Source organism: Danaus plexippus, chromosome 11 (assembly GCF_018135715.1).
Source record: "Danaus plexippus chromosome 11, MEX_DaPlex, whole genome shotgun sequence".
Classification (NCBI taxonomy): domain Eukaryota; kingdom Metazoa; phylum Arthropoda; class Insecta; order Lepidoptera; family Nymphalidae; genus Danaus; species Danaus plexippus.
In genome coordinates, this window is record NC_083544.1 from 1887264 (window position 1) to 2031442 (window position 144179).

Consider the following 144179-nt stretch of genomic DNA (forward strand, 5'->3'; position numbering starts at 1 on the left):
AGACACATGAAAAGAATTGAAGGGAGTATGAAAAACAATTGCCAATGAATGAAGTCTAGGACTCACGAGAGGGGCTTGGTTTTTACAGTTATTTGTCCTTTTACTATATTAATAATGTTGTATTAATTGAGATTAGTTTTAATCAACAGTTAGATACTAGTATTCAAAAAGTCGTATCAGTGTGCCGCAAGGACCTCTCTCAGTACCCGTTACATTGCTCATTCGTATCATTGTTTTTTATTAACACAAGAAATAACTTGAAGAAATATTTCACTTGCATTCACAATGCTTTTGTGTTGTTATTTATCGCCGTGTTAGTTATATAGGACCTGCAGTACATTTTAAAATAGATTCTTTTACGTCGACTGTAGGTACAATTTAACTTTTTTGAATGTTTCGACTTCAGTCATTACAGTCGTGTCAGACTAAATAGCTTATCTGTTAATCGTATTCTATCTAATCTTTATTTTTCTATTATTTTAAAAGAAAACGCCGATGTTAGTGAGATGAGTAATAAATATACATAGTAATACATAGTACGTATCCACTATAAGTGCTTTGAGGAGCTTTTCTTACTATTTATAAAATATTTTTAAGTTCGTACACAGAAAATTGTTTTTATATAATACACGATCGATTTACATAGTACGAAATTCGATTTACGTATTTTAAAATATGGATACATTTGAAAAAAGGGACTGTCGTAATATTAGTATTAAAAATAAAAATTTAATTGCTGCATATATTAGATTGACTGGAATTACAATTTTTTTTTTAGGTTTAATTATATCCAGTTTTACAAGATTCTCCCAAAATGTTTTTTAGTTAAGATTACTTTAAAACTTGTAGATGTTAAGTATATAAGTGGTCGATTGTATTTATATATTATATAGTAAAATATAAGTCTAGTTTCAATGTCATGTTGTGATTCTGTGTGGAAAGTGTTGGTTACGTATTAAAACTGTAGGTAGGTATAATTGCTGTGGTTCTTTTCAAAATAATTGAATTAGTATTATCTTGTTTATTAGACCACGCTTATTTGACACCACATTTTGGTCTATGAAAACATTTGATTTTTAATAAAATCTATTCTGTTAATTATGGTCCATAAATGGTTACTGTAAAGTTTCTTTTCAGTATTATTTCTACAATGATATAATGTATGTACTAAATTCAATCTATTTTTCGAGATGTAGACATTTCTTTAAAACATTATAATAATAAAAGTCCTATTCTTAATTTATTATCTACAGCAAATTATATTCTTCGCAGCAAAGTCCCAAATGCAATCTTTTGCTTTTCTTAAAGACAAGGCGTTTATTTAAGAAAAAATAAAATATTATAATACTCATAATATTAATCAACTTGGACAAGAAGATTAAAGAAATATTTTACTCTAAAGTTCTATCAGTTTTTTGAAGATGACGTGTCATTTCTTTAAGGTACATAACAGTTAATTTCCAAGATGACTAAAATAACTTAGTTTTTTTGTAGATTAAAGAACAATATAAACATTTTTCTGTTTCTATGTACTGTTCAAATTAAGTTTTAAACTAGAAAGATTATTTTACAAGTTATTCAAATCTATATACTGATACTATGTGAATACTGATCTTTGTATTTAGGAGACCGTGTTATGAAGTTTGTAATAGTTCTAATCTTATTATAACCCTACCCGAAGGAAGTTTAGACAAAAAAAATTGCTACACTAATAATGTAGGTACTTGTATACAACCATTTGATGGAAATAAAGCAGTTGTTTAATATATTATATCCAAAAAGGTTAATGTGTTTCCGATCATATATTAATATTGCGGAAAATTTATATGATTAGATTTAACTTCCATTATATTTATAATGATCTATCGATTTGGTCTTTAAATGTGATGTTCATTATGCTACCGCTACTAATAAATGAAATGTTTTCACGTAAATCCCATATAATAGATATATAGAGTAAAAAAAATTGTTTAATCGGGAAATTATTGCGAATTAAGAAAATATATGTATTTATCCGACCGAGAAGAGGATAGAATAGTCTATTCTCCTTTAAAATTCGATGGTGCGATGAAATTAAAGTCGAAATCAGGAAGTAAATTCAAGGCAATTCTGAGAAGTATTTACAGATTTTATCTGACCAAAGACGGTTAATAGAACACATGAATATTTATATATTTGTATATACATATATTTAATAAAATACGGTATTTTTATGGAAAAAAAATAACAATGTTTTTGCTTTAAATATGTAATGGTAATAAAAAATAATGTTCAATGGTAAAAAAATAATTGGAAAATTGACAAATATTTAAAAAATAAATAAATCAAAAACTCATCGGAACTCATCGAAAGTTTTAATTTTAAAGAATTTATATAGCATTCACATATTATTCATACACCCCTTAAGGCTTCAATACAATTAATGCAAAAGAGACTTTAAAAAATATTTTAAGTAACTAAAAAAAACAGTTTGCCTAATTTTTAATAATGCCTTCAAGAAAGCGGTGGCCCTCGCTTTAATTACTTTCCCACTTTCAATAACATGAAGAATGAAACAATAAAGTTGGAAAAAAATAACATTAAATGTAAGTTTTTGTTTACTAGTCTACAATTAATTCTTACGAACATATTTAAGTGACAAGACAACATTTTATTGCTTAAAGAAATTTCAGACAAAAAAGCATTGGAAAACTTCCTTTAAATTAAAGTGAGTTGGGATATTTATATCAAATAAAAAAATGTATAAATATATTCTTAATGTTTAATGACAGATAGAGACGAACCTTCTCAGCATTCCATGGATTCATCCTGCAGGTGACTTATAAGGGGTTTAAGTATAAGGGGCCTCTATCATTCTCCTCTCTACCTAACTAAATTTGAAACGAACCTGCTAGGGCTGCCTTCGAAGTACATTCCAAGAATTAATTGATGTTAGTTCTGAACAGAGCCAAGTCTTTTAATGGTACCGCCTACAAATTTAAGACGATCCTATTCTTACGAGCTTGTAAGTTTATTGATTTTACTGGCTTGGTCTTTGGGGATGTTGGTTTCGCAAGAAACCGTAAGCGCTATTAAAATTCGCGAATACAGAAATATGTCTGCTCTTGACATCGACTCACAAATATCCTTTGGGATTTTATATTTTTTCTCATATGATTCTATCATTATAGTAGATTTCACACTGATCAGTAAATTATCCAGAACTGTTCAAATATATTTTTGAGGCAATAATTTAAAAAATGTAGACCATCTTTTCTTTTAATACAACTTAAGGAGAACCGTACTATCAGAAAATATATAAGTGTTTAACAATACACACACACACAACTATAACACACGCACACATTTCAACAACACGTAATAACAAGTCAGCAAACATATTATACCTCGTTCTACTGACATAGTTTTTTCTAAAGGTTCATAATGGGTTAACTATTCGAATTTTAAAATCTTCTTTATAATAATACGATTCCAATAATGAGTTTTAGGAATTAAAATTTAAGATTAATTGGAATGAGGAGAATTTAACGTGGAGACACTCTTACTGTGACCTCGCTTCTGTAAAGGTCAGAGAGTGGCCTTTGGTGGATACAAATTTATTCACGCCTTGTTCGAACGTCTGTGTGCTCTTAAATCCCAACGATGGCTCTTCAAAGTGGCTGCGTATTATTGAACTGTTCGATAAAAAAATATATATAAAAAAAAAACTTATTTACGCCTTCGTCGTAAATATTATAAAAGTTAGAATGATTTGTTTTCAGCAGGATATTGCATTATCATACGTTTGTGTAATGTGATAAGTAATTTTAAATAATTAAGAATGAATTTAAAGTCACATACAAACATAAAAACAATTGTTGAATGCTGGATGATGAGTTAAATAAATGGCATGCTTTCAGAATAACTCCCTCTCATCTACGTCTCAACTATTTCATAATTTATCCCGATAGCCTCAATTATTCAGAATTTTTTATAAAATATTCTTAATTTACCAAGGATTCATATATATTTTTTAATTAATAGTGATTTACATTTTATACTACGATTTAATTTGAAGGGTCTTTAAACATTAGTACATCTATATCGATAGAAACCGTAAAGAAGTAATCGTAATTCTTTTGAAACGATTTGTCATCAAAATAGGAACACATCATTAAAAAATTATCTGATTATTACGGAGTCAGTGGAAATAAAAAAACTTTTGAATGAGTTTTTTAAGATAAAACATATTCATATAACAGTACATTATATGCTCCTTAAAATTATTTTTCCAATAATATATTTTTATTATACATTAATATCTTGGAGGTGATATCAATTTATTTTTTTCGAAATAAAAATTTAACTTAATGCTTAATTTTTATTATTTTATCAATTACTTGCTTTCGTCAGTTCTGTTTACTCATTGTCTCCACATAAATATCGTTAGATTACAATTTGTCGTGTGATTTGGTCTCTACAGTAGAGTCTGTCGTACGGATTGACAGACAGTTGTTGCGGTGATTGCAATAGTATTGATTTCTAAGTTTATTTATTTATATTATTTGAGATGATCTTATGATGTCTACTGCTACTGAATTGATTACGATGAAATAATACACTAAAAACTGTCATGAGCAATGCTTAGATTACACTTACCTTTGGAAATGTTTTGTTTTTCTAAGTGATGTGTCAGAGACTTTGAGTTTTCATTTGTTTTTCGAATGAATGCTTCAATTTTGAATGTATAGGACCGTTTGTCTGTTGTTACGTTCCGTATTAACATGCTGACGGTCCAAGATACGCTTTTGACACCGATGATATTCCGTCGCGAACTCATTTTTAATTAAGTTTATGCTTATTGATCTACGATTTCCGATTGTGCAAAATTTAAATAAATCATAATTTTTTTTTGGTTCACTCTTTTTTGCGACTTATCTAATGATCTTAGTCCCATAACTTTGATAGTGTCGATGGCTTTTTTATATCTTAAAGTTAAACATATTGTAAATAAATTATAAAAATCTTTTCCGATGACTCTTTTAAGTCATTTGACGCACATAGAAATATTCATATGGGATAATAAAACATTATATGCGCGTCAGCGACTGTAATGATGGAGACTGCGGCTCATCAAAGACACGTCTTGATGAATAGATAAGATCGTTTCGGATTCGTCAGACCTCGGATGGTTACTCCAATTCGTTTCTGCATCTCTTAATATTTGTATAATTACTTAATTAAATAATTTTATTAATAATATTAACAAACTGCTGATGGTGACCATTTCAAATCAAAAGCCACAAAGGTCAAATATAATGTCTCGGGATAATTACATAAGAATCTATAAATGACTTCTTGTAGTGATTATTGAACTAGTTAAAGCATTTTTATCTGCATAATGACATTTCGTAATTCCCAACAGGATGGATACAAATTGTTCTCAGAATGTCAGATGTTCCGTTACGATAACTATATTTAATTAATCAATTAAGTAATTTTATAAATAAATAACATTATTTCAAAGTTGCACAGCTAAGTAATTAGTTTTAAGTGGAATAATATTTATATTTCAATATAATATTCGTAAAATTTTAATTATTGATTAACTAAGAATAAATCTTTTGTTATTTTATATAATGGATTAGTTCGAGAACAAATTACTTTTTCATTTGTCGTTAAACTTAACGATTAATTAAAGTTTTTATTACTTTTAAATCGTTTATTTTTTATTACAAATGCTTTGTTTACTTGTAATGTGTTGTAGTCAAGTATTGAAAGGTAGAATCTCGTCTTGATACGAAGGCGGTATCTCTTAGCGATGTCATTGTGTTAATTCTCGTCATTATTATGAAACAGAAGCTATAAATAAATAATATGAAATAGTTTTATTTGAATAGATCTAAGAATGCAATGTCATGAGCCAGGTCATAACCATTCGGGCCTTGAGGGGTTTGTTCGACAAACAACGTATCAGCAACCTTCACGTATAATATAACAACAATGAATATTAGCATAGGAACCTTAATTATATTAATTACATTTTCATATAAATAAATCATTAGGCATAGCTACCGTTCGATATGTTATGTATATTAATTTTCTGATTTGTTTCCGTTACAAAAATTTATTGTTTTGTTTAATATTGAAAACATTATTCATTCTATCAAATAAAGATTTTATGTTAAAGAAAATAATAGCAATTTTTTAAACGTGCTCGTTAGGGGAAATTTGAAAATGATGAGATCTAAGATTTTCGCGAGTATTCATTTAAATGAAACTAGTATTATTCGGATTTACTACGCGGATTTTATTATTTAAAAACTACATAATCCTGATGATGATCACGGGCAGACAAGGTGTGAATGTTCACACCTCGCGTAGTAAATCCGAATAATACTAGTTTCATTTAAATTTGAAAATGGTTTACTATATTTATGGCTGCCTATATTACTTAACACATGAATTAATTGTTCATCCCTGTTATTGATATAGAGATATATATATTATTATTGATAAACCAAACATTTTATTAGTGAAAATATTTTCAAAGCATGATGTTAATGAAAAAAAAATATACAGATTAATTTTCTATCATAACTTTAGACATGTTTTGAATGGTAAGTTTACCAATCAAAATAATGAAAATTAAATTATTAATGGCATCGGGTCTGATTTTGAGATTCGTCGGTTATTAGAAATCATTTTATCAGATTTTAGTGGCGCCATTAAGATTCTTGATTATTTTAGGTTTACTCTGTTAAATAAAAACTAATATTATCGGATTTACTATTCGTTCTTTGTTATTTTAACTACATAGTCTCAACGTTTTAATCTCGTTTGCCCGTGATGACGGTTGCTGCAAACTAACCCTCACACGTCACACGTCACACGTAACACGTAGGGAGTATTTAATTAAAATAATAAAAAAACGCGTAGTAAATGCTTAAACGTTATTTTATATGTCAATGAATACTCGCAAAAATATTGGATCTCATTAGGTTAGTCTTGTTACTTCAAATATATATTTCGAGTTGATTTATGTTTTTTAGTCTGTATATGTAGAGCGAAACGTAGAGTTATGTTATGCAATGATTAGTACGATAAGTGCTGCAGAGGCACCAGAGGAAACCCCGAAATTGTGAAAGCAAGTGTGATAAGAAGGTGTTTTGTTCAATAATTCCAACCAAAAACGAGAATAAAATCCACGTAAATAATTCGTAATCAATTATGTATTTCCGATCTCTTGACTTCCGGTGTTAATCATGTGGTCTTAGTTTTAATAAGGTCTTTGACTTCGTAACATAAATACTATATAAGGTGTGCTGGTGGGAGTTATACTTATTATAGATTGATAATTTAATAAGCATGTTTAGATGTGTGTATTTTATTTTGTGGATATCATAGAAACCTTCAAGCTACTTTCGATTTCAATATATCTAGGTTTCACAACACGTACTTTCGGAGTTAAAATATTTTACTTCCATTTTTTCCTAGATAGGATTAAAAATTTTCTTTACCATTGATATCGTTCTTTCAAAGGAGTTCCCTTTTTTTTTAAAAAAAATTGTAATAATTAAGGATTATGATAATAATTATGTTTATTAAATATTAATTATTCGTCGTATTTTCCTCGTAATATTTATTTTAAACAGCAATTAAGAATGTTTGCAAGAATCTGTTTTCAAAATCTGTTCATGTTTAAAAAAATGTTATCTTTACAATTCACGCGCAGAGATTATTACCTTATGAGTGTACCTCTCGGCTAGACATTTTCGTTTAAAAGGCTCGTATTCATGAGAATATTGAGGTATGAGAACATTGGATGTTGACTTTAGAAATAACATTCCTGCTTTGTTGAATTAATTTGGTAAGGAATCCTTGGTCTGAGTTTTAAAAACACAGTGTACACTGTTGCAACATTTATAAAATACATAAATGTTAAACTAATGTAGTATAGAATTCGCGAAATATAATATATATATATATATATATATAGCATTAGAATTTAAACCTGGGGCTTTAAAATTTTAACCTTAATGACTGGGGGTAGCAATTAAATTGAGACTTTGTCATAATAAAAAAAAAACTATAAAAATTCTACGAATGTGTTTCACGTACAAAAAACTAAACAACTTAAATGCATAGTCACACATTTTAAATTAATGCTCGTAAACGTCTGCGTTATTTTTTTTTGCATATCATACAATCACTGCATTCACCATGCTTATATTTATACGACATTTTAGGAATATGCACGTTAATAAAACACATTTCCTATAAAATTTATATCAAGAAGGAAGTGTTGGTTATAAAAATAAGATATAAAATCCTTAATAGATGTTAGTTTGAGGATAAAAAATATTACAGAGACGAATAACACAGCGCCGGTTATGGCGAAATCCAATTTGAATTAAATTTAGCTTCCAATTATAATTCGTTCTTAGAGTTGTCGGCCCTGAATTTAAACGATTTGTAAAACAGAACTAAAATATTATATAATGTTATTCGTTGTGACTTATTGTTATTAAGAAAGGACGGCTATTAATATAGAATTTTCTATTTAATAGCCGCGATTCATTTGTTTGGATCTGCTTAAATCCGATTTCTACCAATGTAGAAACGTTGGGCTTTGGTAAAGGAATTGGTTACTATCACAGCATTCTTATTACTGTGTTTATTTGTATTTAAAAAAAATACGAAATATAGAGTAGCATATCTAATAGCGGTTTCGTTTTCTCGATATTTTTTCAGACAGAGGTTGGAAATTTTATGTACCTATATTTTCCTCACTGGCAAGTGTATTCGCCAAGTGCTATAATCGTGTAGGCGCTATCATTAAAATTATTTGCTTTATTAAAATTAAACTTTTAATGAGTTCAGATGAAGAATATTGTTAAAAATCCGTGACATAAAATATTACAAATACGTATAATTAAATAATATGTTATTAATTAACTAAAGCTGGTTAAAAAAACTGCTCAGTAAACACTCTAGAATCTAGATTAATATTATTAGAAAAGTACTCTGTACTATATTTAAATGTACCATGATTATGCTTCAATTTTTTAAACAAAACTATAGGAGTTATTGAATTGAGACATAAGGTTTTAATGAGTAATAATTATATATGTAAGTCGAACGTACAGATCTATGTCTCTTTTGTTACTCATTTAGAAAGAACTGTACAGATCTTCTTCACGAAAACGAAACGACAACTTCACGAAAATATGGACACACTTAGGTTAAATGTGTGAATGCTTAAACTGTTGTTGTAATAGTTTTTTTTTCAAGATATCTGTATGGCATATTGGATTGATAAATTAGATTTTTTTATAGTAACTTACAGCAACTAAAATAAACAGCGTCTTGTACGACGTGGTATTTAAATAAAGTGCATTCTGGCTTACTATTTATTTATTGCGATAAAAATCTCATTTTATTGTTGATCTCCCATGAAATTCATTTTAATTTAACCTTTAAATCAATATCCTTTTGAAAAAATTACTGTTTTTAAGCAACAGTTTCAAAACTAACGATATTGAGTCTTATTTTCGTAGAAATAAAGTTGTAATAACAATACCCTTTCACGGGATAAGCACATAGATAATGACGGAGCTAGAGGAATGTCTATTGGAAGTAAAATAATATATATTGCATTGTTTAATGGTATAATGTGGTAGTGAAGCCCATTGTGTTTATATCCTTCGATGCGAAACCTGTCCACGAATAACATCATTTAAGGTTATGTGTATTGAAATTCAGTAACATTAATATTTGTCAATTATTATTGATTATAAAATCCGCCTGTCATTGTGAACTACGACTCTAATGATGTTTAATTCACTCGTGGAACTTATTATTATAAATGTCAGATAGTACGTGTGTTTACTTTTAAAAATGTTATTTATATTCACTTATATATGCTCAAATTCTGTTTGATACTTGACGTCTCTTAACTGGATTAACTCACGTCGTTAAAGATATTCTGTTAAATAGTATAATAAGTTAAATTTAAGAACTATTATTTATATGAATATTTTTTATCGACATTACAACAGAAGCGCCTTCAAGCAGCGCTAGATTACATATTTGTTTTGTACTAACTAAAAGAATCAATAATTCCAATGTGGCTGTCTCAATATTTTATTCGAATGCTTCTGGTGTTAATGAAGCGTCTTATATTAGTTGTAAAACGTAAAAATATAATTATTATTTTTAACCTTGAAAAACGACGTCAGTTAGTTTAGTAAATGGTAAGTTTAAATTGATACGAAATCCCCCAGGTTTGTAAAGTTTAATTCTAAATGCTAGCGTAAATAATATATGCTTTATATCCTCTCACATCCATGAAAGATTTGACGAGGATACTTAAGACACAATGTCTTAAGTTATAAACATTATCTGTGGTCATAAAAATATCGCAACAACAAAGCAAGCAATTCGGACGATTACAGCAAGAAAATTAATTTTTCCTTGTCAATATTACTCAAAGTTTAACGCGTATTGGTTTTTACGAACTACGAAATTTGTCAATCGACAAATTTTATTGCACAATTGAATACCAATTAGGCAAAATTGTATTCCGTAAATGTTGAATACTTATTATATATATATGTAAATGTAAGATCGTTTGCCGAATTTTTGGAAATTTCCAGAATTCATTGAATTATTTCATCATAATTCCATGAAAATAATGTTATGATTCAGCAAACTGCATCGATTAGTCCCGCTGCTTAACCCTCGGATGCGGATGTTAAGGCTGAATCAAAGCAATTTACATATTAATTGTCATATATATAAAGAGTGTATACAAATAAACAAAATTTGGGCTGTCTGATTGTTTAATTAAAATGAGAGTTTTTTATCAGACGTACATATAAGAATGTATATATGTATGTAATTATAATTTTATATAATTTCTGTCTGTCTGTCCGTTCAGGAGTAATTCAGGACACTTTTTTTGTGAAACATGAGAAATTTAAGCCACCATTATTTTGAAAAATATTATTAATATAAAAATATATTCCGAGCTTGCAAAGTCGATGGCGCAGCTGTTGTAATATAAAAGTGAGTAAAAACACTATAATAATTTAATGAAAATCACTTCAACAGGATCCTGTTTTTTTTTTTCAATTTTTCATACCATGTCTTTTTATAATTTAAATTTAATTGTTATCTCGACATTGATATTATATATCAATATAAAAAAAATATGTCAGTTGAAGTAGTGAAAGACTAATGATTTTTTATCAATAGAACACTTGAAATAAAGTTTCGGGAGATAGTAAAAGAGGAAGTCGTATAAGATTAAAACTGTCAGATAATATAGTCTAAGAGCCCGTGATCTATAGAGCTTCGTTATTTCATAAATGCTGAAAGTTTGATAAGAAGTTGAGAATTGTTGGTTTAGTAAAAGTTTTATAAACTACAAACTTAATAACTATTAATAATTTGTTTATGGTGCATTCGTTTGTAGTTAATTTATATAACTATGTTGAAGATTTTTTAGTTTCTGTGTGGTGATAATAAAAATAAATACCGGATTCACATATATAACTTAATTATATAAAAAATACACTCCGCAGAATTGTATTGTTTTATAATATATATTATTTGTTACTAACATTAGTCATTCTTAAATCCGATATGTCAAGAACACTTAAAATTACTCCGTATTTATAATCTTTTACGTACGCTTGTTGAATATTTAAGTTATTTCTTTTCAAGTAACAAAAATATATATCTAACAGTTATAAAATTGTGAAAGAGTATATATATATATAATGTGTGTGGTTACAAACCACCATAGATTCATTATCATCAGATATCTCCTGAAACATGCATGTTTTGCCAGGAACATTTTGAAGATTGGTAAAGCCCTTCAAAATGTACAGGACATTTTTAATAATATACTATTCCACTTTGTCAAATTACTTGTCTGTTAAGACTAACTTATAAAGTTAAAATCATGTTTTATATGTTATAAAAATTAAATAATCTCCGTAATTTTGTTGGCACGCTAATGTTTTGGGTCCTCTAACATCTTTACCTTCGTCCAAAGATGTTATTGATGACATACCAAAAAGTGAGAATCATAAATTCATATAATATATGAGAAATATATGCATATAATGAAAAATTTTGTGGAGCAAGGACAATATATAATATCTATGTAATGTGATCTATTCAAACGAAGTGACCAATTTGATTTAAATAAAATTTTGGTTGTAAGCTTATCAAATAAAACTAATATTCTCGGATTTACGACGCCTTTTTTTTATTATTTCAGCTTCATACTTCTTAAGTTTCAGTTAGTTTGCAGCAACTGAGAACGTCTCATAAGTTATTTGTTGCAAAATTATATATAGTTTGTATTATTAAGACTGCTGTTAAAATTTAATACCATTATTTATATTAACATGAAATATTTTATTACTTGTATCTGATTTTGAATTTTCATATATTTTATATTTTTTTTTGTATACAAAATTAAATGTTTATTTTTTTTCTTTGTCAATAAAACAGCACGTATTAATGATTATGTATTAAAATACAACTATTATTATAATTTAATATATACATACATATTTTAATAAATCGCTTGTCATGGACATTCTTTTCTTACTCATTTTAAACTTAGGATTCCTCCTTAAGACTGTTATTTTTATATTCTATTCATTTTAAAGGACCTTAATTCTAATAACTTATATATTAATATTTGAGAGTCCATAGAATGTTCCAAATTCTCTTAAATTTTAATTATTAAAATTAATTTCATATAAACATATTGATTAAATTCTTTGTTAATTTTTAACATTCATATTACCAGCTCAATTGTTTTAGGGGAAGTTATTGATATAGCTATTAAACAAAGTGAATGGTTCGTGAAAAATGTTACGGAACCCTCCGTCACAACCAATTAATTTACACCGTATCAATGTTAACAAGATGTTCAGTTATGTAACATTGGCACAAAACAATTCAAGACGATTTATATATAATATAAAGACGTCTCTATTATAATAACAAATATGTTCTCATAGTCTTCGTGTTTATGAGAAACCTCTTATTTTTTTAATGAAAAATTATTATATCCTTGTAATATAAGAATTAAAAATGAAGATTGTTTGATACGGTTTAACTGTTATTTATTTATTTTTTATTAACAAAATGTATATATATATATATATATATATATATATATATATATATATACATATATATACATATATGTATGTATATATATATATACTAATATATATATATATATATTAGTTTGATACGTGAATTGCAATCGTGTAAATAAATATAACGTTGCATGATTTTGAGAATATTTTCGTTAAAATGAAAAACTACTACATATATAGAGTATTTAAGAATAACCAAATGTACAAAGTTATATTCAACTTAAATATTTTTCTCATTCGTAACGAGGTCTCGTCAGTATGTAATTTGATAAATTGATTAAACTTGTCTTGAGTTCCTTCCTAAGCGTTCGTTCGTAATGCAGCCTCCACACGGTGCGCATATCAGGCCATATTAAGTTATAAATAATGACATAGATTGCTTGGATTTGAGTCGTAGCTTGTAAAAAAAAAAAAAAAATTAAAAATACATCTTTTATCCGACATGCCTCATGTAATTATCGATATGATGATTACGAAATATCACTTGGGATAAAGGTCATTGTCGTATAAAAAACAACGGTTGAACTGAATCGTTTTAATTTATATATTTGAATATAAAAAGTATCGGAGTTGGTGTGTGTTTTATAAAGGACTTTTGTTATAACAATCTCATAAACTTAATTTAATTAACATTTTCGTCTGCACATAACATTTATTAATCATAATGTTTTTAATAATTCGTCTGTTACGACTTTAATTAAGTTATAATTGGCGGACACAATTTATTTGCGAATTAATTCTGACATTTTCTTGATAATGAAAGCTGTGGTTGTTTTAGAATTATTATAGGAATAAAATTATAAAGTTCGATGTTTGTTACTTTTTGTTTGTTGTTTTGTTTTTATTATTTAATTTAAGTTTTTCTTTACGTAGGTAAAAGACGAGTTGATATTCAAATAGTGTTTCGATATGGGCTTGAGCAAAAACTTATAATAGTATGTAAAGATTAATTTATTTAAATCTGTAGTTTAGTTAAATTTTTTACACTTAATTTCAGTTTTGATATGAGATAAACGTTCTACATTTAACGCTTTACCTTATTTTATCAGTCGAGGTTTATGATGGTAGCACTAGTTCTCTATAAAATGGCTCAACCTGACCTGTCATTAATTAGATATCTATTACATAATATCTAATACATATAATAAAATCGATCACGGGGTCAATTCTGTACATTGAAAATAAATGTGAATAAATCTCTATAGGGGTATTCCTAGAAAACAGATGCCGAAAATATGATTTTTGAAATTTTTGTCTATTTGTCTGTCTGTCTATTGTACACTTATAACTGGAAGGATTTCAATAAATTTTTTATGGGTGTTGCTTGTCACCTGATGCAACATTTAGGGTACCTTTTACCGCGGGAAAATGTCTCATTCGCGTAGGAATATTTATGATTACTTTGAACCAATATTATTTAAAGTTACTTCCATTGAACACTTAATGGGTTTAATAATGGCATGTTGTATTTAATTAAAGTTCTACTTTCCGAGACAGACCATGAGTTGTGTCGCTGTAGATCTGCTTACGCCCTTACGCCCTGTTCTTCTCATGGACAGTCATATGCAGCTTTATGTCGAGTGAGCAATGCACGAAGCCTGTTTATATTCCCTGAAACTGCTAATACGATTTCTAACATTGTTTATGAGGAAATTTTGTAGTAAGGTACTTTTCTACGCGAACAAAGTCGCGGCCACAGCTAGTAAACAGTAAAAAGAGTTGTTAAAACCAAAATTACCAAAGCACTATTAAGATGGAAATGCAATGCTTATTTACGAATATTTCGAGAACAAAAAAAAAACTAGTATATTCAATGCTAATAACAAATATTATCTCAAGCGAATCTAAAATCTTATATGAGCAGGATTTAACTTGAATCCGCGAACAACAAAAACTACATCTGAGAAACAATATTCATTTTATCGTGACGACATCTCAAATTTCGTTGGATAAACCATCTCAGAGTCTCATCCATGAAACAGTTCAGTAAAGGTCGCACCCGTCACTCTTAATTGTAATAAAATTAAACACAACATTTACTAGAAAACCAAAAGGTTTGAAATTTTTAGCAGAAGGTAATATAAGTGTTGTTTCTTTGCTATATTCGGCACCGCTATATATGTTAGCGGTGATGAGCGAGCCAGTCATACGTGCCAGCGCTCGCGTGGCGTATAGTGAGTTAAGTTAGTGCGACACCTCGCGAAATGGTGAGCTTTTTTTGTGCTTTCTTAGTGCTTGGTGTATTACCGTGACGTGATTATATTGTAATCATTTTTAACGTGAATGGATTGATTTTTGATTTGATGGCTTCACCTTTTATTATATCGAAAAAATATCGATTATTAAAAGAGAAATAGAAAATGGAAAGCATCTTGAAAATGATGTTTAAAATCAAAAATTAAAAAAACTATTTTTTCTTATATAACTACATTTTTATATATATAACTACATTTTTATATACTGTGGTAAAAAAAAATGTGTCATTTAGCTGTTGTATTTGTATAACTCTATATTAATACTAAAATTAATATTTGCTATGCTTTTATTTAACTAAAGAATAGCATTTAATTCAAGCTAGTTAAGCTTCGTAAGGTAATTATTAAAATCCATGCACTTATCCGCACTCACGTCCCTAACCTGTGCCCTCTAGAGTCAACATCTGAGCTGGGGTCAACAAATTATCCCTCTCTCAGCAAATATTTCAATACAAATTCTATTAGATTGACATACAATACTACTCGAGTTTACGCCCACGTGTATCATTAAGATGTCTATGTCACAGCAATATATAATATCAATTTTGTCTTGCATATTAAAGCGTAGGATAGCTACAGTTTATTCAATAAAATTTGTCAGCATGATACTTAGCTTAGATTTGTTTGATTTGATAACACCGGGATACTAAACGTTTTAAAGCTAATTTCTTATGTAATGCCACGCAGAGCCCTTTCAACTAAGCCTTGGTAAACGACATTTATTTGCAAGCAGTGACGCGATTCAAATCGACTCACTCTAGCGGTCGTCTTGACGTAACCTAACGCAAAGAAATATTTGCTTTTGTCTATATTGAGAACTGTTTTGGGCTAGTTTAAAATATTTATGTTAGGAAATAAGTTATTTAGAAAATAAGTTTCACTTACAATTGTAACATCGCCGTATTGGTTTAAAAAAAAATACAAACGAATAATAATACTAATTAGTTATAGATAAAAAATATAGGGTTAATGCATATTATATGTGTATATACTTTTGTCGTATAAAATGTTACGTTTGAAAATATAAATTATTCGATTTCAAATCTTAACTTAATAAATCGTAAGTAGTTAAACTATTACGCGAGTCTTGTCCTTTGACATTAGCTTATTTAAATATAACGAATGGGAAAGTAGTTTCGGAGTTACGTCATTTGAAGGGACGAGATAAACAAACACCAGTCAAGCATGCATAAAATTTTCTTATCAATGATATGCATGACTTTGTCTAGTTTATCGATTACTTGATTACTCTGTTGCGTATTTGTTGAAACACAAACTATCGTACATCTGAGGGAGCCGGCTTGGCGCATTATTAATGTTTATTTGTATTTAAATTATTTATATTGATATAATTACTATCGGAGAATATGTTTAGTTAAATTATTACTAAGTAGCTTAATTTTATTGATTGTTTCATAAAAGATGGTAGTTTTATTGGGCATGTTTTCGTTATATTTGAATTATTTAGTGTTATATAAAACATACGATGAGTATTTTTTCATTATTTAATGGTTTTAAAAAATATATTAATTATTCTTCCTAAAAAAAAAAACGTGTATCAATCGATATCATTTACAATTCACGTCGAGCTTTTATTCCCAAAATGGCATAAGCCGTTACGTTACGCCAATTCAACTTCACTTCAATTTCAACTTCACTTTCTGTTACATAATAATTCCTTAATAATATATCCGAAGTTATTGTAATGCTTTTTAAAGGTACAACCGCTTGTAAAGTGTTAAATCGAATTATGAATTTGTTCAGATTTTCTCTCTTTTTTTTAAATAATATATAAACATGATGTTAAAGGTCATCACGATTGAGGTTGTCGTTCTTTTAAAAATTGGAAAATTATTCGTTATGTGTAATGAGGTTGTAAAGAAAGGGAGAAATTATTCCTTGTATAATCATTAATGTTCATTAATGTTTATATTTTAATACAGCTGTCTAAGTTATTAAAAATGTTTTTTTTTTTAAATTGTAACTACTTTATATATTTGCTATATTTAATAGCGAATAATTGTGTGAATAAAGGAACTTATATGTTGTGATGAATTGTCAAAAGTCATTTGTTTAATTTTTAATTGAATTATGGGATAAAATTTTACATCATTTAAAAACCGCTCCATTGAATTGTTACTCATTCTGAGCTCACTACCTTCAGGTACAAAAAATCACGTTGAAAAAAGTTTCTCTTTAAACAATTTGGTGAGAAATAAATTTTCAGGGTTTAATTTAGCACTTAATTAAAAGACAATTCTTTTTGACAAAAATAAAAATCAGGTTCTTTTGTTTGCAAACTTATCATACAACATTCAGAACGTGATCCTAAATTATAAAATAAGTAGTATTAAAAACAATATTATTAATTATTTCTTTTGGATTTTGTAAAATCGAAAATAGCATACGAATATAAATTATCGGTCATAAATAATGATCAACATAACGCAAGATCAATTTAATCAATTAAGTCACTGTAATTAGATATCTGTTGTTTTAAACAAAACTATTGTTGTCTAAGAAATTTATCGTAACGGTCAGTTTCGTATTCGCCGAGGTTTCTTGCTTCGAAATATTAATATAATTACGCATAAACAATGTTATCATCCTGAAATTTATTAAATATTATACTAATTTCTTTATTACATACATATTTAAAGTATAACAAACGTTCCTTGATAGTTCCGTATCAACAAATCAATATTAAAGGAGATAAAAATTACATCTATTCAAACTTTAAAACAAATTTCACTAAATAGCATGTAAAGTAGTATTATTTTTGAGTGACAGCGCATTGGTATAAAGTAAAAATACGTTGCACTAAGAGATTAAATAGAAAAATAATAAAAAAATCATCACGCATCGAGACCGAGCAATAAAAACAAACAAGTAATGAAATGTTTAACTTAAGACGTCTCAGTTATGAATCCCGGAGTTCAAGAATTTAAAATCTAAAGCCTCGCTATAACGAAATACTCTTATTTTACAATGACGCAATTCAAGGAAAGGTTAGGGATAATGATTCTGCCAATTATGTGTACACAATAAAGAATATCAAAATAAATTATTGGGGCAATTGTCAATTTATCGAGTACGGAATCGATTGATTGCGGCAATAAAACGTCGTTGTTTTTTCATCGAATAAAATTATTATGTTTTGAAATTTAAATAATATTTTGTTTATATAAATATTCAGGTCTTATAATAATGATTCATAATATTTATATTATATTTTAGTGAGAGAATGCGCTCGTAAATGTCAATCAAATGTACGAGTGACCTTTAGTGACCGTTGTTGGCAAATTTTATGTTGCATCTTCATTACATCGCATGTTTTGTGACGGACGGGTGATGGATCATTGGGAGGAGGCTAACTGTAGTGGATCGATTAGTAAGTCGGTCAACAGTCTACTTTTTAGGGTTCCGTACGCAAAGGTTAAATCGGCACCCTATATCTAACTGCACTGTCCGTCTGTTATTAGCCTGTATCTCATGAACCTTGATAGTAAGACCGTTGAAGCTTTACAGATGATGCATTTTTGTTATCGCTATAACAACCAACGTGATTTTCTCATTTTTATGATTATACGGAACTCTACGCCTTGCGATTTCATCTCGCGTGGCTGGGTTTTTAGACGATATGTAAATGATATTTATATAGTCTATGTATGAATTATCTTAAATTGTTTTATGACTAATCTCAATTAGCAATTTAAAATAAAAACATAAATAACTGAAATATTAACAGACGTTATAATAATTGTTATTGCAACCACTTCATTACGATTTTCCATTTGATTTATAACTAATACAGTTATAGACAAAGTCAGAACGTGAAAATATTACGCGGTTCCCAGTAAGATAAGTATTAGTATTTACTTTGAGAAAGTTGCCTTGAAGCAAGTTATGATGAAACACGTAAATGATTTACCGACAACCTTTCAATCCGAAAAATTCGTAACTCATATTACAGAATCTGATGGTCAATTTATTTGCTTATATATATATGTATATATATATATATATATATATATATATAGCACCATTTCGTTTCTGATTTGTAAAGAACAAACACATATATATATCAAATAAAATTCAGGAAATAAAACATTAGAAAAACGCGATATTTATAAAGGTATGTATTTTTTTTGTCAAATAATGATAGTAGTTGTAAAAATTAAAATAAAATGTTGCTACTTAATATGATTGGTTATCAAATGGTTTATAAAAATACGAAAAGTGTTGGGTAATATTGAGTTAATTACGTGTCACCAGCGGAGTCAATATAACTAAGCGATTGAGCCGTTATAATGGATAGAAATTTTTTATTTTTTCGAAAAAAAGACAAATACGATAATTTTTGTTAAAAATATACATTTCTTTCCTTTAAACTATTAGCATATATGTAGTTAAATGTTAACAAAATAACTATTTTTATGAAAATAGTTCGGTACAATGAAACACGCTAAACAACGCTATACAATATTTCAATAATTCTTGATTGGAATATTTTTCAACTGAATAGAGTTTTGTTTGTTTGCGAAACAATAACCAAGATTCAATTCATTCAGTATTATCTATGGATCGGACGATCAGGCATCAAAAAGCTCATTTATAATGGACAATATGTTGCAACATTAGCTGCTCTATTGTTTACTGTTATTAATAGACCCATTCAAAGTCACGACATCTATATCCACACTACATGTAAGCAATGTTAAAATTAGTACGGATAACTTAAAGTTTTCGCTTTAATTTTTTTGGACACTATAGTATCAACAGGTCTATGAATGAAAAACGACGAACTGTCAGTGTATAGTGTAGTTCAATCATAATTACTTCGTCTAAGGATACTGAAATTGTAATTACCTTCTATGCATTTTTTTCTTGAAATAAATGTCAAGTTTATTAGCGATATATTTTCATCAAATATACAACAAAGAAAAGTGTAATAAACGCTAAAATGCGTTAACATTTATTTTTTTCTCCATAAATGTTGACTTAACTTAGTGCCATAAGCTTGACGCTTCTTATGTGGATGTGTGTCTGTTTGTGGCATCGCATCTCGAAACAAGATCGACCGATTTCAATACAATTTTTTTTATTTGAAAGCTATTATTTTAACGCTGGTTCTCAGCTGTTCGGTCGATATCCATCCAGCAGTGTGAGAGTAACAGCTCCTTCTAAAATTTTGTGTGCATCTTTTGGCTATGATTACTCGATTAAGTGTTCCAGGCTTGCCAAAATGGTAGTTAAGGGAAGTTGTTTTTCAATTTAACAAGATTAAAAAATGTATTATTATTATAAACTAAAGATACCTAGCATTAATTTGTTTTTTTTTTACATCAACTCTACATTTTATTTGGATAAAAAGGTATGACGCCCGTTCTAAAGCAATATTATTAACCAATAAAAATCATGTAAACCAAATATTATATACAAAATTACACCTTGAATATACGAGATGTTTTATATAAACATAACTCTGTCTAACTTGCTGGCATCTATGAAGACATCGCTGAACAAAAATGATAATTATAAGTTGTCAGCCATCGACACACCGCTGATCGTTGGTGGCTTTGGAGCCAGAGATATGAGCGTAATATACTATGTTTATCACACGCCGCAAGTACAAAGGACTCATTAAGGAATCCCGCACAAATAATCATTTAATTTCAAATGAGTTTCATATCACATGGATTGCGAAGGCTGCAATTTATAGTGCATTTAAATCAAACAATTCAACAGGCATTAGACGAGGAGGTTGTATATGTAAATATAAATATTAATAATTATATACCTATGTAACCTCATTTTAATACAAAATATGTTTTATATAAACACTGTGGTTGATGATTGTGTGTTTATTTTAAAATTATATGTTAAAGGTGTTAATGATTCGAGGTAATGACTGTGAGTCAAACAAAATTGAGATCTATTGTTCAACAGAAGTAATTACATATAAGCTATCATCTACAGCTATAAAGGAGCATATTATTATACAAAAATGATCGAAATTATCATATTATTTCAACTTTATTTCTCCATACTATAAAGCCAATATAAAATTTCAAACTATGTGGGTACACACTTCTCGTTGATGTCTTTTATATGAAGTATATTGCTGTCGCTTTAGGGAATCTTAATATTTGTAAATTCATAATAAATACCGGACTCGTATTATATATGGTACTTTTTATTTTGCAACACAATCTCATTAACCAAAAATGTATGCATAAAGCTTTTTGCTTGTTACTTCTGTAAATTCCTTATATCAGTGACCAGTATAGATTGAGCCCTTCCATATATGACACGACATAATAATTAGAGGTCAAGCTTCCACGTTCACGCAAGGCCCTTACGATTAACATTGCGCCACTAACCACGTTAACCTTGACTCTTAGAGAGCAGAAAAGAGAAATGTCAACTAATCTTTAATATGAAAAAAAAAATACATTTGAACCATGGAATCGCATTGAAAATATTACAATATTTCTAAATTAACATCAGTAATAAAGAAAAATACTATTAAATTTTATATATTAAAAATATATATATAAAGCCTTGTGTGATCATAATTAGTTGATAAATGATCATCACAGAAATCAACTTCCTCTTAACGTAAGCCGTATAATTCAATTAATAAATTATTAAGGTACGGACAATCGCTCAATCATGATGTCGCATTAGTTGTATTCGGATTTAATGTTTATCTATTTCCCAATAAGGTGCGAATGAGCCTTGGACAGGGCGTCCCGCGGTTACGAAACATTAGTCAAAACATTTCTTTATAAACAAAATAAATACGCAAGGTACGTAATCTACATAAATAAATAAATTTGGAGCGCCGGTTTGTGATGAAATAGCTGTGTTGGTTTGTTCCCTCTAATCTCCGAAACAGCTGGACCGATTTTGACGTGACTTTCACTGGCACGTAGCTGTTATTATAGGAAGTGATTATGTGTACATCGAATTAACGAATTTTTTTTTTAATTTTTAACCCATATAAACAATTTAAAATAATAAATTTTCTCGTCTACGACGTCAGGAGAATATTCGTTTTGTTATTACTTAAACTAATGGAATCAAACAGTTAAATTTAAGACTGTTACATGACTCGGGACACGGGCTGTATTCAATAATAGACTATTCGTAGTATCTATAGTCCGTAAGATAAAATCATACATTATTTCGTAAATCAAAACCAGGATTTCCGTGCTTTTGAATCAAACACTATGCAATTAAACTTAACAGCTCTTAACACCAAACACAAAAATATCTTATTAAAATGCATAAATTCATAGATTTCAATGTCAACGCCCATTCAATGTCAGCAAAACACAAATACATACACGCGACTCTCGTCCTTAACAGTGGGCGATAATGTCGGGTTTCGTGTGAATCGATAAATGTTGACATAACATCGTCTCGAATTATGCCAAAGGTTAACATCTGTGAATCCTTGTGAAGCAAAAAATAGTTTCAAAATAATGAACTAACTAACTGATCAAATATTATTATAAAAATCGAATAATACTATGAGATACATGTGTATATATGTTGCAATAAAAATTCCTTTCTCGTGATGACTTCGACTATTGGAACAGGATTTTCCCTAAAATGGTAAATTCCGGTCCGTCGGCTATTCTTTTGGTTTTCTGTACAGATATTTCACAGCTGGTATTATTTTATTATTCTCAGCTGTGTATTCGTACAAACAAAATAATGTTTAACAAATTATGTTGTCAATGAGGAAGAAGTAAAATATATGGGAGTAGAATATAATATATTTTAGCTTATAAACGTTTTGATATAAGAAAAAAAAACTTATGTCTTATCGTACGTCGACCATCGTATATTTTGTACGTTTATAGAGATGAGATTCAATTAATTATGTAAACGCGAGCCGGACCTCTCGGGGCCTGTATTTTTAATGCCAACGAGTCCACTTGACCGTGCCGACATACAATTTTACCACACAATACACATACGCGTAAAGAACATATACAACTTTCTAGCTGTAAAATGTAAAAAATTCAAAGTTAATGTTTAATATGTATTTAAAAAAAAAAAGCTCTGCAAAACTGTCATGTTCATTATAATTACGATATACAATCAACATTATCTAGGACACGCTTAAATAAGCGATTTAGACGCTTTATAAAAACACGAAGTATGGAACTCAAGGACGGCCTATACCTATTATTAGTGTCAGATTAAGTAGGCATTATATTGTAATTCATGTGTCAGGATCATTAAGGAATTTGCGACCTCCCGTCTCAGTAACAACATAACTAACATCGCTGAACTGTAGACATAAACAATAAAATATATTTTTTATGTTTTAATTTTCCTAAATACAGACAGTTTAAAGGTTTTTTATTCGTAAATTATCGAATTAAAAGCATTGTTGAAAATTCAAATTCAGGATTGGAAAAACGTCAAGTGTTGGTGCATATATATATAATATAAAATCCGTTTGTTTTACAGAATGAATTCTTATTCAACGACCCACTGACACTATAGGTATAATATTCGTTAGCAATTGCTTGGACTTCATTGTGTCTTTAAATTATTGATGTACCGTTGTTTAACATATTTCTTTACGTAATATATATCTGAGATATAATGAAGAACATTAGGAGAGATCTCGAGATTGATTTAAAACTATTTAATAATCTCAATGAATGTTCGTCTTTTCAAATACAAGAGATGTATATTTTTATCACATAAACTCCTAAAACATCAACCGAGATTCAAACAAGATAAGTTCTTGTTGGACAGAGGTCGAGAGGTCAAGGCCAGATATTTTTTTTTAAACGACACCGTGGTTTTTAAAGAATTTAAATATTTATAGCATTCAAGGTAATTTAATTTAGTTATATTTAAAATTAACTATTTCCAACTGGCAAACAAACGATAGCTTCGGTTAACATGAGATGTGCTGATAAGGTATTATTTATTTCTTAAAAAAACACGTTTTCCGTGTGTATTATAGTTAGACGGAAGCTGTTATTTTCTCCTAATACGTATCTTGCAATGTAAATGACACTTGTCCTCAGCTTCAAGCATCCGTTCTTCGTTCTGAACACACACATTCAACTATTTTCATTACAAGATTACTGTACAATATAAATTGTAGATTAAAAATAAACTTTAATTATAAGTAAAAGTTGATGTTGCATAAAAATATCATGTTATTAGAATGACAATTAGTGTTAGGTCGATATATGTAACCAACAGAACTGTCGTCTTATGTCAATATGGTTTCATGAGACAACATTTGACGGTAAATTAATTGAATTTGTCAGTTCCTTTGTCATATAAAGCCGGATCTATTTTAACTTATGTTTATACTTGTTATAACAAAGAAAGTGAGAAATAGTACAATCTATCTTATATTCCGTCAGAAGGAACAAGTATTTATACCTAAGTTATTGCCAGCCTAAAGCATTCTCTATTCATACATGATGTATTGTTTTTCATACGTTTAATGAGAGCCTCTGTTTATGTGGCTAATTTAGGGATTTATTCTGATATTTGAAAACCCTTAAACTTTCGCAATAGGAACCAATACTATAACAAAGCCAGTCTGTTATCAGTTATAGCCAAAGTCTTCTTAAATATAAATTTTATAACTTCATGTTTATTTCTATTTAGTATTTACGTCCTAATGATGGTCAGTTACTGCTCAACTCAACAACTAGACATATATCCCATTGTTTAAATTTAACAGAGCTAAATTGACAGGCGTTTGTCTGAATTTAAAGGTTGCTTGGAGACGTACCATGATTGACTACAAGAGCCAAAAATGTTAAGGATATAATAATATCTTACTTCAATATATTGATACATTATAAAATAAGAGAAAATTGTCATCGCTGCGACCTCATTATGAGTTTAACTGATGACTGGACGCAGACACATATTTTAAAATCAAATTGAAAGGTATTAACGGCCTTTTTAATTTCCAATCAATCGTATGAAATCATCGCGACACTTGCAAGAACGTGTTGTAATCTTGGTGATACGACGCATTCCCAGATGTTAATGCAGCCATTATTCTGCCGCGTTGACGTGGCAGGAAAATATAGCTGTGTAATTAATTAAAAAACCCTTATCCACAGCATGTTAAGTTGACTATCAATCAAATCAGTAAAATTTTGGCCATGAAAATTACATGAAGTAGTCCGAAAGATCTTTGCATTTCTACTAAGAACATAAACGAAAGTTCAAAACAAAAAGTTTCGACAACCAACACATGTCAATTGATTTGTCTAAGGTATTATATAATGGCTGTCGTGTCGTAAGCAGGTCAGGTTCATTTGCAAAATTCAATACTTTGTGAAAACCGCCTCAGTTATTTGATGTTTAGACTTAACATTATGGTTTTAAAATAAAACAGCGGCCTTGGCTCATATCGCAATGTGGTTTAGTGTCTTTATTTGGTTTAACTAATGAGCTACTGTGCACTCAGTGAGATTTCAAATACATTGCAGTATTTTGCTAAATAAACATGTATTTATATATATACATATTTACATATATTATTTAGTTTTTGAGCGACTGGCTCAGCTCATGGCAGGGCTCGTATACGGATGGCGTGTGAGACTTGTCGGGGTTTGTCGGGGATTTGTCAGGGATTTGTCGGGAGATTTGTCAGGGTGATAGCTTTCTTTATATAGAGTTAAATAAGCGGAGACTGCGATATCAATATCTCCGACTCTTAAGCTAACATCCTGATCTACAATATACTACACTATCTACTATTTAATTGCTAGCTATTATTATTGTTTTAAGTTTATATAAGCCTGAATTAAATCCTAATTACAAGAAATATAGAATAAAAGTTACAAAAGAACATACATTTATATAATTATAATCAATTACATATAAAGACATTGCACCGGCTTATGTAAATTATAGTGTTTATATCCTGGTGTCGTTTGCATGATAGGATGCGAATACCTCATTGTCATTTGCATCTTAATTAGTGCATTTTATTTCCATCCTACGCTCACAACGCCTTGTAATGAACGAGATTTATTGCCTTGTTTGTTGTCCATTGTCTGCGTAATGCTGTCTTTTATCTTTACGCTTAATTTATATCAATCGAAGTTCTTTTTTTTCTTAGGTAACACTCTTCATTTACTATTGTCTATGGTATTAATTAAAAAGTCGTGGTGGCCTGGAGGTTAAAAGCCCGCCTCTCATACGTCAGGGCGCGGGTTTGAAACCTGGCAAGTACCAATGTGATCTTTTCCGAATCATACGTACTTTATAAGAGTATTTAGACACCACTGACGGACGGTGAAGGAAAACATATGAGGATACCTGGTCTTATAATTTCAAATTTTAAGATTGAAATCGCCACCGGTCTTGAGCAAGCGTGGTGATAAATGCTCTAACCTTCTCCATGTGAGAAGAGTCCTTCGCTCGGCAGTGGACTCCTATAGGCTGCTGATGATGATGATGATTATGATGATGATATTAATTTTCTATTGTTTATTACTTTTATGCTGTAACTCTTATTATAGCAAGAATATTATACACACCTATGTCTGTTTGGATAAATGAATATATTGATTTATTAGTTATCTATTACTACTTGAAAGTGGTAGATGGGTTATAACATATTTCGTGATTTCTTGTGGTTGCCACAAAAATATAACAGGCTTCATCTTGAAGCTAATGCCCAGTTCAGACGGACAAAAGCGCAAGCAAATGGCGGTTTAATAAGCTATGATAGAAATTTCATTATTAAATCTTATGACTCTTTAACATGTTATATGTCGAAAAATGCCAAGAGAGTGATGTAGTCATTGCGTGACTGGAATTAATTTCCAACGCTTGGTTTTTAATGTGACTTTTACATGAAAATGAAAGATACGTTCACATTGAATTATTACCGTCAATCAATTGTTTGTGAGAAAAAATATTATGAACATTACCTAACTAAAGAGCCTTATTAAACACTTTATTGCCCTCGGCTATATTGGTAAAGGTTTTTAAATAATTTTTAATGTTAAGTGCTAAGTGCCTGATAAATTTAATTAGCATTTTTACATATTTAAGGTTTTTATTTCGGTTAAATTTTACAAGCGTGACTTTTTTACTGAATTTTTTTTTATAACCTTTCGTTTTCTATTTTTTTGTATACGAAGTTAGAACATTTGATAACTCTTATGTGACTTTAAATTATACTTAAAACAAGCGATGTTAAAAAAAAGTTACACGATATTCCTGGGTGTGGAACTTTTATTGAAAGGCTCGTTCCTCATTTTATCACTTAAAGTAGTTTATGCTGACGATTTCGTTGGCATTTTGTTGATTCCGCATTGTGTTTTAAGAGAAATAATTAATGTATATACCTATAAGATTTTGTAACACAAACGTATATCTTATAAGTATGAATCGTAAGTGTGGTAACTATCTATAGCCCGTGAAGATACATTTGTCATGCTCTGTTGCTTAGAACACTGCACAGAATTTTTAATAATTAATATTTTAAATTTTACTCTCATGTCTGCGCGACATCTATGACAATCTTCATGACAATTCGTTTTATACATTTTTTATTCAATTGTTTCAATCTTTCTTATATATTATATTATCAAAAAAAAACATTTGACATAACAAATCTTATAAATATCCATTATACAAAATAGATGCCGTATTTTATTACCGTATCGTCTTAAAGACAAGTTTTCTGCTACCAGAAAATGGGCATACCAATTGTTTTTTTTTATTATTAATAAATATTTAATTTATTTGTTACAGAGGCTGTCACTGCACATTGCGGTGGTGCTATTGTCGGTTTACCAGACATGTAAGGCAGCAATTCCGAATCCTAGCCAGAGTTATGCGGTTTTTGGATCACCTATTAATGCTGACCTAAATGAAGATGGTTATTTCTACCCGAAACCAAAAATACCTTTTCCGCCACCACCTCCGCCACCGCCAGTAACTCGACCACCGCCACCGCCGGTAACTCGGCCTCCGCCACCGCCGGTAACTCGGCCTCCGCCACCGCCGGTAACTCGGCCACCGCCACCGCCGGTAACTCGGCCACCGCCACCGCCGGTAACTCGGCCTCCGCCACCGCCGGTAACACGGCCACCGCCACCGCCGGTAACTCGGCCACCGCCACCGCCAGTAACTCGGCCACCGCCACCTCCAGTAACTTCGGATGATGGTTATTTCTATGACAGACCTAAAATTCCATTCCCACCACCCCCACCCCCAACTCCTAAAAGGCCTCCTCCTCCTCCACGAACTCCACCACCACCTCCATCAACACTTCCACCACCTCCGAGAACACCGTCACCTCCCCCAAGGACACCACCACCAAGGACTCCACCACCAAGGACTAATCCTCCTCCAACGCTTAGTACAGGATATTACTATAGTACTCCTCGGATACCGTTTCCTCCACCAACACGACCTACCAGACCCCCGCCAACAAGGATTCCAACGACATCACCCCCACCTTCTACTTATTTACCTCCTTCAACCACAAGAAGACCGCCACCAAGCAGGCCCTCTACGTACTTACCTCCATCAACGAGGCCACAACCCTCAACAAGGCTTCCACCTCCTCCTTCTCCGACAACCAGGAGACCACCGCCACCACCACCACCAGCATCAACAACCAGAAGACCGCCCCCACCACCACCACCACCACCAACAACAAGGAGGCCTCCTCCACAACCAACGACCAGACAACCTACTTACTCTACGATATCAGATATTACTAGAACTACAGGCTATGATTATCCGAAACCAAATGTGACTTTCACATTCCCTACAAGATCACCAACGACATATTTGCCTCCAACCACAAGGCCTATAGTTACATATCTTCCTCCTTCAACAACGAGGAGACCGAGACCACCTACCAGTTCCTCACCGCCACCTACCAGACCTACTTTCTCAACATACCTACCACCTTCATCCACACAGAAACCATCCCCCCCACCCACTAGACCCACTTTCCCAACCTACTTACCACCTTCTACAACTCTAAGACCCTCACCACCACCAACAACAAGACCAACGCTGCCACCAACAACACGACCGACGCTGCCACCTACAACGAGGCCAAGTCCACCACCAACTCCAAGACCAACTCGACCACCAACCACAAGGCCAAGTCCACCACCGAGTTACTCAACATTGTTGCCGGAATTTAAAACCACGGGATATGATTACCCAAAACCAAGTGTAACGTTTACGATACCAACCTCAGCCAGGCCTACTCTTCCTCCACGACCATCAACTTATCTTCCACCAAGGCCAACACAGCCACCGACGACCCGGAGACCTACACGACCACCATTTGTACCTGACCAAGGATACTTCTACGATAAACCTTTAGTACCTTTTGTGTTCTAATCTAGTTTAAAAATTTTACTAAGATGCCATAATTACTTTAATTGTGATACCAAACTGAGAGTCTAGACAATTAGGATCTTTTTTTGTGAATTAAGTCGTGACTTTTTTTTTTGGATGAAGATAGATATTTATATGATATAAATGTAAAGTTATTTAAAATTTTTAAGACAGTTTGAATTTAAATAAATGAGGTTTTAAGCGATCATTATATAATATAACTTATATTTTATGTGATATTGCTAATGACTAAAACATAGATGTATCCTGCTTATATGTAATACATAATTGTGTCATATTTATACGAATTATATATATAAATGATTAATACTCAAAAATCTTGAATATGGAATCGACACTGCCTTAACTAATTCTATTTTAAGATTAAAAAGATATTTTTTTTAATAAAAAATTATAATATTTTTTTTTATTTTTTTAAATGCATTCTTTATCTGAATTACTAAGTTTATAAAGGAGAAAAAAAATTACCTTTAATAAATAATGAACTTAGGGGCAATCGACCCACAGAAGTTGCCAATGTTATCCTAAGACTTTGAATCTTTTAATTTATTTTCTTAGAACTGAACTGAACGATTTGTAACTAAAATGTTATACATATCCAGACGGGTTTTGTTTACCGGTGTGGAAAATATTTTCATGGCAATTATTTAAAATTCAAACCTGGAAGGTAAAGGAGAGTCTGATATAGAAATTTCTTTATATAATTTAGCATAATTTTAGGAATCCGTTTATAAGAAGAATAGCAGGTTAAGTTCTTGAATAATTCTAGATTTGAAATTTCTACTGAACAGGTTTCTGGTCGAAGCCAGTTGCCGAAGCAACTAGTAGTAAATTGTGCAGGCTTATTTTTACTTTATTAACTGATGATTTACATATGTAACTATTTTTCTTTAATTCATTTTGGAAAAAAATTCTTCCATATAATAATTCGGTGGATTTAAGGTTTTTCTAACCTTGAGGTAGTTTTTATCAACTAAATCACGAAAGTTATGAAAGTCGTATGTGTATGATAACGAAGTACTACTATTTATGGTACTCTTAGGTACGATATTTTTTCATTCTCGCTCAATAGTGGGTTATCAAATACATTGGAATGTATTTAGGATTTTTAAACATAGAAATTGTCTTAATTTATATTAGCAGATCAAATACCTCTAAGCGAAATCACGATATTTGTAAAAAATATTCAAATTTTCAGATAGCGTATATTTTAATTCACAAAAAAATGGGCGTACATTAAAAAAGGAGCCATTAATATTAATATTTAAAAGGATTTTTAAATATTATATTGCATTACACAATTCGACCTGGATTGTTATTCTTTTAAATATTCAAACCTACTCTCATATTGATGAGGGAAAGTTAATGACATAATTTTTGTGTTATTTTATAATATGTTAGTGTGGCTTGTTTATATATCATTCTGAGGTGTGATTTGTGAGGAACAAGCTGTGTGTATAGTAGTGCATATATTTAACAAACAATAGTTTGAAGCCCTTGTGATTAGATAATAGATATATTGTAGAATATTAAAGCACATAAAACGTTTTCACTTCACGTCTACTGGGATTAGCGACGTGCGCTGTCCGTGGCTGGCACGCTCCACTGCCGCTAGAGTGATGTCCATGTTTTAAAAAAGGTAAGATGAAATTTGATTTTGTATTAAATACAACACCATATCTATTAATATAAATAATAAATTTACTTTTCCATTTAACTATATCATTAATTCATATTTCATATATTAATAATAGTGAAAATTATTAAAGAAAACTATACTTACTAAGTATAATGTACCGTGTACATGTGATAAGATCTTTGCATTGGTAAGTATGCGGGTAAAGTGATTTAAATTAATAATATTAAGATATGGTAGTGGCACATCACTAGAAATTACTTACCAGTAATTTCAAAGAAAAACACATTGTGTATCGCCAGCGCTCACAAACAATCCGGTGCATTTTTCAGTGCGGACGCTAGTGACTTACTCGTTTAACAAAACAGATAAACAAGAGGAGAATTCTTTCATTGCTAGTGATGTGATTTCATGACAAGATGTCGGAGGGATCTGTGAGTACGACCAGTTCTCGGATAAAGCAGTTCGGTTTATACAGAACGATTGATGCGAGGACGGAGGAGTTCCTCAGGCTCTCGAGGAAGCGCCAGATCAAACAGGGGTGCGCATGCGCAGCCGTCTCCACGGCTATAACTGTTACCATAGTAGTTGTAAGTACAGATTTATAATTGCTGAAAGTGTAATTAACGTGTTATTGTAACATGATGTACTTGTTAACGATCTTATCTGTGATCTTAATTAATCCTTCACTTTTTTTTATTTCTAGTGATATTAGACCACTAAATCGGCTTATGTTTGTTCTCGACGCTAATTTCACTATTGAATATGAATTTTTAGATGTTTGTAAATGTTATACGCAAATTTAAAATTTTTGTTCTATCGTTTTAACTTTCTACCGTTTAAAATGATATGCAAGTTCGTTAAAGTTTGTACTAACATTATAGGCATTCTTATATAAAAAGTATATAGAAGATTCCTTACAGGTTGTCTGTATGTTGACATCCTTTCAGAGTTTCCATTGTCTATGGGACTAGTCACTTTCCTAGACTAGTCACTTTCCATGAAGTTACCTGTTTTTTTATTTGCCTCTATTTTTATATAAAATAGCATTTATTATTTCGTACTATTGTTGGAGAAATTGAGTTGCTTCATATTTCGGAAGGCACCAAGTATGAAAAAATTTTAATGAAATTTCGTAATATGAATATTTATTTATAGCATTACGTACAACAACGTTGGTTAGAAAACATTTGTAGCTCTCTAACAGACTACGTTCGCACAAATCGCGTTTCAGTATTATAATTTCAAATTTGTTTTCCTGTGATAAAATGAAACTCTTATACTTAAAAAGCGATTTCATAACACGGTGCGTTCCGTCAACTTCGCATGACATCTTTAATTATAATAATTGTTCTGAAAATGTTCCCCGTTTTTTAAGGCTGACAAAAACATAATATGCTCTTACGATGTAGTTACGTTGCTTAAATTTATAAAACCCACACGTTAACCGTTGACAACTGTGAATAATAAAAATTTCTTGCTCTCATATTATAATATAATATATTGTATATTACTTTTTATTTCATTATTATTCAGATACATTGAAATGTCGTGATATAATTGCTTATATTTTGAAGAACTAAATATTGTATGGAAAATAAACATCAGCAATTTATGGTATATTATAAAGGAAATCACATGACATCAAACCATGCGATAATGAAATGCGTCAATTTGAAAGTTAAGTTGACAACAGTTTTATTCGCTTCTGGATTTTCTTTGTTGAGAAAATTATTAGTTATTTTTTGTCCGTGGATAACGATTAATTAATTTGATATGTCTGCGATTCTAAAGAGAAGCTTGCGTGTTTCACACCTCATATATTCTTTATTACGAACAGTTGTTTTGATGTTTATTCAGAAACGTTTTGTCCGTTAACTTATTTTGTTTTCGCCTTTACGTTGGGTATATTCACATATACGAATTTTTTATTTGTTTTGTTTCAAACTAACTTATTTGTATGTTTTGTTTTTTGACTATTCCTTTTTTATGTGTTTTCATGTTTGTCGTGTGTTATGGTGAGTAAACAATTAAATAATATGTTTTTTTATGCTATCAATTAAACTGTAATGAAAACTGCTGGCTTAATATAGTTTAATATCTTTGAACCGTATGAACGAATAAATGGCACAACAATAAAATACATTTTCTGTTTACAGGGCGTCATACTGATTTACGAGTACGGTATAGTCTCGGAGTTTTCACCAAACTCGATCGTAAAACCAAACTGGCTGGGACTTATAAACACAAACGAAACTATACCATTTGAGACCAAGTTTAATAAGTCATCAATAAACCTCGATTCTTCTATGCGCATTTTACCTCTTATATTGAAAGCCCTAAATAAAAATATATATTACGATAAAATCATGGAAGATGATACTGATGATTTATACGATAAGAAAGAAGAAGCGCAAAATATATTTACTAATAATATTTTTTCTGACGACAGGATACAGATACCAGAATCAAGAATCTACACTATTGAATATAAAACATCGCCGATAGTATACTATAAAAATCCCACAAGAAATACCGATTATTTTACAAAGACAAGAAGAATAAAAGATTACCAAAGAATAATGAACTATGTGAATAAAATGATAAATGAAAGAATCACTGCAGCCTCAACTGTGGCAATGTTGAAACACAGTTATGCATTCGACAAGAACCTTCCCATCACGACCATGACTGGTATTAAAAGATCTGAAACAAAGCATTCGCTGAAAAAAGTAAAAAACATTAATACAAATAGCGACAAGAAACCAAAATGCACTTGCTCCCAAAAAATGAACCAACTACTGTCTAACATGATAACACTTTTGCAAAAACTTTTACCAAATTCTACTCATGACATATTGAGAAAATCAAAAATGTGTGATGAACGTAATAAATCATCAATAAAACCTGACACAAACCGAAATGAACATGACAGTGTTAATAAATACATCAAAGACGCTAGTAATACAAGGAATGTATTAAAGTCACAGCCTCATTTAAATAAAAAAAATCCAGTAATATCACAAACCTTACTAACAAAAGTTGAAGAACCTAACATTTTGATGCAATCTTTATTTCCTAAAGTTAATCACAGTTTAAAAAGTTTAATACAGTTGATGTTGTCTAATAATTTTCCTGACAAAAGCAAAATGGCCATAAATTTTAATAAACACAAATCGGCTATGAAGAAACCGTCAATGGCTGATACAGAAAATTATTATGTTTTGTCAGAAGAAGTATCTGACTCATTGCCCATAATTAAAAATCTTCCCAATATCACATCTAGTCCCATAAAAATAAACAATATTAATCAAAAACTTAGCGCAGATTTACTTATTGCTACAGATTTTGCAACACAAAAAAATGAAAAAAAATTCCCTGCATACATAAAAGTAGAAGACCACTCTTTAACTAGTCCTGCCGCCAATATGATAGAGAATTTTCCTGATCTAGATATTCACACTATGGAACTGGTTAAGAGTAAACTAATTCCTGGTAACAAAAACACTCACTACGCTTATGACAAGTCAGACAAAAAAAAGGAACTAAATAAAACATATGATAGTACTAAGGATGAAAATAATAATAGAACAAAGGCTTTATGGACTTTAAGTAAAATGGGTGAAATAAAAAATACTGATACGAATGTAGAACATTTTGATGAAAATAATTACGGCTGGATGAGAAAAATGGGAAACATCGTTAGGTTGGAACCAAACCTTCAAACAAAATCCGAAGACGATGCTCGAAATTATTACCGGTCCTTGCGAAAATTCGGGCAAATTATAATGCCTGAATACAGAAATGAAATTAAAACAAAAAATAATCACGACAAAAGAAGAGATACTTTATTTCAAAAAACAAAAAGCCCGCCATCTCCTGTTTCCACTTCGATTTATTCCTCGACAATCAAATTTTCTAACACAAGATTAAAACATTCGACGGGAAAACCAAATTTTTTAAAATTTAATCAAGGTTCATCAGATTATGAAACTTTAGAAGATGAAGACGACAAAAACTTCGATCAAGACGAACAGACATCGATTAATTTCAAAAAAATAGACAAAGACCTTAATCTTTTCAATGATTCTGTAGCCGAAAATGATTATTTAATTAATAACACACAGTCACTATACTTTGATATGAATAACGAGAATTTTAATTCAACCGAAGAGGAGAACCCAGAAATTAACTTTCCAAGAAGTAAAACAAGTTATTTGGAAATAAATCGCAATAACTGGAAACATACGGAAAACGAAGATTAGAATTATAATATGAATTGTTTTTTGTTTTTCAATAAATCTTAATCTTAAATTAAAAAGATACTATTGATATGAAGTATAATTTTTCTGACTCATTATTTTTGATTAGAATAATATTAAATATAACATTATAATAAAAAAAACATCCCTTAACCCTACATATACAAGCTATATAAAGATAGAAAATAATAAAAAATATTTTATTTTTCAGGTAGTTCTACTGATCTATGAATATATGATTGTTGTAGAAACCAATTTAGTACAAATTAAGAGACGAATCAATTTAAATCACAGTAATACTGACCATCCCGTAGCAGATAAGCTTGATAGAAGTAATTTTGGCTTCGATCAAGATTATTATGAAAAAATGCCTCTTCTTGTAAATGGTCTTCAAGAAAATAGCTATATCGAACCAACGGTAGAACTGCCCGTTGCTGTTTTAAAAAGTGATAGAAAAGCGAAAATTATTTACATAAGACCCACTGCAGCGAGAAAAGTAAATAAATTTAATGAAAATAAATTTATAAGAAGAACAAGTCCAAGACCATTTGACTTTGAATATAGGAGTCCCTATCCGCAGCCATTCGCTAAATCTAATGGACATCCTAAGAATTGGGTAGAAAGATATCGCAATGCGGAAAGACTAAGGAACCTCCATGATGTGATTAAATATCTTGAGAAAACCTTAAATGCTAAGTTCGGAGATATGTACTTACCAAGCAAAGCACAAGTTGCGTTTTCAGGAGTTTTTATGTCACCAACGAACAGTGAAGACGGGACAAATGCGCCAAGTGGCGATCTAAAACCTGCGAGCTCGATGGATGTTGAAGTGAGATCCAATCATAAATCGGACCCTCTTTATATGTTTAGACCAGATAATCCAGGAGATGTAAACTTACTTGCAGACGGCTTCAAATTTTCACCAACAATATTTTCAACACTAAATAGAAAAAATAGTTTAAATTTAGCATCTAAGTCTTTGTCAGCCCCACCCACGAAGTGTTTTGGCATTGAATGTAATAAAGGTTATAGAAACGTATATAAAAACGTATATTTGGAAAATGCTGATGAATCCAAAACTAATACTGAAAAATCTGGTAACGAGCCCAAATCATTTAGTGTAATGCTAAATTTAATGCCCCTTCCTACAATGGACTCTTCGTCTACAAAATTTAATAATGAAAAAGAGAAAATCTATTTGACGACCCCCAAACCTTGGTTTTATTTTAAAAGGAAAACTATATTCCCTGTAAGAAGAACTTTCTTGAGAGGTGAACGACCTAAATACATTACAGGAAAACAGGGAAACTATTATGAACCTCTTTCGAAAAGAAATGAAAATATTCCCGAAGTAAACGTTAAGTTCAATATATTTTCAACGACTACTGATAAAAAGACACGTAATGATCAAGGTGATGTAGATAAAGCTCCTCTAAGCACGATTACCTCAACGGAACCTTCAGTTACTGAATTTAAATACACTAATGATGGCGAAATGTTAAACTCTTCACACGTCGAGGATTACCATGTTGGTAGTTCTGGTATTATCCCTATAGAATTAAGACCAACGCTGATGACTTATCCAATCAACACGCCTATGACGCCCCTGACGTCATCCGTAGCTTCTACTGAAACAGTGTTTACTAATTCGCCCGAAATATTCAAGTTTAGTCCAGAGGACGCGCGAATACCCGATCACTATCAGAATAAACAGAACTCTGATGTGATTGAGTACGATGAACCAAGAGATGTACAGACGGAATCCAACAACGTAGGATTAACTGAAAGCGAAAACAAGGATATTGTTAGGCAAACACTCGCTATAAAGTTGAGGAATGTTGTTGAAACTACAACTGAAACACAAACGTCAGAGGATAACATTTATAATTATAATTCAGAAACTACAACTGGAAACGAAATAGAGACAACCACAGGTACCTACGTTCCCCAGATAAATGGTCATTACAGGGACATGAAACGTAAGATGTTGGCGACAATTTTGCAAGAAAATTCAGAGCGATACCGAAGGAAAAGACTCGAAAATCTACTTACAATACCCAAATCGACGTACGTACCGATGTACGATTTACGACGAATACAAGAAAATTCGAACAATGAATGAGTTAAATAGATAAATTAAGTTAATCGTTTTGTTAAACAACTTATTCATACAGTCTTTAATTAGCTTTCGTATCTTTGTATACCTTATTATAGTATCCCACCGAAAATATGGTTTCCATCGGTTGTCCAAAAGTTAAAAGCTTTCCTTTGATAAGTCCCGAAACTTTTTATAACTATGATTATTTCAATAAAATTAAAATAACGACAATTAATGTTGTCCTCATTTCTTTACGTAACTTCATAATGATTTCAAATTATGAGTGATTTTGTATTTGTTAAAAAAATATTAATACATACTTTGAATATATCATGAGTCCTTAAACCAAATTCCTTCATTCAGACTTTGTCTTATGTCAGTAGTTAACAAAACGACGCTCATTACAAAATGATTAGGCTAATTATACGGATTGCTCAACTTTCACATACATTTGAATTAATAATTAGTTTGGACTGACAATGGTTTGAGAAAACGACAGAACACAAAACTCTTCGTATCATGACCTTGAGGATTTTGTTACAATATACTCAATATAATGTGTTTTACGTTATTTAATATGTTTAATTTTAATAATAAAAAAAATCTATATGTGGCACATGTGTACCTTATTTCTATTTCTTTAGAAATATTTCTATAGTCGGTAAAAGAAAATGTCAAACAAATAATGGGTTACCCTTTATTACATGAAAAATCAGAATAATGAGATCTAAGATTTTCGCGAGTTTTATTCATTTAAATGAAACTAGTATAATTCGGATATACTACGCGGATTTTATTACGCGTAGTATGTCCGAATAATACTAGTTTCATTAAAAAAAAAATCAGAATAGACAATTTACTAATATTTTTTCTTGTTTACATATTTATATGTTCTTGACACATATTTATATGTTAAGGAGTTGCGTCACACATTATTGAAAATAAAATTGAAACTCACGTATCTGGAAAGTGGAATAATGTAATATTAAGTTTACCACTATATTTAACACTATATAAAAAAGGACTGAGGTTATATGATGGAATCATGATGATGATGATGATGAAAAAGGGACTGAGGTTATATGATGGAATCACTTTATAATAAACTCATTGTATTTGAAGATTAAACAGTTTGCAAGTGAAATTGTACACATTTATGGGAGAAAGTTATCATCCTTCAGATATATGTAAATTTTTAATTATCTTTTTAGTTATATGGCTAACATCACTGGTGATTGTTATCAATATGTCACAGTCTAATAAAAAGGAAAAAAGCTTTGTATGTTTAAGTAATTTACACATAACGCAAAATGTAACGACGTGTTTTTTTATATGCTACAGCTTTTTCAATTTACATGTTACAGACTCTAATGTTCAACAGTCACCAACTTGTCATAATGAAAAATCAAAGACGCGACGGGAAGGACGTATCATGTATAATTACCTAATTGTTCAAAATTAATAGATCTCTTATAATACATCCCAGAGTCATACCGTGTCGGTTAATGCGATGTTTAACCATTAAGTCAAGGTCAGTTTGTTAAAGAGAATTTATACATTTTACAAACAAAATCCAGTCATCTGAATATATTCAACGAAGGCATAGATTGCCCCTGTCGTGTGTGATAAGCAACGCCTGTTGTAAAAAAATAGCCGCAGAATAATCGTTTCTACCACACCACTATTCGAGAGTTAAAGGAGATTTTTAATTCTAATATTAACACTGCCACGAAGGACTGAGTAAATATTGCTAATCTCAATGTCTATTTATTTGTGGGTTATGTTTAGAAGGAATTTTGTTATAAATTAAGTAACGACCTACTAAAATTTATTAAAGGAATGTTTGTATTGTGAAAACGAAAAACAATAATTGATTCAGAAATACGAATAAACTAGTCTATTAATATTATAAACGCTTAAGTCTGTGTGTGTTTGTTATTTCGTCAGAAGAAGTAACTATATTCCTTAATAAACTTTAAGTATTCCAGAGAAACTGCGGGGTGACACTAGTGTTGAATTACACCGTTAGATAATAAAAACGGTCTGTTCAAAACCATCAACTGGAGATAAATCTAATATTATGCTGGAAGTGAAAAAAAAATTACCATATTTGTATTACTCGTTAATACAGTCCAATTATTTTTCTGATTGATGTTTTTGCTGTAATTTTATACTGTATACAATGTTTTTAGTTGAAAATAGTAATTAAACGTAAATAACTTTGGACACAAAAGGAAGAAATATAATCAATGATAAAAGTGGCCTTTTAAACTAAGATCAACAGATAAAATAAAGCTTACGTTAATCTTATAACTAACAACTTTCGACGTTATTTTTACAAAGTTACGTTCCCGTGACCTTATAATAATAATGCAACTATTTTATTCACCATAAACATAACACAATATCACCTGTCTCTCTCCATCATATCCGACTAAATAAACTCCATCTCAACTCACGCATCTTAAAATCCCCCGTTACTTTTCATGTGCAAAAAGGCTCTATCTGCAACGCTTTAACGATAGACATACAAATTATAAAGGTCTCTTTCTAACTTACATAATTTATAAACAAAGTGAGAGGGACGCTAAAAACGACTCTTGGACCGGTGGTGCAAGTTTTTGACAGTACAGTTGAACTTAGCGGAGTTGCCTTCGAAGTCCGTAAGAAAGATGACATATATAAGTAAATAATTCGGTTTTAATTGCAAATTTTGTGTGTAAAATGTGATATGTGCTAAGTATAGTTCATAATTTATAAGTGATTTTAAAAAGATATATTTAAGGTGAGTCATTAAAATTTGGGTTTAACTGTAAATGACAGGTTAAGGCATGTTTACATGCGGAACTTTCTTTACATATGGCATTTATTAGTCATCAAGGTCAATTGGCTAATATTAGTTTATTTTATAGGTTATTTTATATTTTTTTACGATTACTTCAAAAAAATTATATATATAAAATAATCTATCAACAGTGTTAAATAAATTCATTATACAGCATTGTTATTTAAAGAGTTGTGTTTCAAAAATGAACGTGTTATTTTTATGAGAGCGCAACAAATCTATTTAGTATAGAAATGATTGTCGATAACTCAAGAGATTTTAATTAGCACATTTCTAAGAACATAAAGGCTAGCCTTCAAGTACTTTTTACCGTTACTCCTAAAACATTATGTTTGTACTACAAGGAACATAATTATCACTTTTCCCACGGGTCCATTGTATTCTCGTATTCAGTTCACTGACTTGTATTGTATGATGTTATGATTAATGTTTTTTGTTCATAATTTTATAACAAACGATAGTGTTAATGGTTCTGTCTATAAATACGTTAGCGTTGAATTCATAACGACGGATGAGCAAATACTGAATACGCAAGACTGATATAGATTCCTATAACAAAATGGTTAAAAAATATTGTCTTCTTCTCAGTATAATCTATTCGAGTGAAATATCTATTTGAGATTTGTTGATAAGTGTTAAAGAGAATGAACTTATAATTAGTGAAGCGAAAGAATCAGGATTAAAGGCAACTATATATAATTCTGAATACTTTCAAAATCGAAGATCGAGTCATTATTTTTAAAGACAGGTAAGTCTGAGAATATATATATATATATATATTTATTATATTAAAACAATCTGACATTTAAATTAAATGAAGAAATAAAGCAAAGACGAATCGAGATAACGAAAGATTATTACTATATATAGTATAGCTGGCTTTTTAGGACATGTTTTCCTGGTTATTTTGTACCTTTTCTATTATTCTCGTTTTCAAGTCCTAAAATAAGTATGAGGTATCATAAGTTATATATATCCAAATTTATTAATACACTTGTTTTATGTGATCCTTGTTAATAGGATCAATTATCGTCAATCGTTACAAAAACCTTGCTCTATAATGCCAGAGTAAACTAAATGTCACACAAGAATGAACAGAGCGTTACGAATGCTTGAAAACATTATTGTGATATTATTAAACAAGCTATGTGTTATGTTTATATAAAATAGCACTGTCGTCGTGTAAAATGCAACGCTTTGGAATGCGCCGGAGCACGTCGTGTTTGTCCTAAATACGTTAACTCACTCCGCTAATCGTTATTACATAAAAGTTTTCATCGAACAAAATACTTTGTTATATATACGGAAAACTAGAGTATGAACCTGGTATAGAACCAGGTATTCGTCTCCAATGTACGTGTTACCAGATGTTTTAATGTTATGGATACGATTATAATTATAAAACTATTATTTAACGTGATTAATGATTATAATTACAGGTTTAATAGATGTCTAGAATACACCCATTAATTAAACGAACTCCATAGCTAATTATAGAAATAAATATATAAATTAGTTTTATTATAATATCGATACAAAATTTAATATAAGTTTTAATCGGTTGTCGATTTTATACAGAAAATGTCCGGTGATCGAGCTTTGCGAAGTATATTTTTTTGACAAATAATATAAAGAAATATTATTTGCTTAGTGTGTCTCAACAACTATATATTGTTAAGCAACATTAATGGTGATGTGTGAGTAGAGCAGTTTTAAACCATTACAATTTCATTTCCTTAAAAATCTAATTAAATGTTATCCTACATACCTATATAAGAATCGCCCCTTTAAAAGTGTTACATTACTTAAAAGGGGAGACATAATAACATGTTTTTGACCAGTTACCGCATGCAACCCGATAAGCAAATATCCGATTGCAAGTAGGGCATAACAAACAGGTAATTACAACTTAACAGATAAATAGATAAAATGAGGTTCTTACATATATAGAGCAAAATAAGATATTTTAAAAGCACGATAAATTTTTACTTTTTAGTGACAAATGAATTTTTTTTATTTACAACAACTAATAAATTGTCATTTAGTTAAGAAATAATGCAATATATGATTAAAATCTTTAAAGATTTATTAGAAATATGAAGTTCACTTTGAAATTTATAATGGAAATTCAAAAAATATGAGTAAAATCTTGCAAATTAAGAGTTCTCTCTATTGTTTAAAAGGTAAGGTATCGTAAAACGTAAAAGTAATTCAAGCTCTAACCAAAATATCCGCGGTAACGTAACAATAGTCTACCGCTAACTGGTTCCGCTCATATTGTGAAATACGCCCATTGACCAACTGATCCGCTTGAGAGAAATTCTGCGTTATTGGAAAAAAAATATTGTAGGTTTCATCGCCTTTCATTACGCAGTAATATTTAAATCATGCTATTAGTTTTGTTCAATTATTTTTATAGTTATAATAATTAATAAGACGCTAATCTAATGACGAGGGATAATCATGGTATTGTAATTAGAAAATTAGCCATCGTTGGTATTTACATGGAAACAAACCAACACTAAGCATTCCATAATATGTAACTAACTCACTGAAAATATTCTTATACTTATGAAGCGACTACAAAAAATATCATTACAGATGGCAGAGATAATTTTGGAACGGCGGAAGGCCGCCGCAGTAGTGAACACACAAAACCCGTTAATAATACTGTTGATAGTTAGTTTGATACAACAAATGACTGCCCAAGTCATCAACAGGGTGCCACATTTTATTCCCCAAACCGGGGACATGTCACAATTCAGTTTATCAGAAGACACGCCAGTTGGAACACCAGTGTATCATTTAAAAGGTAAAGTATCTTAAATGTTTGCAATAATTATAAGTGGCTCTTGAATCTTTATTGTTGTGGCGAGTAAACAGAATGCTTTACGGGTCAGTCTGTGAAGACGGTTGCAAATACTTTATACATTAAGAATAACCTACTATTAAGCTCTATAGAACACTAAGCTGGTTTTTGGTCCCAAGTGTTGCCATATTTGAGACAAATTACCTCACAGGTACGTTATATCGACTGCTGCATTATTTTATGTGTTCAAAAAAACTCAGGCGGTATTATACTTTTCCATTTAAATGAAACTAATATTTTTCGGCACGGCACGGGCAGACGAGATGTGATCACGGTTGCTGAAAAGTAACCGAAACGTCGAGAGTATGTAGTTTTAAACAAAAAATAATAATAAAGCACGTGTAGTATATCCGAAAAATATTAGTTTCATTTAAATGAATAAAACTTGCGACAGTCTTAGATCTCATTATATTACACTTTTGAATGTAAGAACATAAAAAGTATTAATAAACCAGACGTTTTTATCAATATTTGTGTTGTACTTTAAGGCATAGATCCAGAAAATGGAACTTTAAGATATTCTATATCTGGCCAATACTTCACCGTGGATTCCGTAACTGGCGTGGTCACGCTGGCAAGGTCATTGGACAGAGAAGAACAAGCGAAGTTAGAAGTCATCATAAGTATAACTGGTAGGGGTTCATTGAAATATTTTCAATTACTAAATATTAAGGGATATGATATTACATCTTAATAAATTTTATTTATACATAAAGAAAAAATCAAACAAAATTAATGTTATTATAATCAGACACGTTTTGTGTTTACATATTTCAGATGAGGGATTAGATGAGACGGAACCGAACACGGTGTCGCTTAGGAGGGTGATACCTGTGAGAGATGTAAATGATAACGCTCCCGTATTCCACAACCGACCATATATTGTAAATATAAGCGAAGCGACCTCTGTTGGCAGCGAAATCAAAGTAACATTCTTACTCTAAACTTTATATAAAAGTTTCAAATCTACCTTGCCCTGAATAATATTTAAACGGACAAAAAATATATTCTAGGTAACGCCAGACATAATAATAACCGACCGTGATGAGAACGACAACGCAAAGATACAAGTAAAATGTTCAGATAAAGAAAGAGGCAGCGATGTTGAAGCCTGTTCCACCTTCAAAGTTACAACGGAAGAAGTAAAATATTATTTAAATCATATAAAAACCCTTTAATTAATAAAACTTTTGCTATTGAAAATAAAAATGACCAACTTCCTTTCAGATTACCCCAAACAAATATCAAGTCCGTATATTCCTTTCTAAGCCTTTGGACTATGAAAGCCGTTCGGCGTATGTGCTTACTCTTGATGCATCAGATGTTTCTCAAAAACCTTTAAACGCCATAGGAAGTGTGTCCATTGCTATACAGGACGTTCAGGATCAACCTCCTGTATTTGTTAACGCCCCTTATTCAGCTACCGTCCAAGAAAACACTCCTCCCGTACGTATACAAAAAATGTAAATCTATTTTCATATAACCAGATCCATATTCATTTACATGAAGTTTAAATTCCACACAAAGAAAAATTTAAGGATGTTTTTAACTCATTGATTTACTTAACATTGCTCACTGTTTTAAGAATACAAAAATACTGGAGATAGTAGCCAAAGATGGTGACACAGCTAATCCCCGACCAGTGTTATTAACCCTCGAAGACGATACCCAGCAGTACTTTCGTCTACAGTCTGAAAAGTCTATAGGCCGTGCGACACTCATAACATCTAATATTTCTGTGGATAGAGAAAGTGATGTAGTAGTACAGAATGGAGGCGTTTATACGTTTTTTGTAAAGGTAATTTTTTTCCTTGACAACATAAATTCCCACATTTAGATTCAATCAATATAATTTTTTGTATTTTAGGCAACGGAATTAATAAACAACGAAGTGCCATCAGACTATACAGTAATTCCTATAACAATTATCGTAACTGACGCCGATGATCATAAGCCAATTTTTAATGGGGATGTTTTTGATATTTCCATACCAGAAAACATTGAAAATGGAAGTCCCATTCCAGAATTGTCAATATACGTGGAAGACTACGATCTCGGTCAGAACAGTAAATACGACTTGCATATCCGTAACGTTCGTAATTCTGAAAATGTTTTCTCAATAACGCCAGATCATGGTGAAGGTAGAACGCCAATAAGTATTAAGGTTAAAGACTCATCCAAACTTGACTATGACGTTGACGATGAGGACAAGAGACTATTTAGTTTTGATATTGTAGCTACGGTGAATGGTGTGGAATTGAGTCATGCTAAAGTGAATATAAAGTTACTAGATATGAATGATAATGCTCCAGTCTTTGACCAACCATTTTATAAATTTAATGTTCTGGAAAACGCATCTATAGGCTTTAAAATTGGTGAACTTCAAGCAAGCGATAAGGATTACGGGATTTTCGGGGAAATAGAATATTTTTTGTCCGGATTTGGATCAAACATATTTAAAACGGATAAAGTCCTGGGAGGAATATTTGTTGCAAATATGCTGGATTATGAAACCCAAAAAAGTTACAGTTTAACACTTCTCGCAAAAGATGGAGGCGGAAAATCAACGTCAGTTAGTATTTTCATCGACGTTTTGGATACTAACGATAATACACCGATATTTGAAGCTTCCGAGTACAGCCGTACTATACGAGATGGTGCGACAAGCTTTGAGCCTCAACTTGTAATACGGGTAAGGCAGACCAGTCATAATATTTAATTTAATTGTAATGAACACTAAAACTAACGAATTATACTAAGTAGGCTTATAATTTTCGTGTGTTAAGGCAACAGATGCTGACGGTCCTACGCAAGGAGGTGGTCGCATTAATTACTCCCTTGTATCAGACAACAGCATAGCCCATAAAGGTGAGGTTTTTGCTATAGATGAAGAAACCGGTGAGATCACTATTAATAATAAAGTTGAAACCATGGACACCCCTAGAGGTCAATATGAATTATTAGTACGAGCTACGGATTACGGTTTGTATTTTAAATATTTCTATCAACACCAACATCTTCTTCATTGTCTTTTATTAATAACATTACAATATATTTACAGGAAATCCACCACTTCATAATGAAACACGAGTACTCATACGTGTAGGTGTTCCTGGTAACCAAAGACCCACTTTCAAAGGCAATTACCATCACTACAAATATATTGTCAATCAAAAAGATCTCAATGATGATTATACATTCGATCTTAATCCTATGAATTATAAAGCTAGTATACGAGAAAATGCAAGTCCAGGACAAAACGTTACCAGAGTTGTAGCTCATGATCCAGATGGGATGGATGAATTACTGACTTACCATATTATCTCTGGATCAAAGGATAATTTCGCTATAAATGAAAAGTAAAATGCGTTACGTTCTCACTTAAGTCATACAACGATACATGATTTTTGAAAAAATAATTTATTTAATAGTTTACATTTTATTTTTTCAGGACTGGTTTAATTACTGTATCAAACGATGCAAATCTTGATCGTGATATAAATCCCGAACGCTATGAGATAATTGTTTCTGCAGTTGATAGCGGAACTCCTATACCAGAAACGGCTACCACCACTGTGTTTGTAACAATACAGGACGTGAATGACAAACCACCGATGTTCAATGTAACAGAATCTACAACCTACATTTCAGAAAGGGCTCATGTTAATGATCTAGTTACGAAATTAGTAGCCCACGACTCAGATCTAAATGCTAAACTTAAATATAGTATAATAGAACCGATCAAGGCATTTTCAAAAGCTGGTGTACAGATCAAATCTAACTCGGCTTACGATTACAAAAACTTGTTCAAAATAAATGAAGACACTGGAGAAATTTTTGTGAACGGAACGTTAGATTACAGTCAAACATCAATAGTCATACTTACTATAAAAGTCACTGACGTAAACGCTGAAATAAACGAAGATAAGCAATTCGCACTGTTAGAACACACTATTTATATTCAGCCATTTGCTGACAAAAATCCCCAATTTACTAACGCCGGTTGGACAAACTCCAATCCTACAATCCATCATAAAATAAAAGAAGAGCAACCGATCGGTAGTACTGTTCTCGTATTGATGGCCGAGGATCCGACGTCTGGCCACATCGTTTCTAATTTCAAGGTTATCAATTCACAAACAAGTCTCTTACAAGTTAACCCTTTAAGTGGACAGGTTGTGTTAACAAATCATTTGGATTACGAGAAGTTGAGCAACCCCAATTTGACACTAACAGTACAAGCTACCAGTACTGATGGCAGCAAACACAGCATTGCCAATGTTATTGTTGAAGTTGTAAATGTAAATGATAATGAACCCGTATTTGAAAAAGAGGTAATTTTATATCACTTTTACAAATGTAATACATATGATACATACATTTTAAATTGCTATATATATATATATTTAAAATACTTTCAGATTTATAAAGTGAGTATTTTAGAATCCATAAAGTATCCAGAGCAAATATTAACTGTTAATGCCAAGGACACTGATGCAGTTCTTACCGACGAAGATAAGAAGAATGGCTTCTCTGATGTGAGATATTCAATAAAGGGAGAAAATTCTGAACTCTTATCAATAGATAGTGTCACAGGAGTTATTCAGGTACTAAAAAATTTTCATCCGAGACAAAAAATCCTTAAACAGAAAAGCTAATTAGATTCAACAGATTATAATTATTCTAAACCCTGCAAAGGAGCAAATATAATATTAATTCTAAACAAAGGATCTGTAAATAAAAAAATATTTTTTCGGACCATTGAATATTATGTGACGCCCGTTAGTATAGCAATATAATACACAGGTGGGTGAAAACAAAACGTTGGACCGTGAACGTCAATCCGTTCTCAGGATTGAAGTTGAAGCTTACGATATGCCCGCTGGCGGAGCGGACAGGCTCAAATCAGTTGCGACTGTGCTGATTGACGTGCTTGACGTAGATGACAATACTCCTGTATTTGATAAGAGCGTTTACACTGGTGAGTTATTCAAAGACTTCTATCTGTTCTATTTATGAATCAAATCGACGTAACGATTTTATGAATTCTATATTCCAATAAATGACTTCGTTGTCAATGTATGTAGGAACAAAAATAAATTGAACACGCTCTTCGTCGCAACGTGGTCTTTTTAAACAGTCACAACAAAAAAAAAATATATTAAAAATAATTCCCATGTAATTATTTTTCACATATAAAATAATCTTAATCTTTTTATATTATTGCAGCTGTTGTGCCCGAAAATGTACCGATTGGAATAAACGTCGTAAAACTTACTGCGATTGATCCCGATGAAGGCCTCGGAGGAGAAATCAAATATGAATTTTTGGATGAAGGAGAAGCACACGGTAAGATTAATTAACAGAATTTTTTGTTTGTAACCGGGCTCAAAAGCTCTCATTTGAAAATATGTAAGCGTTATAGTGTATACCAATTCAGGTATTTTTTTAATAAAGGCGTATACTTTCTAAGGTCTATTTACAATTGATTCTACGACTGGAGAGGTCACAACCCGAAGCGCTCTCACTGGTCGGGGTCGCACGGATCCATACCGTCTGCTGGTAGGGGCAGTCGACGGAGGTGGGCATTCAGGAGATGCATCCCTTTCACTGTATATAGGTGACGTAAGCGCTAACGATGGCGTGCCTAGATTTATTAGACCAGCAGACGGCGAGGTCCTTAATGTTAGTGAGGTGAGTTAAAAAAAAGTGATTATTCTTTAGCTAACTGGCATATAATTTAGTCGTAATATACATACATATTTGCTTTAATGTTATTACTCAACATTTAAATTAACATCTTCAGAATGCCACGATCGGAACTTCGGTGTTCCAAGTGGTGGCCAGTGACCCCGACGACCCCACCCAGCCATCTGGACAATTGTCCTACTCAATACAACAAGACGATGCAGATTCTAAAATATTTAGTATAGGTAAGATCTGATATGTTCTAATCTTTTGTGTGGTACTTAGTAAAGGGTTTGATTTTTTAGAAAAATATGTTTATTACTTTACAAATAATATTTATTATTTTAAAAAACATTATTTTTTTTTAAATTTTCAATAGACGTTAATTTAAAATATAATTTTGTTTCCATCATCAAAATAAGATCCAGACAGTGGTCTACTTACAACAAGACAGATGCTTGATCGTGAGAGTAAAGCCACGTACACATTAGTGTTAGTCGTCTCTGACCATGGATCACCACCTCAGCAGAGCAGCCGTATTGTTACAGTGCATGTCGGTGACATAGATGATCATAAACCGCACTTCTCACGAGCACTGGTAGGTATTTACGACTCACGATTCGATAACGATACGATAAACGATGTCGGGTAGTAAAGTGTAAATTGTTGTGGATGTTTTATGTTAGCATATACTAGCACACTGGTTATGTGAATGCCAAATCCTTGTTTACATAGGTATAATAAATTATACCCTTAGGCTCTTTTTGCCCCTTCCTTCTATTCATTGTTATTTGAGAATAATTTATAACTGAATGATCTACGGATAATGTTTGTCTTTCAAAAGTCATTTCATAGAGCTTTCATATCAACTTTAAACTTATCTTGTTCCGAGCTTACAAAAAGTATGTAATTTTAAAGATATCCACATAGATAGCTTTTAATCTCTTTTTTATCTTAAGGATGAACCACCGTTGCTGCTCTCTACAAAGGAGGAAGTACCAGTAGGAACGGTCATAGGCACTCTAGAGGCTATTGACGAAGACATTGGTGACAATGCGGCCATAGATTATATTATAACGGGTAATCTATTGTATAAAACGCAGTATGTCGGATGTTAATATTTACAATAAGTCCAGGTCTATTTCAAAAAAATATATCATTCAGCATGGTTCTTATATAGTAAAAATTAAAACTTCTCTGGAAGTCTTAAATTAAAATTCTACTTTCTTTGAGGAAATTAATTTCTTATTATAATTATGCCTTAAATATTCATAACCTTATAATACGATATTTTAGTAATTTAAATATACCTACATTCTTAAAATTATTAGGTTTTTCTTTTTAAAAAGTATTTATGAGCTAAAGGGGAGTCACCAACAATGTGATGTTGGGTAACTAGAATACTATGGTTATCAGGATTGAAATTGATTGATTCCTGGTGACGGTTTTCATTTGATTGGATTAGTTACTACATAAATATATAGTAACCAATAATTAATTACAATAACATTATGTTTTCAATTTAAATCTGTACTTATCACAAAGAATCATATCGCAATGATATGAACGTTAATGATTATTACAAATAATAGTCTGGGTAATTATCTATACGAAATTTTTTTAGCGGGCAACGAGTTGGAAATAGTAAGTTTACAACGAACAAAGGACAACAAAGCTGACATTGTGGCAGCGGGAAGACTCGACCGTGAGACTGTGTCTAGACTACTTCTAACAGTCAAATGTTTTAAATACGATACGAAACCACGCATAAATAAGGACTACAACCGTTTGGTATATATTTCTTATATATCACATTAAATTTTCGCTGAACGTATAATGAAATTTATTTATATTTAAGGACGCGTCGGAAATACAAGTGGTGATAAAAATTCTGGATATAGACGATCATCTTCCCGAATTCGAGAGTTCAAACATGACAATCGGTGTTCGCCTAAACGTCGCCGTCGACACCGTTATAGCAACAGTGAAAGCGAAGGACAAAGATCCAGAAGCCTTACCAATCAATTACGCCATAGTTAATATGAATTTCGTTTCACCGATTAAATCCAAATCATCGAACAACACATCCGATGTCATAGTCATAAACAACGTGACAGGGGAATTAAAAATTATGAGAAACTTAATACATTTTGCTGATGGAATATTTAGGTAAGTATTTTTGTATTGAGATTTGAAGTATTCAAAACTTGTCCGAAAATAATACACGTGTTTATTACAGACTTGTCGTTCGAGCCAACAATTCCAACGAAACGGATCGTTTCAGTGATTTACAAGTAGAGGTAATGTTTTAATTACTAAATTTTACTTTGCATTCTACACTTTAACTAGATATTCTGAAGTATGAACTAGCATTTACCAGTTTATAAGTATAATGTAATTAATATTATAATGTTTTAAATAAAAAAAAGTAAAAAAATATATACAACTATCCTCATTATAAGTAATTATCGAGAGTCCATTAAAATTATCACGATACAATCTTTATCTATTATTTCCATATAAAAACTTGTCATCAACAGGTGGTAGTTGTACGGGAGCGTGATCTCCTTCGTCTGGTTCTGGGCGGAGACAGTCGGGGTGCGCGTGCGCAGGTCGCGGGACTAAAGGAACGAATGTCGGCTGCTATAGCACCACAGCGGCTAAAATTGCAGTTACATGAAGCACCCCGACATGACGTGTATGATAATCTTGGGTATGTGGCTTATAATCGATCTACCTCAAAAGTTTTTGGAGACAAGAAATAATACATGTTATTACAGTAAGTGAGGTCTGTATGGGAAAAGTTTAAATTCAGGCTTCCATAACTTGGTTGATTTTTAAAATATATATTATTTTTTATTTTTTTATACATATATTTTTTAATCATCTTATAGTTGAATTTTTCTATTTAAATTTTGTATTGTATTTAATATATAAATGAAACATTCTTAGCTTTTAAATTACTAACCTCTTAAACTGATTTTCAATGTGGTTGTGTTCCAACTGTTTTTCTATCTATTACAGACCATGTTTCCAATTCCGTAAAATGGAAACTGGAGAGGCGCTCACTCCTAACGCGATGAAAGCCACCATTCGTACCCTGGGTACAGAATTCCAGGATATTCTTCAAACTTACAAAGTGCACAACATCACCTGGTGTGGGGCCAAGCGCGCTGCTCCAGCACCCGCCCAAACTGCACTCCTCGCGGTCGCAGCGATGTTACCAATCGCTGCTTTCGTGGCCACACTTGTGTTGTGTTGTATGCATTCTCATGGTATGTATATAGTTAAAGTACATGAATATTATATATCATTATCATCATCAGCCTATAGGAGCCCACTGCTGAGCAAAGGCCTCTTCTCACATGGATTAGGTTAGAGCATTAATCACCAGGCTTGCTCAAGACGGGTTGGCGATTTTGATCTTATAATTTGTAATTATAAGATCAGGTTTCCTTACGATTGTTTCCCTCAACGTCCGTCAGTGGTATTTTAATACACTTAGAAAGTACATATGATGCGGAAAAGATCACATTGGTACTTGCCAGGTTTCGAACCCGCGCCCTCACGTATGAGATTCGGGCCTTTAACCTCCAGGCCACCACTACTTCGATATTATATATATCTTTTTTGTTCAATATAAAAAAGTCAATACCATTTTTATAACAATTTGAATCTTCAATAAAATTTTAATTATGTATTATTTGTAAAATAATAAAAAATATATCTTTTTTTCTTGAAGCCAAACGTCGAATGCGTGCAGCGCTGACCAGAGAAACACCGCCTCGTATGTATTCCGAGCCTCTCTACTCCACGTGACGGAAACAAGCGGATGACTATATAATAAAAAAATAGTCGTGCAATGCACACACTGCCATTACAAGTGATAAACATGTTTAGATACAAATTGTTAGACATTTATAGATCAAATTAAAAATGTTACCCTACAAAACAGAGAAGGTACGTCACATAGCAGCCTGATATTGTTCCTATTCAAAGATCTTAAAATCACATTAGTTTTTGTTACTTTATATCTTAGAATCTGTGTATCCGACAATGTTATTATGTGCCTCCTGTTGCCAATGAGCCGATCTAACCATATATAAAATAAACATTCTCAAAAAAGCCGTTCCTAAAATTTAATTTTGATAATTTGTTTTGTTTTATTATATGAGAAAATGGCCTTACATGGATTAAATTAAATGATAACTAAAAGGAATAGGAAAAGCCTTACCTTTTCCTAATACTTTTATTAGATCCGTAGATACTGATAATTTCTTTTATCATAAAGAGTAACTACACATATTTTTTAATACTCAATAGATTTCTAAATTGGTTTTATGTTAAACACTTGAATAATTTAATATTCTAAGCATTAATATTTATTTTTAAATCATTCTTGTCAAAGACTAATATAGCAAGAGTTCTGCAAAAAAAGTTTGTAGACTTATCAACAGAATTGACACATAATAGTCCTTAATATGTAAGGTAGATAGTAAACAAGATTATTATTTTAAGTCACATATTACTCTCTAAGTAATCGAGTTGTCTTTGGGTTAGGTATTCAGATATTTACCACAATTAATTTATTTAGAATGTAAATATATATAATATATATACGAGTTATTGGTACAAAACTACAAAATCATGAGCACTTAAATGTGATAACACAATCCCTTAAATCTAAGTCACATTCGTTATGTTCGTAATTTAGTAAAAATATTAGAATATATAAATTTTTGTATATAAAGAAATATAATTTTAATTACCATTAAGGCTTTTTTTAATCTCCATTAAAATATTTTTGTTTTTCTTCTGGGCGCTAATATTAGGGTAATGAACTTCAAGGTTACCAATGTAATTATTCATGACATTGTTACTTTAAATGTTAACGAAAAATATTGTGGAAGAATATTATAAAATATTATCAGTTTCGGGATATCCTTCGATGGACAATGATATTTCAAATCTATGAGCCTCTCAATCAAAACTAAACCCTCGATGTGGCACCTATGTGAACAACACATTTGTTTATATTAATAACATATGTACATATGTGCCATTAAACTGATCATTTTTAAAATTACGTACGCAAGATGGGTCTGTTCACTGTGTTCTACACAAGTGGTCTCCTGTTTATGACAATATAGTTCGAGAATAATTTTAAAATTTTTGTAAAAAAAATGGAGAGGACGGGTCATCCGACTGAAAGTAAAAATGTGGGGCCCATAAACTCTAAAAAATAGTCTGCACTTATCGACAGGTTCATAACCTTTATGATGAGCTATACGCGCTTTCCACGAAGATTGCCTAGTCTTATCGGTCCATCAAATAGGTTCGAGTAAATATCGGGCCTCAGAAATCCTAATTTCATTTTTTTGGCACGCCAAAATTCTTTGAGGCTACATTAACTTTAGTCTCAAGAAGGCTAAACAGGACTTTAATAGATATTTCATTGAAATTCAGAGGAAAAGACGTGAAATCAGTTGTGTTACACCTAGTAAACGATGAAATCTTAAGCAGATCTGTCCACATAGTGGAATTTTCACGAACACCTGAAGAGGTAATTTAATTTTATTGAACTGGATTTTGGGCATGAATTAGCAATGGTCCCCCGATACCCTCACAATGACGGCACAAAAACACATGGCAAGTGCGTTGTCTCAGGCCAATTTTTGTTTGACTACTGTTCTCCATATTGATATCAAAATATCACTTAATTATTAATTAAGTTTCATGAAAAATTAAACGATCAAATTTATAGATCTCTCACATCGCCGCAACCTACATTTTTAACGAGGTGTTGACCTCATACCCGACTAAGATCATCTGTAATGTTCATAAGCAGTTTTAATAAACTCATAACATTGGAGTTTAAGACAAAGTTAATAAGTAAAATTTCCATATATAATAATTTTATCGTCACCATAAATCTTGCAAATACTTCTTTGAGTTATAATAAATACGTTATAAAAAGGGTGAACATATCAGACGGCCCTCGGAATGGCAAACACCTAACAAATCAAGTTTGCCTTGTATTACAAACCAATAAGAGTGATTTCATCACAATAAGTAGAACGTAGGTCTCGAGTAAGGTTTAGTTTAAGTTATATAACAAAATTATTCTTTCGTTAGCCTCCTTAGGATAAACATGTCGCTATTTATTTTTATTTTAGTTTTAACAGTGCTTATTTTGGTTATTATAAATAGAGCAGTGACTAGGAAACACAATGCAATATGTACATCAAAACTAAAATTAAAGGAAAAAACAGCGGTCATAACAGGTGGCACCGCAGGGATCGGACAACAAATAGCATTGGACCTTGCTACAAGAGGTGCAAGAATTATAATTGCCAGTCCCTTTGAAGATGAAGGAATTAATGCACGCAATGAAATTATCAGAAAATCTGGAAATGAGGATGTTGTCTATAAGTTCCTAGATCTTGCTTCATTACAATCAATTCGTAAATTCGCAGCAGATATAAATGAATCGGAGCAACACCTACATATTTTGGTGAATAACGCTGGCGTCGGCATACCCGGAGATTTTAAGACTGACGACGGAATGAATTTTATTATGCAAGTTAATTATTATGGTCACTTCCTCCTAACACTCCTCCTTTTACCACTTTTGAAAAAATCTGGGACAAAATTAGAGGCGAGCAGAATAATAAATATGTCTTCAATTACGCGTTTCATTGCCAGTTTCGATATAGATAATTACAACAGAACTGGATATTGGAGTTTACTAAGAATTTACTCCAACAGTAAACTAAGTTTAGTGTTGTTCTCCCATGAACTAACAAAAAAACTTGTTGGCCAACATGTGATCGTAAATTGCGCTGATCCTGGCTTCGCATCCACAAAAATTTATGAGAGTTATATTAATTTTGTCGGTAAAATTGTTAGAGTTCTTATCAATGTAATATGCAAGAACACATGGGAAGGAGCTCAAACACCTATTCATATGGCAGTGGATCAAGAAGCTGGTAAAGTTAGTGGACAAATTTTTAGTAACTGTAAAATGAACTCGTCGTCTATGTGGAACGAGGTTGATAAACTGTCGGGAATGTTGTGGAAACAATCAGTGAAATTAGTGTCAATCGATGAAAAAGATATATCCAAAATTCTCTCGTAACATTTACATTTAAGTTTAAAGGGCAGTGGTTTTGATCTAAATAAATACGTGTGTTTTTACCCTTATATCATTTCAAATTCCTATTCGTTTAGGACATGTGACATCAACATCCGATTATGACGGCGTTTAATTAAGGATAATATTTTTCTTATTTGTAACAATGATAATTTTAGTGTGAACAAAGTATCAACATAGTAATTGATATAATTTTAGATATGTTTGAATATTTTTTTCACCTTCTCCTTCCTTTAATATGTCATATAATTTACAGAAGATCAAAAATTTTACTCTATAAAATAGATTATTCGATAAAATAGAAAGGAAACACTGAGACACGTTTTATTTAATTGATAGTTTCAGATTAAAAGATTGAAGTAACAAATTATAATACACATTAATATATTATTATTTTTTAATCTTCAATATTAAAACAAAACCGGCGCATAATAAATTACGAAAAAACTTGTTTTTATAACAACATTATTACATCATGACCTTAATATATAGTCAACGTATCAGCCCTTTGACACGACTTAATGAATGAATTGTTTACTCAGAGAAAGAACAATACGATTGGGATAAAAATTGCATACCAATTTACATAGGTACTTATGTGAGACGATACAAAGATATGTCACCTTAATTTCCATATAATTGAAGTGAAACTTCTTATGCGACTTCCAATAAGGTTACGTTAAACTTTAACGGTTAAAAAGGACAGAGCGAGCGGGAATACGTGGCGTTCGAACGCATACGGACAATCAATTGTGATTTGTAACTAACGTCAATGAAGTTTGTCTGATAGAAACAAAAAAATCCTTAAAAATCAATTTCTACCCCATCCTGTTGTCTTTCTAACATTATGAAGTTTCTCTTCTTGCGCGGAGGGACTCCATACACAATTAATTTTTATTTGTATTATCTTACTAATCCTAATAAAACTCCTTATGTTTTTTCTTTTCATTTATTTCTCACCAGTAGTTTAGATGGTGTATGCATCATATTGTCCATCGCATTTCGACACAATTTTTTGTAGCTGATTCTATTATTTTCCCAATATATTCGTGATTGATGTGTTGTTTTTGGCTCCAAAACCGTTGATGTTTTAAACTTGTATAAAGGTAAAGGCGCTTAACCATATGAAAAGATATTTTTTTGCAAGTAAGACTTTACGATATAAATACCATTTACTATTTCTATTGATCTGAAAATCTCCTTGGGAAGCATTTGTACATCGCAAGCATCGATGCAAGCACTACATACAAAATGTATATTTCAATCAAAATATTTCAAATAGTAGTACAAAGTACCCTAATAAAAATCTGTTTGCGTTTTTTTTTCTTGGAATGATAGTTTCAAATTTAAAAGAATTAAATTACATCAAACTTATTATTATGAACTGAATTTAAACCGGCATATGTATGATCAATGATGGGTTGTGTAAAAAGTGCAGGTTGAAAAAATGTCTTTTCGCTAGTATTAATGATAATCTTCTAACATTGTTTCTACATATATGTTACCGGAAATGTATAAAATATTGTTTGAAAAACTATTTAATGCATAGATATCCGTTAACTATTTAATGCATAGATAGACGTGACAGTTTACAAGACACTGCGCGATCTCCGAATCAGGCGAAGCAATACCGTCCCCTCGTCCCGCTGTCCCCGCGTACCCACCAATATCTTAAATGTTTTACAATATTTCACACATTTCCGTGCGATTTTAGGAATTTCATACATTTCCTAGGAATTGTATACAATGACGGATTACATACATTTCCGTTAACATTTATATAGATTGAAAAAGTTCTCTGACCATACTATTTCACACTTTAAATTTTTTTTTTTTCTACAATAGTTTCTTTTATTTTTTAATTATAAACAATATTAGTCCGTCAAAAGAGCAAAAAATACTTATATTTTGCGGAAGATAAAATAAAAATAAAAAATATTTTTTTTAATTTATTATTCTTTGTAGTTTTTTTTTTATCTTCCGAAAAAAATAATAATGATAGTCAAAAAATTTATAATATGTATCTTTTAAAAAAGTAGACTTAAAGAATGTCGTAGGCTGTTATAGCTTTGAAGCATGATTTTCTAAAACTCATGCCTAAAAGGAAATTAAGCATAATTTATGAAAGGGACAGGAATAATATGTATAGTAGATATCTTAGTTTTTGTCAGAGCGTTAGAATAAACAAAAATATAAACAAATGTTTTCCAAAGGGAAAATTTTACAAAAAGGAAAGTTGCAGAAAATTCAAAACTATTCAAAATACTCCTTTAGGAGTATTGCATAAGCATAAAAAATTTCTTGGGTTCAAAAGTAGTTTATGCCGATTTATGTGATTGTTTTCAAACGAGTGAACGTAATTTGTGGAATAAAATCGAGACTTATTACATCGACAGGTTTTTTGTGATCCTGTAACAATTTTTTTTTATTATTATTAATGTTTGGACCAATCTTCTGATACTAGAAAGAGTTGCAGTTCTGAAGACCCATGTATGCAAATTCCAAGTTTACATCGTCACACTAAATACGAAATTTTATTAAATTATCAACGCTCCGTATTTAACTTGACAAGCTAACTTGGACTAACCATACCTAACTGTAGCACTGTTATTCAAAAATAATGAACACTGATTTGGGATCTAGGTTAGTTGGAGGATAATTTTAGAAATTGACAATTGTTAATGATTAGTATCTAGTGATGAATATGATATGATAATATTAATAACTGTTCTCTAACAATAATGCAGTTATATTTTTAAGTTATTCAATCATTGTAACATTTTACATTAGAATTTAAAAATAGCAAAAACATATTTACAGTTAAAATATACAATAAAAAAAAAGTATGACAATTTTAAAATAAATAATGATGAAATAAAATGGATAGTGTTTTCTTATAATAACCGAACTAAATTTTTGTTTGGTAACAATTTGACAAGAAAAAACTTATTTTAATGTTACTGAACTGCAAATTATATACTATTAGTTACATATAGAAGACATGTTTAGTCTTTTGATGCTTAGTAAATTTGCGTCTTTAAAAATCTGAACACTGAATATTCATCGCTAGTTGTTCTATAAACAACTCGTATTTATTTAACAATTTTTGATATCGACAAGGATTACTTTTATTAACAGTGTAATTTATTGAAATATTAAAGCGTCTTAATTGTTTCACATAAAATATTTTATTTATAATGTTGGAACTATAAAGTGTTATATTTTAACGACTACTAAAGTTCATATCTGGTTTTATATAAAATTAATATTGTCATACAAAGCTACAATGTTATAAATTAAGTTTTCATCTATCTGAGGTTTATTTCCATTTATTATAAAATAAAGTTAATTTTATAGGCTCCTGGTGGTTTGTATGGTTTATTCCTGTTAAGACTGATACAATAGATAAATTGCATTTTTTATCGATATTTTTCCACTATTTTTCATGATTTCCTATGTCCTTGCACATTTTAATTATTTTTTTTTAAACAATATCTAAGGTCATTATTTCAAAGTTTTTAAAATGTACAGAGTTCTGATTGTGTAAAACTTATTTTATTGACAGAGAATATTTAAATGGAAGTTTTATCCTGTTTTGATAATGAAAACGTCAAACTATCAGTCAACAGTTTAGCGTTTTGTTTTTTGAGGAAGATTTTTTAAAAGTTGTACAAGTAATTCTATAGTCAAAACCATTGAACAGATTCAGTAGTCCAAATTAATAATATACTCTCATATTATAATACTTAAATATCCAATAAAAACGTTACTGACATTCACATGCAAAGAAAAATACTATTCAACCTCGAACAAAGTGTCCGGAATTATTTTTTTAGTAGAGAGCCTCTTGAAGACCACAAAAACAAAATTATTCTGACACATTCAGATCAACCTCTTTTTTTGAGGAAGAAAAGTTCTGGCCCAAAATAAATGTTCAAGGATACCGCAATACCTAATAACTGAAGACGGTCAGAGTATTTCAAGTTGGAGACAAGGTGAACGGACTCCATTTGGCGAAAAGCCACGCATGCGTTTTGGTTACGTAAAAAATCACAACATTTGCCCCATTCGGAGACTGTCTGAAGTATGAAATGAGTTGCTCTGCCATGGTCTCTCTATTTAGCTAGTACTGGATTCATAAGACTCCACAACTGTACTGTCATCTGCGTAACCAAACATACAAGGTACTAGCAGGTCTTTAATCAGAAAAAATAGAGTCGCCTGGACGACCGACCCTTGAAGAGCCCCAGTGTTGACCACCATTGGCTCAGGCGAGTAACCACTAATAACTACTCGTAGGTTACGGTCCCTAAAAAAGTTAGGAATCCAGGCAATCCGACCATCGAATATGCTATAGCTAAAAAGCTTACCGATAAGGCTGTCATACCAGACCCTGTTGAAAACTTTCAAGACGTCGAGTAAACCTGCGACAGCTCACCGTTGTTATGTAGAGCTCTCTCCCATAAATGTGTGGCATGTACCAGAAGATACCTAGTTTACCAATATCTCTGAAACCCATATAGACGGTCACTAATGAGATCGTATGCTTTGAGGTATGTCATGAGATGTAATAATAAAAGTAATCTGTAAGATTATGGAGGTTTTTTGAAATGGGATGATAAGTAGTAGGATCTGGCAACATGACAAGCTTCCAAGTTTTAGGTACTTTGCCAGTCACTAACGAATGGAGGTACAATGGTGTCAAAACAGGATCAACTCGGGTGCACACATTTTTAGCATTATGGCTGAAAAAGCATTGGGCCCACTAGCTTTGTTCACGTTAAGAGTATGCAAAGTATTCAGTACCTATTAATTAATAGTTCGGATCTCAGTCGTAACGGTACCGCAGTAAGGTAGGCAACCAGTGTTGCTTTCTCCTTTTCCGTATGAACTAATATACCATCAGGTTTGGTTTATGAGTTATAGAACGTTTAATGGTTGGCTACCTGGCGGAAATTCAAAATCTGGAAGTTTAATCGTTTATATGATAGAATTAATCAAAATAATCGAGATAAATTAAAAATATATTCATTGTTTATGTACTTAAAAAAATATAAAAACTTAAAACATTAGAAGAAATATATTTAAAAAAAAAATATAGAGAACCAAGTGGTCTTTTGAAAATGGATAGCTACATATAAAACATCGCATCCTTATTTTATTAATTAGTGAAATATCTTAATAGTTTTCGGCCGAAATAGAAAAACGTGTCCATTATACGGTTATTAAGTTGTAAAGGAATTTTTATTCTCTATAATTATTATGGTCGCAACAATATTTAGCTCTACAGTGACCTATTGGAGAAAACTTTTTTTCTCCATCTTGATCTCTCAGCATTTTATATTTTTATTGTCAGGTAGCGGCCCTTAATTTTAACCAAATTAATGGGAAATTTCATGTGACGTTGATCAGAAATTGTTATATAAATTAATTATTTATATAAATGTTTCTGTCAATATAAGAAGCATTCTAAGCGTTCAAGGTCTTATTAGAAAAGGCTGTGAAAATGTCTTTCGAAATTAAAATTATTGAAAATACTCTTTACTTATAAAGATTTATAGGCAAATTTTAAAAATTTACAAAAATTATCATTTAATTCAACAATTTTCCTTTTATTAGCTAAAAATTCTTAGCTAAAAAAAAAGGTAAATATAATATATACCTTATTATAATAAAAATCTTGAATATTTTAATTAAAACATTAACCACCTCTTTATTTTAACCCAAAAGTAGTTTGCCTTGGATCTCCAAGAAGTCAAATGTGCTTTAAAACTGTTTCAGTCAATGCAGTAAAATTATTATTTCGTTACTCGTCTCAGCGTTAACATGTTTCTACTTGTTTTATTTTTAATAATTGTCACAATAATTATTTTATACAGAGCGGTATGCAGGAAACACAACTCCATCTGTACATCCAGAAAAAAACTGAAGGAACAGACAGCTGTCATAACGGGCGGTACTGCTGGTATCGGACAACAAATAGCATTGGACTTTGCTGCGAGAGGTGCAAGAGTTATAATCGCCAGTCCCTTTGAAGATGAAGGAGTTAAAGCACGCAATGAAATTATCAGAAGATCTGGAAATGAGGATGTTATCTATAAATTCCTGGACCTTGCTTCATTGAAGTCCATCCGTAAATTCGCAGCAGATATAAATAAATCAGAGAAACGACTACATATTTTAGTGAATAATGCCGGCATCGGAATACCCGGAGAATTTAAGACTGACGACGGAATGAATTTAGTTATGCAAGTTAATTATTATGGTCACTTCCTCCTAACACTCCTCCTTTTACCACTTTTGAAAAAATCTGGGACAAAATTGGAACCGAGCAGAATAATAAACATGTCCTCGATTACACGCTTTATTGGAAGTTTTGATATACATAATTACAACAGAACTAAGTATTGGAATAGTTTTAAAACATATTGTAACAGTAAACTAAGTTTAGTGTTGTTCTCCCATGAATTGACAAAAAAAATTGCTGGTAAAAATGTTGTTATAAACTGTGCCGATCCTGGATGCGTATCCACAAAAATTTTTAAAAGTTATTTTCCTTACGCCGGTAAAATGTGTCAAGTTGTTATAAAAATATTCTTTAAAAATCCATGGGAAGGAGCTCAAACGGCGGTTTATATGGCAGTGGACCAAAAAGCTGGCGAAGTTAGTGGACAAGTATTCAATAATTGTAAATTAAACTCTCCTCATACGTGGAATGATATTGATAAATATTCGGAAATGTTGTGGAAACAATCATCGGAACTAGTGTTTAAAGACGAAAAAGAAATATCAAGCCTTCTCCCAAAGGATTGACATAAATTCGTTAAGCAATTTAGGCTCAGTATACACAGTTGAACATGTCTTGAATATATTCAATCATTATTATTCTTTAGTGTTATCTTATTATGTTATTACAATTAAAAATTTTGACTAAAATGACATATAGCTACTTACTCTTATTAAAGAGGTAACTAATTTATTATTTAGTAACGGTATTAACGGAGGAACAAAATATTTATTAAATGGAATAAAATTTTAAATGGCATGTTTTTAATCTCTTCCTCAATAAGCTATTCAAATTACACGCCCCAGTATTAAGAGAAGGTGCAGTTGAAGTTAAGTATACTCGTCATTCTATTTCATTCTGACAGACGTCTTGTCACTTACTGTTAATGTGAAAGCTATGAAAAATTTATTATCTGATCTGAAAGATTTTTCCAAATCATACATCAATTAATAGGATTTTTTTACTTTTAGTAGTAGTTAAATTTTTGCTTTAAAGTTACATAACTTGGAGCTCAATGGTTGGAAGTTGCAATTTCAGGAATATGTGTAAAAATAAGGAAGAAGAGAATGGTAGAGTGATGTTTGAAATATTTCTATAGAGTTAATATAAATAATTCTCTCAAAGAAACCATGAAAACGTTGCAAAATTTATAAAAATGTAAAAAAAAAAATTTGACTACAATTTTAAAAGGGTCATTAAAGAAACAGAAATATACGAGGTACATCAATAAAGATTTTGAAAAGTATCACTTTATTTGTAATCAATTGATTCATTGCGCGCAAGAATAAAATTCTTGGGGAGGCAGTGACACAAAATTTCATCTTAGGTCCCTTACAATTAGCCAAGTCGTTGTGTATACTAACAAACGAGGTCCAGTGACCGATTTCAGTCACCGATTCACGCAAAGGATAAAAACAACAAACATCCATATATGAGGAGGCAGAGCCTAGCTGTGGTCAAATTGCTGCAGCTTGAACATGGGCTGGCTCAACCGGGGAAGTACCACCCTCTCACAGGAGGTCGGCGTGAAGCAGTCTTTAATGGCTGCGTTTCGTCCGATGAGTAAGACAGCCGGTTGCCCTTTCCTTTTTCCCACCTTTCCCATTCCCCTTTTCCCGACTTTTCCTCTCACTCTTCCCCAAACAAGGGTGGCAAACCATCCGCAAAATTATTTTGCGGATGTCCATAGGCGACGATACTATGTTCATCAGGAAGGCCATCTACTCGTTTTCCCCCCTTCATCATAAAAAAAATCCTGAAGAGTTTTAGCAACTTCATTAGATGAATATTCCAGTAACTGCGGCTACTAACTATCCAGCCTAAAGTGGTCACTAAAGCAATATCCCCTTATGAAGGAAAACTTACAGCTCCGTTCCGTGGTTCCCTAAAATCACCTCATTCCTAGCAATGTTATCGGTCACAGTAACGGTGTGAAGAAGGGTGCCTGAGAATCCTTGGGCTATTGCCATTATAAAAAAAAAGTATACCTATATGTATAATGGACACCCTCTTCGTCTTAATAAACACTTTAAAGAATTGGAAATTAAGTAACAATAACAAGCCGTTTGTCGCAAATTCGAATAGGCCACTGATTCTATCCCCCGAGAAACACCTTACACCTACAATCCCAAGGTGTCACTGCATTTTTTATATATAATTTGCTCAAGGATAATGTCGTTATAATAAAAGGTAGGCAAAAGGTTTATTAAGTGTGACCTCCTAAAAACTCACGCCCCGAGGAAGACGAGAATAGAAATATGTTTGAACCGAAAGCCTTTCACATATATCTAATGAGTGATTTCAATGTCGCAGCGGGAGTACACGAAGATGGGTAATCGTCTGTGATTTTTCATCTTCGGGCGTAAAAATCATTGGGGACATATTTATATTCAGTCACAGCGGTACCTAAATAAACATCATCTGAACATAGAACGAGAGCGTCTCATGAAGTCAGTCCTTAATGATTAATGCTCAAACTCGAAGGCGAATACGAAAGTTCTAAGCGTGAACTATAGTAGTGATTGGCCATGTTGGAATCCACAGCGGACATACATGCAATTAATAAGAGATATGATTTGTTCGAATCCTACGCGATTTCTTAATTTGATAGTCATGAACACATAATCAATAATTAGGTACCATACAATCGGAAACTATTTAGTAATAGCTATATGCTAGATGTGGGAATAGCTCCTAGTATCTCTCTGTACGACTAATTCATTATCTAGTCGTTATCAAACACTTTAACAGTCGTCGCGGTATACGATACGGCTAGGAGCCAGAAAGGTTTTGTTCATGAGGTACAAACAATTATTTCGGCTGTATAGCCACGGTTAAGTGGTGTCAGTATTACCGCGTGCTGGTACGGCCTCTCTCATCTTAGCTTATATCGAACCAATAGCTGATGCTAACAGACATTACCGAAAACACGATAAAATAACCAGGCCATTGTAAAAATTTTCCAATCTTTCATAGTGTAACGATCCCTATCGAAATATGTTATATTTTTCTATTGCACACTAATCCTTTTTTAAATTCCTGTGCCAATATTAAAATGTTTTTTTTTTATGACATGTAAAGACTAATAAACAGAATTTTTAATTAGTCCAAAAACATATATCATTGCCTTAATAAAAAATAACGAATGATATTGAAGTGGTGATCCGTAATCAAAATGTCCCCAAAACCGTTAATTACCGATTTTTTACATTTTATTTTAAAAATGTTTATTATTGTACTTATAAATATTGTAACTCAAAACTACATGACGTCATCATTCTGAGTACCTGCTCTCATATATAAACACAAGAAATAAATAAATCGAATTATAATTTAACCTTATAATATATTAGGCCCATCTCTCGTGCATAAGGGTACGGGTTCAAGCCTGGCAAGTACAATGCAATATTTCCGGGTCATATGTACTTTCTAAGCGTATTTAGACACCACTGACAGCGGTGAAGGACAACATCGTGAGGAAACCTGCACTTGTAATTTCAAATTATAACTTCGAAATCGCCAAGCCGCCTTAGGCGAGGGTGGTGATTAATGCTCTAACCTTCGCCATGTGATGGAGGCCTTTGCTCAGAAGTGGGCTCCGATAGGCTGATGGTGATATTTCTTTTCTAAACCTAAAATATTAAATAAAAAGTCTGTATCGGTTTATAGTTTTATTGTTAAAGCTAGTGCGCGGCGACCTTCGCTGCGATGCGCTTGTCGCGCTCCTCGGCGATGGTGAGGCGGATACCTTTACCGCGTGGCAGAGAAATGTAAGCCTTCGTGCCTTTGCCGATGATGAACACGTTGTTCAATCTGTGGCGGAAGAAAAAATAGTACAATACACAACCACGAGCGTTTAAACTATGTGACATAAAATGATTGTACTCTGAACAATTCTATTACATGTAAAATGGAATTTTAAAAGGACCAAAAAATGTAAACTTAAACGTCATAGTACAAAAATTTCTATTCATTCGCAAGGATACTAATTTGTTCGTGACTCAATCAACCCACAAAAAAAATAAGGTAAACAAAGTTAATTATAATTAATTGATTCTTGAAATAAAACGAATGACTTCTACAATATTGAAACTGTTAACACAAGCAGGTTTACTATGTGCTATATTATATCATGAATTCCTTGAACAGTAATTACTCTGACCATTTTAACATTATATTTTACCTTACAATTAATGAGAAAAAAAATTATTGACTCAACATTTCACTTATAAAAACAATAGAATTTCAAACAAAACTGTACTAAAACAGTTGTATTTGGACATTTCTACCTACTGCTTGTACTTTATAAGCATACCTGGTAGCAAAAGTATGGCCCATAGAGTCCTTGATGTGTACAATGTCGAAGGAACCGGGGTGACGCTCACGGGACACGATGGTGCCCACACGACCCAAGTTACGACCTCCGGTGATCATGCACAGGTTACCTGAAAACATATAAATGTATTTATTTTTATAAAATACCAGCTTTTGCCCGCGACTTTGTGTTGACTTCGAAATTTGGATGAGAGAATTGTATGAATTGTGTTAAAATTAAAACCATAAATATGGCAACCAACCGGCTGCGACATCTATTGGCTGTGTCGTGTAACTCCATGCAAAATACAACATATGTGATCTAGGGGGACCAATGCGGAATTCTCGGATGAATTACAGCCTGTCTTCTTTGATGTCTAAGCTACATTATATAGTTCCATCAAAATCTGTTAAGTAGTTTTAGCGTTCCAGACCAACAGCCCTATGTGCATCAACACATTCAAATTATCGTACTCATATTATTAGTAGAAAGAATTTATACATATTTATAAAAAACAAAATTAACTTCACATAACTCATGTAATACAGTCAATATCGTAACATCAACACAAACAAGCGTCTTGCGTTTGGTCTTTTTAACACGCTTTTTATTCTTTGAGTTATTGCTGTTCCCTTATAAGTGAAGCCAATGTCAAATGTGAACATTAAAATGAGCTATACAAAGAGATTTACGAATTAACAATTTGTAGGAGATGTATATAAAAACACTTTATACTAAATGCCCATGTCATTCATCACTTTTTGTCCGTTTGTCAAGGCTAACCTATGAAATGACTGGCCAAATTTTGTCAGATTGCTCCAGTAATAAAGTGTAAAGTAGGCTATTTTAACTTGTTTTTCATTAATTATGCACCTAAGATGTACATTTTCAAATGCTATTACTCAATCAACAACAATTTAACAGTGTTGGTGAACAATAACAATATTTTCATTCTTAAAAGTGTATTAGATATATTGTCTATTACAAAGTCACACATTATGCAAAATTTTAGCTTAAATTTGAATAAGTAGAGATGAAATTAGGGAATCATTTTATGTAACAATGATAGAGTCAATTGAAAGCTTATATCATAATGACTTACCAGACTCAAACTTGATGAAGTCCATGATCTTGGACGAGGCAATGTCCAGTTGGATGGAGTCATTGACCTTAATGAGTGGATCCGGGTAACGGATGGTACGGCCATCGTGTGTCACAAGGTATGGTACGTTCTTGGGACCAGTACCGACATGGCGGACTTTGCACAGCTTGTACTGCAATTGTAATATTATAAATGAAAATAATTCATTCATAGTTATGATTTATTTAGCATTTCTAAGTAAAAATGAGGTAAAAACATTTACATATTACATGTAAGTATGATATCAATATAATAAAAATTATAACTGTGTATACATATACATTCATGATAGAAATGCACCTTAAAAGAAAATCACCAGGATATGTGGGAAAAGAATAGTGTATAGAAAATAACAGAGTGTAGATATTTAAAATTAGTTAATATGGGCGGAACGTTACTTACTTATAAAATTTAGCTCATATTAAAATAAATTATAAATTGACACTTAAGGAATATCTTATGGTTAAAATCAACATGGGGATTAAAGATACAATAGGTGTTATATATATGTAACATAAGATTATATATAAGAGTCTACCTTGGCCTCCTCGGGAGTTATCCTGTGAATGGTGAATCTACCCTTGACATCATAGATCAGACGGAACAGTTCGTTTGTCTTCTCAATTGATACAACATCTGTAATAATATAATAATGCTTATTATAGATAGAGTAACAACTTTACTTAAAGTAAAATAATATCTTTACTGGTACTTCTAGATTGATATTAAAGAGTTTGTATAAGTTATGTTCAATTTGGAACCTCGTTAAAAACATAACCTCTTTCGTGAAAGTAACACTGTTTATATCACCGTAACTAGTAACTCAACTTACCCATAAAGCCAGCGGGGTAGGTCGGATCAGTTCTGACTTTGCCATCGACCTTGATTAGACGCTGCTTTACGATTTTCAGTACCTCATTGCCGGTTAGGGCGTACTTCAGGCGGTTACGTAGAAAAATAACAAGTGGCAAACACTCTCGCAACTTGTGTGGACCGGTGGAGGGCCGTGGTGCGTACACACCACCCAGTTTGTCCAACATCCATGCCTTGGGCGCGTTTAAACGCTTCAAATGCTTTTTAGGTCCACGAGCCTACAAACACAACACAAACTTCACTTAGAGGTTCAACAATAACCAAATACTATTGACACTGAAGTCGACAATCAAAAATTAATAGAATAATATATAATAGCACAAAGATATCACATACTAATACATAGAAAATGTACGTTGTCGAATTCTATACACTAAAGATTATTTAAGAAAGCTTTCCAGATATTTCAAAAATTGAATATGAAAAAAGTAAAAACATATTATAGGCACTTTACAAAGTATATAATTTCAAGTTTAAAACTCAAATAAGATAGGATTTTTATGGATTATTTTTGATATTTCAAACATAAACTCACCATGTTGGACACAAAGTTTTACAAGAAAGAACGTAAACGTCAGTCAAGTGTCAAGAAGACCGAAGTTGTTTTTTTTATCATAAAACGTCAATGAACTACAACATACAGCCAACAGGAAAAATAAAGATAGAAATTATAAAATTATTTTATTCAATTTCGCAGTATACCCTATATTAAATGCATTAATTTTTTTATAAAAATAATGTTAAAACATACCTTAATACACATAACAAAATATATTTATATTGAAGAATATAATTTAAGGTATATTCTTTTATTTATTGTTTAAACAAATTATCAAATTTAAAGAACAAAATTTTATACATATTATTCATTGTTGTATACAAAAAATAAACTAAAACGTAATTTGGATACAAACATAATCTATAATATAATTTTATTTTATTTTTGTTAATATTTTATAATTTATGAGTAATGAAATTATATTTATTCTGCATTTTTACATTTAATAAGTATTTTAAACCTTTATGAAAATGATTTAGAATGATAGGTAGGTAGTTAATTTAGAAAATATAACAGATTTTAAATTGTAAGTTAGAGGTAATTTAAGAGCATTTAATTTCTTTTCATTGTGTGTTATGGTGTGTATACTATATGAAATGTGTTTTAAATAATAAGCATAAATTTTACTAACTTTACGAAAAAAAATAATATCTGGAATTCAATATTTTTCAAACGATTCCATTATTATGTTTATGATACTTATAACATATTTTGCTATAATTCTGTTCCCTCTCACATATATCGTGATTGTCATATAATATTTATAATAATTATATATATATATATATATAAACGATATGGAGTGCTACTGCTATTAAGGTTTATAGAAACATAAAACTATTTAATATAAACCGATGGTATGGTTTTATAATTTAATAAATTCGGTAAGCACTGTATAAACTGCATCACAAACCAGCTTCTTGTTTTCTTCACGATAAAAAACAAACAAAAATAAATATAACTGTTAAAAAAAAAGGGAATACGTTGTCGGACGTTCATGTGTTTATAATGATTGTGTAATTTATCTTAACCTTTTAATATAGCTCAATGGAACATTGAATAATTTATCACTTCTTTTCAAAAAAATATTTTTTATTTAAAAATTATTAACTCTACTTTACTTACTATTGACTAGCAACATGCAATTATATAATATTATCGCCTCTCAGTAAGAGAGAAAGCCCCGTTGTAGCTAAATAGTTTCATCTGGCAACTTTCATACAAAGGAATGAAATAGAGCTTATAAATCATCATCATCATCATCATCATCATCAGCCTATCGGAAGCCCACTGCTGAGCAAAAGCCTCTTCTCGCATGGAGAAGGTTTGAGCATTAATCGCCACGCTTGCTCAAGACGGGTTGGCGATTTCAAACTTATAATTTGATATTATAAGTCCAGGTTTCCTCACGATGTTTTCCTTCACCGTCCGTCAGTGGTGTCTAAATACTGTTAGAAAGTACATATGACTATGAAAAATCACATTGGTACTTGCCAGGTTTCGAACCCGCGCCCTCACGCATGAGAGGCGGTCCTTTAACCTTCAGGCCACCACGACAAGCTTATAAATTCCTATTAAGAAATTGAGAATAACTGTTAATTATTTTCAAATATTATATATGTAAAATAATAAAAAAACATTACACAATTTATTTATAAATGCGTTATTATGAATAAATCAATTCTAGATTTATATGGCAACTTCTATACAACACTGATACAAACGGCTGAAAAGAACTCGTATCCAGAGCCGTAAAAACATAAAAAAAAACTGACACAAATATTTTTAGGTTATAATATAACCTGTCAATGTGTAAACATTTGCATTTAAAGTTTATTTACGTTTTATGGAGTCTTCTGGCGAAAGTTTTACATGGACAGATGCTTCAAGTGATTCATGTGATATGTAAGTTCTAATAAAACTGAAGAACATTAAAAAAACATAAGTTACCTGCTATGCTTTACTTTTAATTTAAATAACTTTAATTCAAATTACCCAGATAAAGTTATTTTAAACTTTGGATACACGTTTAAATAGCATCAAACAGTGATAAATTACCACTGCGTTATATGACAGACTAGTAGTTCTAATAATAAATTTATTATAAATATAATACGTAAAACTCAATTTATTTTTTGAAACGCACTTCCCCTAATTTTTGATAATATTTTATGTATTTATTATTTCCTACAAGGTTTATAATTATTTCGTGATAAATATAAATTCTTACCATTTAATGTGGTCTTTTAACTACACGAAATTAAATGTTTTGTTTGTGATAAATATGGGTTGATAAAAATTATCAAAAATTTTTTGACTATGCTCAGAAAATACAAAACATTCAGGTGGATTTGCAGAAAAGATTCCATTTTAATGTCAATGTCATTATTTACAAAATGATTTTATTTTTAAAGCTTGATCGTTATAAATTAAGATGTCGCAGAGGTGTTTCCTCTGATTAGGTTACTTTTGACTAGAATAAGCTGTACCCTTTTCCCACGGCCTCAATAAGATAATGAATTTTTTTCACTAATTATCTTTTTTAAATTTTATTTCAGGATTCCTGGAGATAATAACACTGACCATGGTTCTGATAAGGGTTCCAAAAGGGATAAAGGCAGAGAGACATGTGAGATACAGCATAAAGAAAAAGAGACTAAGAAAAAGAAACGAAGAGCCTCACAAATGTTAGAAACCAGCCCTATTAATACAGATAAAAGTATAAAAGCTGAACTTGAAAGTGATTTAGAGGCACCCAAGAAGAAAAAGAAGCGGAAAAATACTGAAAGTCAAGATTGTTTGGAACCATCGCAGGATTCACTTCTGGCTGAGGATTATCTGAACTTAAGAGTTAAACAGGAGCAACTATCATTTGTTGAGCCGGAACCTGTCAAAAAGAAGAAAAAAAGCAAAAAAGAAAAACTAGCAAAGTCGGAGACACAGGATTCCGAATCCACCGATACATCTAGTATAAGATGTGAAGTTAATAATACATATGATGATAATTCACTAAATAATTTTGATGAAACCATTATAGAAATAGATAAATTCGAAGCTGAAGAAACCGTAGTGCAGAGCAAGAAAAAGAAAAGCGAAGATTTTACATCTAATACAAGTGAAAATGACAGGATGTCATTAGAAATATCAACAGAGAAACTGTTAAGCAATAATCAGAGCGGGAAAGAATCACATTCCGTTACAAACGGGTATCTTGAATGTGAGTCCGACTTTGAACCGAAAATAAAATTGAAGCCGGCACCGCAAATAAAATCAGCGAAAACTAAAAAGAAATCGCTCGAAAAGGAGTTGAGTGCTAAAACAACACGAATTTCAGATAAAATTACATATGACGATGAAGGGAGTGCTGATGCAGTAAATGCAGTGACGGGTCCCTCAAAACAACTCCAACAATTTTTAAACATGAATCCAAACCTCAAGCCTTACACCCCTGACATGCGAGAGGAAGATATAATAACAGGCGATGATGAAATTTGGGTACTCAGAGTACCGAAAGAAATTGATATCAAGGCGTTTAGGGATCTAAATATAACTTTAGCTGCGAAGTTGAAGGTCAAAATTAATGGACATTCATATGACGGTTCCATTGAAAACCATTTATCCCAAGTACCTTTGCTATGTCACGGCAGAAAAAACTCCTATATTAAGAATATGCCCTGTATGGGAGAAATAAGTTTACGTAAAAGGATACCTAAGGCCCATATACCTCAGGAATCCTGTATGGTGAATAATCAAACAAATTTCATACCCCTGCCGGAGACCAAGTGCCGACACCCATTGTTCGGCTTAAATTATAAAAAGGCTATCAAAATACCGAGCGCGATCGCTGAGCGATTGAATGGGAGCGTCGATAATCATGCATCAGAGTTGTTTAATGGTAAAAAAGAAAAGAAAAGAAAGCAAAAGAAGGAAAAGAGAAAGACCGAAAAGGAATCGGACACCGAGGTGAATACTACAGAGTACAATGCCAGTGAAGCACAGGAATTAAGTAGTAAAAATAAAAGGAAAAGGAAGAATAGTGAAGACGTGACCAAAACAAAGAAATCGAAACGTGCCAAACTAGATCTAGACTCGGCAGAAGCCTGGGAGTCGGAACGAGCCATTGAAGAAAATCTATTCAATTTTTAATATAAATATATACTATACATTTTTACGACTTTTATTATATACACTACCTCGTCATTGAGATGATGTATATGAAAGTGTTAATAGATCTCTGCACCTTTATATTTTTTCATAATAATGAAAGGGAAGTATATTTTTTTTATTATTTTTAGCGCCATCTGTTGCTAGGCAGCCGAAATAGGTTTGGGTTCGGGTTTAAGAGTCATTATCTCCCACTTCATTTTTATTAACTGAGTTATTAACAACAAATTGTACTGTGGTAAGTTCAGATAATTGTACCTTTTTTGTTTAAAACGAATTTGACTTTATGAGGAAAAAAAAAAGAAATATCAAAGTTTTTGCCAAAAACTCACTAGTGTTCTACCAATCCTGAATTAGCATTAAGTAGACGACTTTTTAAAATTATTTGCAAACTCGGTCTCATACAGCTTTCTTCACACCAGCTAGTCAAAGTTAGAGTTAGTCTTTTCACCAGGTCCCGAGTCACAGTAAAACAATTTATTTTTTTTGAAATTAAAGTATTTCTCGGTAAAATAATAATTATAATATTTGGATAAGCTATTCAAGATGTCAGAACAATCAAAAAAATTACAATCCGAAGCTATTCCAGGCAACAATAGCAGAAAATCCGATACAATGTATCGATTTTTAAAAAAATTAAAAAAGTGCTAATATCTCGAAAACCGTTATATTTTTACTGAGATCAAATTGTAATATTCTGATAGATCTCGAGCTCATCTAACTCCTGTGTCACTGGGACGTGATCATTCTGGGACACCCCGTATAATAAAGTGCTTTAGAATAATAACATGGGATTTCTTACAAATCCACTGTTTAGGGTTGTACTCGTACAGTTAGTAACTAGTAGGCAAAACAACGGCCGTTTTCTTTTTTTGTACCTTACTTTCAGAATTAGTATTATTTAATAAAAATTCCTTTTTACCCATATAATCTCATTAATAATATCTGTATAAAGGAAAGGAAAACTATATAATAAATAGTTTGCCGTTTGTTTAAAAAAGAGATTTCAATTCAATAAGTGGAAAATAAATTAATGATTTTAGATGCTGCATCTACTTAAAATAATAATAGGGTGTATTGGATTACGCTACAATAAAGAAATATGTTTCACTATCACAGGTACCTACCTCGCTTTTAGTCTATTGTAGAACGGACATTGTTTACAAATATGAGTTGGTGAGATTTCATAACATATTTATATGAAGAGTACCTGTAGTTTATTTTATACTTCTTCGTAAAGACATCTTATGTAACCAATGTGTATATATATATATATATATATATATATATATTAGAGATATACGTTATACATACGTATATATATATTAGAGATATACGTTTATCTTATGAATAATTGACTTCGTTTGAGGAAAAAAAACAAACAAATCATTACCATACTACACCTATTGCCTAATATTAGGATTACTGAATGTTTATCCACTATTTCATATGTAAAATTAGGTACAAATACCAAACAAATAATAATAATAATTTAATATACCTAATAGTTTCATTTATATGATTGTATAATTCAATGAGAAATGGAATTTTTTAAACGATAACACTCACTCACACTCACTGAACGCGAATGAGGAAAATATTCTTGAAGACAAAAATCCCAACGATTACAAGTCGTATGTTAAAACTTACAGTACAGGCTAAGGTCTTGTAAGATAAGGACGTTGTTCAATACTAAAATGATTCATAAATTTTGTTTATTTGCTGTTATTTTTATAATATTGAAAATAATATCTGCTGATAAAGTAAATGTGAGTATTTTCGGTTAAGTGTATATCGAAGTGTACTGTGTAAATTATATTCACGTTCCCAGGATGAACCCATCGTAACAGTTGGAGAAGGGAAATTGAAGGGGCAAGTTGGGAATTTAGTCGATGGAGCTAGATATTACAGTTTCAAAGGAATACCATACGCTGCGCCACCTATTGGCAATTTGCGATTCAAGGTAACGAAAGTGATGTAATTTTTTTTTTTATCATACTTAATAAATATTTTAATATGAGTGCATGTTAAAGTGAGCTGTGGATTTTGTATCGTCAAATTAAATTTCATGTGAAATGAAAATTCTCATTTATAATATAAATTTATCTTTTTTACAATTTATCGTCTTTGTCATCTTTGGTTTAATATTTAATTAAGCGTTAATAAAGAATTAACATAAAACATGGTTGTTAATTAATTTATTATTGCACTTCAATTACAGCAATTACAACTATAGCAACCAAACAATTTTTTTGCAATAATAGTATTTATATTTATTTCAGTGATTTGAGATATTGTGTTTTAATTTTTCTTAGTTATTAAATATATATAATAATTGAGATACTTACAATTCGTAGTATTAAAAGTTTTAATTCCTATTATAAATGTTCTAGGTTTTACAGTGGTCTCTTTAATTGGAACCTGATAGGCAGTTACCCCGTAACTTAACGCTTTATTTATTACAGGCTCCATTACCCCCAAAACCATGGACAGGTATTCGAGATGCAACAAAATTCGGTTCTATATGTACACAATTCAACACAACATATCAGGGAGATGAAGATTGTCTGTTTCTGAACGTCTACACGAAGGTTTTGGATAAAAATTCCAAAATTCCCGTCATGGTATACATTTATGGGGGCTCCTACTACGAGGGATCAGGAGATTTCTTTTTGGGAGATTTCCTTATGCAGCATGATGTTATATTAGTTACTTTCAATTATAGACTCGAATTACTCGGTTTTCTATCTTTAGGAATACCGGAGGCACCTGGAAATGCGGGCTTGAAAGACCAGGTCGCCGCGTTACGTTGGATACAGAAAAATATAGATCAGTTTGGAGGTGATCCGAGAAGTGTAACTATTTTCGGGGAAAGTTCTGGAGCGTCATCGGTTACATATCATATGTTTTCGCCGATGTCACGAGGGCTTTTCCATAAAGTCATAGCACAAAGTGGTACGTGTATTCACGACTGGGCTATCGCTAAAGGTGCCGAGGCGAGAGCTTTTAGAGCTGGAAAAATTCGTGGAAAAGAGACAGAAAATGTTCATGAGCTGTATAACTTTTTCATGGATTTAGATCAGTACCAACTTACTAACCTTACATTTTCTACTCTCACAGACGATGAGAGATATAGAGGTTTGCCTGAACAATTTATACCTGTTATTGAAAAGAAATTTCACAATGTAGAACCTTTTATTACGGAAAACCCAGTTAAAATGCTATCCGAAGGTAGGGTGCATAGGGTCCCTCTGATGTTGGGTTATAATTCCGCAGAAGGTCTTGTAATTGTAAGAGATCATATTACAAAACTCGATGTTTATAACACACAACCTTCATATTACGTTCAGAGAGAAGTAGCGGAGAAAGTGTCTAGTAAAAAGTTAAAAGAATTAGGTGACAGAATAAAAAGATTTTATGTGGGAAATAATAACATAACAGAGAATGATCAGAACACTATTGCGGATATGCAAACTGATATGCACTTTTCATACAACACTCACAGATTCGCAGATTTATACTCTTCACTTCATGAATCGACGTTTTTGTACAGATTTAACTTTGTCACGGATCTAAATATCATAAAGAATGCATTGGAACTGACAAATTTAAAAGGCGTTTCTCACGCCGATGAGCTTTGGTATTTGTTTTACAACTACTTAAATGCAGACTTTTATAAAAATCAACAAAGATTGAGGGAGATTGTATACAAAGTGACCAAACTTTGGGCTGATTTTGCAAAAACTGGGTAAGATAATACTTTCTTTACGTAATTTTTATAAAATCATTTTTATGACACTCCACAATAAAAAAGAATATTAAAGTGATGGAAAACCCAAACTGTGATATCTTTTACAAGGAAAAGGTTATTAAGAATAGTTTTCCTTAATCGCTCCCCTCTTTTGGGTTTTTTTGTATGAATCATTGTACTCGCTCTATTTAGCGTCGTAACTAAGGTAGGTCGGAAATCATTTGTTTATAATGCTAATAGATTCCGTTTTGCTTATGTTATTTCTATGCATTTTGCATTTATTTTAAACTGACCTTGTTTACATGATGTCGCGGTTATCTTGGAGGTCAATTTATATTTTAGGTACATATATGCTCAAGCTATAGGTATATTTTAAAAGCAAGTTTACGCTCTCTGTTTATTTTTAGACTGTGTTATCATAATGATAAATTAACTTAAGAATAGAGTTTAAAGATTAAGGGGAACTATGAATATTTCGTTCCAGCAATCCAACGCCAGATAACAGTGTCGGGGAAGTCTGGAGGCCTTATACTGTACACGAGAAAAAGTATTATAACATCGATGACTCATTCTCTGTTGGACGATACGCTGATAAAGACAGAATCGAATTTTGGGATAAGATGTACTCAGAAGCCGGTCTCCCTCATATCTCATCACGGAAATGTCATCACTGAAATGTGTATACACAGTTCCATGATAAATAATAAATATTGACCTAATTTTCGGCTCGCCTTTTTTTAAATTTACATTATAAATAAAAACTTCATTAAAAATTGTCCAGAAAAAATACTTTTCTTTGTCTTAAAAGAAAATTAAGACTATTGATATTCTAACAGGTGGTAATTTTACTTGAAAGTCGTTTAAATTTTTATTAAAAAAATAATAATAAAAAGGCATATTATAAATGTACTTTTTCTCATTTTTACTTTGTTTTAGGTGGTATATCAGGATATTATTGATAGTATACATAGCTGTAGTCAAGGTCATTTAACAATTACCTTTTGAAATACTGTATGATGTCTCCATAAACATTTACCTGTTAATGTTGCTTGTTATTTAAATTTATATCAGCAACGGAAACGTAAACCCTTTCAATTGGATGTCAGCATAATAATCAATATTATAAATACCTACTATAGTTTCAACTTTCTTGTGATGTACATTAATTGTTTCGTGATAAAAAATTCATCGCCGCTTTGGATTTCAACTAAAATTGGTAAGAAATTTAAAGAATGTTTTATGATATGTTATAGGATAATAAAAAGAAAAATCCAGTTGTCTCCGTCTTTTTTTAAAGTCCTTTTCGTATTTCTTCGTTTGTGTGAATTTTAACTTCACAGAATCAAATATAAATAACGTTACTTGTATGTATGTCGTTAAATTAAAATCAATAAAGCTGGATGTGAAAACTGAATGACGTAATATACTTATGCATTAGCTGTATACGAGAGTGCTATAAAATGAAACTAATATTTTTCGGATACACTACGCGTGATTTATTTTTGTAAAAAACTACATACTCCCGACGTTTCGGTCACTTTTCAGCAACCGTGATCACGGGCAGACGAGATGTGAGATCTGATCTAAATCACGCGTAGTTTATCCGATAAATATTAGTTTCATTTAAATGAATAAAACTTGCGAAAATCTTAGATCTCATAAGTGCTATTAAATATGAACAAACAGGAAAAAATATATTATAATTTTAGTTTCTCTTGGTTATAAGGGTTCAACGTATAATTAATCAACCAGTTTTCACGAAGTTTACTCTCCAAATATTGGACATACCTATCAATACATTTTTATTCGCAACCGTGACCTTAATTTAATTCTATATGATACATTTTTCTGTGGTTATACTCGTGCGCTTATTTAGTTTATATAAATATATGTGTACTAGGAAATTTAAATAAAAACTACAGTTTTTGGATACCTAGAATAAGATATTGCAAAATAATCGAAAAGTGAGATTAAAATAAAGAATATTATTATAATAAGCGAAATAAATACAAAACACGTATTATATATTATAATGTTTTGGATTTTTCTTATTTATAAAATTAATTTATAAATTAAGTATGTACCCGATAAAGCTTTAAATATCAGTACAAATATAATAATCACTTCGAAAAAAGTAATGATTACTTCCTCTCTTGTTCCAATGAATTTCCCTATTTAAATCTTATTATTAATTATATATGAGCAAAAACGCTTTTACTCTAGCAAATTATATGAACAAATACAAATGTCTTTAATAAATTAATTTCTATTTTGGTACGGAACCTTTAAATTATTCTCCTCACTTCGTTACTGCTTAAGGAAAATGATATCAGAAACAACTAAACAAAACAATCTCTTACAAGACAGCGCTCTGGCATTACACCCAGTTTATGCGTCAGCGACACTCACAAATAATATACAGAGACGAGACGATGTGTAAAAAGGAATTTAATTTATTTATTATACTACAACTGATTATCACTGTAGTGGTCGCAACTGATAAAAACGTAAGTAAAGCATTATATTAACTATTTTAATTTAAATAAAAAACAGTAATTTATAACACCAGTACCTACCGCAAAGAATGTTATCATAAACAGCTCAGAAGCTGTTGTAAGAATGACATTATTTGAATTTGTTTTAGTCGTGTACTTGTAATATTTTGCGGCGGCGAAATATTTTTTTGTGAAAGTGACTTCTGTTTTATCACAATTTCAGAACGATCCAATCGTGAGGATTCAAGAAGGTAAACTGAGAGGAGTAGGTGGGAAACTCGTTGATGGATCTCAGTATTATAGTTTTAAAGGAATACCGTACGCAACACCACCATTAGGAAATCTCCGTTTTAAAGTAAATACATTTTTATAATAACAAATACATGCATACGCATACAATGCATATATATGCATCGATGTTAATAATTTCAACTGTTGTTATTCAATCTTAGGCACCCCTACCGCCACGGCCTTGGGAAGGTGTACGCGATGCTTCAAAATTCGGTTCCATTTGTACCCAATATAATTCAACTATAAAAGCGGCTGTTGGTGAAGAGGATTGTTTATTTTTGAACGTCTATACAAAAACACTAAACGAAAATGATCAGATTCCTGTGATGGTGTATATTTTCGGTGGCGCGTTCTCAGAAGGATCTGGCGATTTCTTTTTAGGAGACTTCCTTTTACAGCATGAAGTTATTTTAGTGACATTCAATTATAGGTTGGAATTGCTTGGTTTTCTGTCATTGGAAAACGAGGAAGTACCAGGGAATGCAGCCATGAAAGATCAAGTTGCAGCACTGAAATGGGTTAAAAATAATATACAATTTTTTGGAGGAAATCCAAAGTCTGTTACACTTTTCGGCGAGAGTGCTGGTGCTTCAGCTGCTACTTATCATATGTTTTCCAGAATGTCAAGAGGCCTTTTTCATAGAGTAATAGCTCAAAGTGGTGTAGCCATTCATGATGTCGCCGTCGATGCGAGAGCAAGGGCTTTTAGGGCTGGAAAGATTCTAGGAATCGATACAACATCTGAAAAGGAGTTGCTAGATTATCTTAGAAAATTAGACGACAAACGTCTCGTAAACTTAACTGTTGCTACTCTAACACCTGACGAAATGTTGAGGGGACCGCCAGCTCAATTCGTTCCAGTTATTGAGAAAAGAATTCGCAATTTTGAAGCATTCATAAGTGAACATCCAGTAAAGATGTTAGTCGAAAATAAAATAAACAAAGTACCTTTAATGATCGGATATAATTCCGCAGAAGGTTTGATTGCTGTGAATTTTCAAGCGACTCTGTTAGATAATTACAATAAAGAACCGTCTTACTATATTCCCAAAGAGGTTGTAGACAGAGTCACTCCAAAACAGTTGCGTAACATAGGAGATAGGATAAAAAAGTTCTACGTTGGAAATGGGAATTTTACAACAGATGATTTAGATACAATCTCTGATTTGATTACAGATTTACATTTCTCGTATCCTGATCACAGATTCGTTAATTTATACGCATCCTTATACGAACCAATCTATATGTACAGATTTAATTTCGTAACGAAGTTAAACATAGTAAAAATTGCTCTCGGACATAGCAAATTAAAAGGTGTATGTCACGCTGATGATCTATTTTATTTGTTTTATAATTACTTAAACGAGGAACTGTATAAAACTGATGAGCAATTACGAGACATCGTGTTTAAAGTGACTAAATTGTGGACAGATTTCGCTAAAACAGGGTAAGTAGAATATTATAATTATAATTGATGTAATGGGTCTTATATTTGTTTTTCATCACGAACTATGTAGGTAACATTAAAGCAACTTACACTATGTAATCAATATTATTATAGCTTCTCGTTATAACTTACTTTTTTTATTTAATCACTATGTAGTTATCATTTTGTACCCTGAGTGTTCTTTGTATCCTCAAGACTATTTTAAATATGACATTGTTTTGCGTATTGTTTCAGACGTCCAACGCCATCTAACTACTTTGGAGTAATTTGGAAGCCATATACAAAGCAAGGGAAAGAGTATTTTAATATTGAGGAATCTTTTTCTATGGGAAACTATGCCGATGGAAGAAGAATGGAGTTGTGGAATAGTGTTTATGCTGAAGCTGGGTTGCCGAATATATCCAATTAAAAAAAAAACAAATCTCCAAATAAATAATGACCCCAAATTTTTTGTAATTATAATTTATATGCACATCTTTTTACATATTTACAATACAAACGTACCTACAATAGAGAATGTTTTATTTCTATCCAAAATTATTAGTATTTACAACAATCTTAATTGAGATTGTGATGTGTTAAAGGAATAATACTTACAATATCCATATTCACAATAGATGACACCGATAGGGTTTACATAGATTTTCAATATTTGAAACACTTGAGGGAGGCTGTATAAAAATAAAGTTTCACTTTTATGATAAAGCCTTATTCATTATGATATGTAAATCGGAGATTAATCGCATTGCTTGCTCTTTGGCCTTTTACCTAGTCTACATATTAAAAGCCTTTTCAGGTTCTTGAATTTGTTACAATACTTCGTCACCAATTAAGCTAAAGAACAGTTATTTTTCATAGATTGTGTCCTCTGATTTTAAAACCTTTGATTCATTGACAAAATGTACATCGTTTATCAAGTATCACTCTGAGCGGATAAGGCATGTGGATGGTGAGATCGCAAATGTCTTAAGAGATCTCGTTTCCGGGCTAAAGGCTTATGACATAAACTACACGCGTGTGCTTCACTCGATCCGGAACTGGACGCATGCAAGCGAACGTGCTTATTAAGATTGCTGGGATCACCAAAAGCTCGTAAACAGTGTCTACACCTAAGCGGCTTGTAGCCTGTGTGAGTTCTTATATGAATTTTTAAGCCATATTTCCTAGAGTATAACTTCCCGCAATACAAACAGATGTGTCCATCTCTGGAACGGCCCCAAGCTGCTGCTAACGCTTCCAACTGAGCTGGGTCTGCGGTAATCGGTAATGTCGGTAAGGGCGAAACTGGCGTGATTGATAGTGCTGTTTGGAGCTTTATAATGCACCTTCTCCAAAAGACATGAGGGTCGAAGGGATGGCAAGCCAGAAACAGGTGCACTTTCAAGAGATTTGGATGTTCAAACTCTGTTCGGCAGTCGTGGCATGTGTAAGTTTTCTTGCCTGTAATGAAATATATTTGGAATAAAAGGAAATGAATATTAGTGGTAATCTTATTATTAGAAAAAAAAATATCTTTGACACTATCAAATGTTCATTAATACAATGAAATGAAAAGTCAAAGAAATTATGACTTACTTCTCAAAAACAGTAAGCGTATGCATTTAATGATGTACCTGTGATATTTCTAAGTGTTAGAAATGGCATATCCAGATGCGCCAAGAGAACCTCATCGAACCACAGCATCATTTCGTGCATTGGTGGCGTGTCAGTCAATATTCTCACACGCAATCTGGCCCCGGATTCAAGACATAGAAGAGCACTGGCAAGAGGCAGAGTAGGAGCAAGTTGGGAGGTACACACCGCCAAGGCTATACCTCCTCGCGCTGTGAGCTGATTTCCTGAATCCAGTTCTAGGTATATCTGAGATTGGGAAGACAGTTTTAGTGGTCTTATAGAAATAAATTAAAAATTTCTAAATATATATATAATATTTTTATTTTGTTCTCACTCTTATGAGTCACTTTAAAAAAAATCTGCCTTATTGTCCCTAAAAAATTCTTGGACATAAATATATAATACATATTAGTATTAGGTACTTACATTTTCCTTCACTCCACTATGAACAGCCTCAGCGAGATCTCTAAGCGGGAAATCGTCGGAATGGCATCCCCGCCGGAGACCACGTCTCGACAGTACCCGGGTTTCCTCCATTATACACACAACCATACGGATGAAGTAACAACTGATTTTATTTATTAACCTTAACTAAAATGTCTGAAGCTTTCAATTCGACTATATTTTTTTATACTCCAGGAACGTATTGAGAGGATCGTTCGCAGGTACGAGAGCAAGTGGTGACAGGTTCAGTTTTCTATCCTATATATATGAAGGTCCAGAGGGCCGAGGGTGCTATACCCTCCGCAAATCTGTCAGTGATTAAACAATTGTTATTAAATCGCGGGGTGCATTACGCCCTCCCCACATACCGAGACTAAACGCATTGACCATTTTAATCTTACCCCCAAATTATTGGCAACACTTTTTGTACACAATAGGGGTACATTTTGGTTTAATTTGTTAATAAAACACAACATTTGATTGCAAAAATTTTATTTAAAAACTTTAACAAGATCACGTGACTTCACCAACTTTTAATTTATTCAGTTAATCTTCGAAATGTCCTAACATAGTACACTATGCTTTCAAAGTGTATAACTTACCTTTTAAAACGTAATCATAACACGATAATTTGGGATTATTAATATTCTTATACAATCAAACAAAAGTTTAAAAGAATTTTGTTGCTAAAATTTTTGATTTCACGTAACTTTAAGTTAACAAAACAGTAACAAATATTTTATAACCACACAACATTAATTACATAATAATTAGTGCAAATGAGTGTATGAGCATTTTTAACCCACAGTTGTATAAGTCATCTCAATGGATATGATTTTATAAATCATCGATGCAAAACTCTCATAAAATATAATGAAATAGTTAATCGAATAGAAATACGCAAATAATAAAGTTATTTTAATTTATGTACAACATTAATCAGCTTTTTGTCGACATTTCTTTATGGACTAACATTAAAATGTTGGTTAATTTATAAAACAATTTAAATAAATACGTCTAATGTACTACAACTAGTTCTCACGTTGACAATCTAACGTAACTCCTTACGAATGCCGTTTCCCTCGGCTATTCTTCATTCACTGAAATAATAAAAGATAATTAGGACGGCGCTAGCGCGTGAAAGGGTCCGTACCATAAAAAGGCTTTGAAATTGTCAAATACATCAACTCATCTCATTATTATCACATCGCACAGAGATTAAAAAAAAAAAGACAACATTTTTATAGTTTTAGTCGACCATAAATTTATCTTTTATAACTTTTCTAGATACTATTATTTTTAACAAAGTTTACATGAAACAGATTGACTTCAGAATACAAAAATTTCATAATTTTCCGCGTACAATGATATGAGAAGTTTTTATTTTGCATTTTTTTTTCTGTATATCTCGTCTCTTTTAACCAAAAATAATATATTAAATGTAAAAATAATAAAAAAAAATTACACGAAGGCTTGGATCATTATTGGTAGAATATTCATAATAACGTTCCTAATAAATTCATAAAGGTGGACATAAACAAAACTGTAAAAATAAATAAATAAAAAAATATCCAATACTTAAATAACATTTCATGAAGTTTAAATGTCATACAAAAGGAAATGTGAAGCACAAATGACACTTGACATAATCCGTGCTCATGGACTACGGAACAAATAATACGTAGTTTATATTGTAATAACTGCGCACGTGGGTATAGAAACTTCTTTATTGACGTTAAAAAAAATAAAAGATGTAGCATAAATAGTATTTATAATGTTCCTAATTTAAAATAATATTTTAAAAGGGTGTGTACGCTTTCGGAATTTAATTTAATTGATATTTTCATTAAATTAACATTTAATAACTAACCTATAAAATTTGTTTGTAAGACAGATTAAATATATTTTTTTTAATATATTCAACCAAATCATATTTTTAATCTGTCGGTAAAGCAAAAAACCAAAAGGGCAAGGGTTTAAACTAATCGTTCGGTGAATACCGCGTGTTTTTATGAAGTGCACCAAATTGAAACATTTAAGCTCTTTACATTATTATTGTATTGTTAGAGGCGACGAATTGCAGCTGCACAAATATGAACTATATAGTCGAAATACAGCTCTATCACACATTAATAAGATTGATTTCAGCTTGAACTAGTATTGGTCGTCAGTTTCAATTATTTTAACGATATTTTGTTTGGCGAGATGAGTACAGTAGATAGTGTTGCAGGAGGGACATGACTGTTGGTGTCTCCGCTAATGTCCGGAGAGTGCTGCAAAAATATTTACATTGCGAAATATTGGAAACTCGATATCAACTGTTAGTAGAGGTTTCCGAGTAATATCAATTAGAATATTAAAGATCGATGCTTTACTAAAACGTAACAAATTGCCTATTCACAAAGACAGACTAAATAGAATTAGGTGAAAGAAATAGTCAGCACGATAATATGAAAGTTTTAAATAGACTTTACTAAGGTTGTATGTCTAGTTACAAATACATTAAAACTTTATATGTAGTGAACTGACGTGACAAAAGTTATAGGTCGGTATAACCATAGTTTTCGTGTTTATTAATATAACAGAACCGAAACGAATCGCATAATATTTCTTATTAATTACAAAACATACAAGCGGTTATTTTTCATTCAACTTTCTCATATATCAGTTCGTCTATCAAAGACTGTAAGTAATAATTCATTGTTATAATATAAACAGTGAGGGAAATGTCAGGTGTACTTGAACATTTAGCACTCACAACGATGTGCTTAAAGTATTACAGAGTTTATCGCACTCGGATTGAATTAAGATAGGCATCTGTACGCGGTTGATGCTGGGCACGGTGTACTCTCAGTTCGGCATATTTGGACGTACTGTATTTATAAAATAATTAGATTGTTTTAATAAACACTATTATAATAAAAAAAAACTGAAGTTTTAAAGTTAGTCAAGTTACGGAACACTTATATTTCGTTAGTATTTAGTTTTACTTGAATGAAGTTGGGTGCATGTGAAAAGCTCACAAATTAATATATAGTATAAGTATCTTTAAGACGGAATTGAAAGGAACCTTATTAAAACTGTTCTCTTGCATTTGGCTTGAGTTCAAAAACAATGATACGTTTAGGTAGTAACTCTCAAAAATAAACCCTATTGACCTATGAATGTATAATGTAACGAACAATATCAAATAAATACACCTTTTATTTCTAATACTTCGATGTAAAACTTTAAGAAAAGATTAATTATAAATAAACCTAGATAATTCTTAGGTTTCGGTCACTTGTAGAGTAACTAACCGGGACACCCCCGGGTTGTGCACGTGCGACCAATTGACTAGCGCAGGCGCACGTTATCAGCCATTAACATTTATTATTTAAATCATATCTCACTTACAATCTTCACGGGGTTCTATATTTCGTTACTTATACGATTGGTTTGCGCTACTGACATATTAAGTAACATTTAAATGGTCTTTTTAAATTATTTTTCATAATAAAGTTAAATTTACACCGCCCATACCCATACAGATATTCGCAACAAAGTGACAAAGTGAAAATTCTGTACATATAAATGTTAAAAATTTCAAGTAGGAAGTAGGATGAAGTCTATAAAAAAATACGATTTTAATTTCTTAACTTTTTCGTATTATAATAGACTTACTTCTGCCTAAAGGAAAATATATGAAAAGGATTATTGTAATGATATCAACGATTTTCGTGTGTAAACAATTAAATGAGAATGAAGTTTTTCGGGTAAAAGTAGTAATAGTGATGAGGATATATGACAACTGTTGTATTTCGCTACTTGAACTACTCTCACAATCTATTTTATTATTCTCATATTTTTTTTTATTATTCCTTCTATCTTGGCATCACCTGTTATTTCACACGTTATCTTTCTTAATAATTATTTATATATATATACATATACAAGTTTTTACAGAATATAGTTGTATACTAAATCATTACTAACCTTCACATTTACTCTATGAAAAAAGTGTCTGAAATATTAAGTAATTCTCGTCGAATAAAAAAAAAAACCTCCAAAAAGCTATCCAAGCGACCAACAAATCTAATAGTCGTATTACCACTAATTACACAACAATGGCCTCCTTTATATACGTTCAAGTGAATTATTTTAAAATTGACAATAAACGCACGTGCACCGGCGAGGGCGAGTGTGACGTCAAAACGACATTATAATATCATCACACCGTAACACCCTCAATACTTCGTGACCGCAAACTAACCAACTGATAAATACAAACAAATATAACGTATATATCAAAAAGCATAAGAGCTGGAATCGCTTGTATGTTTTAACCGTGAAATATCTACCACCCTTCGTATACACTAGCGGTTGTACTACGCTTAATGATTCAATAATACGGAATAAATTCGCTTGACAATTCGGATGACAGCGCTTCACTCTAGGAGATTTTATCTTTTAGGTTTGAGCGAACTTATTACATATGTATATGAAAATATGAATCATATTCCTATAAAAGATAATTTTGACTAGTAATGATTGGCAACAGATTGCTGTAAGCTAATAGGGATGGCATATCGCTGTAATGATCGTATTCATAGCACGTGGCGCGCGTGACGGATGCGCGCGCGCCGCCTTGACAGGTTGCACTTGTTGCTATATTGATTTGGGTAGAACGCAATGATATATTGGATCCATAAGTATATAATATTGAATATGTATATTATTGCAACCTTAATGTGAATTCTTATTCATAAATGTTAATAATCCTAATATATGTATACAAGAGTACTTGATTTATTTTTTATAACCTCTATCATAAAATACAAGAATACTCGATGCTGTGAAAATGTAAAGTTTCACGAGTTTTCAAAACCTTAAAATATATTTTTGTATATGAAATATGTTTACATTGAATTGAATATGAAGAATGTGATTTATAGTGAACATGATGCATTGTTTTAGCCACGAGGTGGCGTACTCACTTTCGGCTTCGACTTCTCCCTCTAATTCTGACATTGGCGTGATCGACTCCGGTGGTGATACTCTTTGAGCCTCAGTTTCTCCGACAGCTCCGTATAGTTCAGCCCGAGCCTCGACTACGTCTCGTACAATTTCTGTATTAAACGGAATAGTTTAGTATGCATAGATAAAAAATCCAAAATCAACCAAACATAGCATTTTTACCGGTGATAACGTCCCTGCTTGTTATGATCGACTCCAACTCTTGAGAGACTTCTTGCACAAGCCAAGGCATAAATTCGTCTTCGACGCCTGTAATTGAAATATTTATCTATAAAGTAAAACTTTGGCTCTAATAAAATCATCTTCGTCGTGTGATCTAAGACTTTCGCGAGTATTCATTTAAATGAAATTAATATTTTCGGAATAAAACGCTTTTTTCTCATCTCAACTGCCCGTGATCACGGTTGGTGCAAAGTAACCGAAACGTCGGAGGTAGGTAGTTTTAGAAAATAATAAAATAACGCGTAGTAATCCGAAAATATAAGTGTCATGTTCAACGTATAAATAGAGTTAAGTGATTCTGTTTGTTAAAAGTTAAATTATTTTGTTGCACATAAATGAAACTAGTATTATTCGGATTTACAGGAGGTGTCACACCTCGAGACACCTCGTCTGCCCGTGATCACGGTTGCTGCAAAGTAACCGAAACGTCGGGATTATGTAGTTTTTAAATAATAAAATCCGCGTAGTAAATCCGAATAATACTAGTTTCATTTAAATGAATACTCGCGAAAATCTTAGATCTCATTTTGTTGCACATTTTTTTTTATTATGTTGCTACTATACATTTAACATTGTAATAGTTGCCATAGTAAAAATAATAAAATACTTAATGTAATTTTCTTCAGTTTTTGTATTGTAGATACTAATGATTGGATACATTATGACGCAACACGATGCTTCACGTGAAATATACCGTGATCGATTTTTTGGTAGACTGCCATAACTTTATTTTAGTGTAAAAAAATATATTTGATTGAAAAAATATTTTTAAATAATCATTGCTTTTTACATGCTTACTAATGTTTAGAAATCAATTTTATAGCTTATATTTTTTTTGCTAATAAAGCAGATAAATGCATAGTTTGATTTTATTTTAAAACATTTTTTATAATTTGTAAAATTTGTATACTCAACTAACCGTAAATCCGTCTTACAGATCACTAGAACTAAGAACCAAGTTTAGATTACATAATAGTTTGATAAAGTGACAGGTTAAGTGGTTATTTGAGCAAAAAATACTTATATAGCAAGAACTAACGCTGCTCTTGTACAATTTTAGAGTCACTAGTTATACTTCTGACAGCGATCGTAAGTTACGGTGACAGTTTAAAATCAGGAGTAAGTCATTACGTGGCCAAAAAAATTTTAAATTCTGAATCTAAAACATAAGTCACAACAACATTACTACGACATCTATGACCGCTTTGAAGAGTCGTCGTCGAGATGGAAAAAACCTTGATTGTGTAATATTCCGTACCTAAAATCAACACTAATGCACTATAATTTACTGCAAATAAAACATTAGAAATATTATTTGATTTCTTTTTATATATACTATATATAAGTAATATAAGTTTAAAATCGGCTTTGAGACAAGACCTTTATAAAGGATAAAGGGTACAAAAATTTGCATCTCACCTTGCTGCATTCTCCTCACAAGGTATCCTCCGTCCCTTAGACCAGCCAGTACAGCTGGGAGAAGATCAGCTACGTAGCCATGGACCAAGGCGGCAGCAGCCACGCGGGACCGAGCCTCCCGACCAGACACTGCAGCAGCTCTTGCTTCAGCAATACGACGCTCCTGCAACACATACCCTGACTAGTGCTGCCATGTTTTGATTTATGTAAATGCAATTTATTCCTTCACAAATGATCTGACACAGCAAATTTGAAGAAGATTCCATTGACAATATTACTTTATGAAAAATGGGACCAATTCTTGTTTTAAATATTAAATTGATACCATCGATTTTTCTATGACAATGTTCTTAAAACTATCCATGGAGAAGTATATTTTGATATTTTCATCTACTTCTTTCTTATTTTGAAATGTTATTTTGAATTTACTTGCAATTATACAAAAACATTATGCAATCCATAGAAATTGGTCATCTAATAAATTAGCTCACCTTCTCTTTCTGAAGTCGTTCATCTTGCGCCGCTAATCTCTGTCTCTCAGCAAGTTCTGCATCTCTCAGTTCACGGTATCGTCTCTGTTGTTCCCTGAGAGTGGCCAGTTCTTCTTCTTGAGCCACTTCTGCTAAAGCTTGTTCTGTCGTCTTTCCGACGAGGACTTCTAGTATTGGCTGTACTTCTAGGTCGAAATCGAACAGCTGGAACAATTTAATGGATTGGATTACGATAATAAAACAAAGGAGATAGTATAAATTGGGCTGTAGTACAAATGAAGAATGTGTGGAGCTACATACGTCTCCAGGGTATATTTGAGTAGAAGCATCTGCGCCAGTCTTAGCAGGTACATATATAGGAGTTGCCGGACGGTCTACGAATAGATCTGTCTGGACTCCCACTTCCATCTCCACACCCTTATCGAACAACTGCAAAATATAATTCATAATTATTTTTAAATCAATTGCTCCAATTAAATAGTTTTTTCCGCGGACTGTTAACTAAACTGATAAGATATATCACAATAATTAATGTTTAACTATTGGATGTAAAAAATAAAACCAAAAGCCGAGACATTTGAGGTCTTTCTTTTAATTTGTCTCAATGGCATTAATATTTAAAACGTATTTTTGTTGAATAATGTGGTCCATCAAGAACGGAATGCTAGAGCTACTATATCAACTTCATCACCTCCTCCAGGTAATATTCAGTTTGTATTGGATGGTGTCGTCTTCCCGGTGCCGGGGGTGGCGTCCCAGGGCGTAATCTCGCAAGTGCTGCTCTCCGGGCCAGAGTACGTCTGCGGGTACGCGCTGCCCGAGCAGCGTTACTCTCGATGCCATCGCCCTGTGTTTAGTTATATTGAAATGAACTAACTTACTTTGTAATATGTGCACTTTTTATGAGAATATCATACCCAGAAGCAACTTTACTATAAACTTTCATATGAATTAGGTAATTAATTACTAAATGACAGAATAAACGACACAAACTATCCCACATACAATATTGCAAATATAAAAAAAAAGAATATCGGTTTTTTTTAACAATGTATAAGAAGATGACTGAGTAAGTGCAACTTATATAACGCGACTCTGTATGAAGTTAATTTTAAAAACCCCAACATTGTAACAGACCGTAGTCATTATTGAGTGCATACTTAACTAAAGTATTAACCATCAACTAGTGTTCAAACAGCCATCTTATTAATACTGCACTTTTAAAAGCTATTTGTAGTTACAGCAGAGTTTGTTAAGAAGTGTTTGTATTATATATATATATATGTATATTATCTATACTGTGAATGAATTAAGGTTCTAAGTCAACACAATTTAAGAGGTTGTCTATTATTATTTATTTTATACATGTATTCTGAAGATCGTAAAGGAATCGAACTGAAAGTGGACTTCCCGTTAATATGGAATTATAAATTAGGTTAAGTGGCACTTTCAGTGGCACAAGTTGGCGCTATGTAAATGTTGACTTCTAACGTCATAGCCTCACAAAACAGCCCCCTTTGTCATTAACGTTTAGGTCTTAAGTGACTTCTGGGAACACTTTCAAGACATATTATATGTCTTATGGGCTTTAAACTGCCAGAGCTGATTATTTAACAACATGAAAAAGATTTATTATTTTTTTGTCTTTTTTTTTTGATTTTGCAAGTTTTTTTATCCCTTAAATCTGTTGTGAGTTATATATTTTTTTAATGAATTACACCTCAAATGTAAATGGTACATAGCAATAATAAAGTATATACTTGCAATTGAATCTAATTGAATACATAATATTTTTCATAAAAATACAAGAAAAGAAACAAAAGTGAAAATCGCTGAATATTTTCTTATTATGAAGTAGTTTTATTCGGTTGTTACATTATTTCAACGTTTCCATCTATAAGGTTTGGCCTTAATGAGGCCTTAGATTCTTTTGTGCCGTGTTAGGGTGAGGGAAAAAACTTTAACTAGTTTTTGGCTGCGACTTCGACGGGCGGAGTTCGGAGGCTTTGATAGAAATGTATAAACTATGTTGAAACAATAGATATTGCATTAGCCGACCACGGCGACATCTATGGTCTGTCACGTAACTTCATACTACAGATGACTGTTATGACGTGTTACCTTCGAACTAAAGGGGATGAAAGGATAAATTATATCCTATGTCTTATTCTGATGCCAATCATATACAAAGGACATTAAATTTTTAGAAAAAATAAGTTTTGAATTTTTCCGTGATAGAGCTACAAACATCTGTACTTAAATGCATCCTCATAAAACGTTGCATTTTTTATATTAGTAAAATATTTTGAACATGATAGATCGTTAAGATGTTCTTTAAAATTATTCTAAGTCCACAATAAAGAAGATAATATGTCCCACAATTTACAACATAATATTAAACGCCGTAGTTATATAAAAATTAACTAAAACGATCTAAAAATAATGTATCCTAGTACGCATTGTATCGATCGTCACCCGCATTGAACCCGCTACTGTTTCTAATTCCTCGCGCCCCGCATGTACTCGCATTTCAGATAGCCTGCATACATTTGCAAATATTTAAGGTATTTTAAATTCATATCACAACAAAAAATATATTTTTGACTGTAGAAATGTAGCAAGGGAATTTAGTATATACAATACGTAAGGTGTATGTGAGTATTTTTATTTAGTATAGTAAAGAATGTTTAATATTGTATATGTGAGATTAGGTACCACTAAACAGTTGTCAAAAAATAATGTGAACATTTATATATATAATATTATTAACTTTCCTATTTCTATTTTCATTAATCTCGTTCCGAGGAGTTAGTTATTACACCTAAATATGTATAAGGTCATTCACCTCAGCGACTTCACGTAAAATATAAAAACCGATACCAGCCAATGCTATTTGAACATTATTTTAATGATTATTATCAAACACAATTACAGTAGATTCAAAGTAACACAGCTCAAGTATTTAGTACAGACAATTTTCATTAAAATTCCGTTTTACTATATCAAATAATTACATTTCCTAACATAGAAACAGTCACATTATAAACTTATAGTTAAAGTGTTACTTATGAATAAGATTGTTATGTTAAATGCAGGTTTTAGACAGTTAAATCACCTTTTCAGTTGTTACGACATTTACAAAATACACAGCGAGCAATCACTGTAATACGCTAGTAACGACCGGTCTTAAATAAAATGAAGTTAAAATTTTTTGTAACTGGAATAGAAAAATTAAACGGGATATTAATTTGTTGGCTTTACTTATTTTAAGTTTTTAAACATGTGAATTCTAATTTCGTTAGCAATCGATGTGTAAAGATATCAAAGGAGACCATTACAGCGCTCCTTTGGCTGTATGATAAATAGCAAAACTGCTTTTTTTTTCATATTAATATTAAATTTTTGCTTGTGTCGATGTACGTCATGATTATATGTTCCAACCGTTCTAGTAGACTCGTAGTATTGAATGTAAGCAAAAAGCATGTATACATTTCAAATGTTCATTATTTTATTAACCGCAAATTAATTTTTATAATTGACAAATAAGACTAAATTGCTATATAAAGCTATATTTGAAAAATCTTTTTTTAGATATCATTGAAGTACGGAACAAAATGAGAGAGAGATAGGACTGTTTTATACCTTTTAGTGTTGTACTGAAATTTTGAAGGAAAAAAAATTAGCAAAACAAAAATTAAGTACTATAGGCGTACTTGACCAATCATTTATATGTTTATAGGAATTTTATAATCTCAGGTTACTTCATAAAATGTTATAAATCTTGACTTACTTGAATGTTTGTTAATGTTGAATAAATGCTTGCATATAAATACATACTTATTGGCTAAATATTTACTGACAGAGTTCTTTTAGCTGGGAGTTTAGATAAGAGATATTGTAGACAATATAGTTATTCATTATACTTCCGTCATTTATTACAAGATATAACTTGTGTAATAGTATTATTGTTGACAAAAACATAAATTAACTTACAGCGGCATGAGGGTGCGAGGAAAAGGTGCTTCCTCGGACAACTCTTTTATCATGCATCAGGTTAGTATAACCCTGGCTACCAGCCACTCCCGTTGCCATGCTACCACTGAAAATAATAAAAAAATATTAAAACAACGAACATTTTAATAAATAGATATATATATTAAAAGTGTCTTAATTTAATTTTAATTTTATTTTTCATAAAATTAATTTATTTTTATTGTTATTGTAAAGTTTTTAAGATAAAGAAAGAAAAATAATTTGCGAATTTCAGAATTTGCTCTGAATATATGTGTATTATAATTCGCGTAAAGGATTTCAGAGCGTTAAATAAATTTGAAAAACGTTGGCATTATGTGACGTTAAAACTAGCTAGTTCATAACAACTTTAGACAGACATTGGAAAATCACTAGTATCAGTTTTGCAATTTCATGTATTTATAAGTAAAGGGAAATATTTTCCTCATACTAAGAAATTACTAATAAAATAATTCACATTATATTTTTCTATCAAATGAGTTAATAGTGATTTATTTCTTATAAACTATTCACCCGTAAAGCTATTTCGATATAACCGGTTCGTAATCAAAATAAATAATCTTGTTTTATGTTTTGTAACAACGATTTGAAACCTATAATATAAGCAATTTGTTTTTATAATCGTTGGTTGGACTTGATTTAAAATATTATATTTATTATCATTTACAAAACACGTATATCGTGTAATGATGTACAAAAAAACATGTTCCTACGCCTTGCACTTTTATTGAAAGTAAAAAAAGAGCCACAAATTGATAATGGACAATGCCTGAAAGTTATCTTAGTGATCAATTTATATTTCTACATTATTTAATCAAGCACATATTAAATATTTCGTAGAGGATTTTAAATTATTTAGTATAATGCTAATTAATTGCTTTTGGGTCAGATAAGATATGGGCGATTACGGGTGGCTGACCTCGCTCTGGAAGTAGGCCGTCATGCTACCCTTAGCTTGACCTGTCTATTAATAATTACACCATCGGACTTATTCTATTAAATAATTTTATTCTAATGAAAATTAATCAATTCCGAACATTATATTTAAAGTATGTATGAAATTGTAAAATATATTTTGTAATAAGTAATTTTTTTACGTAAAATCTTAAGGGTTTTTTGCTTAACGTCCAGTCTTTTGTTGTAGTCAATTGAACAGCATGCACTAGTTTCTATTGACAGTGATTTGTGTACACTCGTAATCGATACTACAGATAGTGGAGTTTTGTAGCCGGCAAATGTTGAAAGCTATAGGAATTTAAATGATAAACATACTAACACGTTGTCTGATTGTTCAAGAAGATGTTTTACCCAAGCCACTCCTGCAATGAGAGCACGGACACCTTTGAATGCTTCACTGGCATTTTTGGGTCTAGTGTTATTAATATTTGTAGGTAGACCGTTAGGTACTTTCTCAGTCTTCGTTTCTGATGCCCGCTTTGTCCTTGTAGCAACTGCTTTCGGTTTGCTTGCATATGAATAAACTATTTTCTCCCTTTCTTGAGGAGGATACAGTGTCTGCAGACCGAGCAGACAAGCCACGTCAGGCGGAGGTAGCAAAAACTGACCAGTTTTCACAGTCGTCACAAATCTTGGCTTCTCTCCTTCGCTAATACCAGACACCCTACTGCGGCTTTTACACACCGGCGATTTATCATTTCTTGAAAATTTGGATGATTCTCCATTACAAGAAATAATGTCAATACGCGGCTGGGACTGACTCAACATCTTCTTGGGAGGCGTGGAATCCTTCCAGTTAATACTGGGATTGGACGCAGCTAAAGCCCCGGCGCGGCGTCGTTGGCGTGTTGGTCGTCTGAGATTGGCTTCCAAAATTTCCTTTTCCTTTAAACGGCGAAGCTTAAAGTCAAGTGCCCGCGAGAACTTCGGATCAAGTATCGTCTGGGGGGTGACGGCCACCATCCTGTCGGTCACCTGCTCCTTACCCGTTTTCGTTACGTCTGAATCGTCATCGCGTTGAAGCGGCTTCACAATATTCACGTTCCGTTGCCCCCGGGCGTGCTTATCCTCATTATTAATAACGGTAAACGCGTTTGCTTCGCGAATATCTAGCGTTGGCATTGTCGTTACATGGTTTTTGTAATCGTCCGAGTTATGGTATATTATGGAACGAGTGGGACGTGGTGGCGGTTAGCGAGTGGCGAGTGGTGTGCGGTGGTAGCGGGCGGGTGGTCGCACTGCCGGACGACGGTCACCATGACTTACAAAAAGACGTATGAACCGCTACACACAACTCACATACAACCTTTACTAATAAGTGATTTTTAAATGCGGTACTCATAGCGCAAGCGCCCACGTGGACTTAAAACAGTAAACACAAGGGTTGCTTAAACATTTTTCCTTGATTTTGTTTGTTATATTTGGGAATCCGACGATGTTTTTCAGTTTGACGCTAGTCCTGATTATTGAACACTGTTTTCAAAATTTAATACTTTGAAGATTTTTTATTTTAAATAAACGATTTCAAATGAGGAGTAATAAACGGTCATTTCACTGTGGTCTTATTATTATAAATATAATTGGTGTATACGGATATGTCTAAGTAAACACTCCACTTACAAATTTTTTATTTTTAAAAACAAAACACTTTTATCACTACTTGTATGACGTACGTGATGTTGCCTTCAAAAGTAAGTTCTGAATGAGTAAGCCCTGATAAAGATACTCGTAGAATCTATTCACTGATAATATTCACTATGATAACAGTCAGATATTTTTCACCTTTTAGTATTTCAGTATAAACAAAAGCCATGTATGTGCCACATATTCAATTGGTTAGGTAATAAATATTAATATTTTATGTAAGTGTTTTTCAATTCATACACATGTGCATAAAGATTTGTGGGTATAGAAAGGATTTATAAAGATAAAAAGTTATAGCAACCTATGGTTTCTGTTTTGTATCCCAAATAATTAAACAAAAATTTAAACAAAGAAATGTCTTTATATAATTGAATTATTTTAACTTTATAATGAAAAAATACACTGTATATTTTAAAAACTAACAGCTAATTAAAATATATTTCAAGGTTTTCGAGGCACAAATAAATGGTTTTCAAGCAAGCCACCGGATGTGCGTTAATTTTTTATGCGTAGAAGGTAGCACGTAAACGTAGGTACAGTTCTACGAATTAGATTCAGTAGATAAAAATGTTATGGACTCTAATAATATAGAGTGATTTGTGCTATATTAACTCCGTATTTCAATTTATTTGATACGCGACTTCTCTAGAAACTTTGAAGCTCTGTTGACGTTTCTATGAATTATATAAAATTATCAGTTTCAATCGCATAGTGAACTTTGAAGTCAAATGTTACTTTGTCAATAAACTTTTCAGTTGAAATTGATATCATGACTGTTTAACATCGTCGACAGACAAATTATACATCATTGTATATCATTCTTTGGATTTTTTTTGGATATTAGATGTATTACAGAAGTCAGAATTTAAATCAATGTTTAAATAGCTCTATCAATAAGTTTTTCTTACACTAACTAGTGTAAGAAAAAGTTTTCAGAATGTTTGAAACAATACAACCCTATAAATGAACTGTAATTTTCTGTTTAGGATTAAGGTTGTAAGTAAAACGGAAACGGGTGGCGGTTGCCGGGGTTACAGTGACCACGCCGTCCCCTGGGCCCCTGATGATGGGGGACTTCTGACCCCTCCTTCTTCAAGGTTAAGGGCGTTGATCCTCTCGATTAACAGCGATATGCTAATGATTAACATCTCATACACGCCATGCTAATGTAAAGAAAGCTGCTGTTAATAGTATGTAATTTATTTTCCAACGAAAGCACCTTTAATTTTCTTATGACAAAGCAATTTGCATTCTCATTTCTTTCCATGCCAAAAATAGACTTATGGCAAGGAAGTATTAAATAAATAATCACGCAATATCCTTGGTCATCAGTGAAAATTTGCGAGGTATGCTAAGAAGTTTCTGATAGCGGAGAGCTATGTAAACGAAATGTGTAACATATTTTGACGTTGACTTAAAGAAAATATTTATAATGTTGACCTTTGGATTTACGTTTCGACTGACTGACTAAGAGTTGGGTTATTATACGTTAGACAGATACAGAAAAAGATTCCTGACATTTCTTTCGAGATCACTAGCAATTCCAAGAAGGTGTACAATTGTATAAATTACGTTTGAAATAAAGTTATAGTATAAAAGGTGTGGCTAACATTTTTACTACCAAAGACACTTAAGTTCCCGTGTCTGAAATGAAATTAGAATTACATAAGGTGTAACCTAAAAGTGTAACCAGTGTGTTTTATGTTTCTTGAAGATACAAATTCAAACTGGATATAATATATATATATATATATATTAACTTACCATTTTAACCCATAACTGCAATTCTAAGAATGATGAACAGTTAGTTGAACTATTCTGTTTAGAGCAATCAAATAACTGAAAATACAACACAAATGCATGTGATTTTATGAACTTAAATCGAAGACAGATCGTAGGTAATTGAAATATTAATTGTTAGTGAATAAAACAAATTTATTGAAGACTTTATAGTATTCAATTTCTCACCTTCTTATATTTTTTATATTAGTTACTTACGATGATGATTCTTTATATAAAAAAAGTAAAAGAATAAGTTTTTTTTAAATAAAGCCACAGGTGTATGCTAATCTTAATAATATGTACACGTTGGTTGAAAGTTATTCTTGTTTGCATTTTACTTTAATAAGTATATTGTTGATTGATCACAGCCTTTATAATTTTAAAGTATTATCCAAACATTAAAGTTAACCTTGTGATAGCATCGTCTGCTAAAAGCGAGTGTGTTTGTTTGCGTTGTGCACGCAAGCAGTCGTGCTTCGAACGACTTTTGTCAGCACAAATCATTTTATTGTTATATATATATAATAGTTAAAGAAAATCAACAAAATTTAAGATCAGCATTAAAATTTAAATAAAATTCTAAATTTAATTCACTTCACGTAAACACAAAGTAAACAGTAAACAACAAAGTTTTGTAAAGTAAGATGAATCCTATCTCTTCCTGTACCACATAGATTGCTACAAACAAATCCCTGCTAATCTATAATATAAAAATAAGTCGAGTTTTCCTTCCTGACGCTATAACTCCAGAACGCACAAACAGATTTCCACAGTTTTGCATTTGTTGAAAAGGTCTCGGGCTCCGTGAGGTTTATAGCAAAGAAAATTCAGGAAAATTTCAATAGAAAAGCGAGAAAATAGGGATATCATTTTTTTTAATACAGCGCCATCTCTGATACATAGCATGTACTACAAACCAATATTTTAAGAAGATGGCGACGGTGCGTGACACATTGTTTGACAGCTACTTATTGTTTTCTTCTCAGTTAATTTCATGTGACAAACCGGTGTGAAATTGTGAAAAAAAAGTAAAAAAAATAAGTTATTCGTTTCTTAACATTTTAATTGGAAACCATCAAAACAATCACGTGTATTGTGTACATTTTTATTCAATTTCAACAGCAGGTATTTGTCTTTAAGGTGGTAAGTTGAACTGTGTAAATTACGTGGATCGTGCATTTGAGGTTAAATTCACCACTCTGCCCATAGTTAAAAATGCCTAGAGGACGACGTGCGAACATCGGTCGCCGCACAAGACATGCAAGTCAGCAACAAGTGTATTCACAGAACTTAAGCGAAGAAAGACAAAATATAATAAGAGAAAATGCCCGATTGAGACAACGCGTGAGCACACGAAGATCATTGGCATCATACAATCGCTTGGCATTCCAATATGATCCCACTGCGAACTACAGTGATGATGAAAATTTAAATATTGGACCAATGACGACTGTATGCCGATATTGCAATGCGTTAAAGTTCAAAAGAGAAACGGCTGGATTGTGCTGCGCAAGTGGAAAAGTCAAACTGGATCCATTACTTACACCACCACAGCCACTGAAACCATTGTTCGATGGAAGTGATCCCGATTCCAGCCATTTTCTTCAACACATCCTTGAATACAATAACTGCTTTCGCATGACTTCCTTTGGAGCTAATATCATTCGAGAAGGCGGCTTCATGCCGACTTGCAAGGTAAAAGATACAACACACACGATCAAAAGTTACACCATATTCTTTAACAAATTCTTTAACAAATGATTGTTTGCAATTACAGATACAAGGACAAATATATCATTTGCATGGTTCAATGGTGCTAACACCAGATGAACCGCATCAATTTCTGCAAATATATTTCATTTCGTCGATGGTGGATCAGCTGAATGTGCGGTGTAATATTCAGGGAACACAACAGTTAAAGAGACGGATTATTGAACAGTTGCAAGCATTTTTTCACGCTAATAACGCTGTGGTTAATATGTTCAAAACAGCATTGGAACGAATGCCATCGGATACGCACAAATTTGTCATAAGAGCGGATTGTACCCCAACAGGTGAACATGTGCGAAGATTCAATGCACCCACCGTTAATGATGTTGCTGCAATTATTGTTGGCGATCCAACTAAATCGCGAGACATTGTCGTTCAGCGAAGAAGCAATATCATGCATCGTGTAAACGAGACACATCGTTTGTACGATGCGTTACAATATCCAATCATTTATTGGCAAGGGCAAGACGGATACGACATCACGTTGAAGATGGTCGATCCAATTACAAGTAAAATATTCACACACTAATTATTGCTATTATTGGTTTCCATTAACAATTCATTTAATTTTGCATTTTCAGGCGTATCAACGAATAAAAATCTAAGCGCAATGAATTACTATGCGTATCGTATGATGATTCGTACACATGAGGAGAATGTCATTCTGAAGTGCCGTCGGCTATTCCAGCAATTCGCTGTCGACATGTATGTCAAAGTCGAGACAGAACGTTTAGCGTTCATCCGATTCAATCAGGCAAAGCTACGATCTGAGGACTATATACACTTGCGTGATGCTATTCATTCAGATGGTGATGTTCAGAGTATTGGACGTCTGACGATTCTCCCATCATCTTATATCGGAAGCCCACGCCACATGCACGAATACGCTCAAGACGCTATGACGTACGTGCGAAATTATGGAACTCCCGATTTATTTATTACGTTCACTTGCAATCCGAAGTGGACGGAAATTGAACGTGAGTTGGAACCGGGCCAAAAACCGCAAGATCGCCATGACATAATCGCCAGAGTATTTCAGCAAAAACTCAAGGTCATGATGGATGTGCTTACTAAGTATCGAGTTTTTGGTGACACACGTTGTTATATGTACTCGGTGGAATGGCAGAAGCGTGGACTACCGCATGCTCATATCCTAACTTGGTTGCTGAACAAATTACATTCAAATGAAGTGGATGACATCATATCAGCTGAAATTCCTGATCCAGTCACTGATCCCCATCTACACGACATTGTGACGACACAGATGGTGCATGGACCGTGCGGTGCATTAAATCCATTATCGCCTTGCATGACTGATGGAAAGTGCACAAAACGATATCCGCGACCGTTAGTTGCTGAAACAGTTACAGGGAACGACGGATATCCAGTATATCGTCGGCGTTCAAAAGAAGATAATGGTCGAACTATCAAAGTTAAAGTTCAAAATCAAGAGATTGAGATCGGAAATGAATTCATTGTACCATATTGCCCGCTACTATCACGAATTTTTGAAACACATGTAAACGTTGAGAGTTGTCATTCGGCCAAATCAATCAAATATTTGTGCAAGTACGTCACAAAAGGCAGCGACATGGCTGTGTTTGGTATTGCGTCGGAAAATGCGAATGACGAAATCAGCAACTTCCAAATGGGCAGATACGTCAGTACTAATGAAGCACTGTGGCGATTATTTTCATTTCTAATTCATGAAAGATATCCCACAGTTGTACATTTAGCAGTGCATTTGGAAAATGGCCAAAGAGTTTACTTCACTGAAGCTAATGCAGCACAACGAGCTGAGAGACCACCATCGACAACATTGACTAGCTTCTTTGCAATGTGTGAAGCAGATCCATTCGCAGCGACGCTGATGTACGTTGAAATGCCTAAGTATTACACTTGGAATCAATCAACAAAGAAATTCCAACGTCGCAAACAAGGAACCCCAGTTCCAGATTGGCCACAGGTGTTTTCCACTGATGCACTAGGTCGCATGTATACTGTTCATCCTAGAAATGATGAATGTTTTTATTTGCGACTGCTGTTGGTAAATGTACGTGGACCAAAATCATTTGCGCATTTGAAAACTGTGAATGGCCACCAATGCCAAACATATCGAGAAGCATGTCAACTATTGGGTTTGCTAGAGAACGATTCTCATTGGGATTTAACACTTGCGGATTCAGTTGTTTCATCAAATGCGTACCAAATACGAACGCTGTTCGCAATTATCATCACCACATGTTCTCCTTCACAACCAATTCAGTTATGGAACAAATACAAAGACGACATATGTGAAGATATCTTGCATCGCTTGCGCATTCAAACGAATAATCCTGACATGCAAATAACCGATGAAATCTACAATGAAGGATTGATTCTGATTGAGGATCAATGCTTGACTATTGCAAACAAGCTACTGATTGAAGTAGGAATGATTGCACCAAATCGATCAATACACGATGCATTCAACCAAGAATTAAATCGAGAGCTGCAATACAATGTTGATACATTGCAGGAATTCGTTCAAAATAATGTGCCGTTGCTGAATGAACAGCAAAAACCAGTATACGAAACATTAATGCAAGCGGTGGACAATAATACTGGTGGTCTATTCTTCCTGGACGCATCTGGAGGAACAGGGAAAACATTTGTCATTTCATTGATTTTGGCCACTATTCGATCAACAGGTGACATAGCTTTGGCGTTAGCATCATCTGGAATTGCGGCGACTCTTCTAGATGGCGGTCGTACTGCACATTCTGCGCTTAAGTTGCCACTCAATTTAAACACAATTGAGACTCCAACATGCAATATTTCCCGATCCAGTGCAATGGGAAAATTGTTGACGCAATGCAAGCTCATTGTTTGGGATGAGTGCACAATGGCACATAAGAAATCACTTGAAGCACTCAACTTCACACTGAAGGATCTTCGGCGAAATAACAACATTTTTGGCGGCTTGATGATATTGTTGGCAGGCGATTTCAGGCAGACGTTGCCAGTAATTCCCCGTGGAACGCCTGCAGATGAATTGAATGCTTGCCTGAAGGCATCACCTTTATGGAATAACGTAAAAACATTATCGCTAACCACTAATATGAGAGTTCAACTTCAAAATGATCAAAGTGCTGCACAATTTTCAAAACAATTGTTAGCTGTTGGAAATGGAAAAGTCCCAGTTGATGCGACATCTGGATTAATTACTCTTACCAACGACTTTTGCCGATTTGTAGACTCTCAACTAGCTCTTATTGAAAATGTTTTTCCAAACATTAGTGAGAATTATCAGAATTATGCTTGGTTAAGTCAACGAGCAATTCTTGCCGCAAAGAATAATGATGTACACGCACTGAATTTCACCATTCAATCAAAAATCGATGGCGATTTGGTGACATACAAATCCGTTGATTCCATAACAAATCCCGATGATGTAGTACATTATCCAACGGAGTTTTTGAACTCTCTGGAGTTACCAGGATTTCCACCCCATAACTTGCAACTCAAAGTTGGTACAGTTATTATGATATTGCGTAATTTGAATCCACCGCGACTTTGCAACGGTACTCGACTTGCGGTAAAAAGACTTATGCCGAATTTGATTGAGGCAACCATTATTAACGGAAAGTACGCAGGTGAAAATGTATGTATTCCTCGAATACCAATGATTCCGACTGATCTTCCGTTTGACTTCAAACGATTGCAATTTCCAGTTCGCCTTGCGTTCGCAATGACAATTAACAAGTCGCAAGGCCAATCGCTTAGTGTTTGCGGGATAAATTTAGAAAATCATTGTTTTTCACATGGGCAGTTATACGTTGCGTGTTCACGAGTTGGGAAACCATCCGCTTTGTTTGTATTAACGTCAGACCAAAAAACAAAAAATGTGGTTTACCAAAGAGCACTTCAATGAAACGGTTAATTTGCGGACACGTATAACGCTTCGATTCAGTATTTACTTTGGATTCACTTTCATTTACTTAGAGAAGTTCAACTAAATAACACTTAATTTTTTTAATCGAAATGAATTCATTACTGTTGTGAAATGAAATAAAATTTTTCATTTCAAATATAAAACAAAAAAAAAATTTTTTTCTTCATCTTTTAATCACCAAACGAAACGTTACATAAAACGAAGCCATCTGGTGGCGAAACGGAGTTCGCCGGGTTTGCTAGTACATATATATATATTACAAATGCGGAAGTAACTTTGTCCGTCTGTTAAATTTCCACGACTAAACCGCTAAACCGATAACCGATTGATGAATTTTAGTATAGAGACAGATGGAACTCTGGAAAAGGACATAGGCTACCTTTTATCCCGATTCCGATCCCAATCCTATCCCAAAAGCACGCGGGTGGAATCATGAAATGCAGTTCGGATTTAGTCGCCGTAGTGGCAGAGAATAACTCTGATGTTCACGCGGATAGAGTGAGCAGAGTTAGAGAAAGAGCAGGCAAAAGCTAGTGACATATAATACATTATTTAGCCTTAATCCAGTCCTAAAAACTAAAACTACATACATACAATACATCAATCAGATAAGTATAAAAATCTATGCCACTACATAAGGAACACAGAAATCTGACAGGTTACTTTGTTTGTTAATTAAAATATTTAATGAAGACTAACAAACGCAACTATTTACTATTAATTGAAAAAAAAATAATATACATATCAATGTAGCCAATAAGAGCATCGATTTTTATAGAAGTCTGATTCTAATGACTCATAAAAATTCTACATAATAGCTAATACCATATTCTACGAAGCGAGTCTGCTACATGTTCGTAACGTCACACTACCTACGAAACCTTTTAAGCTTCATATACAATAACTTACGTGAACACGTGATTTGCTAAGATTCGAATGTTAAACTTTAAAAGTTTCTAGTAAGCACGCTGTAAGTGTCAGTTATAACTTTTTTAAAATTGTAATTCGTCTGTCACTTACACCTCAGATTACTCTACGAGTATGAAATACATATCAAAGTTATGTCATTGAAATATATTATTTTACAGAAACCTTAAATAGCCGTAAAATAAATTTTGACTCAATTTCAGTTGCGATTAATAATAAAGAAACGCTTTGATTTTAAATAGAAAACAGCGTGTTTGACCTTAAGTAGAAGCGATTGTTTTATGTACAGTGACTTTTATTACTAACTATAATAAAACTAACTAATGATATATTAATGATAGTCACGTATCATTTTATTCTAATAAATCAATTAAAAGTCATGAAAAACTGCTCAATGCGTTTGATTTGTAAAAATAAATACAAATCAGACAAGGGAACATTTTATAAAATTTTCAATAATTATTGCCCTGTTTGGAATAGTATCTTATCTGATATTGAATTACAATACAGAAAACATATTTTAATTTATATAAGCCTCTTGTACAGATAAGCCTTTTATATTCAATGTTGTCAAAAGATTTTTATTAAAATATCAAAACTTATAAATTAGTATTAAATTCTTGGTAGTTTTTCTGTACTCTTCTTAATAGATACAAATCATTAAATTTTGTTGGCTTCCTCTCAGACCAGACATAAAATAATAGTATTGATTCTAACGTTATTTGATATCTTGGTTTTGTCGGCTTTGAAGACGGTGTCATAGGTGGAACAGCATTGTCATTACTTTCTTTTAAGTGTCTTATATTAAAGTAAGGTATAATAAAAATTCACCCTTCTTAAAATTGTTTAAACCTTGACACGTGGAGCGAAATAATATTTTATACGAAACTAAATTAAATCTCGGCTATTAAAATGTTTTTTTTATAATTGCTTCTTATAAATTATACTGTAAATAAGCTACCTTATTTAGGCTTTGTAATTATTCGTTGTTTTTTATATATTACAAGGTTCTTATAGAGTGATCAAAACAAACACGAAATTTTCTAGCATTCCATGGATTCACCGTGCAGTTGCCGGGAGTTACAGTCGCGTTACAGGGAGAGGAGCTTTAATAATGCCTGGGACTGGCGACCCAGATGTAGGTTAAAGGGCCCTATCTAAAGCACTTTAAACGCCCACCTCCACCGTCCAAGCTCCTCTCTCTACCTAACCAAATTTGAAACGAACCTACTAGGGCTGCTTTCGAAGTACGTTCCCAGAATGAGTTGATGTTACCTAGTTACGAGTATGTTATGAAATAACGGTAAAATTTTGTGAGAAGACTTGTTGTTAACTACGTTGTCCAAATATTAATGTTTTTGACCTTTTTTATCAATCTACCTTGTTATGTTCGTTCTTTGAAGTATCCAAGTGATGTAGTTTGTTACTGATATTAATGACAAAGTGAATGTATGTTATGGGATTAATTCATTACTAAATTCCTATTAATTATTATCGTCGTTTGGTGCGTTGGTTTCACAGCAAGTATTTTCTGTAGACGGTATTGAGATATAATATATATATATATATATATTTACAAATACTTTCTCTTTTCTAACATCAATAATGAAGAAATTTTTTTGAAAACTTCAGTGAATTTATCCTTTAGAATGAATGTACTAAAGATTCAGTTATTAAGATAATGTTTGTTCGTGTATTGTAAATATATATTTTTACTACAGTAATTAATTCAATGTCATAAATTCACTTTTTTAATTAATGTTTTCAATTCAATGAAAAAGTCTTTCCGTAGCTAGTGTGATCAAATATTTAATATAAGTAAAATGTTAGTTATTTTTAAGCGAACAGATTGTTTCTCTGTTAAAATAAAAATTTATTTCACATATAACAATTCTTTAATATCGTCATAGATAATAGGTCTTTAATAAGTAATGGGTTTAAAATAAATTGTTTCTGTTCATTGCCACAAGGAATTATGTATTTTTTTTATCTATTTACTGGTATCAAAATAATAATTACAATAATTTTTTTAATACGTTAGTGCCTATGACCAAATAACCATAAATTTTGCAAATTAAAGAATGTAGGTCTTAAAGGTTAAAATTTTTATTAACAATGCCATCTCTGGGCTTGAACAAAAATCAAGTCTGTGATAATTCTGTAAGTACACCTTATAAAACCTCAAAGCTTTATTTAGCCTCAATTAAATCGTGTCTATCCAGAGGTTTTTGCAATTTTAAATAATAGTACCTGTAAAATATTAAATGGCGAGCTATGTGACTTGTGTAATAATAAATAAGTAATATTTTTCTACCAGATGTTAAGTGTAAAATAATGCAAAGAATAATAAAGCCAACAAGACCTCTCTTCGCATCTTATTTTATTGAATTATTCTTTTACAGAAACTCAACAACAATAATTTTTTGAAAATTAAATTTTTCGTGAGCATTCAAATAAATATGCTGGGTTTATGTCAGAGTATAAATGTCGTATATTTGAGTCATTACCTACAATCCCTGTATTGCTATTTAATGATTGGCTCCTGTCTACGGGTCTGCGTGTCCATTTATTGCGATACAATATGTAGGGATTTTGATTACGAATTGCAACATGCAAGCATTGCGTTGACACAGAATAGTTTTTATATCACACTAGCAAAAGCCCGCGGTTTTCGCTCATCGAAAGTTATTTTGCCCATCGATCAGGAATCATCCGTATTTGTTTTGTTGGTTGTTATAATGTTGCTCTAAATGGTATGTAAGCAAGTTTCAACAAATCGATTAGTGGATACGAGCTGTCAGAGAAAGGCAGTGAACAGAACTATATAATCTGATCTCCTAAAAGACATTTTTCCAAATAGATAAAGCTCAATAGATAAAATAAATCTTAGGTCTGAAAGGACAACCAGAATTGATGGGTGTAAAAAGAGTAATGGTAGTTGTATGATGCACACGGGTTCGTAAAAGCTTTTAATTGATTGCAAAACAAGGAAACCCAGGGATTACTTTATTTACTATCCTATAATATTATTTATCTTTAGCTTTAGATACGAAACAGAAGCCAGATTGGAAAAAAATTAATAGCACAACGTTTGTTTCTCATTTTTATTGCCATTATCTTATACTTTATACTAATTAAACATACTATAGTTTATGGACGAAAACTTATCCGAGCAATCAACAGGTATGGACTAAGAAACTCACCATGACGGATTGCGTTTGAGCTTGCTGTTGTTGTACAAGGCGCGAGGGGTGCTAGCATATGTGAATGGGCCCTTGGCTTTTTGCGCCTGAGGGCCCTCCACTAAAACCGATCGAACTGATACGCTCATCAGCGCGAAGAGTTCGAATCACCCCCACAACCAACAAGTAGCACTCTTCACAAGCAGCTAATAAAAAACAACACATATATCCACAAAAACTGTCATGAATTCTTATTGTCACAAACGACACGAGTCACGTTTGAAAATAGAATGTATTTTTTTGTATCAGACATTATTATTAAAATTAATGGATTCGGTCATCGTTATAACGTAAAATTTAAGTGTAATAAGACGATTATATTTATTTTGTACGGAAGGTAAATCAAATTCGGTTGTCATGACTACAGATAAACAAGCTTTTCCGGTCATCCACTCTGATAATGAAGTAATTTTGTATAGAAGGACGATTGCCTATCTATTTGGGCGATGTAAAACAAAAACTTTCGCTGTTTCATTTTGATGTTTTTCTAAATAAAATATAAAAATAATTCAACTGTATCTTCTGTTTATGACAGGATCAAAGTCATTCGTTTCTTAAAAAATCTATTTATTTTATTAAATTTCAATAAAATTACAAGATATGGATACATTGAAAGCTTTAAAGCGACGTCTCTACCATTACTTCAAAACTATTTTGCACATGCCATGCCATTTAAATTTCATTATTTTCCACTAGATGACGCTTTTACATTTTACATAAGTATGTTCATTGGTTAATACAATGTTTATTTCCTTAAAATGTTCATAACTACATTTAAATTTAAATTAAATATATATTTTTAACTATCATATCGTTTATATGTAATGTGACATCTGTTGAGATATTTATGAAACTGGTTCATAAGTCGCTAACTTATGAACTTGCTTAGTTTGTACGAGTGATGCTAGATGGCAGGTTGAAAAAAGTATTTTGCCCTAATATAAACAAATTATTTAAATACCGCAGTATATTCAGTAATTTCAAAATGATCTAGTTAAGCTACGAAATCCTATGAATGTTTTTAATTCAAAATAGTTAACTAACGAATAAAAACATCTTCTTTCTTTATTAGTCTTGCCTCCCAAATACCAATAACAGTAATTTATTTAAATAAGCTAAGTCCCTACATGTCTTAAATATGTAATTTTGGATATTTAATATTCCTTTTTTATTTATTTATTCAATACTAATATCACAATAAGGTGGGTTTATTCCCTCTGTTGATATTAAATAATATATTTTTATCAGTGCTGACATTCCGAGATACATCTTAAACTTTGCAACATAATAAATTTACAATTTGAACAAAACAAAAATAAAGACAAAAAAATATATTTTTTTTATAAATAGGTACAATGAAATAATTATGCCATATTAATCTTTACATGGCCAAGATTTTTTTTAAATTATTTACTTGCTATAACTGGCTATTCGTTCAAAATACAAGTAATATATGGAGTAGGTATACTTATTTCTGTAATTATTTTATTTGAGAGTTAACATAAAAACTATAACATTCTCGTTGAAAGTATACCACATATAAAATATTCTACGGTTTAATATTAAAACAAATGAGTTGCTTCTAAATTAACTAATATTTCTATGAGTTATAGATTCAAATACATCCTATCATAACTGTAAAATTAACTTGTTTAAATATGTAATGAATACTGAAGCTTAAACGTGAGTAATTTTTTTTTTACTTAATAAAAATCAAATACAACTGTTACAATAAAAACAAATCTCAGTAAATAAATAACAAGTAATAACGTTCTGCCCTCTTCAAAACTGATGTACTATGAATTTACACATTTCCCGACCGTTGCTTCCCGCGCCGTGACCAATGCTTCGATAGAGACATCATAAAATAATGACAGTATAACTTTCCAAAAGATAATTCTCTTGTGACAGCCCTCGGCGAATACTTAGTTACTGTATGAATACGACGTTAAATAATACGCTTTATCATAACGTGATAAGGATCAAATCCCTGTGCGTGATAATTTCGCGAGGGCGTTTCATATCGCGTCCCCCACCGGACAGGGTTGTCAAAGCGTACAGTAATAAATATAGTTGTGCTCTCATTTAAGAGCATGGTTTAATGATCTGTGCGTAATGTCCTTGAAAAATAACTTCCGTAATATTTTGTCGTAAAAAACTCGTCTCTATCCCGGACGGTCGCGTGCCCAAACATTGCATTTCCGCTCAAATTCGGATGACTTTTTTAGGGTATCATTAGTGTACACTAAAACGGGCAAATACAGATGACATGCGACTAGTTCGTGATTTATTTGGTGCTTCGTTCATGAATTGGAAGTTACTTTAATGGACCGTAATAAATCATTTATTATTTCTCTTTAATGAGTTATCAGAACAATGCTTACATATATTGTGATGCTTAAAGTTCTCGAAAAGATTGCTTTATCACCAAAAAAATAAGCAGAATCAGAATAATTTTGAGCATTGATATTTGCTTTAAATAATCTTCCAAAAAAAAGTACTTTTTACAGAAAGTTTCTGTGCTAAGTCACAGTGAAATATCAGTAAATACGATTTTAAGAACTCACCAAAGAAAATGGTTTTTTGTATATATTTGTAATGTACTTTATATAACATTAATCAATTGCTTAACGTCAGTAACTGTTTTATAATAAAACTTTGGGTTAATGTACTTATTTATTTACTTATAATTTTATGTAGAAATATTATATCCCTATACAGATATTGAATTCCGTTAAAAGCATACAATGTTTTTTTTTCTCGTTCTCAAAGTTCCGATCACAATTTCAGTAGGTTTAGAACGAGGTGGTACTATTAACTGATAGTGTAACGTTTTCATTTATAAATACTGTAGTCATCTTACGTCGGTGTTTGGATAGAACAAGAAACCTCATACTAAAGCTACATAAAATAAATCACGGCAACGTAAACTGTATTAATAATAGTCTATAAAAAAGAAAGCTATCGATTTAATCGATAAAGTTAAGAAAATTATTTTTCGTCAGTGATATCATAATTTTTAGATTGACTAAACTATATCTAATTTTAATGTTTTAAAACAAATATATATATATATATACATATTTGTATTAAAATATTTAATATATATATATATTATATAAATTTGACAACACTGTGAGATGTGAGTGGTAATATCAAGAGCTATATCTAATAATGATTCCTAGAAGTGATATAACTATGCCATTGTTTATAGGTAGTGTGTACAAAGACGGTAATGAATTTAGGTACGTGTGATAATTTATGTCACAGTTGTTCATAAATAATCATTAATTACTATAAAACTCATACAAATTCCATAATTACTGTATTTATAAGCAAGTAGATACACACGTTGTATTAAAACATAATTCAAAATAAATATACCTTTTGTTGCTTTTTCATTTATACATTTTTAATAACATAATTAATTGTCTTATGTTTATTTACGAGGTGTTAATATCCCACGTCAGACGTGCTTCTTCGTGGGTCATATACGAGAATTTATTTCATCTTAACATACATAAAATATTGTTTTTAACATCTATATGTATAAAAAAAAAATGTTTTAGTTACACTATTTATAACTCATGAACGGCTGTTGAATATGGTTGAAAATTGGTGGGGAGGTAGCTTAGAACCAGGAGACGGACATGGGATATTTAATTCTGTTCGATCGAAGAAAAAAAATTAAACTTAATAAATTCCAATATCTGCTTAGTTACCGCCTCTAGGGCGGAATAGAGTTCGCCCGGTCAGCTATTCATATGTAACTAATGACGTAATTAACGCGGACAAAGTCGCGGGCAAAAACTAGTTTATTTATAAGAAAATATTATGAAGATTATTTTTTTTAATAAACGCATAATAATTTCATGTTTTTTTTATTACATTTAGTTCTAATTGTGTAAAGATGTAATATTTATTAATACGAATTAAGCTTCCATGAATGTGACGCCAAATAGGGTGTTAAGACGCCATCATTAATTGGTTTGAGCAAGACGTAGTAGACGCAAAAATGTGGCTCAAGTGTTAAGCATATGGCTGACGAGTAAGAAACAGGCTCCCTATAAAACGATATCATATGTATTGGCGTACCTATAAATGAATTTTCATATATACATATTGAAAGCCAATAAAAAAACATTTTGTCCGCCTGGAAGGGCTAGACATTCCGGCTCGAGTTTAAGTGGGTAATTAGAAGATGTATGAATGAGTTTTGTTTTTCTCGTTTAACATATATGAATATGGATGATATGTATATATGTTTATGCGCGTGTATGCATGAAATATATGCTTCGCATGACTCAGACTTTACGGTTTGAGTGATGATATGAAAATATCACTGTACGTTTACTGAAACCTTCTTTAAAGTGATGAAAACTCAGAATCATGTTTTATGATATCAGAGACTTTAAATTGTTCGCGGGAGATTGAAAATGAATATTTTCTTTCATTTATTGATTATATATTTTTTTATTTTATTTAATGAACGTTTCCACCCGTCGGCAAAATTACGTACAAATAATTTGTTAGACCTAATTTTACCACAGCAGAATCGCCTTGTGGGCCCTGTGGCTTAGCAGAAGAGCGGCGCGTGGGACAACCCGTGGGGTTTTAGTCGGTACTACGTCCTTATCAGGACGAGAGTCCGTTATAACTCCTCTTTCTTCCTCCCCAAGCAAGAGAGTATGCATTAAGCATTTCCCCACGAGAAAAAAAAAGACCTAATTTTGGTCCAAATATAGTAAATAATGTTATAGGAATCAGAAAAAATATTTGGGACAGGAAATATTAATAAGAATGTAATGATAAAATTGTAATGATACCGTACGGTACTGAGACATAGTTTGTTTTAATTTTTTTTCTCATCGAAAGATATACGGAGAAGCGAGATTCCGTTACGTCCAAAAACACGGCTCCAACCAATTTATTAGAGGATCATACATATGTATTTTGGACCGGCCGACGTTGAAAAACTATTTGCTAATGAAATGAATTGAATTATACATTAGAACTGGCCATTTTAGGATTTGGGTTGGACGGGGACAAAAAGGAACGTATTAACTTGAATATAATTTTGTGATTTGATCCTAACACTCGATAAGTCTGTGGGATACAAAAACAAACTTAAATCAACACAAATTTTTAAATGGCTCAAATATCCTATGTTATTTCTTGTCCCATTGTCGCTTAACAATCGAGAATTACAATTTACTTCACATAAGTCTCCAGTGGTTCAGATTGTATCGACGTTCTAATAAAAACACCTATTCGATCGATTATAACTAATAACTCTAATAAAATCTCATTTAATGGTTAATATCTTCTTTAGAATGTATGTATATTTTCGAAGAAAATATTCTTATAGATAATAAATAAGGAGTCCTTTCAGACAATGGATCATCAAGGTTTTTAAGTGTACGGCGATGACATACATTTGGGACTGAACCCTGCCTTTTTTAGACAGCATTAAATATTTTTTGGACGACAAACAAAATGATACATTTATAGCGAATGGATTTTTTTGTACAAATGTTTCGTTTCTTGTTTTCTTAATTTATGAAGATTACCTAATTTAGAACAAATTGAGAGAAAGATCAATAAAAAAAATATATAAAATAAAAGTATTGCAACATCGAAATAATGTTTGGATGCAATCAACGTAGCAAGTTATAGACAATTTAATAATTTGGAAGAGAATTTTCTCAATACATAAGGCAACTTACTGTTATTAATAAACCTTTGTGTCTATGTATTTTACGAAGCACGAAGAGTTTAGATGTGAGACTTGTTTTTTTATTAAACCTTTTTTTTAAATAGTGTAAATTTGTTCCGGCGTTAAAGAAAAGTTTTTTTCTTTTATAATATCTCAATATTGATAATGCATTCATTTTTTAAACTAGAGCTAAGGGAAATTTATTAAATTATTGACAATTGCTTATCTAAATAAGGCAATATGGATATTTAAAAAATCCATATATATTGTTTCCTACGAAAGCGTTATCATTTCTTTATTCATTTATCTCCATATCAATACCAACGTTGCATTTTATATAAAACTTTTCATTAACTAGCACATAATGAGTTTGCAATTAACACATAAGTGATTATATTGTTTGTGGGGTACGAAAAAAATATGTCACAGAACAGAATATAATGGCCGACACATGTTCAGTTCCGATAATAGCAAGTTAATATGAAACATGTAAGTAATATACTATATATTGATTGGTGACGATCTGTCATGTGGCAGGTGACGCAGAAAAATATCCTAATGTAATTTAGTTTTTATATCGCTTACCTTAACATTTCTATTTGTAAAAGAATTTTACAAGGAATAATTACTCGCAAAGAGTATGGAGGCTGAAATGTTATTCCGTTTTTGTGACGACAAAAAAAATGATTATTCATTACTGGCATAGATATAAATAAAGTTTGTATTGAAATGTATATTTAAAAAATATTGATATTAAAGACGAATTAACCGTTAATTAATAATATGCAACTCAGTTTTTAACAGAACTTGAGATATGTTATAAGGAATGTTAAACTTTACTCGAGTTAAAACTGTATGTAAAATTGTTATAATGATCTTCAGATACTTAAAATACATTCATTGTATGAAGGCATATGTTGTTTGTTTTTGAGACTGATGCACGGACTATATAAAAATTTTAAACGACATAAAAGTAGACCTTGGATAGATAATTTATACTTTAATTAAAGTATTACAAATTCCGGAACAGGTTTCATTTATAAAAATCAAAAAGTAATTGACATTGCTGAACATGCAATCGGGTGTTTGAAAGAAATTTGGCATCTGAAATATGTGAGTAAGATATTTGCGACTCAACTCAGCTGCATTTAAAATCTTTTGTGTTAGTTTGGTTCTGAAATTACGTTGGGTCTGGTCTGGTCTGGTCTGGTCTTAACAGCAGTAATTTAATTGGGAAACCGTTTTAATTTAGCATTTAATATTTTTGTTAAGTGTTTATGTTGCTGCGGTTTTTGTTGTTGCTTACGATTTGCGATTTATTTCGAGTGGCAATATATTGATTGTAGCTTTGAAGAAACAGTGATTTTTGATGAAAGATGAGTGAGTTAACAAAATTTTCTATGCAATGTATGCAAGTGCATTGCATATGAACGTAATTGTTTATTTACTTTTTTATTACGATGTGTTTAGTATGAGGATGTCAGTCTATTGTTTTGACAGTATTGAGTTTTGATTGGGTGAAATGGATTTTAATTAGGCTTAATTATTTAATAGAGTAAGTACTTTTGCTTATACGTCAAACATACGGCTCTCGAGGTTCGCTAAAATATACAAAACATAGACAAAACTGCATGGATGGCATATATGTAAAATAGGAAGTATTAAAAATTAAATTAAATTAAATTAAAAAAAATTTAAATCGCCAGTAAGAATTTTTCCAATAATTTTTTAGGGAGAATATTAATAGATAGAAATAGGCCGATTTCGAAGGACTGTGTGATGTATGGATTATTCTGGAAAATTCCCTGTTTCAGTTGCAGCGTCCGAGCAACTGTCACTCAATTCAAATGCATGATAATAGCTCACGTGGCCACACGTGACCATTGTTTATTTTTTACCTATTACGTCTATTCTGTATAAGCATATTAATACATAATTCTATCAATCTTTGGCAATCGTTCGAAATGTCAATACATTATTCATGTATGATTTAAAAATTATATAAAACAGTCCTATAAGAGCTTACCATAAGAAACAATGTGAATAAATATGAATAGTATGGTTCGGTACAATATAATCGATATATCGAAGATTAGCGCTTGCTCGACACAGGCAAATCTCGCCGCAAATTTCTTTTAAAGGACAATACTTACAATATCTACCCCGTAGTCCTTTCCCAGCTTACGAAACAGCGAAATGTGTGCAGGGAATTTTCACCTTTATGTCAAAAAAGTTAAAGATTACAACAGACCCTGCTAATATTAGCTTGTGATAAGTTTAAAGGGTGTTTTGCGATGCGCGATATGCAAATATAAGCTACCGTATTGACCAGGCTATTGTTTCAGTGGCGTCTTTTTGTTCTTTGGGGTGCGCACGCGCAACTAACTTATGGTCAGATCCTTGCACAATGAAAGCCGCCGCATTTTGTTCGTATTCGCTATTGTTGACTGGTCACTTCGCTTTAATTTAATATTTGATATCAGTTAGTTATTATTATTAATATTTTAATATAAAAAACAATAAATTTATAAAGCGTTGTTTTAAATAATTACTGAATAACATTGAATGTTTTCGTGTTTTTGAATGTGTCTGAATTAAATAAAAATGTGGTCTTGAAGACTGAATGAAGAATGAATGAAATATTTTTTTTGTTAGTTTATACTTAATACTTTTGGGAATTTTTTGCTACAATGTATTAAATGATCAAAATCATTAGTTAATATTCCCATACGTAATAAAGGATTATTTGGCTGATATTATTATCTGTGTTCAATATATATCAGGTATGCAAGTGGTCGAACAGTTCGTGTTATCTTAATTGTGACCTTGTAATTTATAGTTAGTTAGTCACTGGCTGCGACAGATGTATGCCTTGGTTGTATTTGCATGGTGCAGACATTACAAATGCACTTTTTACATTTAAAACGGTATAAAGGATAGAATTATTATAAAAATATGTGTAAATAATTGTCTAAAATTAATGATATTTTAGATGATTTCATTTTTTTGTATTTGGTACACGGAAATTTGAGTTGATCTAAAGAAATAATTCAGTTTAGGGCCGCAAAATTAAATAAGGCTCTCAGATTTTATTTTTCCTTTATACACAGATGAAATAATGTTTTAGTGACTTGAACCTGAAATTTTTGTAATTATTTTATATTAATTAAAAATTTTATTTATTTATAAAAATATAGCTGTGTGCTATAATTAGATCTTAAAATCTTATAACTTAAAGCGAACGCTATGCGGGTAGTTTTTAATGATTTTTTCTTATTAATTGTAAAAAAGTCTTCGAGCAAATTGTTATAAAAAGTATATTTTACAGCTCCTTTGTTTTATACAGATGTCACAATCGCATAATAGAGGTAGATGCAACATTGATTTACTGATACCGCCCTTAATCATAAACTATACATCGCTTAGTATTCTGGAATAAAGTATCCAGAGACTGCCGAGATATGAGAATATTAGTCTTAACAATAATAAAAATCATTAAAAATAATATCTCACATATAATAAACGATAAAACTATTCCTAATGGAATTACAAATCCTGGCTCGTGAAGATTTATATAAACTAGATTAATTCATAAGGTTATTGACATAAAAACATCCTAATTGCAACCAAAGGGATGCCTGTCAAGAAAAATAATGTCATGTTTGTGAAAATACGTAACGAATTCAAGACACAGCTGGCTGTCGGAACATCCGAAGTGTACTTTATAAAATTAATAAATCGCTGAGGTTAAATCACAAATAACAAAACTAACTAATGGAAACTTGCATCTCGGCTTCCTGTCATAACGTGTACTGTGAAGTCGCAGAAATATCGGGTGGATGATAAGAACAGTATGTAAATATATATGCGCGTAAAATACCAGAGAGAACCTCAGAGACTAATATACAACAATGTATTTTCAGTGTATAAAACGTATTATATATAATTTTATTACTCAAGAAATTGCCTGTTATTGCTAGGGTATAAACATATATAATCATACATGTAAAGTCTAAACCACAGTTCGGAAACCATGCAGTACATAACCAAATACACTTCAAACTATGAAGTCAATAAGAACAGTATGTTAGTATGAATGCTGAACACTCCACTTGAAATTAATAAAAAAAAGGGAGAGCTATTGTATAAATCAGGTCGGGTCATATATCACTAGGCATAAAGGACTTCTAAAATTGCTGCTGTCAAGGTAGCTTTTTTGTTGAATTGTTTAGAGCCTCCATAGTTGTCTATTGTTGTTCGTTGAATTGATTCAAAGCGACATATGGGTTATGATTTAAATCTTAGTAAAGCGTTAAGATTTTAACATAACCAAAACTTCTAATAAATATAATGGTACATACCACATGTAATGTTATGTGAGTGGAAGTTGCGAAAAAATTAACCTGTATTTTTATATATTTGGATAAACAGTTTAGTATCGAATTTAATTACCAATCTTACTACTATATCGGTGAACGTTTATGAATAAAAAACTTTTCATACTCCTTTGTAATGTGACGATGCAAACTTAAATAACCTGAAAAAGATTGTTGACTGCTTGTTGTTTCAAATAGTGACAATTGTTTTGGACGTATATATATATATATATATATATATATATATATATATATATAGCTCCATTAAAAAACTAGATCAAAATCATAGGACATATCTATAAAATACATGCAGTCATAAAGTTTTGTTCAATAGCGCTTGAAATAATGAAGTACTTTCGATTCATGTTCATGTTATTGTAATCATCGGAATACTCATGTTGATATTGTAATACCAATTACCAATTAAATGGTTACCTACTTATATATATATATATATATATATATATCCGTAGTAATCATATAACATTTGTTTTTGTGTTCAACGTAACGTGAATAATTATTTTTTTTGATATTGAGGATAAAGAACAAGATATATCATTTTGTTGAAGTAGGTATTTAAACCGGACACTATACCTATTGATGATTTAACATAGCTACGTCTCCCAAAACCGCTTTAGAAATGTCATATCAGATCAACCATGTACCTACCCCCGATTAATCTATCAGGTAACGGAACCTAAATTTTTTATCGTCCCAAAGGTCAATTTTTCTCCGAAATTTTGGCAGACTTGCGCACACGCATTAGTTTTAACAACATTCATTTCTCATTTCGTTCCTATGTGACATTTTTGTTGAGACGTGACAATGAAGATTTTGTCTTTAATCGAGATTAATTCCTTTTCTCATACCTTTAAATTAGTTTCCTTTATTAATACGCAACCTGATATTTTTTTGTACAATACTATATCTCATGATTTTTTGTTTCTAGACCGGCAATAGATGTAGATAAATTGATAGACAGATTTTTAAACTTAATATAAAGTTAAATATTCCACCGTCACCTCGCAACTAGGAACAGTTTTTAGCAAATGATAGGTACATCTGCAGAAAAATGAACCGATCAAATAAATTATTATAAAAAATATCAGTACATATAATACTAAGAAAATTTTATTATTTCAAATCTAATATCCATGACATTTTTCCAACGAGACCAATAACCAATACCATAAACAGTTTGAAGGCACGTAATATATTTGATATACGACGAAGAGAGAGAGATGAGTTCGCTCAACCAGAGAACTAATGCAAAAAAAAAAAAACAGAAAATGTAACTTACGTAACAGCATTATACTAAATTCAAAACCGCTATCAACTTTGTTAGTGTAATTTGAAAACATGAAATAAACAGTATTATGTAAGGCCGTATCATTTTAATATGTCAATGTCGTCGAAATTCGCGAAATGAGAAAGCAGATGTTCTATATATCTTTATTTATTGAATATAAAGTAAACTTTCACACATTACCCTTGGGTTCCTTTTAAGGAGGACAATTTGAATTGTTTCTAGAACATGCGATGATAGCTTATAGTTTTTTCGCTTTTAGTATGCAAATTCCTAATAATACACATACATATAATTATTACAATCTACTTAGTGGACTATAACTTTTATAAGGGGGATAGAGCTGAGGTAAGATAATTTATATAATTTTTTTTAACCTCTCTATATTACTTAAAAATTTAAATCCTTGTATCCTTTACATATAAAAAGCACTTAAATGCAAGTAATATATATATATATATTTAAAATAAGAATCATACTTATTCTTATTACCTGAATAATGTGAAATAAATTTTAATATTCTTAAATAAATTTAAAATAATTTTATATGGTAATATATTTTTTTTATCAGTCATTTCAGTTCAAAGCATCAATACAGAGGATAAATGGATGTGTCGAAACGGAATAAGAATATCGCGTCGCGTAGTGTCGCATCTACAACTCAAATTGTATCAAATATTGATGAGTTCTCGAAAACTCGGCAACCGTTACTGTATCCTCTGCATATATTTTAGGGACTGCTCTTTTTGAAATTCACATATTTCGATTTGACCGAAAGCGCACGACGTAATTTTATATACAAACTCGTACGTAGATTACAGATATAACTGTATTTATTGGTCTGTAAAATCGATTTGTAAGCGAATTAACTTACGGATTGCAATCATTCTTATTTTAAATTAAAATTTAATACATCTGTGTATCGTATATGTTTAAGAATAGATATCGATATTGTATGTAGGAGCTAAAATTGTTTATAGATTTGAATAAATGACTTCCCTCTCACATAAATCTGTGGATGATATCATAAAGGAAAATGTGTGAATACTCGACCAAAGGGTTCCATAATAGAAATATGATTTAGGATACAATGGTTGATACACCGCACTCCGGACTGGTACAGGTGCGCAGCTTCTAAAGAATAGATAAAATCTTTGCTATTCGCTGTCTATTAACACGTACGTCTTGATACGGTCGGGCCGCTACTAAATTAAAGATTTATATTGTCGCCTAAAGAAATCTACCTGTTTGCTAGTTTTTATGTCAACGAAAACGTTGATTAATGTGTGGATATGTTTTTTTATTCAATTCTACGTTCATGTAGTCCAAACATATGTTTATAGCGGTATTGCCACTTAATTAATAACTCAAAAAATTTCACTCCCCCGTCGTCTACTTATCAAAAACATCGTCGCGAAAGAAACTGGGACATGTTAATGCAGAGTAAATTGCATAATGGAGGCGGCGGCGCGTATCTGGAGTAGGCTTAAGAGACGCCGCGTGTGTTTGTCCGTGTAGGGCTCTCGTTGCCGCCTCGCCGCGTTTTAATTACACACGTAACGAACATGACATCCGAGGGTTAACTCATTATAGCTTTGTCTTGTAAGCGAATGTTTTTGATGGGTGTAATGTAGATTCCATTTTCGTTTTTTTTTTCTTTTAATTAAATATTTTATTTGATTTATGACTTAAGTCGTTCTTCCAGACGTTGCAAAGAGATTCATATGAATAAAAAATATCACGTATCTTAACGGATAAACTGTGATCTAGATGTTATATATATATATATATATATATATATATATATATATTTTAAATATGTCGTTTTCATAATGAGATGTAAGACTTTCGCGAGTTTAATTCATTTATATGTCGTTTCCATATTAATATTTTATAAATAATGTTTCATAATAACGTTTGGTTTAAATTTGATGGTTCAGTGTGGGCGTGCAATGTTTTATCAATAGTTTAATTTAACTGACATAGCGGACAGCTTCCAGTGGGGTGTTAACGGCCTACCGCTGGTAAAATTAAAACTGTCACCAGTTTATTGACATTACGCTAGATATTTGACGTTTATTTTGTTTATTTTTTTATATTCATCTCAAATACTTTATTATTTTTTATATACATTGCCTTGTGTATCAACATCAAGGTAAAGTAATTAGTGCAAAATTTTCGTATATAACTATATCTATTTATTATATTTACTTATTCTGCCGAATCTTAATATTATAAAGCCGAAATAAATTTTTACTTTTGACATTCTTAAAACGATATAAAACTAACGTCGGATATAGTTATTAATTAGTTAAGAATACTGTCTGTTAATATCATGGAAGTGTTCATTATAATTGCTGCCCTGCGTCAATACCTTTCATAGCTGTTAAATCATTTAATAAGAACAAAGTATGCGTTACACAATCAAACAATGATATCGATGGTTTGACTCGTCGATACCGCCCGCGGTGCTTTTAATTATCCCACGGCTGTGTGTTTGTTTATTTATCCTCATTATAGCCACGCGACTATTGCGTTATGAGCTATTGATTGACATTAGGGAGCCGGGGATTTTCTCTGTCGTTAACTTTATTGGAATTCACAAATGATTTTGTAAAGGGTTTGTTCTGGATGTTTATATTTTTTTTGAGTTAGGGAACGGTTTTTATTGCTTTTGTATGTCCTCCTTTTTCTAGCCGTTTACTTTTTTTTGTTTGCGGACACGTTTCCAGTGTAAGTTTTTTTTTGTTCTGCGTAATTTATATATATATATATATCTAAATACACGTTATGAAGAAATTTTTTGATCAATGGTCTAACTTGGTTGGAAAACTTTGTAAAACTGGTTTATATAGATATATGTTCAGGCTGTTTTATTCGAAAATATATAATACAAAATAAGGCGCCTCCAATTACGTTATTTTTAGTGATGAAATCTATTACTTATTTATAGTGATAAATGCTTATAAAAGGGCAGAACCAAAAGGTTTGAAATAAAATAACAATTACTTTATGATTAAAATTCGATAGGAATATTAGAATTTAAAAAATCTTCTAAGTATTTGATTGCTTTGTTTGTTATTACTCATTGAAGAATAAATAGAGGAATGCAAGCAATTAAATGTTATGGTATATAATAAAGTGTCCTTATTGTTGTGTGTAAAGTATAAGAGGCGTGTGGTTTTTGCATCACAAACGAGTTTCCTGTAACCACTTAGTCACGTAGCGTTTGGTGAGTTAGTTTTAACAAGCCCTTTTTTAATACCATTATTTATTTATTATATAATTTGTTTAATTGTATTTTGTTTTGATATCAATTTATCAATTGACTGCCAATGCCAGTAGTGCAATTAATATTATTATTATTCGAATATATATATATCATCATCATCGTCGCAAGCGTCTTTGCAGACTTGTCGTGGTCATCACGTATCATCAGTGATCCGTATACCTGATGACTTTCTTCTGAAGATAGTTGCAGTGGTTTTCCCTAGCCTTCTGTACCAGCACTTTTTTTTGGGGCTATTTAGACCCCTTGGCTTGCTGTAGACTGTTCCAGCCAGTGGTGTCTAAATACTCTTAGAAAGTACATATGACTCGGAAAAGATCACATTGGTACTTGCCAGGTTTCGAACCCGCGCCCTCACGTATGAGAGGCGGCACTTTTAACCTCCAAGCCACCACGACTTATATATATATATATATATATATATAACTCACGTTCAATATAATCAAATTTATATTAAACCTCTTTTCATATTTTTAGAGTGATGAAGAGTATAAATGTATTACAATCCTATTAATCGTTGAATTCGAGGATATTTAAAGTACAAACTAGTTTTATTAGGACATCGGCTTACGAGGAATTTCAGTGATAATTACATAGTTTATGACATACAAAGATGTGTTGGTATCAGAGATAACCAAACAAAGTTGTCATAGGAAAAACTGTTTCACATAAAAGAACTAGGTATATTTATTTGTGATTATTAGCTTGTGTTAATTCAGAATATAAAAACGTCATTCGTTTAAATTTTTTAGAATAATTAAATTTTATTCTATTACACTCTTAATACGACATTTCAAACATCAAAAACAAACTTCCATTAATGTAAAGAGATTTCTCGAGCAAGTTTCCAGTACGAGTATATCTCAATCCGGGAACGGGGCCGGGGGTAGTTGGGGCGATGGCTTTCATTATATTAAGTTTGTTTTGTCTCGCGAAGGACTCATTTAAATGCGAAAGAACGTGTAACTTGCACTCAAGCTGTCGGCTGAGGGTTCCGCAGCGAGGAAAGCTTTTATTTTTATTGACACAACTCCAATTGACAGTACTCAGGATCTGCATGTATTTGGTGGAAATGAAAGCCCAGATTTAGGCTTTATAAGCACTCTTTTAAGCTCTCGAAGTAAGCAGCTTGTGTTGTTAAGAGTTACCAAATTTCCTTTGAGTTTATTTTTAATTTGTTACTTTTTTTTATTTTATTCATAAAACACATATTTTAAAATAGTGTGGTTTGTGCTGTTACGAAAGGATATTTCTGAATGAAATAAACATTTATATAAATAACATTACTCATATGTTTTTACTATCTTCATAGACAACATTAACTGTGTTATATAACAATTCAAGTAACAAAATGAGCAGCAAATATCTAAAGAGAATAATAAATCGAGATTATAATATGAAATCTATTTTAATACTTTACATGTTCTTAAATAAAGATATATATGAAGCGTATTATATTTTTCATAAAATAAATAATTGATTTTACTTATTAATAAATAACTTTCATAACAAAGTCTATATAAAGTATTTAGAACAAAATGAAAGATACCAAGCGGTATGTGGAGCAAGTGTTTTTATCTCACAATTCCTTTGATGCGGATTGCAAAAGATTTATTAAAGAATTCTTATTATCACAAGAAAAACATGAATCGCTCGCTATCCTGTTAAACGTATTCCTATTTTGTTATCGATAACATCTTAGATCGGAATATAAATTTATTAAGATTAAGAAATTAGTAGTATACATTGTTTTTTTTATTTGTAATTCATTAGGGTTAAAGAGAATGTAATAGGCAGTAAGGTACTGCAGATTTGAAATGATTTATCTTATTTTTTTTCTGTGTTACATCAGTGGCTTTGAGCAATGGAACGTTACTCTATATTAATTTCTTTCTTAATAATATATGGTAAATCATATGAGAACAGATATATTGTATTCTATATATATTATATGTAAGCCTTTTATGTCACTTAAGATGTCAGGAACACCCAAGATGTTGCGTGAGAGCCGTGTCCATCACGATTTTCAGATGACACTCGCTATCACGCTAATGTCATAATGCTGTGACTTTAGAAAAGAGGTTCCCACACTAAGGAGTCTTTATGTTTATTTATTTTTTATTAACATATGAATATTCCAAATTTGATTTTTTATAATTAAATCACGCAAGCGACAGTTTGTTCTATAAAAGCACAGAATTGTCAATAGATTTGATTGAAAATACTATGGAATATAAGTATTAGTCGAATGTAAATATATCAGTAATTATAATTGTCCTGAAAGAAAGTGCGTATTTTATGTATGTTATAATTTTTTTATTACAATCTAGATAATTTAAATTATATAATACGGATAAAAAAGTAAAGAAAAAACAAGAATTACTCCTATATAAGTCTTAATAAGCATTCAAATAAATATAAAGATATCAATGTAACTACTGTTTATATTAAAAGTAATTACTAACTTAAGCAACATATTAAATATATTAAGGGATCTTAAAAAGCCTAATTATATTATATGTTTTATAAAATATTCCAATTAACAAAGGTATATTTTGTTCCTTACTATGCATTATTCATTACCTGATGGATCCAAGAATTACTAAAAAAAATTTGCAAAAAACAATGTATTTTTTTCCTCCATTTCTTTAATATTTATTTGTTAATTAATATTTTTTTTGTTAATTATGCCAGAATAGCTACGATGTTGCTTTACTAGTTCCCGAGTCATGTTTTACTTAAGAATGCAAAGAAGTCTTTATGTTTATTCGTAATAGCATTTTTTATAAAATATTTCTTTAAGCGTACGCTGTCACATCTACAGTTGTGAAAAAAACATTGTTCACATATCTTTGTCTTGTTGCTGTGGCTTGTTTCACGCTGGATTTGTGGAATACTTTGCATATGCCAAAATTTAATTGGATGAATTAATTTCGTATGTCGTGTGTAAAAATGAAAAGGTGTTATCTAAAGGAATAATAGTGATTTTTTTTTCAATTCAATCTTTCTAATTTATATGTCATTTAACAATGACAGCTAGAGATATTGGGGTTGCCGATTTTACTATCGGCTAATGTTTTAAAATTCTTATGTTGCTCAATATTTTTTGTAATAGCATAAAACTTAATGAATCTGTAAACAATATTAATAGTAATTTCACATATGAAACATGAGATATAAATTATTTTTTATAATATCACATTGTATGTATTTATAAGATATCATATTTATAAAAAATTATGAACTGACAGGCACTTAGTTCATTACCTAATGGGCATTGACAGCTCCATATGTAAATGTAATTAGTAAATAATAACAGCTGTCTTTAGTACAGCAAATAAGGTTGAATTAATTATATAATCATTATTAATATAACTCACAGGCATCTGCAGTTATAGGATATATTTTTAATTATCCACCACTCGTCCTTAGAGGACAATTAAGCCAAAAATGTCATCGCGTAAAATGGAACGGTTCTTAAATTGCAATTTGAAATAGAGTGGAATAGACTGTGAAAAGGAACGAAGATTTCGCGTTCCCGCCCACGCAGATACAGCCAATGGCGGCGGCGGAATCTCGCTATTGGACATCCGTTGCCGCCAAAACGACACGAAAAAACGAGCCTTATGAAAAACAATGGCACTTGCACCGCCAGCACTTGAATCTGCTCATTGTACTTGCTCCAGTTTATGTTGAACCGTGGAGGTTCTCTCGTCATAGCCTATTCGGTTCTAAACGGGCACGCTGTGGGAGGTGAGACGGGTCAAGGTAGACTGGTAGCTGTTGAACGCTATATCACCTTTATTTATACGGTGCAAGTGATGTCACAATGTTTGTGTGAGTGTTGGTCTTTCGTTTGTACGGTAGGTGGCGACTGGAGCTGTTTTAATTGTTAGACTCACCACCAGAGTGGTTGGGTGAAGTAATAAATCTAATGCAATTAAAAGTGATGGAAAAATTTACGGTCGCTTGAGAATTTTAATTGAAGTGGAAATAAATATTATCTGCGTGTGTATTAGACTTATTGCGTACCGTTTCTAGATTCTGTAACCATTAAGGATTTCGTTAATAGGGAATTCGCTTCAAATTAATGGAATTTTTTACGTGTCTTTCTATTTTCTTGGTAATTTTTTTTTTGTTTAGCTGTAGGTAATGGCTGCTTGTGCTGTAGCGTATATGTAAGAACAGTTATAACACACTACTTGAATAGTGCTAAGAATTCTACACCTGATATTTCGAGAACTATTAAAACGAGGGAATTTTTTTTTATTTATATACCGAATACATTATAATGCTACAGAAAAACATGTCCTTCAGCTTGACACTTATGTATTTTATAGTCAGCAGTAACGAATGAAAGGAATATGCTTCAAAGGTGATACTTTAATACATTAATGTGAAAGTGTTTTAAATTGATTACATATATTCAAATATTACATATTTTATGGGAAACTAACAAGTAGTTTCTTTTTACTCCTTCTTGAGTCCCATCTTTCATTGATAGAAATAAGGAGACTAAGTATTGTTAAAATCTGAGTTTTGTGGTGTCATTCGCCAAACCTTTTCTTTACATCTATAGATAATTAAATATTTGCTTTACTTTCTAATAACACATCGTCACGAGCAGAAAGATAATAAAATAGTACTTGTAATAAGATTGAAATAAAATTTATACGTATGAGATGTTTTTGTGAAATCAAAGAGCTACAAAAGTTATTTTTAATGTCCGTGAACGCGAAATTCATGGAACATACGGAACCAACAGCAGCAAAAGCCATCGTTTCTACCGTGTACTGGACATTGTTACATCAAATAGTACCAAAATCAGTAAGTAGCGTCACGTACCAGCAACGTATGATAGCATTAGGTATGTTTTAACAGATCTTAATGTCTTCGCTGTAGAGTCGATTATCAAACACATGTGTAATAGTAGTACGTCTAAAAAACTCCGAGTGACATAAATATTGTATAGACGAGCGCGGAATCTGTAATGAGAACGTGCATTTCTTGTAGCCGAAACAGTGTTGCCCAAAGTTATATTAAGTTATTTAAATTATGTTTTGATCAGAAACCCTGCCCGCTGATCAGCAGGTACAAAATTATTGTTCCTATAAAATAGAACATTATTCTAAAATAAATTCTGGTTGAAGTTTATTGAAGCGCACCAAATGGAAACACTTTCATGCTTGAAATCAAGTCAAATTAAGTGATACGCGTCCTTTATTCATGGTTCAAAATTTGCATGATGATTAAATATATCAATAAGTTAAGTTTGCAAGCCTCTGTCCGTGAAGTAGAGTCACGCGCATCAAGACGTGTCTACTAACCGGCCGTCGCCCGTCGCTTATATGAACTCCCTTACATTATTATTCTCCTTTTAAATTTACTCTTCATGGCTATTATTGCCAATGAAAGAGAACTCTTCGATTTTTCACGTTGGCAACAGAATAGGAACCTTAACGTTTCAAGTTGGTAAACTTAACCCTACCAACTGAAGGATAAGAAGTTTGTAATCCATTAGTTACTAATTATACTTCTTGATTACACCGACATCAGAGTAGATTTTCATTTGTAAATACTTAAAATACTAACTTATTAATGAACTCCTTTACCTATTAATATATATATATATATATAAACCTGTTTGTTGCAAAAGGAAAAATATCTACTATTCAGCACAAAAAAGTAAAATTTTTAAATTATTTTGTATGACGAAACTGATAGAAATAAAAAAAAAATTCCATAACCTATTATGTAAAAGTCACGTCAGTATTACTTAGAATAAGTCCTACAATTCATTTACACACAACAAAACATGATAATTCACGGAATAAGTTAACAGCAAAAAAAAAAAAAAACAACAACGAGGTCTAACTTTACCGAGGAATATAAGATGTTGAATTTATTTATATATTAAAGAAATATATACTACTTTTATATAATTTAAGTACCAATTATATTTTGTTCTGTTAATTAAAGTGATGTTTTCTTTTCAAATAACTATTATATATAGTTAAATAAAAATAAAAAACAAGAAATAATTAAAAGATTATGTGAAATAAAATTACGAATAGAGATTGCTTATATTGACTTGCGATTTTAATGTTTTGTACAGATAATAGGTATAAGTTATATTTGCAATAGAAATTAAGTTATTAGAAATCAAAATTAAATTGTTAATACACGAGGTTTGGATATTATTTTTGTAAATAAAACTGTTTTTTTTCCAGTATTAAATGACGATTTTTTTTAATGGCATTTGAAGTCCGTTCACTTTGACAGCAACTTTATAGAGTATGTATTTTTGGAATACATAAACCGCCTTCGGTTATTAGGAATTTCTTGAATCTTTTTTGGGCGGTTCATTGAGTCCAAGACAGATATAAGAGAAGAAAGAAAGAGACAAAAGTATGGCATCAGGTTAAGCTAGGAATGCTTCTCTGCCTTTACGAAGCACGGGTCTTATCTAGTGTCGATTACAAATGTTGCAATTAGGCTGATGCTGCAAAATTTCACCTCATAGCTTTGGACTCCATTGAGAGACGAAGAAAAGGCCTTATTGTTGACCATAATTCGGTTAAAATCAAGGTAGTTAGATCTGACCATGGAAATAAAGTAGCCAGCCTCTCAATATTTTATAGAATATACGATAAAGAGTTTTCCAGGAATTGCAAGATTTGATCCCCCCATCCTAGTTTTAGCATCACCAAACTATCTTAATGCTCAGGCAATACATTTAATATATACTATTAAAATTTTAAACTAAGTAATTAAATTTTGTGAAAATAAACATTCAAAACCAATTTTTATATATGGCTTTGAAAGTCATAAACAAAACTCGCATAAAATTCTATTCCTGACAACAATTCACTGGCCTTGTAATTGACCTGTAAAATGATTTGTTTCAAAAAATTTATGCTTTTTAGTTGGACCTCACTTACTTGTTTACAATTTATATTATAAATATATATTGCACTTTTAATCATATATGAATAATTTACAAAAATTATAAAAATATTTTGAAAGCATCATAAAATGTTTCTGTATATCACTAAGCCTTTCAATTTTAACTTCGGCTGTGATCGGTTGCACTTACAATTTAGAGGTAAGGGTGAGCAGGCTTTTATGAAAATGTGACCTTTACCATCCATCCATGTTCACTTACCATCAAGTGGGATAATAGCCAAACATTATTCATTTCTACTAAGAAAAGTTAATTTCTCATCAAACTCATAGCCAATTGTCTTCCAAATCAAGAAGGCTAACATTACTTTTAGAAAAAGAGTAGTTTTTTCTCATATGGATTGGAAACCGATTGTATTCGGATGCCTAAAAAAGGACGGATTTATTGAACTTTAAATTAAAAGTTTCCATGATGGTATTATTGCCATTTCGTGATATATAAAAGTCTTACACTTAACTAAAATTACAGATGGTTTCAGATTTATTTAAGGCATTGGTACCATACTGGGACAAAGGGTTTTTGTACAAAACGAAAAGTTTTATTTCAGAGGTTGGCCTAAAACCAAGAGCATCTGAAATTAAAAACCTTTGGAATAAATATTGACATTTTATATATTATTATTGAATGAAACATTTTAACTTATATTTTTTTCTCTTTTTATAAAATTATTTCAATATATTATAAATGCATCAATCGTTTCTATGAATAAAGACCTTAGTATCTATAGTTATTTAACTTTACTATGATTGACAATATTTTGCCATTAGTCATTATTTTTGGGGTCCTTTACAAAAATCTAATATAGAAAATAAATAAAACAAATAAAATAAATATAATGGGGACTCTTGTATTCCAGGCAATGTTTTGGTCTTAAATGGTAAATTGTTTTCGAACTTAAAAAAAATAGTTGGTCTAGGAAACCCTAAAAATACATTTTGTTATGTTGAAAAAACAAAAGCAATACACAATCTTAAGAAACGTCATGCCAACAGTAATGCATTTTTATAGAACAAAAAAAATTACCTAGTCTAAACACGGTAAAAGTAAATTTAAAATTTTGTGTTGATTTTTTATAAAGCTCTCTAGAACGATCCTTATAAAAATTTATACACAAGTACTATTGTTATATCATCACAATTTTTATATATGAAAGTTGGAAGAAAAAATTTGCTATAGAGCTTGACAACTGCCCTCTCTTGCCACCAAGACTATTATAATCAAATTTTAATACACTCTTATTCCAATACGTTCAAATGTCCGTTCGAAGGTTCTGCGAAATACGTAGTATGTTTTTATAGTCAAATTGGTGCCGAGAGGGTAGCCACTGACGGTCATGGTGCGTCAACGATGTATGTGCGCCTCGACGACGCATTCCGCTGCTTAAGTTCTTGTTATTCCACTCTCGCAACGCGCTCAAAACCAAACGCGCAAAAAAGACAATGACTTTGTATTTTATACGTCCAAAACGTTCCATCAATGTATTGATGCTATTCGTCTGACGTATCCTTAAATGACGGCCCGTTTCTGTTTTTGAGGGATTTGGTAACGTCTGATCTTTTTTACTTATTCGTGCCTTCCACTGTATCACAATTTAAATAAGACGCGATCAGGAATTTTATATGGGTATTGTTTGCATTTCGTAAACAATGTTACAGTAGCAAAAAATTGAATAGCTGTCCCTCAAGTTGAATAAAGTGAGTCTAAACGACTTCTGTTTATTAATTTTAAAAGTAATGAACAGCAATTGCTTTAATATTTGTTCCTTTTTGTTACACGTCAACACATACATATATGTTGTTAAACTGAGCTCATAACTAAAACTCTAAACCTCGTCTGTAATTTCTACTCAAAGGCATTTACAAGACACGTTTAAAATATACCGTTATTTTTTATTACGTTCTTAAGGAATTTTTGAAATTTTGGCAATGGATGAACATTTATTTAAACTTAACTATTTTCATAGTAACTATTATTGATTTACTAGTATTATTTATATATATTTTTTGTAGGGTAAGTAAGTAATTTTTCTGAAAATTTATTTCTTAAAAAATGTGATCACTGATAACATTTTTAAGAGCGAAATTTTTATAAAAAAATACAAACATATTTTTAAGTCTTTAGGAACTTATAATTTAAAAAAAAAAATTAAAAAAAAATAGATTTCCTTAATAAGTTCGTAGGCGATTCTTTTTTTTCAACGGCCTTATTTGTGTGAAGTAAAATAATATTATTAAACTATTTACGCTCTGATGCACAAAAAAATGTGAAGACAGTAACATTGCAAGTTGTATGTAACGAAATTTTATGTGTCATTGAATTCCGTTCAGGAATCAAAAATGTTCGCAGTGTTCCTGCTATGTTAACCACGTGCTGAGATAAAAGTCCGGCCGCAAACATAGGGATGTATGGCATGACGGCATGTTTAAAAATACGCTAAGGAACTTTGCTTTTCGTGCAACATATTACCAATATTGACGGATATAATATTAGAAAGGAATATGATCTTTATAGCATTGACTACTATTTATAAAAGGGCTTAAAATATTTTCACACCCTCGCATAAGCAAGTTCCTTTCTTTAGAGAATAATGAGAGATGTATCTAACGCCATTTTAATAACATATTTAGAAAGATATATAGAATCTGTTAGTCTCTTATTTGATTAGCGTTCACTGGTCTTACCCACGTACGTGCGCAGGCGCAAATTATTCATAACGTCATATTCAAGATCCCTCTTCAGATAGCCGTCTTTCTGATCGAGCCACCAGTATACAATGAATCCTATCGCTATACAAATGTTTAGCTTTCACAGTTCCTTACTTTGGACGTTAGAGACGCAGGCCGAGTGTTAAGTTAATAAGATTAGAATAGAATAATGGATCTCGTAGAATGATTGTAATTGAAGCTGTTGATACGTTAGCTGAATGAAAAATTTATATCTCCTAATTAAATAGTCGAATACATTATACTCATTAAGAAGCAGCCTACATACAAGGTAATAAAATTTACTACAAGGGCAATTAATTTTTTTATATGCAACAAAATCAGTTTAAAGACATTTTCATTGATTAGAGATCTAGTTATTCTTATCTTATAAAAAATTATTTGCATGTTTATGAAATGTATCTGAATGTATTGATACTGTAGTAAATAAAATGGTTATTATTATTTTGAAAATGCGCGTGTCTATAAATATATAGAAATATTACAAAGGATAAATAAAGCCGCCAGAAGATTTCCTGAGACTGTTCCCAGGCGAGTGCTATCGCGGCATCGCACGCGCATCCCGACGTACTCACTTCGTTAAACCAAGCTTATGTATATATAAAAACCGTTTGCTGGATTTTAAAACAATGTTCGGTTAAAATGAAATATTCGGTTGTCTTTACACAGAAATGACCAAGTCAGAAATGATATTCTAGACATTTATAGTTTTTCTATATAGTATAAGTGTCGACATATTTGAGGGCGCCACATTATTCGCACGGGATGGTTGCAATTTTGTCACGCAGGGGCGACATGGCCCGAATGTCAGCGCACGCGCATATTAGCTCGTAGGACATTCTCACGTCGAGTTAGCGCGAACCGCACCGTTAATCAATCCCGGGCCGTGGGACAGGCAGCGACCACGCGACACCTCCCCGCCTTCGACGCACGCTCGCGCATCAATCCACCTCATTAAGATTCTAACTCTAATCGAGGACTTCCCAAACTTTATACTGACAGACACGAAAATATTATCTCAGGAGTCGAGAGCGCATTCTGCGAGGCGCGAAATACGAAACAATGGCGGTTTAAAATACAATGAGTGCGACCTGAAATACATAACATCAGCGACATTCCCGTCACGACCGCTTACCTTTTTCGACTATTTTGTTCGTGGCGCGGCGTAGGAGAGGAAGCCGATCACGAGGTGACCTCGCCTTATTAATAACGTGGCTTGAATATTCCGTTCTGAAATAACTTAATCTTCGGCTATTTCTTTACACCCACATACAAGACCTTAACTGAAGCATTTTTTTGTCTTAATATTCAAAGAGGCTTCTAATCGCATCTGCGACATAATACATGTGGTCGTGATCGTATAAGCAAACGCGCTAGGGATTAATTCTGGGATTAATGCTGATGGCAATTCTGCGTGACAGTGTTGTACACGACCGCGACCGTGGCCCGCACATCACAGCCTAATTGTCTCGGTCACTACCGTTTAGCATACATTACAATGGAAATCAGCTACACCACCGACGTCTTACTTAACTTAGTTTCAACTGTAAACACTGCAATCTAGAATGAACCTTCCCGTTTCCATTCATGGTTCATTTCATTTTGATGCACGAGTTCAGCACATACATCTTTACATATATTTGCCGACGGATTAAGCATTTGCAAGATATAGGCAAATTGTCTAATTAGTGATGGTCAACAGAAGCTAGGTGTTGTTTTAATAAGAACTATGCAAATAGATGTACCAATCAAGTGTCAGTTGTGTTTGTATAGTAGGCAATTTATATGGGAATCTTGTAGCCAAATCAATACTGCCCGTATTGTTGTGAATTGTACACATTATTAAGGTACTTTGCGGGTCTAAGGACTAATGTGGTCATTAAAATACAAAGGCTTAGTTCGGATTTTATTGCTTCTTCGTATCGTTTTTTTTTTTTTGTTTTTTTTTTTATAACGCAAACTTTTGTATATTATGTTTAGCGTTGAAACGTTACTAAAACCATACATTTTTTTTTTATTAAACTAAGATATTTATAGTGATATATATGGATAACATCAGCCAATATAATGATCATGAGCAATTTCATATATTGTCAAACATATAATGGAGTGGATGACGAGTTTAGCAAAAAAAAAAATTTTTTTTAATGTAGAATATCATTTATAAATTATGAAAACAAAAATTGAACAATTCAATTAAATTTAATCCAATTATCAATGAAGTGAAGAAAAAATCATAACTAAATTGTTTTATTACCAAAAAACCCCCAAAAGTTATTAATTATAATGTTGATGAATATTGTATACGATTTATATAAATTATGAGAATTTACTGATTTTCTTACCTTTCTTAATTCAACTTTGTTAGTCATTTATCTTTTACTTATTTTACAAGATTTTGGTAAAGTTTGTTTACGGGATTCAAAACTTGAGCATACTAATTCAAGTTATATAAATAGTTCAGGCAATCTGAGAAACTTTATCATTTATATTTTTATATTGTTATAGTTATGTACTTAATTTGTCAGTTTCTTGTACATGATCTGTTTGAAAGACCTCTTAATTTCGGGTAGTATTGTGGGAACGGTGGTAGTAGAGGCGTCACGCAGTCGTAGTCGTATTCGACTACCCTTATCACCGGAAATGTAGTCTACCTTCACCGGGACATGTCCGCCAGACGTGCGCGGACTGCGGACATGTTCGTGACTATTTGTTTTTTCTTGCTTCCTCCCAATAAACTGTCTAATACGTGTTTTAATAGCACTTAATGTTTGTAAAATCTGTAGTACTAAGATAAAGAAACAGATGTGGAAGGAAATTTTGTATTAGTTTACAAGTTATTTGGGAAATATTGAAGTAAAATAGCTAAAGCTCTACATCGTATGGATTGGATATGTCGTCCATATTTTCTATTTACTGCATAGTCAAGTATAGTCGACATTTTCGGGATGAAATAGTGTTCCTGATTTCTCGTTTCTGGTTGATATATTTTGAATAGACTTTCCTGTTTTATGAAATATATTTTTTAATATAATGAAGTATAAAACTATACTGTGTTAATTTTTATCGAGTAAGTTTTATTATAGCGTATGTAAACCTAATTATCCTAAGATATTAAGGTCAATAAGTATTATATACACATGTGTATATAATTTTTACCAATATACCTAAAGGGGTTATTCTGTACTATATGAAATTTATTTAAATAATCAAGATGTGTTTTGTGTAGAGCAGAAATCACGTCGCCATGACGATTTCCTGCGACGTGTTCTACCAGGTACAGAGGCACTGTGAGATTGTATACATATAATGACTAATAATATTATAGCATATTCAGTATGTGGAATATAATTTTGATAATTCACATGTTAGACGAATGTATAAATTTCAATTGCAATAATAAAAGTAACAATCATACCTTAACATATTAATCTTATTATAGCTAGATACTTTCTTACTGCAGACAGTTTACAAAAAAAAAAAAAAATACGAAGGCAACTCCATGTATTTAATGAAAAATATTTTGCTAGATGTATGTTTAAATATAATATAATAACAAAAGCTTGAAATCACAAAATAAATACAGCTTTTTGTAAGTTCCGAAATGAAATAATCTATGTCAACGACAATTTTATCGCTTCTAAAGGATATTTCTTTCATATAAAACAGAAATACTTTAATATCGATGCTCGAGTGATTTAAAATAATGTTTTATATTTTTTTCTTTACAACATTGTTAACAAATAACGGGATATTTTTCTCTGTTTTCGTGTTAAAAATATTTGTAAATTTGTTCCGTTTATTTTTCTCGCCACCTGGTCGATTAGCATTGTATTATAATGTGGTGCGTAATCACGCGGGCTACCAGACATCAGCATAGGAGATACGATTGTTGCAGGTAAATTAATGAATTATTTAGCTCATAAAAATATTACGATTTTTATATATTTTTTTATATAATTTAATATAAATATATGTAGGTCTTTATGCAAATTTTTCAAGGTAATTCCGAAATTTTATACCCTGATTTAATAGAATACTTAATAACCACTAAATTTTTCATTTAAGTAAACAATATAATAGCTTTATTCCTACTTATAGACTTGTATGCGTATGTGGATGCTGCCATCTCTAAAGATAGCGCCAGGATTAAGGAGATTTATATAAAATTATTCTTATTTATTATCATTTATAACGTGGACATTATGAGGTGTGAACAGTAGCTTATCTGTTAGCAATTGTAATAAATTTAAATAAATACATCATGATGTCTCCTTCGGCAGTCGCCCTCATTATTATGGATCTATACACGCCGAAAACTTTGAGATAATTTAAACTGTTGTGAACTTTATTCTTTATAATGTAGAGTTTATTTTTATATTAATAACTACTGTTATAGGTAATACATCTCAGGCTGAGGTGAGCATTGATTGACGCGTCGATCGCATCTGAATAATACGGCTCGGACTGAGTGTTTTCATGAATACCATTAATATTTTTACCTCATTTCTATACTTAATATCCTCAAGTAGAAATTAAGTATAAATATATATTTATTATAGGAAAATAATTTTGAAATTAGAATTAAAATTATATCACATGTAGCTTAATAAAAAAGGCGACGTTATCTTATATAAGATTTTTAGAATTATGGTTTACCAGAAATAGTTACATACAGCCTTGGCAGCCAAGGATTTCTCCGACAAAGAATGGCCAGGTCCTAGCTACTTGGTGATTCCAAACCGTGGGCATTCCACGAGTTATTACCGAGAGTGTCAATTGTGATTCCACGGGCGCGCCCGGCCGCTGCGCATACGCAAGCAGGACGCAGTGTTAGAAAACGCTACGTGCTACGTTTTACTTGGCAACAAAACTGACCGATCGCTTGTGTAGATACAATCAAAACCCAAATGAGGTCTTAACTGTTCATACAGCCCTAACTCGTGTACCAGATAGATAAAGTTCACTTCAATTTATAGTGTTAATAAATTATATAGGTTAAAATGCAACAGCAGATACTTTTCTATCAAGAAGAATACCAAATAAACTTCTTAATTATATACATGGTTATATTAATTTGAGAACTATATTAAGAATATTTCTTACATGATACCAGTCGATGCATCTGTATCAATGGCATTTCAGGACCATAGTTAAATACAAGTTTTTATATAATAAACTATGGAAGTACGTTGCATTGTTTTAAGAGCTGTTACGTGTAATAAAAAACATTATTTATACCCACTGTGACAAAACACCAAGTACGTATAGCAGCTTCAATCGGTATGCGGCGTTCCGCTGTCATTGCTATGACCATCACGTTAAAAACATCTCAACTATTATTTCCTTTTGTACTAAGAGGAATACGTTGCTAGATGGATAAGTGTTCACATAGACACGTATTTAAGCAGACCACTGCTTAAATTATCCTTTCTATAAAGCCTTCTTCGAACTTAATAATAATAAAATAAAAGTTGAAAATTTATTAAGTGTACTATATTTCAGGAATTAATATTATTATACATATTACATATATATATTCTTTGATAAAGTAGTTTTATAAAATACTTTTATAATCAGATCATACAATTTCCATAAAGACGCGACGGATTTAATTTGCTTGGATAGACGTAGAACAAATTTCGGACCATAGAGGTTTTAAACAAGGAGTTCTTAATGTACCGTTTGTGATGTCTAATACGATGTTTAAATTTGAGACATATGATGCGGCGTCGTCAAGAACGCGGGGTCACGTCGCTATCTAGCATCGTCGCTGGCGCCGTTTCGTACGTACATGCAAATCGTCTAAACCACGTGCAGCCTTTCTGTTTGGATATTACTGTAATGTTATATTAAGGGTTATTAACTTGTATATCTGGTTCAGGTTATCCTCGGCTTTTATAATGGTCCCAGTTGTTCCGCCGTTTCCCATGATTAGTATTCTCATGTCTAAATTGTATGTTCCAAGCAAGTATTTCTGATCTCAGTAAATAAATGTATTAGTATTTTATTCAGTACGAGGTTATATATGTTCTAAATATCTCTCTGGAATCGAACTTTTTCAATATTGATGTCAAGTTATAGCCGTCGGTAACTTAAAAAGTAACGGGAAATAAATATTTATGCATTATTATAAATCTGAATATATCAAAACTATTTATTGTTGGTTTAAATATAATTATAAAAGATATAATTTAATTCCAAGCCCTTAATGCTATACTTTTATTAATAACAACAGCTTTAATAGCTCGTAATATTCAGTGCTATTGATTCGAGCTGTAAAAGGCGATGTGGGTTGGTCAGCGCTACCGGCGGCCATCATCTGTCGATGTTTTGTAAAACAAGACTACATTCTACGTAATTATTTTAATACAATCATTATGTCTATATATAAATAATAAGCATAACGTATGTTTTTTTTTTATATTGCAACCCTGTTCATGATCTACTGACATATATTTATAAATCATCATTTGTAATTGCTTAAATGAAACGAATGAAGATGTTTTGTTTTTATAATTAAAAAATATCTAGTTTTGTTGTATTTAATAATAATTGCTTTGTAGAAAAATAAATATTAATGTGGTGATCAATTCAGCGCGAATGAAGATAAAATTGTTATGTTTTAAATGTTTTATATGTCTGAAAGCCTGCAATACTTTAATATAAAGAGTTGAATCTTACTGGATCGTTATAATAGCTTAAAATAAAATTGTCGGAAACGAACGAGTGTTACATTATATTCCTTCCTTAGAACTGATGATAAAGCTGTGGTGTGAGATTTGCCTGTTTTTGAATGGTTAACAATAAAAATTAAACCTCGATTTCTATATTGGTAAAAGGTGTGACATTTGGTCATAAAATTTTGCTGTAAAATGTTCTTAGCTTATGTGTTTCGAATATAAGTCATATAAAAACATATACCTAACCATATTTGGAAATAACTATTGGTTAAATAATATAATCCCAGTGTCATTAATTATGGAAAGCTAGGTACTTATACATCGCCGTGTAGAATATATTATTTTTTATATCCATTATCATAAATCACTTGTATATTTTTAATTTGTGTTATTTTTTTTTAATTAATAAATATAAAACAGTATCAATATAAATTTTATTTTATATTCATTAAAACACACACTTTATTGAGTTATGATTGTGTTATTAGTCGAATATGCCCAAAAATTTTCTTCTCTTTGTGTTTTCACTACTGAGACGCTATTTGATATGCACTTGAAATTTGGATCAAGGGTTAAATGGATGTTGGACGGAACCTTTAAAATTGTGATCTCGTCTTCGCCGAAGAATTTTAAGTGAAGATTAAGTTTTGTCTCCTTTAAAGTACATCGTATTTGCCATTGCTGAGTCTGAAATAACTAAGGTTGAGAATGAATGATCATGAGGAGAACTTTAGGCCTTTTTGAAGATTTATTGCCATACTTCGTTATGATTGCCTTTTTCAAAGCTCATAAGTCGCGTTAACTAGTATAAACATGACTAAACGTAGCCATAATTAATCGCATCTTATTTTATCAATTTTGAAATAAAAAAATATATATCGATAGAAATATATATATATGTGTGTAGATATATTTATATGGCAGCCTTTTATGAAATTTATGATTCCTTAGGATCCGTAAAAGTATAATAATACATTGTTTGTTTATAGTTATATACATTTTATAGAAATATTTAAAAAAAAAATCTTGTCTTATTCTCACAGGACAATTAGCGACAAATGTCGTAACGTGGCGCCAACAGTTCACATCTTATGTACTTCTGATATTTCAAGAATGTTATGTTTTGTTCCCTGTTCGCAAACGATTTATTCAATATAAAATAATATACAACGAAAGAGTAAAATATCTGTTGATAAATGATTACTAATAAAGAGATACAAAACAAAAGAGTTATAATTTTATTACTGAGACACCAATAGGATTTAATACTAAAACATAATTAAAATATGTTATTATTTCAAAGTAATGTGCCTTAAAACCGCCATAAGGTAGTAAGTGTTCAAGCTTACGATATGATTTAAAAGATAACAGTATAACAATTTCATAGCAAGCGCTATCTTGTATTAAGATGATGAGAATTTTAGATTTATTTATATAGAAGTTACCCGCGACTACAAGACGAGGCAGTGCGAACATATCTCGAAGTCGATTAAATTATTATATATTATTTAAAAATCATCTCAGCAGACTCTTAGGTATTTTTGAGATTCAAATTGAATTATCTCAGTTTGTGTAAATATTCTTAATAGAGAATTAAATAAAATTTTACGTTCCAGGCTCTTTGATGTCAGTACAAAACATTTTATTATATTTACATCGAGTGTCCGGGCGTCTCAATTTTAACACATAGCATAAAATTTAAATCTCTATTAAAGTAATTAAGGGCTTAGTAAATCTGAGCTGTTCCGCTGCCAATCAAACATCAGAGATACAATTAGCAGCGATTTACTACCAGATAATGACTTTGATAAGGTTAATCTGTTCAATTATCTTCCTTAAAAACTTCAATTATATAAAACCTGCCTTAATAGCTTGTTACAAGATATAAAATTGCTGTTCCAGGCCTCTTTTCCTGCAAAAGTATGCAAAAATAGTCTTTATCATAATGGCCTGTGGTTCAAATTGAGTATAATAATTGTGTATGTATGTATGAGACAATTATTATAGTTCTAATATCAGTAAATCATATCGTGGGTAAGACGGGAGCATAATCTCGCTTGACATGTTCGCAATCAAGCGACAATTTTCCCCCCTAATCCCCTCTCATATCCACTTCACCTCGGCCAGTTGACCATGGAGTATTTACATTTATATCGCGGTAGGCAAAACTTATTGAGACTAAATGGTGAACCGAAAAGTCTTCAGTTATATATGAATTCTATTACTTTGCAGATCCAAAGCCTATTGAAAAAATATCCTACGTATAAATTGATGTGTTGGCGGAGTAATCTTCAAGATTTAAATCAAAGTATAGAGTGTTATAGGTCCATATCAACACGATCAAACGTGAATATGGAGGCATTGATGGAGTTAATCCTGAAAGTTCAGTAACTCGCCTTTTATTAAATTCACTATCTGATACGTAATATTATTAATCATACCGAGCACAAATAATTACGAGAACACAATCTTAATTTGGGTTCCGAAGCGAGATTAAAAGTGGCCGAGAGCCGGGAGCTGTTCACCGACTACTATACTCATACAACTCCACCCACTAATTATATTCTTATGATATAAACTCTTATAACATTCCAATACTATAATAAAATGACGTAAGCAAACACACACGTAAAGGAATTGCAATCTTATCTTATGCTATCAAAGTACAATATTCAATGAAAATGATTAAAATACATTTGACATCGCACAAAGTTCACAAACAGAAGCCTCGGGGTAACGATTTCTTAAAATAATCCAATCAAACATGTCTGTGTACTTATTGATGGATTTCTTTGAATTGTTAGAAAAATTATTACATTCTATAAATTTCGTTCTATTGTTATGAAAAGATTTTCTTTATATTTGGACAAATCTAAAAAAAATTATAATTAAATTATATCTAATATCAATAAACTAAAGCAGGTAAACTACATCCGGTTGTGACGCCGTAAAAAGATTGTATCAAAATTGATGCTGCAAGGTTTAAGTCGTTTCCTGCGGGACTCTGAAACTTAATGTTTTCTCATTTAGTGTAGTGCATCAATATTATCCCTGACTCAATATTAATGTTCCAATTACTTAAAATATTTATATCTGTTTCGGACATGAATTTCGTTTTCGGACAAACTTTTACTTTTGATGAAAAATTTAAATCGTTTCAACTTATAAAACAAAATTCAATTTGAACTATTTGTCGATCTTAATTAATTAAACTATTAACAATATATTTGTACTACTATTTATCATAAGTATTCCTTTCTTTAATTGATTTGTATATAATAAATTAATAATATGCTTGTCTGCTTTCATGCTGAGATTTCTGTCACCGCTGAACCGTAACAGTAAACGATTTTGCAGTTATTTTATATATTTTTTTAAATTATATACTATGATTGCTACTAAAATTTATAACTATGAATTTAATATAAAATATCTGAACTTTAATACACGAATTACATGTAAAAATGTGAAGCACGTACTCATTATGTAATTGCGGATTATCATACATAAAGATGTGACGTTACTGGACGGTGTCGCAGAAATACTGAACGATAGAAATATTGCTATTCGCATCAAATCAATATAAGGGGCGGAATATTTTATGCGAATGATAATTCGATTATATTATGCCGTTCGATTTTAAATTTGTTTTGATATAAATTAAAGTTTATCTAAATTAATTCGTAATCTGAATATTTGGAAAAAAAAATTCATATATTTTTAAATACATATGTATTTATATAGCATATAAAAAAAGTATTTATTTTAATTTTTTCTATTCAATGCAAATTATTTCAACAAACAATTAGGTTGTTATGTCGAATATCTATGCACATAGTGAAATTTTTTCATCACGTACATTTAAAAAATTTTAATGTTAAGAAGCCTAGTTATATTTTTCAATCTAATGCTTTATTAC

The 144179-nt window shown here is 31.6% G+C and overlaps 11 protein-coding genes across 13 annotated transcripts; 8 read left to right on the forward strand and 3 right to left on the reverse strand.

Annotated features, from left to right (window-relative positions):
- Positions 1-15273: 15273 nt before the first annotated feature.
- On the forward strand, positions 15274-30239 carry LOC116765993 (uncharacterized). The gene is made up of 2 exons (XM_032655647.2): positions 15274-15376; positions 28205-30239. The coding sequence occupies exons 1-2, from the start codon at positions 15374-15376 to the stop codon at positions 29816-29818; spliced, it is 1617 nt and encodes a 538-aa protein (XP_032511538.2). The 5' UTR covers positions 15274-15373; the 3' UTR covers positions 29819-30239.
- Positions 30240-31149: 910 nt separating this feature from the next.
- LOC116765992 (uncharacterized) lies at positions 31150-38063 on the forward strand. Its single transcript, XM_032655646.2, has 3 exons — positions 31150-31475; positions 31805-32062; positions 35946-38063. Exons 2-3 carry the CDS (start codon positions 31892-31894, stop codon positions 37854-37856), a joined length of 2082 nt encoding a protein of 693 aa, XP_032511537.2. The 5' UTR covers positions 31150-31475; positions 31805-31891; the 3' UTR covers positions 37857-38063.
- Positions 38064-40466: 2403 nt separating this feature from the next.
- On the forward strand, positions 40467-54005 carry LOC116765664 (cadherin-23). Its single transcript, XM_032655231.2, has 24 exons — positions 40467-40617; positions 43279-43489; positions 44035-44178; positions 44324-44472; positions 44560-44688; positions 44774-44992; positions 45132-45344; positions 45414-46238; positions 46333-46528; positions 46608-46905; positions 46998-47880; positions 47968-48153; positions 48353-48527; positions 48776-48895; positions 49020-49240; positions 49353-49479; positions 49657-49832; positions 50194-50314; positions 50859-51025; positions 51093-51403; positions 51474-51534; positions 51775-51947; positions 52259-52509; positions 52977-54005. The coding sequence occupies exons 2-24, from the start codon at positions 43279-43281 to the stop codon at positions 53051-53053; spliced, it is 5433 nt and encodes a 1810-aa protein (XP_032511122.2). The 5' UTR covers positions 40467-40617; the 3' UTR covers positions 53054-54005.
- Positions 54006-55248: 1243 nt separating this feature from the next.
- On the forward strand, positions 55249-56429 carry LOC116765906 (retinol dehydrogenase 11-like). Its single transcript, XM_032655543.2, has one exon. The coding sequence runs from the start codon at positions 55386-55388 to the stop codon at positions 56370-56372; it is 987 nt and encodes a 328-aa protein (XP_032511434.2). The 5' UTR covers positions 55249-55385; the 3' UTR covers positions 56373-56429.
- Positions 56430-66331: 9902 nt separating this feature from the next.
- Positions 66332-69632, reverse strand: LOC116765879 (small ribosomal subunit protein eS4). The gene is made up of 6 exons (XM_032655511.2): positions 69538-69632; positions 68962-69220; positions 68668-68765; positions 68091-68262; positions 66989-67118; positions 66332-66486 (listed from the first exon to the last, which is right to left on the reverse strand). Exons 1-6 carry the CDS (start codon positions 69538-69540, stop codon positions 66357-66359), a joined length of 792 nt encoding a protein of 263 aa, XP_032511402.1. The 5' UTR covers positions 69541-69632; the 3' UTR covers positions 66332-66356.
- A 1673-nt stretch (positions 69633-71305) lies between these two features.
- On the forward strand, positions 71306-73728 carry LOC116765917 (uncharacterized). Its single transcript, XM_032655558.2, has 2 exons — positions 71306-71466; positions 72120-73728. Exons 1-2 carry the CDS (start codon positions 71408-71410, stop codon positions 73705-73707), a joined length of 1647 nt encoding a protein of 548 aa, XP_032511449.2. The 5' UTR covers positions 71306-71407; the 3' UTR covers positions 73708-73728.
- A 1610-nt stretch (positions 73729-75338) lies between these two features.
- LOC116765928 (carboxylic ester hydrolase-like) lies at positions 75339-78549 on the forward strand. 2 transcript variants are annotated; one of them, XM_032655578.2, is made up of 5 exons: positions 75339-75494; positions 75557-75688; positions 76191-77473; positions 77961-78153; positions 78413-78549. In XM_032655578.2, the coding sequence occupies exons 1-4, from the start codon at positions 75423-75425 to the stop codon at positions 78148-78150; spliced, it is 1677 nt and encodes a 558-aa protein (XP_032511469.2). In that variant the 5' UTR covers positions 75339-75422; the 3' UTR covers positions 78151-78153; positions 78413-78549. The 2 variants fall into 2 exon arrangements, with proteins under 2 accessions (XP_032511469.2, XP_032511468.2); XM_032655577.2 differs by lacking the exon at positions 78413-78549 and having other exon boundaries at positions 77961-78200.
- A 9-nt stretch (positions 78550-78558) lies between these two features.
- Positions 78559-82226, forward strand: LOC116765959 (carboxylic ester hydrolase-like). Its single transcript, XM_061521820.1, has 5 exons — positions 78559-78692; positions 79844-79983; positions 80195-80326; positions 80424-81709; positions 81944-82226. Exons 1-5 carry the CDS (start codon positions 78632-78634, stop codon positions 82116-82118), a joined length of 1794 nt encoding a protein of 597 aa, XP_061377804.1. The 5' UTR covers positions 78559-78631; the 3' UTR covers positions 82119-82226.
- A 396-nt stretch (positions 82227-82622) lies between these two features.
- On the reverse strand, positions 82623-83860 carry LOC116765728 (transcriptional repressor RHIT). Its single transcript, XM_032655308.2, has 3 exons — positions 83750-83860; positions 83323-83569; positions 82623-83149 (listed from the first exon to the last, which is right to left on the reverse strand). Exons 1-3 carry the CDS (start codon positions 83858-83860, stop codon positions 82623-82625), a joined length of 885 nt encoding a protein of 294 aa, XP_032511199.2.
- A 382-nt stretch (positions 83861-84242) lies between these two features.
- LOC116766002 (radial spoke head protein 3 homolog) lies at positions 84243-97583 on the reverse strand. Its single transcript, XM_032655654.2, has 9 exons — positions 96224-97583; positions 94909-95014; positions 91607-91762; positions 91216-91344; positions 90916-91119; positions 90425-90587; positions 88946-89032; positions 88744-88875; positions 84243-84867 (listed from the first exon to the last, which is right to left on the reverse strand). Exons 1-9 carry the CDS (start codon positions 97024-97026, stop codon positions 84854-84856), a joined length of 1794 nt encoding a protein of 597 aa, XP_032511545.2. The 5' UTR covers positions 97027-97583; the 3' UTR covers positions 84243-84853.
- A 2675-nt stretch (positions 97584-100258) lies between these two features.
- LOC133319044 (uncharacterized) lies at positions 100259-105285 on the forward strand. 2 transcript variants are annotated; one of them, XM_061521995.1, is made up of 4 exons: positions 100259-100473; positions 100540-101025; positions 101108-101609; positions 101682-105285. In XM_061521995.1, the coding sequence occupies exons 2-4, from the start codon at positions 100546-100548 to the stop codon at positions 105011-105013; spliced, it is 4314 nt and encodes a 1437-aa protein (XP_061377979.1). In that variant the 5' UTR covers positions 100259-100473; positions 100540-100545; the 3' UTR covers positions 105014-105285. The 2 variants fall into 2 exon arrangements, with proteins under 2 accessions (XP_061377979.1, XP_061377978.1); XM_061521994.1 differs by having other exon boundaries at positions 100259-100455.
- Positions 105286-144179: the final 38894 nt, after the last annotated feature.

Bases quoted from the DNA above. Each gene is read 5' to 3' on its own strand.
- LOC133319044 (XM_061521995.1), top strand. From the start codon at position 100,546: ATGCCTAGAGGACGACGTGCGAACATCGGTCGCCGCACAAGACATGCA. The intron at 101,026-101,107 runs GTAAAAGATACA...TTGCAATTACAG, and splicing joins GCTTCATGCCGACTTGCAAG to ATACAAGGACAAATATATCA. The intron at 101,610-101,681 runs GTAAAATATTCA...TTGCATTTTCAG, and splicing joins GATGGTCGATCCAATTACAA to GCGTATCAACGAATAAAAAT.
- LOC116765928 (XM_032655578.2), top strand. From the start codon at position 75,423: ATGATTCATAAATTTTGTTTATTTGCTGTTATTTTTATAATATTGAAA. The intron at 75,689-76,190 runs GTAACGAAAGTG...TATTTATTACAG, and splicing joins TTGGCAATTTGCGATTCAAG to GCTCCATTACCCCCAAAACC. The intron at 77,474-77,960 runs GTAAGATAATAC...ATTTCGTTCCAG, and splicing joins GCTGATTTTGCAAAAACTGG to CAATCCAACGCCAGATAACA.
- LOC116765664 (XM_032655231.2), top strand. From the start codon at position 43,279: ATGGCAGAGATAATTTTGGAACGGCGGAAGGCCGCCGCAGTAGTGAAC. The intron at 44,689-44,773 runs GTAAAATATTAT...ACTTCCTTTCAG, and splicing joins TCAAAGTTACAACGGAAGAA to ATTACCCCAAACAAATATCA. The intron at 48,154-48,352 runs GTACTAAAAAAT...TATAATACACAG, and splicing joins GTGTCACAGGAGTTATTCAG to GTGGGTGAAAACAAAACGTT.
- LOC116765992 (XM_032655646.2), top strand. From the start codon at position 31,892: ATGTCGGAGGGATCTGTGAGTACGACCAGTTCTCGGATAAAGCAGTTC. The intron at 32,063-35,945 runs GTAAGTACAGAT...TTTATTTTTCAG, and splicing joins TAACTGTTACCATAGTAGTT to GTAGTTCTACTGATCTATGA.
- LOC116765879 (XM_032655511.2), bottom strand. The intron at 68,766-68,961 runs GTAAGTTGAGTT...ATATTATTACAG, and splicing joins CTACCCCGCTGGCTTTATGG to ATGTTGTATCAATTGAGAAG. The intron at 68,263-68,667 runs GTAGACTCTTAT...TTACAATTGCAG, and splicing joins TAACTCCCGAGGAGGCCAAG to TACAAGCTGTGCAAAGTCCG.
- LOC116765959 (XM_061521820.1), top strand. From the start codon at position 78,632: ATGTACATTAATTGTTTCGTGATAAAAAATTCATCGCCGCTTTGGATT. The intron at 78,693-79,843 runs GTAAGAAATTTA...CTTACAAGACAG, and splicing joins TTGGATTTCAACTAAAATTG to CGCTCTGGCATTACACCCAG. The intron at 79,984-80,194 runs GTAAGTAAAGCA...TCACAATTTCAG, and splicing joins TGGTCGCAACTGATAAAAAC to AACGATCCAATCGTGAGGAT.
- LOC116766002 (XM_032655654.2), bottom strand. From the start codon at position 97,026: ATGCCAACGCTAGATATTCGCGAAGCAAACGCGTTTACCGTTATTAAT. The intron at 91,345-91,606 runs GTGATGAAGTTG...TATATTTTGCAG, and splicing joins CTGAATATTACCTGGAGGAG to TTGTTCGATAAGGGTGTGGA. The intron at 88,876-88,945 runs GTAAAAATGCTA...CGTTTAATACAG, and splicing joins AAGCAGGGACGTTATCACCG to AAATTGTACGAGACGTAGTC.
- LOC116765906 (XM_032655543.2), top strand. From the start codon at position 55,386: ATGTCGCTATTTATTTTTATTTTAGTTTTAACAGTGCTTATTTTGGTT.
- LOC116765917 (XM_032655558.2), top strand. From the start codon at position 71,408: ATGGAGTCTTCTGGCGAAAGTTTTACATGGACAGATGCTTCAAGTGAT. The intron at 71,467-72,119 runs GTAAGTTCTAAT...ATTTTATTTCAG, and splicing joins TCAAGTGATTCATGTGATAT to GATTCCTGGAGATAATAACA.
- LOC116765728 (XM_032655308.2), bottom strand. From the start codon at position 83,860: ATGGAGGAAACCCGGGTACTGTCGAGACGTGGTCTCCGGCGGGGATGC. The intron at 83,570-83,749 runs GTAAGTACCTAA...TCCCAATCTCAG, and splicing joins ATAGTGGAGTGAAGGAAAAT to ATATACCTAGAACTGGATTC. The intron at 83,150-83,322 runs GTACATCATTAA...ATTTCATTACAG, and splicing joins AACACTTAGAAATATCACAG to GCAAGAAAACTTACACATGC.